The 127,692-nt window shown below is 41.6% G+C and overlaps 4 protein-coding genes across 6 annotated transcripts; 3 read left to right on the top strand and 1 right to left on the bottom strand.

Annotated features, from left to right (window-relative positions):
- The first annotated feature begins 17,789 nt into the window (after positions 1–17,789).
- Positions 17,790–45,851, top strand: hmgcs1 (3-hydroxy-3-methylglutaryl-CoA synthase 1 (soluble)). Of its 2 annotated transcripts, XM_070989808.1 has the most exons (10): positions 17,790–17,965; positions 19,358–19,805; positions 25,956–26,081; positions 26,508–26,672; positions 27,968–28,136; positions 29,019–29,189; positions 29,623–29,729; positions 29,856–29,981; positions 37,680–37,837; positions 42,627–45,851. In XM_070989808.1, exons 2-10 carry the CDS (start codon positions 19,358–19,360, stop codon positions 42,702–42,704), a joined length of 1,548 nt encoding a protein of 515 aa, XP_070845909.1. In that variant the 5' UTR covers positions 17,790–17,965; the 3' UTR covers positions 42,705–45,851. The 2 variants fall into 2 exon arrangements, with proteins under 2 accessions (XP_070845909.1, XP_070845908.1); XM_070989807.1 differs by lacking the exon at positions 17,790–17,965 and having other exon boundaries at positions 19,275–19,805.
- Positions 45,852–51,270: 5,419 nt separating this feature from the next.
- On the top strand, positions 51,271–93,793 carry LOC139349218 (spindlin-1-like). The gene is made up of 7 exons (XM_070989814.1): positions 51,271–51,462; positions 57,655–57,760; positions 63,472–63,520; positions 63,729–63,864; positions 65,103–65,220; positions 86,446–86,679; positions 88,276–93,793. Exons 2-7 carry the CDS (start codon positions 57,721–57,723, stop codon positions 88,473–88,475), a joined length of 777 nt encoding a protein of 258 aa, XP_070845915.1. The 5' UTR covers positions 51,271–51,462; positions 57,655–57,720; the 3' UTR covers positions 88,476–93,793.
- Positions 93,794–100,741: 6,948 nt separating this feature from the next.
- On the bottom strand, positions 100,742–113,177 carry dnajc25 (DnaJ (Hsp40) homolog, subfamily C, member 25). Its single transcript, XM_070989810.1, has 5 exons — positions 112,568–113,177; positions 110,731–110,883; positions 108,177–108,547; positions 107,163–107,262; positions 100,742–102,668 (listed from the first exon to the last, which is right to left on the bottom strand). The coding sequence occupies exons 1-5, from the start codon at positions 113,006–113,008 to the stop codon at positions 102,546–102,548; spliced, it is 1,188 nt and encodes a 395-aa protein (XP_070845911.1). The 5' UTR covers positions 113,009–113,177; the 3' UTR covers positions 100,742–102,545.
- A 39-nt stretch (positions 113,178–113,216) lies between these two features.
- LOC139349145 (uncharacterized) lies at positions 113,217–117,785 on the top strand. 2 transcript variants are annotated; one of them, XM_070989679.1, is made up of 12 exons: positions 113,217–114,676; positions 114,758–115,041; positions 115,132–115,186; positions 115,265–115,340; positions 115,426–115,485; positions 115,723–115,928; positions 116,014–116,116; positions 116,212–116,374; positions 116,491–116,594; positions 116,792–116,936; positions 117,035–117,161; positions 117,246–117,785. In XM_070989679.1, the coding sequence occupies exons 8-12, from the start codon at positions 116,369–116,371 to the stop codon at positions 117,542–117,544; spliced, it is 681 nt and encodes a 226-aa protein (XP_070845780.1). In that variant the 5' UTR covers positions 113,217–114,676; positions 114,758–115,041; positions 115,132–115,186; positions 115,265–115,340; positions 115,426–115,485; positions 115,723–115,928; positions 116,014–116,116; positions 116,212–116,368; the 3' UTR covers positions 117,545–117,785. The 2 variants fall into 2 exon arrangements, with proteins under 2 accessions (XP_070845780.1, XP_070845779.1); XM_070989678.1 differs by having other exon boundaries at positions 114,199–115,041.
- Positions 117,786–127,692: the final 9,907 nt, after the last annotated feature.

Here is a 127,692-nt window from a genome sequence, read left to right as displayed (position 1 = left end):
TCCTCCAACCTTTTCCAGTCCCGCATCACTCATCCACTGGACTCCCACCATCTCAAGGGAACACGACCATTCTGACAGTGGTGGACTTCTTCAGCAACCACTGAGCTGGTTCTGAGCCACATCTCAGTCTTCATGGTCTTACAGTTGATGTGGTGTCTAATAGAGGGCCCCAGTTTCCCCAGAGTTCTGCAGCTTGCTGCGTGCCATGGGCATTTTATCCTCCATGTTTCATCTCAATTCCAGCAGTCAGACCGAGTGGATGAACCAGGAGATGGAGACAGCTCTTCACTGTATGGTCTCCCAGAAACCCTCTGGTTGCAGCAGATCTATGGGTAGAGTACACCCACAACACTCTGACCAGTTCTGCCACAGGTCTGTCGCCCTTCCAGCGTGCCTATGAGTTTCAGCCCCTACTTTTCCCAGCACTGAAAAGACTCCATCCAGAGTTTCATCCACTGCTGCTGTTGCACCTGGCATCTCATGTACAAAGGGTGCGTATGCACAAAAATGTGGCATATGCTCTTTTTACGGCAAAGTTCAGATGTATCAAGAGTGAAATGACCGTGGAAATGTGCGGTGCCTCACGCCAACTTCATGGCTGGCATATCACGTTTCTACAGCTGTTGATCCTTTGGCGACACTTCGAGGTGATACTGGGATGTGCACATCAGAGACACATGAACAATTAACACTGATGAACAATTAACACACTCACGTGTCTGCAATTACATGAGTGGCTATAAAAGCATGCGCAAAGTGGTCAAAAAATACTGTTAAAAACAATGGCTGCTATAGCAGTATTAGAAGACATTGCAAATGGTGCAATATGAAGAGAGTTCAGAGACAGAGAGGATTTACTGGCACATGATGACAACTGGCTCATCAGCCGCTTTAGGTTCCCGAGGGCAATCCTCCTGGAACTGTACGCAGAGCTGCGGCCGGCCTTGGAGCGCAACACAGCAAGGAGCCATGTGCTGTCTCTGCCCATACAGGTGCTGACAACACTGGGGTTCCTAGCAACCGGGGCATTCCAGAGGGGGCTTGCCGACCGATCAGGATTATGCCAGTCGACCCTGAGCCGAGCCATGCCAGCCATGTGGGACGGAATTATCTGCATGTCAGCCAGGTATATCAAATTCCCATACAATGCAGCTATACAGGTCAACATTAAAGTGCAATTTGCAAGCAAGAGCCAGTTTTCTTAATGTAATTCAACTGCACACACATTGCTATAAAAGCGCCATCACATAATGAATTTGTATATGTCAACAGGAAACATTTTCATTCGACCAATGTACAGATCATATGTGATGCACAAATCCAATTAACCAACATTTTGGTGAGGTGGCCTGGTTCAACGCACGATTCACACATTCTGAGTAACAGCATGGTTGGGAACAGACTACAAGCTGGCACTGTGTGCGATGGGTGGCTTCTTGGTGAGTAAATTTATTTGTGTAATTGTCCTAGTATTAATGCCCATGATGCACATTCAGCATGTGCGCCCCCAAATTCTATCCCATCTTCACAGCATCATTACTATCCATCCATCCATCCATTGTCTTCCGCTTATCCGGGGCCGGGTTGCGGGGGGAGCAGTCTGAGCAGGGACGCCCAGACTTCCCTCTCCCTGGACACTTCCTCCAGCTCTTCCGGGGAGATCCTGAGGCGTTCCCAGGCCAGCCGAGTGACATAGTCACCCCAGCGTGTCCTGGGTCTTCCCCGGGGCCTCCTCCCGGTGGGACATGCCTGGAACACCTCCCTAGGGAGGCGTCCAGGGGGCATCCGATAGAGATGCCAGAGCCACCTCAGCTGACTCCTCTCGATGCGGAGGAGCAGCGACTCTACTCTGAGCTCCTCCCGGGTGACAGAGCTCCTCACCCTATCTCTAAGGGAGCGCCCCACCACCCTGCGGAGGAAACTCATTTCAGCCGCTTGTATCCGGGACCTCGTTCTTTCGGTCATGACCCAAAGTTCATGACCATAGGTGAGGGTAGGAACGTAGATTGACCGGTAAATCGAGAGCTTCGCCTTTCGGCTCAGCTCCTTCTTTACCACAACAGACCGCATTACTGCAGCCGCTGCACCGATCCGCCTGTCAATCTCACGTTCCATCCTTCCCTCACTCGTGAACAGGATCCCAAGATACTTAAACTCCTCCACTTGAGGCAGGAACTCTCCCCCAACCTGAAGGGAGCAAGCCACCTTTTTCCGGTCGAGAACCATGGCCTCGGACTTGGAGGTGCTGACTCTCATCCCAGCTGCTTCACACTCGGCTGCGAACCACCCCAGCGCATGCTGAAGGTCCTGGCTCGAGGTAGCCAACAAGACAACATCATCCGCGAAAAGCAGAGACGAAATCTGCCGGCCCCCGAACCGAACCCCCTCCGGCCCCTGGCTGCGCCTAGAAATCCTGTCCATAAAAATGATGAACAGAACCGGTGACAAAGGGCAGCCCTGCCGGAGTCCAACATGCACCGGGAACAGGTCCGACTTACTGCCGGCAATGCGGACCAAGCTCCTGCTCCGGTTGTACAGGGACTGTACAGCCCTCAACAGAGGGCCTCCAACCCCATACTCCTGGAGCACCTCCCACAGAATGACGCGAGGGACACGGTCGAATGCCTTCTCCAAGTCCACGAAGCACATGTGGACTGGTTGGGCAAACTCCCATGAACCCTCAAGCACCCTGCGGAGGGTATAGAGCTGGTCCAGTGTTCCACGGCCAGGACGAAAACCGCATTGTTCCTCTTGAATCTGGGGTTTGACTATCGGCCCGATTCTCCTCTCCAGTACCCTGGAATAGACTTTACCAGGGAGGCTGAGGAGTGTGATCCCCCGATAGTTGGAACACACCCTCCGGTCCCCCTTTTTAAAAAGAGGGACCACCACCCCAGTCTGCCAGTCCAGAGGCACTGTCCCTGTCTGCCACGCGATGCTGCAGAGGCGTGTCAACCAAGACAGTCCTACAACATCCAGAGACTTGAGGTACTCAGGGCGGATCTCATCCACCCCCGGTGCTTTGCCACCGAGGAGCTTGCGAACTGCCTCAGTGACTTCAGCCCCGGTGATGAATGAATCGACCTCCAAGTCCCCAGTCTCTGCTTCCTCTACGGAAGACATGACAGAGGGATTGAGGAGATCCTCGAAGTATTCCTTCCACCGCCCGACAATATCCCCAGTCGAGGTCAACAGCTCCCCACCTCCACTGTAAACAGTGTTGACAGAAAGCTGCTTCCCCCTCCTGAGGCGCCGAACGGTTTGCCAGAATTTCCTAGAGGCCGACCGGTAGTCCTCCTCCATGGCCTCCCCGAACTCCTCCCAGACCCGAGTTTTTGCTTCTACAACCACCCGAGCTGCCGCACACTTGGCCTGCCGGTACCCATCAGCTGCCTCAGGAGTCCTATGAGCCAACCAGGCCCGATAGGACTCCTTCTTCAGCTTGACGGCATCCCTTACTTCCGGTGTCCACCACCGGGTTCGGGGGTTGCCGCCACGACAGGCACCGCCGACTTTACGGCCACATCTACGGACGGCTGCATCAACAATGGAAGTGGAGAACATGGTCCATTCGGACTCAATGTCTCCAACCTCCCTCGGGATCTGGTTGAAGCTCTCCCGGAGGTGGGAGTTGAAAACTTCCCTGACAGCGGGTTCCGCCAGACGTTCCCAACAGACCCTCACGGTACGTTTGGGTCTGCCAAGTCTGTCCTGCTTCTTCCCCTGCCAGCGAATCCAACTCGCCACCAGGTGGTGATCAGCTGACAGTTCAGCCCCTCTCTTTACCCGAGTGTCCAAGACATACCGCCGAAGGTCAGATGATACGACTACAAAGTCGATCATTGACCTCCGGCCTAGGGTGTCCTGGTGCCACATGCACTGATGGACACCCTTATGCCTGAACATGGTGTTCGTTATGGACAAACTGTGACTAGCACAGAAATCCAATAACAGAACACCACTCGGGTTCAGATCGGGGAGGCCGTTCCTCCCAATCACACCCCTCCAGGTGTCACTGTCGCTGCCCACGTGAGCATTGAAGTCTCCCAGCAGAACAATGGAGTCCCCGGTTGGAGCACTTTCCAGTACCCCTGCCAGGGACTCCAAGAAGGCCGGGTAGTCTACACTACTGTTCGGCCCATAGGCCGAAACAATAGTGAGATACCTATCCCCAACCCGAAGGCGCAGGGAAGCGACCCTCTCGCTCAGCGGGGAGAACTCCAACACATGGCAGCTGAGCTGGGGGGCTATAAGCAAGCCCACACCAGCTCGCCGCCTCTCACCGCGGGCAACTCCAGAGTAGAAGAGAGTCCAGCCTCTCTCAAGGAGTTGGGTTCCAGAGCCCAGACTGTGCGTGGAGGTGAGCCCGACTATCTCTAGCCGGTACCGCTCAACCTCCCGCACTAGCTCAGGCTCTTTCCCCCACAGTGAGCATCATTACTAGTCAGTGGTTAAAGTTAGTGAGTTGCTGTGTCTTGCTGGTTAAACTACAGCTTAAGATCTTTCTAACAAGCCCCTGATTGTCTCTGTGTGCAAAGTACTCATGTTAATGACCCCGTGCGTAAAGTGTGAAATGTCTTAATCAGCCTCACCTTTTCCCCAGTGCACTTCTGCACTAATTTGCAACAATAGTGTGTGATCCATGTAAGTAGCGTATAAAATTAACAACTGGAAACTGTAAATCCAGTTTACTCCACTGTCTGCTTTCAACTGGTCCCAGGCGACCATGGCTACCCATTTAAGAGCTGGCTGATGACCCCTCTCACCAACCCTCAGACTGACCAAGAACAGAGGTACAATGACCTCCATTCCCACACTCGGTCAGTCGTTGAGGGCACAATTAGTCTGTTGAAGGGACGGTGGTGCTGCCTGGACAGGACCGGGGGTATGCTGCTGTACAGTCCTGAGAAGGTGTGCCGCACTGTGATGGCGTGCGGCATCCTCCACAATGTGGCACACCATCATGCTATACCACTGCCATAGCCATAGCAGCATATCCCCCCACCAGACAAACCAGAAACTGGACCCATGAATGTGCATCCTACCCAGGAAGCCATTCGGGCCCGGCAACATTTGATTTCAACCATGTAAAAGAGGCAAGGACACAGAATTCACTTATTCACCAATGCATTTATTGATTCACCAATATTTGTGAGGACGCCTATTAGTGAGGCCTAATCTTTGATATGCTGCCAAAAGATTTCAAACCAAATAATACCATGCATAAAGCATTTACACATGAACCTCTATCTTATAGGGATGTGAGCAGGCTACTGTATGAACACATTTGTTGTGAGTTACACAAATACATAGGTATTTACCTTGGGGGTAATAAGTCACCTACATGTGCTCCCACCACCCCTGAGAGAGTAGTGTCACCCACAATTGCGGCAACTCTCTGTTCAAACAGGGTGGGCCCCTCTTCTCCTGTCCCCCCACCTGTTTTGGCCACACTTTGGTGGTGGGCAGCCATCCTTCGCTTCACATCCACCTTGATGTCGGACCACTTCTTTTTCACTTCTGCTTGTGTGCGCTTCTCTGACCCCACAGCATTGACAGCCTCACACACACTCTCCCACTCACTCATCTTTGTTGCTTATGCTGGAGGAAAGCGTGCCAAAGAGCACATTTTTGTGCACCTCCACTTCAGCGAGTAGCGTCTCCAATTTGCTTTGGGTGAAATTGTTTTTCTTTCCTGTCTTACTCATTGTTTTTTGATTTTCTGATCATGCAGAGAGGGGAATCCCAGGTGCAGGGCTCATTTAAATATGATTTGCGTATTTAAATAGGGGCGTGGACAGGAAGGGGTCAGGTACTCCAACATGTGCGCTCAATTCCGCGTTGATTGGGATGTACAAAGGAAATGTGCTTGGATTCATGCGTGCGCACAGATTCATACATCTGGATATTTTTGTGCATACGACATTTTCTGGATTTGAGTATACACCATGTCTCAGTAAGAAATTCACACAAGTCTTTGTATATGAGGCCCCTGGTCCGGAGCCAGAGCCTCACTCCAACACTCACTGTGGGTCGCTACACTACCACTGTCAATCATAATTGTTACTGGCACACCACGAGGGCCAGAGGGTGTGGTTTTCCACTCAGGACCTTCCCCTCAGTGTGGAATCCTGGAAGATGGTGCCCAGGTTTATTCGGACTTTCCCCATTCAGAGATTCATCAGTCCCATGGCAACAAGGTTGAGACTTCCCCACTCTATAAGGGTCCACCCCATATTCCACGTCTCCTGGGTCAAAGCACTTAGGGAGAGCCTCCACCACCTCGATTCATTGATGGTGGTCCCGCCTATTCAGTTTGGCGGCTGATGCTCTCCTGCTGTCGGGGTCAAGGGGAGGAGTTATATAATTGAATGTCCACAGGAAGAACCACCTGTGTTGTTTTGTGGAGCACTTGGTCACTCTGAGACTGAATGTGCTCCTCTGGTTGACCAGAACACAATGTAGAGGGTGGGAGACATTGTCCATGATGGAGAGGAGTTTTGACAACATCCTTCTTTCTGTGACTACGTACAGAAAGTCTAGCTCCACCCCCACCCCCAGGACAGAGCCAGCCTTATGAATCAGTTTTTATGAGTCTGTTGATGTCAGCCACCATCAGGCTGCTGCAGCATAGTGCTGCAAGAACCCCTTATCCGGGGTTGGGTCTGGGGGGCAACAGCTTCAGCAGGGGACCCCAAACTTCCCTTTCTGGGGCCACATTAACTAGCTCTGACTGGGGGATCCTGAGGCATTCCCAGGCCAGTGTGGAGATATAATCTCTCCACCTAGTCCTGGGTCTTCCCCGTGGTCTCCTCCCAGCTAGACGTGCCTGGAACACCTCCCTGGGGAGACGCCCAGGGGGGATCCTTACCAAATGCTTGGACCACCTCAACTGGCTCCTTTCAACGCAAAAGAGCAGCGGCTCTACTCCGAGTACCTCACGGATGACTGAGCTTCTCTAAGGAAGCATTCTCCTGAGGAAACCCATTTCAGCCGCTTGTACTCGCAATCTAGTTCTTTCGGTCATGATCCAGCCCTCATGACCATAGGTGAGAGTCGGAATGAAGATTGACTGGTAGATCAAGAGCTTTGCCTTCTGGCTCAGCTCTCTTTTCGTCACAACTGTGCAGTAGAGCAAATGCAATACCGCCCCCGCTGCTCCGATTCTCTGATCAATCTGACGTTCCATTGTCCCCTCACTTGTGAACAAGACCCCGAGATACCTGAACTCCTTCACTTGGAGCAAGGACTCATTCCCTACCCGGAGTAGGCAATCCATCGGTTTCCTGCTGAGAACCATGGCCTCAGATTTAGAGGTGCTGATCCTCATCCCAGCTGCTTCACACTCGGCTGTGAACCGATCCAGTGAGTGCCGGAGGTCACAGACCAATGATGCCAACAGGACCACATCATCTGCAAAAAGCAGTGATGAGACCCTCAGCACACCGAACTGCAGACCCTCCTCCCCCTGACTACACCTTGATATCCTGTCCATGAATATCACAAACAGGATTGGTGACAAGGCACAGCCCTGACGGAGGCCATCCCCCACTGGAAACAAGTCCGACTTACTGTCGAGTACCTGAACACAGCTCTTGCTATAAAGATTGGATGGCCCTGAGAAGTGACCCCCTCACCCCATACGCCTGCAGCACCTCCCACAATATCTCCCGGGGGACCCGGTCATATGCCTTCTGCAAGTCCATGTAGACTGGGTGGGCATACTCCCAGGCCCCCTCCAGGATCCTTGTGAGAGTAAAGAGCTGGTCCATTGTTCCACGGCCAGGACAGAATCCCCATTGTTCCAACCAGCTCATTTGTTTTTCTACTATATTTATATATATGTACATTATATGAGAAAAGAGTATACAGAATAATATTACCTTGAATAATTAAATTGCACATGGTAGGATATGGACAGGCAACAGTTTGCATTAGTCTTTTTAAGTTATGACAACTTCATTTGAAATTATATTGAATCAACAAACTACATTACTTTGGGTGGATTAGCTTTTCCTCTTCAGTCAAAGATTATATTAAGTACTGCTTACTTAATAACTGTTAGCCTAAAGGCAAGTTTTTTAAGTTGATACCTCAAAAAATATGTTGCTTCAACTGACTTTACCATATTATTTTAAAGTACTTTTATATGTTGTCTAGTTAATTACAATAATAATCCACACAAAATTTTTAAGTAGCAACCATTTAAAAAAATATGTTGCTCCAATTAAAAAGACAGTTCAACCACTGATTTTGTGCAATTATCTTCTTTTTTGGGGGGGGGATTTTGAAGTGCACTTGAGCATTTGAACATATCAAGTCTTACAAAAAGGAAAAGCAAATAAGAAAAGCTAGGCAGGCACTTAAAATCACTGACAAAAGGATAAAATATGTAAATATGTATTGAAAACAGCAATACAAACAGATTTTGAACACATCTAAATGAAAGAAGTGTGACCACCTCAAAATCGCTGTCTCCATAGACAGCAAAAGCCATGTAGCATGTCATGGAACTTTGCAAGAGACTAAAAGCTCCATATAAGCCTACATCATTCACTGATATTTTTCTTGACTCTTTTCAGGTTTCATAAAATAACTGAACCAGTTAAGCCTCAGTCATTTGTTAAATTCTTCAAAGAGCCCCTTTCCTTTATGCTGCTATCAACACTTACCATGCTGATGTGGTATAAAGTACATTACACTTAAAGGGAAACTCCCGCGTAATTTTAACCCAGGGTCTAACAGACCATGAGTCAGAGCAGAACACCCCCTCGAGAGACGACCGTGATCACAATCAAAAAGCCACTGATAGCCACAAATAATGTTCACAACAGCATCATACTTCATCAACAGTACAAATAGGGTCCCAGCACATAATACAAGGCGAAGACAAAAACAGAAATCACCATTTCTTCTCCAGCCACTTCTGAGTAGTGGTGTGTCCATGGGAACTCGGAACTCGGGGCACTGGACAATGTAACCTTCAGGTTGAGCACCTCCCAGTTTAAAAACCAACACATTTTGTTTTCTTCTTTTTAAAATACAAACAGACAAATCTATCAAGTGTTTGATGCCTGGTGTTATGTGCAGTGTTGTGCCTGAACGCGTTCATTGAACGATAGTTCATGAACTCGTTCATATTTTGGGTGAACTTGAACTGAGCGTACTGTATTACTGCCTGATGAACGTAACTATGAACTCATTCATTCTGGTGTCTGTGAACAGCACCCTCTCTCAGTTTAACTTCGTTCAATTGGGTGCCAGATTTCTATACAGCCTTTCAGGCGAAAACCTGGCTAAAACACACCGTAAACAGGCCTTAATATGTAGCGGAAAAAACACCCAACCTGGCAACACCAGCCACCAGTGCCACACCGCTGCATGCGTCATCAAAACAAAAAGCAGCATGGAGGCAACAAAGCAGCAAGGCGGCGTCATATGATCATTTAAATGAGTTTTATGACAAGGTCGGTGAGGATGGGAAAAATCTCACATTTCTGTGCAAACTTTGGCTTTCAAAAAGAAAATCTGCACTTCAGTCACATCCACAGCAACCCTGAAACGGCACATTGAACTGAAGCAAGCCTTTCAAGGTATGTTCTGACGCATAGTTACAGTGTTAAAACTGTTAAAATAATTGCTGTCTTTGGTTCTATATGGAGGGCTGCACGGTGGCACAGCAGGTAGTGCGCGTGCCTCACAGCAAGAAGGTTGCCGGTTCGATCCCTGGGTCAGGCAGGGCCTTTCTGTGTGAAGTTTGCATGTTCTTCCCGTGCATGCGTGGGTTCTCTCCGGGTACTCCGGCTTCCTCCCACAGACCAAAACATGCTCATTAGGTTAATTGATGGCTCTAAATTGTCCGTAGGTGTGAGTGTGAGTGTGAATGTTTGTTTGTCCTTGAATGTGGCCCTGCAATCGGCTGGCCAGTTCAGGGTGTACCCCGCCTCTCGCCCATTGTAGCTGGGATAGGCTCCAGCCCCCCGCAACCCCGAAAGGGATAGGCGGTATAGATAATGGATGGATGGATGGTTCTATATGGGCTGTGGCAATAGCTCGCAGCAACATATGGAAAAGAACTATGAACTAGTTCATTTTTGGAACGGTGAACTTAGTTCAAAATTTTGAATTATGAACTATGAACTTTCCCGACACCGGTTATGTGCAGGGACCCTATTTGTACTGTTGATGAAGTATGGTGCTGTTGTGAGCATTATGCGTGACTATCAGTGGTGATACAGCCGCTACCGTTCTTGTGTGTGTTTGTGTGTGTGTTCTTGTGCCCTGTGTGTATGTGAATGGGAACAGGATTCTCATTTTTCATCTTAACGGTAGGCCTCATTTAGGAGGGTTTTCATTTCCATTTTGTTTTGTGTGTGATTTAGGTAATCTATCCTTTTGGAGAGTTCTCTTTTGGTTATCATTACTTAAGCTCTCATTTTTGGAGAGTTCTCCATGGATATCATTAATTAAGCTCTCATTTTTGGAGAGTTCTCTTTTGGTTTTGATTATTTTATTTATTTGAAAAGCACCCACTCGCTCTTTTCGTTGTCTTGGCCTTTTGCCTTTTGTACAAAAACAATTTAACACCACTTGGGTTTAAATAAATAGCTAATTTTAACCATTGACATCTGGTTGTTATTTTTGTTACTTCTCTCTTCAGAGACAAGAAATCATACATGAGGCACCCACAGTCATGGACTTCATGCAGCAATGGCCTGCATTATTTGATGCAACACAGGAAAAAAAAATGTGTTAAAAGTTCTGTTACATTTATGTATACTCTCTCTCCCCTTCTCTCTCTCTTTCTCTCTCTGTATGTACAAGTTCACAAAAAAATAATTTGGTCCTCATTAATGCTATAGCCTATTCTGTAGCTAATTATGTCCTTCATGTTATGCTCCACTGAAATACGATGAGTTCAAAAAAATATCCACGGTAAACCTGGAAGCGATTTTCATGGCCAAACTTGAACAGTGCACCCAGAAACTGATGGATGTAGTTTCATCAAGAGGAGGAACTTCAGGAGCAAGAATCAGGCAGTTTAGGGACATGCTTCTTGAAATATAATAATCATTTAGATTTTGCCTATATTTGAAATGCACTCTGTGGACAGTCACCCTTATAGATTATACTCATTTGAATACTTTATTCTGACATTCCCATCACCTTTTTTTCATTTAGCACTTCAATACAATTGAAGTGCGGAGTGAAGTAGCCATCCAGTGCCTTGTATACCTTGGAGAGAAAGAAGAGGCCCTGTTCAAGGAATTTGGGGTAAGTAATGTAGTATTATGAAAGAGAATTAAATGCTTACTGAGCATAGTGTAAATGCAAAGGCAGAAGATTGCTCCTGCACTACTCATTGCCAGTGACATTTTCTAAAGGGAAGTTCCGGCATAATTTTAACCCAGGGTTCCCTCAAGAGACAATATTTAATGACCGCAAACTCCTCTAGCTCTAGTAACTTCAGCACAGACAGGCAGCGAAATAATGGTGTCTTTGGATCCATACACCAGCCATGATCAAAAAAGCCACTTGTTACGACCCAGCTCGCTAGGGGTAGTCTTGGCCATTTTTTCAGCAACCACCTGACCATTATCCCTTTTCATCACTTCGCACAAGACCTCTACTCTCTCTTTCTTCAAACTTTCACTGGTTTCACCTTGTGGGTGAGGAGGCAGGTATTTTACTTAAGCCTTTTTTGGTTTTTCAACATTTTTCACAGGAGTCTGCTCATGTGACGCTTTCCTCTTGAGACAGTTCACCACAATTCCTGGGCATCCAGTCCCATGAAGTTTGGATCTGGAGGTTTCAAATTTATACAATTTGCACTCATAATCCATCTTTTAAAACAATGACAAATTTAACAAACGCAAATCTGATTAGATTGTCCAAAGTCAAAGATTATGTTATTACAATTACATGACTAAAATCTCTTTCTGCAGATTTTAGTCAGACAAAATGAAAGAAATCATTTGTTTCTACCTCTTTGATTTCTCTCACAGAAATATCAAACCACAATTTGCCCTACACAATTTGAACTACAAAGATATGCATGTGAATGAACAACACATTTTTTTAAAAATTGTAGCTGTGGGGTAACAGTGGCCATATGTAGCTGGTGGTCACACGGTCAAACAAGCAAAATTTGAATAATCCTTCCTAACACTTCTCTCTTGCTGAGCACATATTATCTCAATAAAAGTCACTGAAACTGTGAGGATTTTCCTAAATAAGTAATATTTCAGGACTCAAAATGCAGAACAAAAAACAGAGACAATGTCACAAAACACAAACTAAATTTATTTACAAAAGAAGAAACAAAAGGCGCACTCAAACTGAGTGGAGATAACAAAGAAACACCACGATGGAGACTAAGGCAGGAACAAAAGGCGCACTCAAACTGAGTGGAGGTAACGAAAAACACCACGCTGGAGACTGAGGCTGATAGGCACACCGAGCAGGACTGAGCACACTGAAAGAAAGAGCAGAACAAGAGCATAAGTCCAAAATGGGTAACACAAAAATCCACTGGATAAGTTCTAGGACAACACACCAGGGCAGAACCAACAAAGGCTTTTCTTGGGAGTTACTCACACTGAGACAGGACGTACACATGGTTGAGATCAGGACGAACTGGCACAGGACCACCTCCCCTAAATGCTGCCAGCAATCAGCTCCAACACACCTCAGGTGTGCAGGTAATTAGGTAGTCACAGTGCATGGGGAAAGGGCCGCCCATTCTCAGACAGTCAGGGGAGACAGACCAACAGACAAGTAACGCTAGGGAAAAAGGAAGGGAAGAAACACTGGGAAAAGACACATCCTAACAGAAACAAGTGTAAATCCCTACTTCAGTAGAACTATTAGAAATAAATTTTACTCACCATGAAATGTTGCTTTAATCAAGGTTTTTCAGACTGCTAACACACCGTCTTACTCAGAACTTGTCCAGGCACATTGTGTGGGGAGGAGAGGGAACTTAAAATTGTGAAGTCAATGTTGAGAAAAATTAAGTTATCAAGCTGATTGTTAAGTTATGACAACTTGAATTTTGTTTTAAACCCATCAGCAATGAAGTGTTTTGAGTTTAAATTGCAAGCAAAATTAAGTTGATGTAACTACATTATTATTTAATCACAACTTCGAAAAATTAAGTTTGCAACTTAGAGGGTTTATCTAAATCAACTAATTACAATTTTTAATTTGCATCCATGTATTAAATCAAGTGGTGTTAACAGGTTCTCTGAGTTACTTTTTAGAATGTATTGCACAATAGAAAAAATATAACACAATGGAAAAAGAATTCATAAGCCCAGCAAAAAATGTAATATTGTACAAGATATTGCACAGATGGAATACATATTAACAAATGTCAAACATAAATAACCCAGTTGTGCAAACACTAGGTTTGTGATGTGAAACAACATCAAGACAGCACTATGTTAAATGATGTTAACAGTTAAATGTTAATATTGGGGTTAAACAGTCTGATAGCCACTGGAATGAAGGATCTGCAGTAGGTTCCTTCTTACACAATCGATGTAGCAGTCTGTTGCTGAAGGAACTACTGAAGGGCCCCACATCCAGGCATTGTACTTGCCCACGATCTCAATGTCCAAGCTCTGGATGTTCTGGATGTTCAACAATGTAGTTGATACACGTTCAGCAATGGCTGTATCATCTGAGAAGTTGCCACACAGGACGCAATACGCTGATTTTTGCAGCACTTTAATGGTAACTTTAATGTTAATAAAATCTGTAAGGAATGTTTTGAAAAATATGCTGACAAAATATGGCAGTGGGCTCCAGCTATACACCGAAACAAAACAGAAAGAAACACAACAAACACTTAGACAAAAAACCCAATATTCTCTTTGGGCCATTTTCTTTAGAACATTATCTCCTCTAGTGGACATCATGATTTTCTCAATCCCAGAGAATTTTAATGAAAAGGGTGAACCATGATTTGCTTCTGTATAATGTTTTGCAATTGCATAATCCACATTGCCTGTCGGAACATTGTGCTCTGATATTTGTTACTTAAGGAGGTGTTTGGTTTGTCCAATATATAGTAGACCACAGGGACATAACATGTAAATCGTAAGTTGATTTACAGTTCTTAAATTTCCAAATTGAATTTTTGATAATGCTAACTTTATAGTTGATAGGTCCCAGGGTAAGTACTTGTGGGAGAGTATAAGAGCCAGTGGGACCCTGGAGAGCCGCTCATAGTCATGTCATTCAGTTTTATCTTTTTTATCTGCAAACTTTTATGTTCTACGAGGGCATGTTACTCACTTAGCTTCTAACTTACTAACTAACTACTTTGTGTTTTGTCATCTCACAGGTTCCCATGGACAGTGGCTCAACCTGGATTGTGGATTATAGCTACGTCTCCTTCCATGGCCCTGCCTGGCAAAGGTAAATCCAGGTGGCTAATTTTTTTTATTTTTTTTTTTGGCCACGCAGTGTATATTACATATAGTTAAGTGTCTATTAGCAGAACTGTCACTGTTACTGTTCTCTCTCTCTCTCTCTCTCTCTCTCTCTCTCTCTCTCTCTCTCTCTCTCTCTCTCTCTCTCTCTCTCTCTAACCCAACCCGTTGAGGCAGAGCCTGGTTCTGCCTGAGGTTTCTGCCTGTTGAAAGGAAGTTTTTCCTCACCACTGTTGCCACGTGCTTGCTCTTAAGGTAATTGTTTGATCTCTGTAGATAATAAAGAGTATGGTCTGTACCAGCTCTATATGAAAAGTGTCTTGAGACAACTTGTTATTTGGTGCTATATAGATAAAATTGAATTGTATTGAATATGTTGTAATTTCAGCCAGCTTGTGTTATTATATTGTCTTTTATACAATACTAGTTTATGACTGCTTTACGGTGGTCAGTTTGCATACAAACATAGTGGTTGTGAGGATCTGGTAGATTTGTCTGCTCCTAGTATTCTGTTTTCAGTTAGTGAGCATTCTGTTTTCCCCGGTACTATGGCAGGAGCACTACATATAAGGATGATGCGATATCCCTGACTGCCGGTTACCCCACATTAAAAATCTGTTTCGTCACTGTGTTCTCATAATGACACAATCCTCAATAGTATGGAAATACTGTATATGTTTGTGCTCAAGTCTGCCTTTTTGATTAAAAAAAGAAAAGAAAAGTTAACTGTACTGCTGTGCTGGTTTAAGTCACTGTTGTGCCTTTTTCGTTGTACAAATATGTTCAATAAAAAGCAAATACTTATTGAAAAATTGTTTATTTTTGTTTATTAGAAAAGGTACTTCCACATCAAAGCAAAACTGTGCAAACACAGGCTACAATCTTTCAAATTAAAATGTACAAAAAAGGGACATACACAGCAAAATGTCATATTCACAAAAGCATACACAAAAATCTTAAAGTATCACCTTATTCACCCACATGGGCTGTGAGGTAAAGTGCAAAAAAATGCTCAAGTTGAAACATTGTGTTTCAATTATGCAAGTGTCTGAACATCTGCACTATTTAACCATGTAAATTATGTGTAATTTACACACTGGAACAAATTAAACACAAAAACAGTACCTCAACTGTAAAATGTAAACAAAATCAACAATGTAAAATATTCAAACTCAAACTTACTTTTATTATCTTCACTGTCTTCAAGAAGTTACATGAAACTTGGTTGCCCCTGAGGTAGACTGTATGTCAGCTGGTGTGATGGTGGTGGTGGTTGTGATGTCTGAGGCTGAATGTAAGGCTGGACTTGATTAAGTTGCAGACCTTGAGTTATGTATTGTGACGGTGTTTGCTGTGACTAAATGTTAAGCTGATCATTATGGAGTGGCCTGTATTGTGCCCTGTGTATCAGTTGCTGATCTGCTTCTTCAAAATCATACAGTATAGTCAGAACTGTTTTTTTGGCTCTTGTTTTTAAAGTTGCATTTTTGATATGACTGACCTCAACTGCAACCTGTCGTCCAGGTTCCTCTTCTTCTATGTTATCATCTTTTTCTGTGTTGGGCATTTTTTATAGTAATTCAAGCTTCTCAAACTCAATGTCATTGTCACTGACATGTGTTGCCTTTTTGCTGGCTGACTCTGGGCTCTGATGGTGGTGGGCTTGAGGACCTTGATGAACCTGGTGTACAAGACCTGACCACAGACTCTGCGATGTCTTTGTCCAGAGGCCACCTCCTCATCAGCCACTGTCCCCTGTGTGTAACACTGTGTCCTCAGAGTCAGACATAAATTGGGTTGCATTAGCACAGGTAACACGGTTGTTTTCCTTGTACAAAGTTAAGTTCACTCTCTCCCTCATTCACTGTCTTTCATTCGTGCTCTTAATAATTGTAGGGGAATTAACTTAATTTGATGTTACATTCATTAATAAAACGCCAGGGCACCAACCTTCCTCAGCTAAGAAGGATTTTATTTATTGATTCTTGAAATGCTGGCTTAAGGATAATGAATGAACCAACAGTAGACCAGTCTGATAATCTGAAGCATAAATTCTAGATACAGGGATCGTTTATATCCAGCTCAAAAGGACACTGATTGACCACGACTTGAATAAAAAGTCTTATTCATTAAACACAATTATGGGTAATGAATAATGTATCATGAATAGTACGACAGAGGATACAGGTGATATGAAATAACTCAATTGCAGAGAGAAACTTATGGTAAAACAATGGCAGAATGAGTTTGGCAATAGTGAGAAGTAGTTTTAAGGGAAAAATGGGGACGCAAATGGAAAGTTTCTTGAATAAATGATTTAGAGAATTTATGTAAATTAACAGTATCATAACCTCACGGACCAACTCTTATTCAAACCCGCTTAATGCATGCCCACTTGTCAGCGACGTTCCTGTCGAGGCCTGCTCCGAACTGACACGAAGAGGCTTCAAGTGGTCGTTCGTGGCTCGATCTGCTCAGAGGTCTGAGAATCATTAGATGCATGCATCTAATGATTCATGCATTAGATATTATTCTGGTTTCTGGAGACACTGGCGAGCATGTCTGTATGTTTGTTGTTGTTTGTTTGTATTATTTTTATATGGACCTACTTTTGAGTCTGAAATAAAGATTGATTGACAGTCAATCCTGTAGTTTTACATAAATGATGATATTTTGTCCCTTTATTTTTTGATACTTAATGATGATAAAATATATTTTGTATACTTAAGTCCTGTAATCTTGTAAAATTTAAAAAGCCAGGCTCTAAAAGAGGACAAAAAGGCTTTGAGTGAATATTACAGATAGGCAGGACTAAAATAACTTGGGGACTAGTGTGAAAAGTGCATGATTTATGTTGATGTGTTTTAAATATTGCTAAATTATTTGAGTTGGGTACAATGTATGAATTTAAATGGCCTGACACAATTTCAGAAATTATAAATTGGTCAAGCAATAGGGTGACTTTAATATAATGCACAAAACATTTGAAATCAATGTAAATGTATAACAAAACGGTATAAATTTAGGAATTCATTTGTGGAATAGAGTAAGAAAATTAGTTACTGAACACTGATGGTCATCATCGGAAATTGTATGAAAATTGTATAAAAGGCAGGGCAGTGCACCCACTGTATGAATCGATGCTTGTTGCCATGGACACGCGGTGCCGTAATTCAAGCGGTGTCCACTGCAGCGTCTACCGCGCCAGGAATTACTTTCCCGTTATGATTGGCTCTTTCTATCTCACCAGACATCGTACATCTCAACCATTGGACCGCCGATACAGCTCTGGCGCGTGGTTGTGATTCCTAATCTCCGATTGGCCATAAACCTTCAAGACTTGGTAGCGCCGCATGTCGTCCGTGAGCTGTGATTGGACAGGAAGCCAGGTGCTGGAGTGCAGGGTGTACGGTGCTCTGTCATCGTCATATATAAACACACTGTACCGGATAGGCGATTGCTGCTGGCCTTTAAACAAGTAACGGAGTAGTGACTCTTTTCGTCGCTGGAGTTAACCTCAGACACAGGTGAGAAGCTTTATGTACAGTCTGCTGATCCGTATTATACATTTCGACGGATGCCTGTCGTCTCCGGTTTCAGTGTGGAATTTTAAGATTGAAGTGGAAATGTTGAGTCTGGGTTTCGCCAAGTAACTCACTTATTTAGCATATTTGAAGTACACTATCCAAATAGCATTAGACACAAGTCGGCTTAAGTTTATGAAGCTGCTGTAGGTAAATTCTAGTCCCATGTGTTGTATTAGTCTCGGGTCCGTCAGTTATTTGGTCCGGGTGGCAATCTAACGTTAGCTGGTCGTAGTCATTTCACTCCGTCCTGACCAGTCAAAGTCGGTGTCTTGAATAGAGGTTTTGCCCAACTATACGGTTTTTAAAACAATAGTCATGTACCCCTTTAAGCTATAAACCATTATTTCCTTAAGTAATGAACCCTTCAGTGCATCTACCGGGTTGCACATTTCGCTACCGGACGTAAACGACTTAAGTTCCTGGAAATCCCGTTGCACTTTGACCCACTTTTTCTCTCCTCTGTCCTTACCTGGTCTCTGTCTCCCTAAGCTTTTTGTAGCGAAATATTGCCTGTGCCTGTTACAAGCGTAATCTAACAAATGTTTCACTACGTTAACTTTGCGAGCATCAGTTTTGAAAGTGTCCTACTTCAACACTTTTAATGAGCTAACGCTAGCAACTTTGTATGTGGTTATGAGTCATTTTTATTAGCTAGTAGCATGTGCAACAGGACTGGCGTTAGTTTGGTTATTATATAAACGCCAAGCAAAGACAGGTAACACTATTTTAACTACCGCAATAAGTGTCTGCTAGTGCAGCGATGTTAGCTAACATGTTAGTTGATCCGTATTCTCCGTGACCTTCTCAGGTAACGTTAGCTAACCTTTCGTTAGCTAAATAAAGTTAGCTAGAAGACCTTTAAGCTAACGTTGGAACACCGAGACAATAATGACGTCTTGTATCTAATGTTACCTAACGTCTGATATTGCTGACATACTAGTTATTTACGTGTTTTTTCTTTACTGGGAAGTTAGGGATCTGCACTCTGTAAAAACACGTCCAGTGGATGAAAAAGCTAACGTGCCAAATCACGCTCTCCTTTTTGATATTACTCTGAGATAATTATTGCTCTGTGATGGTTAGTATTTCTCAAGAAGCACTTAATGCAATTACAGATGGGAAAGTTTTGGTAAGGGGTGTGTGTGCATGTGTAGCTTTTTGTAGTGGTGTATGCATTACTGCTTTTTTATTTACCCATATCACCACTAGCAAGTAGGAGGAATTGCAGTTAATTACTATAGTCTGCAAAGCTGTCGTTCTTCAACACTAACAACACATATTTTGCAAATTAATATAATGCTGAACATGAAAATCCTTCTCAACCCGTTCAAGATGCCTGGATCAGCCCCAGTCAGTTGTCTGGGACCATGGCCCAAAGATGTGGGTATCATTGCCATAGAAGTATACTTCCCATCCCAGTTTGTGGACCAGGCTGAGCTGGAGCAGTTTGATGGTGTGCCAGCAGGTAAATACACTGTTGGGCTGGGCCAAGCTCGCATGGGCTTCTGCTCTGACCATGAGGACATCAACTCTTTGTGCCTGACGGTGGTCCAGAGGCTAATGGAGAGGAATGGCCTGTCCTATGACAGCGTGGGTCGACTAGAGGTCGGCACTGAGACTATCATTGACAAGTCAAAGTCCGTCAAGACAGTCATCATGCAGCTGTTTGAGGAGTCTGGCAATACAGATGTGGAAGGCATTGACACCACAAACGCATGCTATGGCGGTACAGCAGCACTCTTCAATGCTGTCAATTGGGTGGAGTCCAGCTCATGGGATGGTGAGTGAACAAACTTGTGTTAATGTATGTTGAGGGCTTTTCAGTATTAGGTTTTTTTTTTTTTGTATCAATTAATGAATTGCTCAGTATATAAAATCTCAGAAAAAGATGGCAAATGTCTGTTACGCGCTCCCAGAAACACAAGGGACCTCTTCAAACCCAAATATATATATAGTTAATAATTATTTAAGCGGGCTGCACGGTGGCGCAGCAGGTAGTGCGTGTGCCTCACAGCAAGAATGTTGCCGTTCGATCCCCGGGTCAGGCGGGGCCTTTCTGTGTGAAGTTTGCATGTTCTTCCCGTGCATGCGTGGGTTCTCTCCGGGTATTCCGGCTTCCTCCCACAGACCAAAAACATGCTCATTAGGTTAATTGATGACTCTAAATTGTCCGTGAGTGTGAATGTTTGTTTGTCCTTGCATGTGGCCCTGCAATCGGCTGGCGACCGGCTCAGGGTGTACCCCGCCTCTCGCCCATTGTAGCTGGGATAGGCTCCAGCTCCCCGCAACCCCGAAAGGGATAGGCGGTATAGATAATGGATGGATGGATGGAATTATTTAAGCCAAAGAGAGGCAGCAAATACTAACATTTGAGATGCTGGAACCTCAGATTGGTTGCTATTTTTGGTTCAAAAATGATTTAGGTATTGTTGTTCAGTCTATGGACGGCAGCAGGTAGTGCGCGTGCCTCACAGCTAGAACGTTGCCGGTTTGATTCCCGGGTCAGGCGGGGGCTTTCTGTGTGAAGTTTGCATGTTCTTCCCGTGCATGCGTGGGTTCTCTCCGGGTACTCTGGCTTCCTCCCACAGACCAAAAACATGCTCATTAAGTTAATTGGTGACTCTAAATTGTCCTTAGGTGTGAGTGTGAGCGTGAATGGTTGTCTGTCTTGTGTGTTGCCCTGCAATCAACTGGCGACCAGTCCAGGGCGTACCCCGCCTCTCGCCTGTTGACAGCTGGGATAGGCTCCAACAATATTGTTCTAAAAAAAAGACATACTAATCTGGAATTATTTTTAAATTGACTGTAATTATGTAGCACTTTTCTAGTCTTACCAAACACTTAAAGCACTTTACAACATGAGCCAGCATTCACCCTTTCACACACACCGGTGGTAAGGTTCCCCTTTCTCATTGCAAGTGATAACCATTCACATGCGCACTCACACCCCAATGAAACAGCATCAGGGGCAATTTGAGGTTCAGTATGTTGCCTCAATATGTGGACTGCAGGGGCCAGGGATCAAACTGCCTAACCTCTGATAAGTGGATGACCACACTGTCTCCTGAGCCAACTCTCCTGCAACACAAAAAGAGATGTATGTTAACTTTTTTTTTTGCACATACATAACTAGTGTTACAGAGCTTGGAAGTTTTGTAACATAGGCCGCAAAATTTTACGTGTATAAAACATCTGTCACCATCTCTAAAATAGGGCTGGGCGATATGGCTGAAAACTGTATCACGATATAAGTGTTTTATATTGGTTGATAACGATAATTATTAATATTTCTTATTACCTATTTAAAATAAGGACCAGGAGAAAAATACATTCAATTTAAACATCCATCCATCCATCCATCCATTATCTATACCGCCTATCCCTTTCGGGGTTGTGGGGGGCTGGAGCCTATCCCAGCTACAATGGGCGAGAGGCGGGGTACACCCTGAACCAGTCGCCAGCCGATTGCAGGGCCACATGCAAACAAACATTCACACTCACACTCACACCTACGGACAATTTTAGAGTCATCAATTAACCTAATGAGCATGTTTTTGGTCTGTGGGAGGAAGCCGGAGTACCCGGAGAGAACCCACGCATGCACGGGAAGAACATGCAAACTTCACACAGAAAGGCCCCGCCTGACCCGGGGATCGAACCGGCAACCTTCTTGCTGTGAGGCACGCGCACTACCTGCTGCGCCACTGTGCAGCTTCAATTTAAACATTTTTATTTTAAATTTAATCTTCCTCTGATTTTAATCCCCTCAGCTATCAAGGCAGAAAGGAAAGGAAATGTCAACACAACCATGGAAAACACTCAAATGATAAATGTAAATAAAAGTGTAAAAATGTAAACAGAGAGAAACCTGAGAACTTTTTTTTCTGCAGGTTTAGTGCCAGGACGTTCACAAGCTGATTCACCTTCTGGTGAATAAAATGTTTTCAAAAACGTGCAGTGTTTTGTAAACAAAGCAGAAACTGAGGTAGACTTGACATCTGTAACATTAAAAAAAACATGATAGACAGCACAATAAGATTGATTGAACCAGCCTAGACATATGAATAACTTATGTCACTCTTCTTACTCTAAACATACATGAACTATTCAATTATATTTTTGTTGCAAGTGTGTTAACAAACAAACAAACAACCACAAAAAAAAACATGTGTAAGAGATTTTGAGAACCTGGCTTCTCCTCAGTGCTCAGCGGAAGCATGAGCTAGCTATATGATTATATGATATGCCACTGCCTCCGTTATGTCTTTGTGCCTTTCAGTTGATTTCTCATAAGGCACTGAAGCAGAGTACTGGTAGTACCAGAGTACTGCATGTTGGTCTGCTGCTTGTGCGGTGGTGCGGCTAAGGTGGTTAAACAAGATTGTGGTATCACCGGTCTTGGTGGGGACGACAGTCTTGCATAAGTTACAGATCACATTGGTCTGACTACGGTCCGACTTATAAAATCCGAAAAACACCATACTGGCGAGCTGACTTTCCCTGTTTTATGGACAATTTCTTCGCTTGCTGCAGGACTCACTTTCTATTTCTCATCTCACTCCTCGCAAAGCATCAAACACGAGACAATGAGATGGCGCAACCGAACTTGATACTGTTCCGTGATTGGCCTGTTAGCGTGTCACTCCCACTGATCAGCGATTACTCCCTACGTTGCTTGGTTACCTGAGAGCGAGTGTCTTGTTCATGCAACCAACCTCGCTTCGCAATTGTTTCTTCCAACGAAGAAAAAAATTATCGAATGTTTTATCGAACGCATTTTTTATTGATCTTGATTACGTGTCTATCGCGAGACATATCGCTATCGTTTTATTGCCCAGCCCTACTCTAAAAACAACCACAATTAGTGCAGTTCATTTCTTAAATAGGCATGTGACTGGCAAAGGACATTAATATTGCATCCAGGGCATAATCCCAGCCTTAACTAGAACAAATCAAAACATTTGAAAATTGGTTGAAAATTCAGTGAATAATGATGATTTTAATTGTGAGTGGTCCTCCTGCCTTGTTAGACTTACATGCATGAGAAGGCACTGCTTTCCTGTACCAATATGGCAGCCCTTCCCTAGTAATTGTGGGAATTGGTGATAGATGTATGGCCTTTATACAGCCAGGGACATGATTTTTACTCCCAAAATTGACTATAGCTACCAAGAAATAATGATGCCCCATCAATTTGGCTCACACACAAAGCACACGGACAAGCGGCTCTGATACGGCCACACTATGTTTTCAGTTTAAAATGAAAACAACCTCTGTCCAGATGAGCGTTTTAGCACCGTTTCAGATTGGTTCACACACATGCATTAAGTTTATTTTCATTGTTTTATCCTTGTACCACAGGGTCTCAACGGGGACGGCACCACCCCCCAATGGGCGTTCAGAGAACATCGGGGGGTGCTAGGAGCAAAATAGCTGATAAGGGGGCATTTTGCTGCAAATGGGGGGCGTTTCTATAACAATAACAGTCATTCACCGCTACAGTATTTTTAATATTCTTCCATGCCATGTCTCACAATATCACGCAGTGTTTATGAATTTACAGCTAGAGTAGGCCTGGAATACGCTGGACGCATCTGCGGTGTGTTAACAGGTTAGAGCTGCCACACTGCCTGCATGAGCAACGCAGCTCAGCTGTGTTTCATGTAGAGCTCAGGAAGCTTGCCTATTTTTACCGCGAGCAGTTTCCAGCAAAATATACAGACTGTAGACTGCAGCATGGCTCGACTCCTGTTTGGTACAGCCGAGGCAGCACTGCAGCAGCAATGCAGCAGGTGTGGTGTGCAAGCCGCAGCCGACAGGTTCCGCCACGCACAGGCACTGCTCACGCTGCCAGTGTGTTCCGGGAAAGGAGACATGCTGACGCACTGGCCTGACGTCAGTGCCCACAAAGCACACTTTCCAGTTTCTGGTCTCTTTTTTTCCCCCGCACCTGGTTATGTCTGTGAGTGTATAAATAGGACCAGTGTTTCCTCTACATTAATTTAGGAGTGGCGGGCCGCCATTCCTAAATCCTAGCCACCGCTCCTTCAAATTTTTTTGTTGTTTTTTTTCTTTTTTATTGTCGCAAATACACCACCGCTGCATGTCTCCACCTTCACAGCAGAGTCCGATGTTAATTACTCGCGAGAGCACGGCCTGGAAAGTAACATCACGCCAAACACCCAGGCACCAGGTCAGAGAGTCAGAGTGTCATCTTGGAAAATTGGGCAGCGACTTACCGGAGAAAAGGTAGACTTAGTAGCTTAAGATAACCCACACTAGATTTTACAAGTACAAAGCTAACGTTATGTAACATAGCGGTAGCTTAAGTTAATTGGGCCCGGTGCCACCCCAGTGTCGCTAATGTGAGTAAACTTAATTGATAGCATTAAGCTAATATCTACACGCCATGATGTAACTGCTGACTGCATTTTCAGATGAGCTTGTTCAAATATTTGTCCAAGAGCAGAAAGACAGCTGATGGAGATGACGCTAGTCAGTAGTGATGTGTCGGTCGCGAACGAAACGGCTCTTTGAAGTGAACCATCGGAGCCGGCTCCTGTCTGCTAGCCAGACCGAAAGCCGCTTTGGGGGTTTTTTTTTTGTTTGTTTGTTTTTTCTCAACTTTTTTTCTGTTCAAGCCGCACGTGATTGGTTAACTACATGATGTGTGGTGGCTTCAGTGTTTACCACTGAGCAGGAGGGGGAGGAGCAGGGGTTACAGACACAGCGCACGTGCACACACACGGACACCGACACATTCAGCCTTTAAAGAGCAATTTTCAACTGGCCATTCGATAAATAGGTTGTAAAAGTAATATCTGCAGTCAGTTGTCATTTGTTTATGCCGCCATGGCTCCCCGGAGCCTGCCCCCCGCTGCTGAAAAAAATCCTAGAGGAAACACTGAGGACCTTCACCAAATTAACCTTTGGTGAAGAAGCTGGCTGAAAACCACCAAGCACAGGGCTTGCACTAAAGCGCAGTTCTTTGACCTGATGCAAATTACACGCAGAAATAGTGTGCACATGTAAAAAAGCCTTTTTTGTCAGTTTAGCTGTTAGGCTACCATTAATGTCAGTTAAGCCCATTTACTATTGTTTATTGTTTTCTCTGTACTCTCTGTTGTGCAAGCTCATTGTATTTTTTTGATAGGCCAGGATTTTTTAAAATTATTATTTTGAACTGTGATTGGTTCCTCAAGTTAGATCAGTGAAGGAGCCTAATTAATGTTGGAATTTGATAATAAATATATGTTCAACCAACAAAGAAGTGTAACATTTATTAATTTTACATGTAACAATACGTTTACATTATTATTTGATCAAAGAATTATAGTAATTATCAAACTGTGTTAAATCACAGGCCTACAGTGGCTATGAATACAGTAGGTATGCCTATATTTCAAATAGGCCAGTGAAATACACAATTTCAATCATAGATATCAATATACAGGAGTTCCAGCTGCTCTCTCGTTGATGTGGAGCGACAAGAGGTGTGGGCATTGAGTTGAGGTTGAGAAACCACTGTTGTAGCACATGCAACATATCTGTTGCACTGTACAGCCCTGGCCCTAATAGTCCTCCATTACAATATGCCAAACACCAAAGACACAGTCAGCCTGAGCAAAGTTCACTACACGTTCCCACTCAGCAGTGGGAGCAGCAGTCGCAGCGACAGTACCAGTGATGGCTTGGGTTTTGACAGAGAGAGTGAATTTTTTATTCGGTTCACTGACTATATACTGTAGTTGATTGGTGGAGATTAATGAGCCTTAATTGTTGCAAGAAATTTCTGCTTACACTACACAGTGGGTTGCTGCAACACTCTTTTTTCAAGTTAAATGCCACTGTGCTGATGATTCCATTTTAGAGAAGGGATGTGTGTGTATGTTTTCCTGTCATTAATTTTTTTTATGTTTCTTCTCTGCAGGACGTTATGCTTTGGTTGTAGCAGGGGACATTGCTGTGTACGCTACAGGAAGTGCTCGGCCTACGGGTGGTGCTGGGGCAGTGGCCATGCTTGTTGGGCCTAATGCTCCTCTGGCCTTTGAACGAGGTCAGTTAAGCGTTATCTGTTAGTCGTACTCAGTTTGTCAGGCAGCACTTTTCAATGGCCGACTTACTGACAAGACCTCACTGTTATTTAGCTGTTCCCATAATTGGAGTGTTTACAAATCACTTAACCTATGTACTGAGTCACTGAAGTTTTGTTTTGACATTGATATTGTCACTTGGAAGGAACCTGTCTATGAGAGCCAGGCTTTCTGTTGTCTTCCATTTTCCTCTGACTTTTTTGACAATTGATTGTTTTTTACAGTGTGCACTGGTTAGATGAGTTATTGTATTATTCGGTGTTGAACTGAATACCAGAAAATATCTTTGTCATTGTGGGAAAGTCTATTTATGGTGACCGTAAACAAAATTTTATCCTTGAAAATACAGTGTGAGTGTGGTGCTGATAACTGCTGTGGCTGTGGTGCAGGTCTGAGAGGAACCCACATGCAGCATGCATATGACTTCTACAAGCCAGACCTGGTGTCAGAGTACCCTGTGGTGGATGGCAAGCTATCAATACAGTGCTACCTCAGTGCCTTGGATCGCTGCTACTCTGTGTATCGTAACAAGATCCATGCTCAGTGGCAAAGAGGTGGGTTAAAATGGTTACCTATTATCAATATAGAGAGATCTTTTAAAGGTTCAAAGTGTTCCATGTAGGCTTCTTTTTCTATTCTTCTTGCTGTTAGAAAACATTTCAAGGCCAAATCGGCTCCTCATCAGGTGCAGAGATATCACTGGTAAATTACACATGCAGTTTTATCGTTGCTCCATGTTTAATATCATACATCTGAAGAACTTTTTAAAACCTAGATCTAATGTAATACTGCCACATAATAAGACCAGTTGTAATATTACAGTTGCGATGCATCTTCTTTACCATGCTGAATTTGATCATCAAAGTAGCTTTCTGTTGGAAAGGTGCTGTTGCTATCATACATGTACGGGGGAGTGTAATGGAGGGACTGGTCAGATAATAGACTAATTAGTTAAGAGGGTTTAGAACATCACCTGCTTGTTATGCTAAGAAGTTGTTCACTGACCATAAAGCAGTTAAATAAGATGGGCCTTTGACCTGATATCTCAACATCTACAATATCTGAGAACACAGGGTTATTGAAGACCCATTATAAACCATTCACAAGCGACACAACATTTCCATCCCCACTCTCTGGCCTTGAAATAATGGCTGTGTATCTAAGTCAGTGCAAAGACACATCAGCCTTTAAAGCCGTGGGTGAGTTCCTGACCTTGAAATGAGCTTGGTCATGTTGGTATTTTTGTACCTGGTACAGTGTGCATGTTGCAGAGCTGGGAGGAGAGGTGCAACAAGATGAGAGTTGTATGCAGATACATGACAATAAGGCAAAGTGTTGGTATTTGGGTAAAAACTGTTATCACTGCTCTTGCGACTGTACCATGTGAAAGTAGAATCATCATCATTTTACTCAGGTCTGTGTATTCACTTATTCTATTTTCTGTGTCACAGTGACCTGTAAAAGAGGCCCCACAAAGTGAGGCAAGATGTACTGATGTACAGATGTGCTGTGAAGGATAAACACAAGATATAAACACAGAATATGAGAGCATGACATGGCAATTGGCCAGATTTTGAGGTGGAGTCATTAATAAGCCAATGAAGTTATGGTCAGTGCATGCATACCTTATGGCTTCTTGCCAATTTGTCAGATGTTGGGTAACTTTGGAAAGTTAGCAAATCAGAGCAACGTTCTTTGTCTCAAAGAAGACTATCAGAAACACATAAGAAATTTTGTTAAAAACATTTTGTGACTGCTGCCTGTTGACTTTTCTTGACCTGAGTTTTTACTAAGGTGCATCTTCTTATTTTCCAGGCTTATGTGGTATAATCATTCTTCTTCTTGACAGAGGGTTCAGATAAACTCTTCAGCCTGGACGACTTTGGCTATCTAGTCTTCCATTCTCCATATTGCAAGCTGGTGCAGAAGTCGTTGGCCAGACTGATGCTGAATGACTTTCTGAGCCACCCCAACCCCAACACTGAGACAGGACCCTTCACAGGCCTCGACGCCTTTCGGTACACTCAAAAAAAAAAAAAAAAAATCTTAACAGCAGACAAGGTTATGGTCCTTCATTAAACTGAGCCTCTTGATTAAAGGATTAATGCTCTCTTCATTACTGGAGCACATCCACATTTTTGAAAGTAGGCTCTCTTAAAATAGATTTTTCCTCTCTGTATGTAAAGAGATAGCTGAAGTAAGGCCTATAGTCACAAGTGTAATTTCCACATTGATGTGGCCTGTCAGTATCTACCGCTTGTTGATCAATGATGGCGATACAGTCTCCCTCAGATACTGACAACCTGCTCTTCTCAAGAAGTTCACGAGCCTTTGTACTGCCTACTTACATGGGCTCAGTATTGGGCCAACAACTATCCAGCACAATGGCCTCACAAGATATGGTCTTAATTCCCCTTAGATGTTAAATATGTAATTATATTCTAATTGATAATTCTAGATAATTATTTTTGAACAACAAAGCCTGCTATTATGGTGTCTCTAAAATGTAAATGAGTGTCTGCTGTTTATCACACCCTGACAGTAGTGATGATCAGCCACTGATACTGATTGCAGACTGTCTATCAGCCATATCAGCTGATACCGGTATTTTTATTTTGTTTTGTAATAGTAGCTGACATAGTAGTATTAAAGGTCAGTTTGGCTGTTTTTGTAGTGAATTGAGAACTCCACCATGTGGCACCATAACCTAGCTTATAAATGCTGTGACTATTAATCCCAGTCCTCCGATAATAACAGTTGGCACACCATCAATCTGGGCTTCCCTACCTTACAGTATCTGGAATCCTCAAAATCACAACTGTTGTGAGTTGTTCTGTAACAACACAAAGAAACACTTTGTGGTGAATCTGTTTCTAGTCGTGTGTGTGTTTGGATTGCAGAGATGTATGCCCAGAAGACACTTACTTTGACCGGGATGTGGAAAAGGCCTTCATGAAGGCCAGTGCAGATCTATTTGAGAAGAAGACCAAGTGCTCCCTGCTGATCTCCAACCAGAATGGAAACATGTACACCCCTTCTGTCTATGGCTGCCTGGCCTCACTAATTGCACAGTACGTCTCAGTGTCTGACTTTTGTATGAGTTTCATTCATTAATCTACTGTATTTAATTACTAAATTCTATTTTCTCTAGAAGCAGACAAAAAGAAATAAACCAAAATAAACCAAATACCTCCCATGAAAATTGAACATGGCAGAGACCAGAGCCATGGATGTCCTGGCCAAAATCACAATGACCTCTTTAATACAAGCTTCCTTGTTCACACTTTGGTATACAAGGAACTCTGTTTCCCCCATAGTCATGTTTTCAGGCAGTGCAGCACAACTTGAGAAGAAACACAGTGACAGGTTGCAATCACAGAACAAAAGTCACTGGAGAACACTGACATTCGTGACTGGCTTTTTACAACCCTAACCCTTTGCACAGACAATTGAATGTCAGCACTGTATACGGTAAAGAGAATCTTTGTTGCCTCTGTGTTGCAGACTGGCGCCTTCACAAATAGCAGGACAGAGAATTGGTGTTTTCTCCTATGGTTCAGGATTTGCTGCTACTCTGTATTCTCTCAGAGTCACACAGGACCATACACCCGGTAAGTCAGTTTTGAGTCATGTCACTTGTGTGATGTGGATGAATTTGCCATGTGTAGTCATTATAAAATCCTAGGACAAAATTTGAATGTGTTCATCAATACTGATATGTTCATTGTTTCTTTCAGGATCTGTTCTGGACAAACTTGTGTCCAGCCTGAGTGACTTGAAGGTCAGACTTGACTCAAGAAAGAAGGTATCACCTGCTGTCTTCTCTGAGAACATGAAGCTGAGAGAGGAGACACACCACTTAGGTATGACCCTTCAGTTGCTGCTCGTGTCTAATTCTGGAGCCATTCTAATAGGCTTGCGATTGTCACTGTAAACCAATCATGAAAGCCTGTCAGGAAGTAAAGCTCTTACTAATTCTCTAAAACAAGGTTGTTGTTTTTTTTTTTGGGGGGGGGGGGGGGGGGGGGGTAGTCACATCTGTCTATCTATGAGACTGCTGGCTACCTTCAGGCTGCATTGTAGTAAGCTGTGAGCCAAAACAGGAATGACTGCCTGTTGTTTTTAAGTCTACGGCAATAAGGAACATGACTGACAATGGCTGTCTTGATTATGATCACTGTCTGACCAAAATAATCAAATTCAGAATACTGTATTTATCCCCAAAAGAGCAATTTCAGCATAAAAACACATAAACATAAAAACACACTCAAACACATCAGTACAACATATATCCTCCTGACTACTAGTAGTTCAAATTTGTCCTCTGGTGAGGACATTTGTTAACCTGAATATCTCCCACCCACTGCATACCACTGAATTAGCTCCGTTTGCTATCTACAGAGAACATTTAGGGCTTTTCATTGATCTCAAATGTGAAGGGGTGGGGCTTTGGTTCTCTTTCTCATTAAGGAAAATGGTGTCCATCAGTGCAAGCGCATTTTATGGGAAGAGGAAAAATAAGTGTATAATACTTTTTATTGAGCAAATTTTGGCTTGAAATGTGAGCATATTTTCTGAGTCTCTTAACAACACATTAAAACATTGTCTGAAATATTTTAACTGTGTACTAGCATAGTATTTAAGTGTTTAAAAAATGTCCCAAAAAAATCTTTTTTTTTTTGTGAAAAGAAAATATTTTCAGTATTCTAATTACCTTACAAATATTGGGGAATTTAAAAAAAAAAATGTGATTGGACATTTTTTTTTCCGGTAGTCAGGAGGATGTTGGGGCAGATTAAAAAAAAAAAAGAAAAATGGCATACAAACACATTCTTGATGGCATTAGCTTAACATAGTTGCAAAATTGGTCATCCATGTGACGTGCATAGATGTGAAGATCTGGGATTCATGTCGTGAATCTACTTCACCTTGTGGGCATATTTCTTTTGTAAGAGTGCGAAGGCATGACCTGCCTTACTCTCCCTCTGTTTTGCTTACCCTAATATTCTCATCTTAACCCCAGTAGTGCTCCTCATGCCTAAACCAAACCAACCCAACCGACAAAGGCAATCAGAATCAGAAAAAGCTTTATTGCCAAGTACGATTTTACACATACAACAACAACTGGAGGCAGGGTAGGCGGGGTCATGACTTCAGTGGACAGTAGGATTGGGCGGTAATCTGGTAATAAGGTATCCCACGGTATCTAAAAATAGCAACGGTAACAGTTTCATTACTGTCATTAAAAAAAAATGCTCCGCATATAGGTCTATAGGGGCCTAACATAATTGTAGCATTGTCATAACAATAATGAAGTCCACTCCGTTCAATGTATCTGGTTGAATTTTTACTCGAGAAAAAGGTGACAAAAGTGCAAAAGTACATGCTAGAAAAATGAACCTGTGCAGTTGGGATCGACCAATTATCGGGCTGGCCGATAATATCGGCCGATATTCAGCATTTTTTCGATGATCGGCATCGGCCGTTTCTTCCACCAATAACCGATAAAATTAATTAATGTATTTTAAAACACGCTCTGATGCAGCCGTCTCTCCGCCCGAAGTCACCAATCTTGGCTGTGTAACAATGTCCCGCCCACAGCCCTCACTGATTGGCTACATGGCACAAGTGAGTCAGTAACAGCCAATCGACACTGAAGCCTCTACATGCAGCGCAACAGACACGGAGAAGCAGACAACTGCTCTGGTTATCCAGCAGAGATAAGGCGACAGTTGAGTCAGTCGAAGTTGCAATAAAAACCCTCTATGATGAAGTTTTAAAAACACCACCACCTTATGATTAATTTCAGTGATAACATGCAAGCCGAGTTGAAATTTCACCTGCTTACTTGTCTAAACACATCAAGCATACGACTTTGCAAGATAAATAGTGTCACGCATAAAAAAATAGAAAAAAAAAAAGACGTAACCAAGTGAACATGACCTGAAGCTCCTTACTTAACAATAATAAAAAAAGGACATAACGACATACTGGTAGACTATAGCAAGTATAAAGGAGGAAAACCTGCTGAATTCCGCTGTTTGGCTCTGGAGATGAAACTGTTCACAACTTCAACAAGGCGTATTTCATGATGACCCACCACTATGTTATAACTGCCGCAACCACTTTATTGTAGCTGTGGCCAGACGCACAATAATAATATAGGCCCTTTCGGTTACCGTTACTTCGTGGGAATAATAAATCTCCTAACGTGTCTCAGCCGTGGGGCGGCTCCTGGTTTATCAATAAACAACACCAGAGTTGATTATAGCCGATAAGTTTAACAGTACTACACGCTAATGTGTCTTTGTTTGTTTACAGTCGCCTCTCCCTCAGTGCTCATGCTCTCACTACACTATGATGCAGCAACGTAACTACTAGTGTTAAATGATCGTCTTTTTGCCTGTTACTTGTAAAGTCCAGGGATATGAGTCAGGCAGAGAGCACACGTCGAGGAGATTATTCTCAGTGTGTTTTATTTTCAATCAATAAATTTACCGTCGCGTCTACAACTCACGTGTGTAATGAAGCCTTTATTGTTTGCATTTACAGTTGCGAAGTGCCTTTTCTTATTTATGTAGTACGACATACAGTATAAGCACAAGAGTTTACATCTAGCCTACTGTTCTGAGATTCAGAATATGCCTTTATTACTCTAAATGTATATAAATAAATATAATAATAAATAAGGAACTATAGATGAAAAACCCTGGGAACCCCTGAAAGTTTAATCTTTATTTACTCATTATGCTGTTTTATGTAAAAATTTAATCTGAAAAGTAACTACTAAAGCTATCAAATGTAGTGAGCCAAGGTTCCTGCCATCCTCTTTATTGGTTTGCTCTTTATCATTAAGGGAAAGGAATCATTAATCATCACTTTTTATTTTAAAATAATTAAACTTAAAGGCATTTCAATTAAGATTTTGTGTTTGTGTTATTTTACAATAAGTTAAGATCTTTTTTTTCAGTGTACACAAACAAACAAACAGTATACTGTATTCATTCTAGTCCCAGGTGTGTTAATCTAAATTTTGACACCAAAAGTTTCATTTTTACTGCAAACGAATATCGGTTCTAAATATCGGCTATCGGTTTCGCTTGATTATTAATGATCGGTATCTGTATCGGCCCTGAAAAATCCATATCGGTCGATCTCTACTGAGCAGTTTTACAGATGTTTTAACACAGGTATGTCCAGGTGCTCATTTAGGCACATCTGGGCAGAGTACCGTTATCTTGTCCAAGCATACGGAGAAACTCCTCTGTTGAAAACACTTTTCAGCCTTTTTTCTGCTTGCTATTGTTCTTAGCTCTCATAAAAGGACGAAATGCAAATAAAACAGTAAAATAACACTTTGGGCTGCTCAGCAGAGTCCTCTGTGAGCGCTCTGCTCATTCATGAGTCGGAGCGGTGAAACAGTCACCCATCCAAATTCACCATAGAAACACCAATGATGATCCAGAAGGAAGTAACCCCAGAGATAGGTTATTGCATGAAGAGTGCTCCCTCCATTCTAGAAACCCCCTCCTGTTTATGTAAACAACCAGGACCTTCGTGATTGATCTCAAACTAACACAGAGTGATAGGTGGAGACATTAGCAGCATTTTTTCCGGCTGGAATATAACTTTTGACCACAAAACAGCAAAGGTAAGACATACTTTATGATTTAGCAAAGTTTTTTTCTGCTACTCTTTGGTTGTTAGCTCACTGAGTTTTCGTCGCACAGTGAGGAGGCAGACATCTTCGTGATCATCAGACTCTCTGCTTTCATATGATACCGAGCTTTTGTGGTTTACGTGAAGTGGTGAAATCAGCAGATGCTGTACCTTTGATGTGAGCTATTTTCTTGTTTTGTTACATGTGCATGTAATTTCTTGGGGTTTCGTTTGGGAGGCAATACTTAGTAGAGCCTTTTAGCTGAGTTTCTCCCCGTCATTCTGGTATGCTACAAGTTAGGATTGGTGCTTCTTAGCGTGAGCATTGACCGTTTGAATTGCGTGCATGTCATGCTCCCCTGCAAAGTGATTTTTAATTAGTCACGGTAATACCGTATACCCTGGGAAAATGTGGGGAAGGTTTGATGATATCAAAATTTAGATACTGCCAAAATCTAGTGGACAGCAGAGCAGAGAGGTGAGAGAGGTGGACACAGTGAATCAGGTGAAACCAACTGCACTTGTTACTGTTAGCACTATAAAACTGTCATGAGTAAAAATTCAGTTCGAGTACTTAATCTAAACAGGTTAAGTGTAGAGGCTCACAAGGTAGAGCAGTCATCCACCTATCAGAAGGTCGGTGGTTCGTTGGTTGGTTTTCTTGGGCAAGATACTGAACCCCAGAACTGCCCCTGATGCCGTGCCATTGGTGTGTGTATGTGCGTCGCTTTGGATAAAAGCGTCTGCCAAATGACTAATTGTCAATTGTAATAACTAATTGTGTAGAAATATTTTCATCTACTTTGCCCACAGTCAACTCAGGAGAATTCAGTAAGTGTATTGGCATGAATGTCAGGTGAACAGTAGTGCAAAAACACCAACAATAATGCAATTCAATAATTATATCGGAAAATGAGAAAAACAAAATTAAAAAAAATTGTTTTTCTATTTTTCACGCTTTCATCCACTGCCTATATGTCTTATACAACCACAGTCCCAAAACACTGTCACTCCCAACAAGCAAGTATGATTAAATAGCATGTGAGTGTGCACTGCAAGTACACATGCTCACAAAGACTTATGATGGAAGATGAGACTTTTTTGATGCCATACTGGGGAAATTAAGTCTTTACAGCCAGCAAGTATTACAAAACAGTGGCACAGAAGGGTCAAAATAAAAAAGTATAAAGGGTTTACAATATAAAATCAACTATCTATATGTACAGATTGTGAAAATATTAAATGTCATAAAAATACTACTGCCCTTAAAAAACTATTGCCACTATTCTTATGAGAAAACTACCAGTGTCATATGTTGTGTTGCACTTGAGAAACACTGTTGCACAGAAAGGACATTGAATTTCACGAGTCTATGTATATGCACACTATGTTCAGCTTATAAAAATACTGTTGCCAGTATGGATAATAAATAGTGTTATTGCACGAGATGTGCAATAGTGCAAAAAACAGGAGGTTTGGCATCAACACACAGTGCTACATTACATGATGCTGGTGTGAAACGGACTGACAGCTCCTGGGATGAAGGTTCTGTCTTACAGATTGGATGCAGCAGTCTGCTACTGAATGAGCTGCTAAAGCCCCCTACTGTCTCATGCAGGGGGTGGGATGGGTCGTCAATGATCGATGTCAGCCTGGCTAACAACCTCCTCTCACCCACTTCCTTGATGGTGTCCAGAGGACAGTCCAGGACAGAGCCAGCTTTCCTGGCCATTTGTTCAGTCTTTTTCTGTCCCTCTCTGAGCTTCCACAACCCCAGCAGACCTCTGCATAGAAAACTGTAAAACTGCAAATGCCACCACAGAGCCTGAGGGATAAGCATTCTGCACAGAGCCAAAAAAATCATACAAATAAGATAGAAAAGCACTGAATCATATCATAGCTTTTTGTTTTTGTCCCCTGGAATAATATTTTTATTATTTAATATTTCTATGTTCAAGGGCAAATGATTTGCTTAATGACGTGTGATTTTGCAGTTTTTATGAAGGTTTCATAATTGATTCAGTTTTATTTGTATAGCACCAAATCACAACGGAGGTTATCTCAGGACACTTTCCATATAGAGCTGGTACAGACCATACTCTATCTACAAAGATCCAACACTTCCCTCATGAACAAGCACTTGGCCACAGAGATGGGGGGAAAACTTTTAACAGGCAGAAAACTCAAGTAGAACCAGGCTCTGGGCCGATGGCCATCCACAAAACAAAATATTATCAACTCTCTGGGCAAACTACAGGCAGCAGCAATAGTAGCAGGAATATTAAAAGAAGACAGAAGGAAATGCAAAATAGAAATTAAAAATCAGCTCTCTCTCTCTCTCTCTCTCTCTCTCTCTCTCTCTCTCTCTCTCTCTATATATATATATATATATATATATATATATATATATATATATATATACACACACACACACACACGCACACACACATATTCTACATTCACACATTTTATACAGAAAGGGGGGATACTACAAAATAATATTGCTAACGTGGAAAAAATTGAAAATTGCATATGGTAAGATGATTACGATGTTGTGCACTGTTGCACTGTACATAAATATATGTAACACAGTGTACACAAAAATATCTATATACATAGGCTAGGTACGAAAAGATAGAAAATATGTAATATTGCACAAGATATTGCATGGATGTAATTCTCAAGATGTTGACACATAAAATCACACAGTAGTGAAAACAGTGGTAAATGCGGTGCTACATTGAACAGTGCTAGAGTTGAACAGTCTGACCGCAGTTGGAATGAAGAACCTGTGGTTGTGTTCCTTCTTACACAGTGGATGCCGCAGTCCAGAGGGGGTAGAAGGGGGTCAAATCTGTTGCAACAGGTTCAGTTCATTTGCCCATTTCCAGTCCCAAGATTCCCTCCCGCTGTCACTGCAGTGGCCTGCAGTGTTAATTCCGACAATGAGTATTTGTGGAGGTCATTTTATTGCATGACTAAATTGTAACAACATAAATGAAAAAAATATTTATGACAAAAATTACAGCGAAATCTGTGCAAAGTGCAAGTCAAATTCTCTCACAGCCTCATCTCATTGGATTTTTTTTTTTTTCTTTTGACCTCTTATGCCACTGTGCCTGCTTTTTGTAACCTGTTTGCTGTAACAGCTCCATTTCCCCAGTATGGAATCAATAAAAGTCCTATCTTATCTCAACTTATCTTTTCCCTCCTGCTTGGTGCATGCCAGGTGCATGTCAGGTGCCTGCTGATAACAACAAAGCAAGCTAACCTAAGCTAGCTAGCTTAAAGCCGAAAGAAACAATTTTAGCTGCTGCTGGCCACTCAGAGATGAGTGCTTCATCTTCACCAGCATGCCAGGTGTGAAGGAAGAGGAGAGACACTCCCCCCCCCCCCCCCCCCCCCCCAGGTTGTGTGCAAATGAAGAGGGCAGTGTGCCCTGTCTACAGGGTCTGCCTCACTTTTACTATACATCCAGTCACACTGCCATGTATGCAGAGAATGAATATGATGACCTGTGAGGAAACATAATTGTTTCATTGCACTTTATCTAGCATGCTCAGCTCTGCATCACCTTCTCCCTGTGGGTTCATTGATAATCTCATATACATTTGTTTTGTATCAAGATGTGCAGGAGATCTGAGTTATGCCAGTAATACTACAGGTTAATGACAATTTACAATCTATTTTTGTCCCCTTTACAATGGGATACTAACCAGCAAAAACATGATGTGCAGTTTCTCAATAAAGAAGTTGAAGTAACTGGAAACATGAGAAGCATAAGAACTTGACATGGTGTCTGCACTCACTAACTTCTCACAATCAGGACTTGATATTTAGAATCCTGCATGTCTCACTGCCTGCTATTACTGTGATAATTTTTTTTCAATATGTCTCTACAGCCAGCTATGTCCCTCGAGGCGCAGTGGAGGATCTGTTCCCAGGGACATGGTACATGACAAGAGTGGATGACAAACACCGCAGGGAATATGCCCGAAGACCTCTGGACAATGACCTCTCAGCAGAGCAAGAACTTGTTCACTCCAGCACTGCCACTGAGGTACATGATGAATAAACATTAGGACAGAGTTTTCTACTGTTACAATTAGATATAATGTTGATAAAGGAAATGAAAACACAGCCTTTTATTTGTAAATGGAGTGTATGGCTAGCAGGTGGTAGAAACTGATGATGAAATGGAGAACATATGGGAGTCCATGTCGAGAATGTGTCTAATCTGATATTGTATGGATTAGATGTTGTTGGGTTGAGTTAAGGATACTTCTGGTTTATTACAATTAAGTTCTTGTATGTTCCAGTTTTGCCCATCATTTCTGTTAGTATTATGAGTATTTTACTCAAGTTATAACCTGATATCTGGGAACACGGTGACAATACAAGTCAGGTGGGTCAAGAAACAGAAGCAGCCAGAAAGCAGATCAGTTATTATGCCTGATAGAAATGAAGGACAAAACAAAAAAATTAGACCCAAGCTGAAATAAACTTGAGCTTTCCTTCAAGACAACATCATACATTAATGGATAACAGTAACTCCATCAGAACCGGTGACGCTGCCGGAGTCCAACATGCACCGGGAACAAGTCCAACTTACTGCCGGCAATGCAGACCAAGCTCCTGCTCTGGTCGCACAGGGACTGTACAGCCCCCAGCAGAGGGCCTCCAAACCCATACTCCTGGAGCACCTCCCACAGAATGACGCGAGGGACACGGCAAGCACCCTGTGGAGGGTATAGAGCTGGTCCAGTGTTTCACAGCCAGGACGAAAACCGCATTGTTCCTCCTCGGCCAGATTCTCCTCTCCAGTACCCTGGAATAGACTTTCCCAGGGAGGCTGAAGAGTGTGATCCCCGATAGTTGGAACACACCCTCTGGCCCCCTTTTTAAAAAGAGGGACCACCTCCCCAGTCTGCCAGTCCATAGGCACCGTCCCTGACTGCCACGTGATGTTGCAGAGGCGTGTCAACCAGGACAGCCCTAAAACATCCAGAGACTTGAGGTACTCAGGGCGGATCTCATCCACCCCCGGTGCTTTGCCTCTGAGGAGCTTGCAAACTACCTCAGTGACTTCAGCCCAGGTGATGGATGAATCGACCTCCGAGTCCCCATTTTCTGCTTCCTCTACAGAAGACATGACAGTGGGATTGAGGAGATCCTTGAATTATTCCTTCCACCACCCGACAATATCCCCAGTCGAGGTCAACAGCTCCCCATCTCCACTGTAAGCAGTGTTGACAGAGCGCTGCTTCCCCTCCCTGAGACACCGAATGGTTTGCCAGAATTTCTTCAAGGCTGACCGGTAGTCCTCCTCCAGGGCCTCCCCGAACTCCTCCCAGACCTGAGTTTTTGCTTCTACAACCGCCCGAGCTGCTGCATGCTTGGCCTGCCGGTACCCGTCAGCTGCCTCAGGAGTCCCATGAGCCAACCAGGCCCGATACGACTTGACGGCATCCCTTACTTCCGGTTCAGGGGAAGTACGGTTGGGTCTGCCAAGTCTGTACCGCTTCCCCCCTGCCAGCGGATCCAATTCACCACCAGGTGGTGATCAGTTGACAGCTCAGCCCCTCTCTTTACCCGAATGTCCAAGACTTACCGCTGAAGGTCAGATGATACGACTACAAAGTTGATCATCGACCTCCGGCCTAGGGTGTCCTGGTGCCATGTGCACTGATGGACGCCCTTAGGCATGGTTGTCGTTATGGACAAACTGGGACTAGCACAGAAATGCAATAATAGAACACCGCTCGGGTTCAGATCGGGTAGGCCGTTCCTCCCAATCACACCCCTCTAGGTATCACTGTCACTAGCCACGTGAGCATTGAAGTCCCCCAGCAGAACAATGGAGTCCCCGGTTGGAGCACTTTCCAGTATCCCTCCCAGGGACTCCAAGAAGGCTGGGTATTCTACACTGCGGTTCAGCCCGTAGGCCGAAACAACAGTGAGAGATCTATCCCCAACCCGAAGGCGCTGGGAAACAACCCTCTCACTCAGCGGGGAGAACTCCAACACCAGCCCACAAGCCCACACCAGCTCACCGACTCTTACCGCAGGCAACTCCAGAGTAGAAGAGAGTCCAGCCTCTCTCAAGGAGTTGGGTTCCAGAGCCCAGACTGTGCGTGGAGGTGAGCCCGACTACCTCTAGCCGGTACCGCTCAACCTCCCGCACTGGCTCAGGCTCCCCCCCCCCCCCCCCCCCAGCGAGGTGACATTCCATGTCCACATAGCCAGAGTTGTCGTCCAGGGTTTGGGTCGTTGGGGTCCCCACCCACGACTGCCACCCAACACATAGCACCAGCCCCTTCTGATCCTTCCTGTGGGTGGTGGGTCTATGGGAAGGCAGGCCCACGTTGCTCCTCCGGGCTGCGCCCGGCCGGGTCCTGTGAGCAAAGACCTGGCCACCAGGCGCTCGCCTGTGAGCACTAACCCCAGGCCTGGCTCCAGGGTGGGGCCCCGGTGACGTCAATCTGGGCAACGTACGCTTCCTTGATTGCTTCTTCTTCATAGGGGCTCTCAAACCGCTCTTAGTCTGACCTGCCACCTAGAATCTTTTTGCCTTGGGAAACCCTACCAGGGGCATTAAGCCCTGGACAACATAGCCTCTAGGATCATTAGGGTTCTCAAACTCCTTCATCACGGTGAGGTGTTGGTTCAAAGAGGAGGTCACTGGTTCTGTTCATTATCTTTATGGACATAATTTCTAGGCACAGCCAGGGGCCAGAGGGGGTTCGGTTCAGGAGCCGACAGATTTCGTCTCTGCTTTTTGCGGATGATGTTGTCCTGTTGGTTCCCTCGAACCAGGACCTTCAGCATGCAATGGGGCGGTTCGCAGCCGAGTGTGAAGCAGCTGGGATGAGAGTCAGCACCTCCAAGTCCGAGGCCATGGTTCTTGACCGGAAAAATTGTGGCTTGCCCCCTCCAGGTTGGGGGTGAGTTCCTGCCTCAAGTGGAGGAGTTTAAGTATCTTGGGATCTTGTTCATGAGTGAGGAAAGGATGGAGTGTGAAATTGACAAGCGGATCGGTGCAGCAGCAACAGTAATGCGGTCGCTGTATTGGTCTGTTGTGGTGAAGAAGGAGCTGAGCCGAAAGGCGAAGCTCTCGATTTACCAGTCAATCTACGTTCCTACCCTCACCTATGGTCATGAACTTTGGGTCATGACCGAAAGAACGAGGTCCCGGATACAAGCAGTTGAAATTAGTTTCCTCCGCAGGGTGGCAGGGCGCTCCCTTAGAGATAGGGTGAGGAGCTCTGTCACCCGGGAGGAGCTCAGAGTAGAGTCGCTGCTCCTCCACATCGAGAGGAGTCAGCTGAGGTGGCTCGGGCATCTCTATCGGATGTCCCCTGGACGCCTCCCTAGGGAGGTGTTCCAGGCATGCCCCACTGAGAGGAGGCCCTGAGGAAGACCCAGGACACGCTGGAGTGACTATGTCGCTCGGCTGGCCTGGGAACGCCTCGGGATCTCCCCGGAAGAGCTAGAGGAAGTGTCCGGGGAGAGGGAAGTCTGGGTGTCCCTGCTCAGACTGCTGCCCGCCCGAATGAAGTGGGAGAAGATAGATGGATGGATGGATGGATGGATGGATGGATGGATGGATGGATGGATGGATGGATAGATGGATAGATGGATGGATGGAGTAACTCCATCAGTACAACAGTCATGTCATACTCGCTATTCTGCTGTTCACAGTTTTCCTTTTTAACACAAATACTGTTCATTCACCAATTATTTTGAGTTGTTTCTACTTTGATGTTTTTTCAAGTGCCATTTAAAGAATACTCTGTTGACTTGGAGAGGACCCTGGGGCTTACATTACCCACAGTGTAACTAAATCACTGATAGTTCAGTCAGTCATGGGATGTGTGTGCTAGGAGAGGTTCATGTAGCCTGGAGCTTCTAGCCTCAAGCTGAGATGAGGAGCAGGCTACATAGCTTTGGTAAGATCACTTTTTTTAAAATGTAGTTTTCAAACTTGTGGTCTTCAGTCCCAACCAATGCTGATTCAGTTTTCAAACTGCATATGGCTCCTGTTGCAGCCCCAAAAATCTCATACAACTTTTAGATACGTAGTAGTACTTCCCAGCACCTGGAAACGAGCACTGATGTGGAAAACCAATGGAGTTCCCCTTTAAGTTTCTGTTGATGTAAGTTAAAACACTGGAGAATGTTTCAAATTAAAAACCTGCCAGAAATGGGACGAATTATGCCCTTTGAGCTGCCAGAATACTTTTAATGTAAAATGTCTGCAGGAGGGAAATGTTGAGTTTCATTAACGGTGGCTTAAAAACAAAAACTGTAACTTAGAAATGACTGGAAATAATTAGTAAATGACAACTGTGAGAGAAGAGGAGATGAGAGCAACAGAGTGGTGATTACAAAAATGTAAATTCTGATTATTTTATCAAGACATCAGGTAAACATGGAGGACATGTTTGTAAGTCATCAACAACAAATTAAAACAGGTACAGTTGAGAAAACGGGGGAGGCTTCTAACAGAACAGAACATGATAACTTGCTAATCCAATTTGAACACTTGAAAACAGTACAAAGATATTGATCGTTTTACCTCAACTTCATTTTTGTAAATAAAAGCTTTTTCTGAGTTTGACAGATTTCAAATAAACTGGGACAGCTGTGCAATGCTCAAGAAACACATGTTTGGAACATTACACAGATAAATAGGTTAACTGTAGCAGGTGATAGCATTATGATTGGGTATGAAAGGGACATCCTTGAAAAGTTCAATTGTTCACAAGCTTGTTTGTTGTTCACAAGCTCAGTGCTTTGTAAACCAACAGTTCATTTTATTATGTTTATGGTTTGTTTTTCTCCTCCAGCACATCCCTAGTCCAGCCAAGAAGATGCCTCGCATTCCGGCAGCCCCTGCTGGTGCTGAGGCTGCCATCAACAACTGAAGGTACTCAGCTTACCTCTGAGAGGTATTAAGGTACAACAGTTTGGCAACTCTAATAACTGTACAACACTAGAGGTCAGAAGGCTAGCAGGAGATGACCATGTCACCTCAAAATCAATATACATTAAACTTAAACTTTGGTTGAAGTGTTGAGTAGAGGCACATGAGGCATGACCGCTGTAGACACTGCCTGTACCTTTCCCATCTTCCCCCATCCCCCTCCTCTAATACTGTTGGACAGTAAATTCTACTCGTAAATTCTATACCACGGAGTATATTTTGATCACAATAATTATTTGTTTCTGCAATCCTTTATTTCAAATGTAATATTTTTGCATACTGTACTTTTGTATTGCAAATTTGGGATGAGCATTGGCAGATGTTTACATGGAGTGTTGCTGATCTCAAGTAATCAGTAAAAAGCAGATTTCCTGCTGGTGGTTGGCACCCAGTGACAGGAGGAGGACATTGACATAATTATTTTGGCTTCAGACCGCGCTGGTTAAAAGAAAATAGAGAAGTGGGGCTCTACTGTGTTAATCTATCAAAATAGTGCTGTTACTGTCATGGCAACCCAGTACAAGACAAAGCTCATACCCCCATTCTCCTGTTTGAATTCAATACCTGTTTTCTTTGAAACGATGTATGTGATTTTTGTACACTTTGCAGTTTCATCATGTAAATGCACACAATGAATGGAGTCCTACTATATACTGTTGTTTTCTGCAGTAGCTGAGCTAATATAGTCAACATGTTAACCTGGACAGAAACATAGAAGATATCAGCTGTCTCATACTTTGTGATGATTCTCAAACAGAAAAAAATGGTTCTGCTCCATAGATAAATGTTAAAGTGTATTTTGTTTAGGTTTTATGTTTGCTTTTCATTGCCATGAAATCTCTAAACTCATTAAATGATTTGGCATAGTGAGAAGCTGCTGCTGTTCTACGTCAGGTTTACTTAAAGGTGCAGTCAGCAGTTCTAATTCCATTATGGTTTTTGTCATTTTCAGCAAATATCTCCTCAGGGTGGGTTAGACGTCTGTTCTGTGTGTGTGGAAAAAATCCAGTGTTTGCACATAGCCCTGGCTCTGTGAATAGGAAGCAAACTAAGTGGCCCCAACCAAGCCACACAACAGTATTCTATCCAGACAGTCCACTGCACCCTTACCTCTGCCCCTTCCTCTACAGGCTACTGGCCTTCTTCAAGTTCTTGCCCTTGAGGAACTGAATTACTCCATGATAGGAAGGGAACATCAGTAACATTGAAGATAATACCTTGCCATCTTGGTATGAAAATATTTTACTTTCCACCACAGACATGACGTGTCAATCCCTCAGCGTAACACGTCTTTACCTGTGAAACATCCTTGGGCAGAAGATGCTCTGGATTCCACTATATTTCTGTTTTGGTCAGCTCACGCACTTGTTAGGCATTAATTGTTTAGCCAATTTGCCAAACAAAAACGACAAATATTCTCTGGTTTCAGCATTTATATATTTAATAGTCAATATATTAAAAAAAATATTGCTCTTTTGTAAATGTAAACTGAATATCTTTTGGTTTTGGACTTTTTAGTAAACAGAACATGGACTCTGGGAACTGGAGCTGGACAGTTTGACTATTTGTTTTAGCAGACTAGATGATTAACATCAGTTGCAGATTAAATTCTTTCCAAACCACTGCAATGCCACAAGTTTTTACTGCCACCTCACCTATAGTAAAATGCACTGAAACAGTTCAGTTGAACATAATGGAGAGAGGAAGTTATCCAGTAAATTATTTGAAAAATGTTGTCATTGCGTTATCAATTGCAGTAGTCATGCTGCAGCTTACCTGTGACCTCTTCGTATTTTAATGTTGCTCAGCAGTTGAACATGCAGTTTAACGTGCCCAACGCTTGTAGGTTTTGAGTTTTCTTATCCAGCAACAACTGAACATCGCCTCTAAAACCGAACCCAAATGGAGCCATAGAACCTTGTTGAACATAGGATTTATTGAAGGGATATTGGATTAGACTACATTTGTTGGTCTACCTCTCTAAAACTGGAAACAACATCTGACATATTACCTTTCATTTGTGTATTTTATTCCTATATTAACTGACAGATGATGAGCAAGGCATCTTCAGTTCTTTATCCATTCAACAAATGTAATGTTGCTGTTTGTTTGCCCCAGTTTTTACTCTGCTTTTAGGGTGTCCAGGAATTCTGTAGCATCCCCAGCAAATACAGTGAGCTGTGCTGGCTCTGCCTCATTAAAGGCTTGAAAGCAGTCACTTAAGCAGCAACAGTACAGTGATGTGTTTATTTTTGTGCAGAAAAAATTACAGAAAAGTATACTATACTGTATACTATATCAGACAATTAATTATAGACCTTCATGCAGCCCATGTGAAATCACATTGTCAGATAGTGATTGCCTTAGTTTTCATTTAGTTATAGTGTCATATATTAATTCAAATTAAAGCCTTAATGTCAAAGGGCTTTGTTCCATGAAGTAGTAGGTCAGGACATTTAAATGCAACACACAGAACTGAACAGTGTCATGTCTTATGTCAACAAATTCTTGTTCTGTCACTGTGTTTTGTTTCAAATTACTGTTTCCTGTTTAACATTGATTTGACATTAGCACTGTCAGCAACAAGAAACCAAATGTTGAAACAGAGCTCAGGCAGAAAACATCAGCCTTAAACTTGTGTCAGGAATTCTGTTCCTGTTGATGGTTGGACTCGCTCACTGACTTGGCACACAGGAATCAGAGGAGTTGGGACAATTGATGTCGAGGTGACTATGTTCTTGGAGAAGCCTTACATTAAGCATGTATGAACTGTAAACAAAGCTTTTCTTCTAATAATGTACAGATATTCTTTTTAATTGTATAGTCAGAATTGGTTTTCTGGAGTTAGGCCTTGCTTACACCAGCATCACAAACACACACAACGTTGCTGTGGCTGTTCTTGGTGTGACTAACTTCTGTATGGTGTGTGTTTGTAGGGCCTGTCTCAGAGGTCTCATGATTTTTACCAGTGTTGATGGTAAAGTACAGTACACACTGAAAGATAATTTATGCTGTGGAGATATAAATGAATGGAATGAATTAAAAATGTTCAAATGTGTAGATTCAGAATAAATGGACATTCAACATATATGGTGTGTGTATGATTATTTTTTTCCATCAGTAATCATTATCATGAAAACAATAAATGGATTTAGATATAATGCACATTTCTGCCACTGTCATGCCTTCACACTACAGAATTTGAAGTAATTGGTGCACAGATATTTTGTTATGCATTCCTGGGACAAGTTTCCAAACAGAGTACAGAAGCTCTCCGTTTCAGAAAAGTATTAATAATGTGACTCATACAGATTGTGAAGGTGCAGCAAAGATGAGTATTGCATGTACCCACAGCACACAACTTACCCCCATTCTTCCACCATTCTTACCATGGTGACATTTCATAATCTCTGTACCTCCATCCTATAACTTCAAAACAAACACAAGAAAGGAAAAAAAACAGGAGATTATAAAGGCAATGACGATACACAAAATACATAAATGAAAACACTTTATATGGACTGCATTGATGTAGCACTTTTCTACTGACCACTCAAAGTGCTTTACAACACATGCAACATGCACCCATTCGCACCAGTGACATGGGAGCAATTTGGGATTCAGTATCTTGCCCAAGGATACATGCAGACTGGAGGAGCCAGGGATCAAACCACCAACCTGATGGATGGACAACCTGCTCTACCTTTTGAGCCAAAGCTGCCCCATACATATTTAAGTGACTACCTGAACCCAGTTGTCATCTGCATACACACTAAATTCAATTCAATTCAATTCAATTTATTTGTATAGCGCCAAATCACAACAGAAGTTGTCTCAGGACACTTTCCATATAGAGCTGGTACAGACCAAGCTCTTTTATCTACAGAGAACCAACAATTCCCCCATGAGCAAGCACTTGGCAACAGTGGCGAGGAAAAACTTCCATTTAACAGGCAGAAACCTCAGGCAGAACCAGACTCTGGGTGGGCGGCCATCTGCCTCGACCGGTTGGGTGAGAGAGGGAGAGCAAGAGAGGGAGAGTCAGACAGACAGACAGAAATGCAGTCAGAGAGAGAGAGAGAGAGAGAGACAGAGACAGAGAGACAGACATGCAATCACAGTAACAGTGACAGCGGATGTAATAATAGCAGTAGCAGTTGCAGTGGATGTCAGGCAGGGCCAAGGCAAGAGACGCAGCTGAAATCCACAATCCAGATTCAGCCACTGTGTAACCTGCAAGACGACAAAGCACAGAGACTCCGGGGAAGGAGCCAAGTTAGTAACACGCCGTGGTAGGACATGAAAGTGTGCAGATGGAGAGCGACAGAAGGACAGAGGAGCTCGGTGTATCTTTGGAGGTCCCCCGACAGTCTAATCCTATAACAGCATAACTAGGGGCTGGTCCAGGACAAGCCTGAGCCAGCCCTAACTATAAGCTTTATCAAAAAGGAAAGTTTTAAGCCTACTCTTAAATGTAGAGACAGTGTCTGCCTCCCGGACAAAGACTGGAAGATGGTTCCTCAGGAGAGGAGCTTGATAGCTAAATGCTCTGTTTCCTGTTCTGCTTTTTGAGACTTTAGGAACCATAAGTAGACCTGCATTCTGGGAACGCAGTGTTCGAGTGGGGCAATAAGGTACTATGAGCTCTTTAAGATAAGAAGGTGCCTGGCCATTTATGGCTTTGTAAGTGAGGAGGAGAATTTTTAACTCTATTCTAAACTTTACAGGGAGCCAGTGCAGAGTGGCCAGTATTGGAGAAATATGATCTCTCTTCCTGGTTTTTGTCCGAACACGTGCTCCAGCATTCTGGAGCAAGTGGAGAATATTCAGCAACGAATTTGCTGAATAGTAAAGAATTGCAATAATCCAGCCTGGAAGTTACGAATGCATGGACTAGTTTTTCTGCATCATTTTGAGACAAAATATGCCTGATTTTTGCAATATTACGTAGGTGAAAAAAGGCAGTCCTTGAAATTTGTTTTACATGGGAGTGAAAGCACATGTCTTGGTCAAAGATGACTCCCAGATTCTTTACAGTGGTGCTGGAGGCCAGCGCAATGCCATCCATAGCTGCTATGTCATCAGAAAGTGACTTTCTAAGATGTTTAGGGCCTACTACTATAACTTCAGTTTTGTCTGAGTTTAGCAGCAGAAAATTGCAGGTCATCCAGGTCTTTATGTCAGTGCTTCCTGATAATCTTACCTAAAGGAAGCATATATAAGGTGAATAGAATTGGTCCAAGCACAGAACCCTGCGGAACTCCATAGCTGACTTTAGTGAGCACCGAGGAGTCGTCATTAACGCGTACAAACTGAGAGCGATCTAACAAGTAGGATTTAAACCAGCTTAGCGCAGTTCCCTTAATGCCAATGAAGTGTTCCAGTGTCTGCAATAGGATGCCATGGTCAATGGTGTCAAATGCAGCACTAAGATCCAATAAGACTAGTACAGAGACAAATCCTTTATTAGATGCAATTAGAGGGTCATTTGTAACTTTAACCAGTGCTGTCTCTGTGCTATGATGTACTCTAAATCTTGACTGGAAATTCTCAAATAAACTATTATTGTTTAGAAAGTCGCACAGCTGATTGGCAACTGCTTTCTCAAGAGTTTTTGAGAGAAAGGGAAGGTTGGATATCGGTCTATAGTTGGCTAAAACCCCTGGATCAAGAGTAGGCTTTTTAAGTAGCGGTTTTATCACAGCTACTTTAAAGGACTGTGGTACATAGCCTGTTGATAAAGACAGATTGATCATGTCTAATACTGAAGAGTCAATCAGAGGTAATACTTCTTTAAACAGCTTAGTCAGGATAGGATCAGAAATACAGGTTGATGATTTTGATGATGAAATTATTGAAATTAGTTGGTGAAGGTCAACAGGAGTAAAACAGTCTAAAACTGCGACAGACTGAGTAACAGTTTCTACGGTTTCTGTGTTTGAAGACAAAACAGTACCTGTTGACGGCAGGAGCCGATGAATTCTGTCTCGAATAGTCAGAATTTTATCATTAAAGAAGCTCATGAAGTCATTACTGTTCAGAGCTAAAGGAATATATGGTTCAACAGAATTATGGCTCTCTGTCAGCCTGGCTACAGTACTGAAGAGAAACCTGGGATTGTTCTTATTTTCCTCTATTAGTGCAGAGTAATAGGCTGCCCTGGCACTGCGGAGGGCTTTCCTGTATATTTTAAGACTGTCTTGCCAGGCGGACCGAAATTCTTCCAAATTGGTAGAACGCCATTTCCTTTCTATTTTCCGTGAAGTTTGCTTTAATTTGCGGGTCTGAGGAGTATACCATGGAGCTAACCTCCTCTGTTTAATTTTCTTTCTTTTTTAGGGGAGCAACAGAGTCAAGTGTCATACGCAATGAACCTGTAGCACGATCAACCAGGTAGTCAATCTGGGAGGGACTAACTAACAAATCCTCTGTTGTATTGAAACATAGAATACATACATATATGAAATAATGTATGAGCCTCAAATTCCTCAAACTTATAATGCTGTCACACTCCACATAAAGCATGTGAACCCTCATGCACTCAAGCCCATGTGACCACACTGATGACCATTTAAAATCCGAGAGTTCAGTACCAGGATTTAGGATGGACAATGGAACAGGACCACCATCCATCGCCCTTGAGGCCTCTCTTAAAAAGAAAATCTTTGCTAGGAATGTTTTATGTTTTTTAGGAGAAATCCAAGTGGTTATGTAAGATCCTTTGTGAATATGACCCCAGAAGAGTCAAAGTCTCTGGAATCTGCAAATAATCACAACTGTAGAACTACAGACTTTATACCACTTAAGCAACCTATCAAATTGCATAGAACCTGAACAAACAGATGAGCATTATTTCATATGGCAGTTGATCCTCTGAGACTGGTGACAAATTTCAGTCCAGAGAAATTAGAGCTTTTGAAATGTGTGACCATATCTAAATGCTATGGTACTAACACTGTTTGGTGACAGCTATCAATATAAAGCATACAATAAAGCATTATAAAAAATGTGGCAGTTGCAAAACTGTGGCTGAAATTCCTAAATGCAGATCACTTAATCTGATGGCTCACAGAACACCCGTTATCATTTCTTGTGACTGAAAGAAGCCGTAATTCCCCCCAACATTGTTTGGTTCCACTACGAGTTATGTCAGCTAAGAGGGGAAATGAAATAAGAAAAATTTGTTTTAATAAGTGACTCATTACAGAAATGATCGCAACTGGCTGAGCTGTTACATCTGTCTAATTGCCAGTTCTGTTTTTGTATCTCTATTTGTCTCCGTGTCCGTGTCCCTCTGTCTGGCTCACTCTCTGTCTCCTCCACTGTCGCATTCAACAACAGGGCGATCAGTATTAGGCAAGGATAACAGCGTAATGCGCCAGTCTGTGCCTGTGTATTTCTTCTCAGTTGCATTATTTGGCAGAAGGAGGGAGATGTGGGGAGAGAGTAAGAAGTGTCATGTTTGCAGCATTATAGCGGGAAGTGAGGCCATAGCGAAAAATAAGAGCTGCATGAGCTTTAAAGGTGTTTCATAGCCTTTATTTGCTTAATGTTCATTAATGTTTATATGTTATCTGTAGACTTTCATTGAAAAAGTTGGCAGTGATGGTATAAAAAAAATTAACTTGAGATCATAATTGAAAAGCATTATTTAAAGAAATTATATTGAGTAATGCGTATTTGAAAATAAAGCAAAGGTGGTTTTAAAAATTGAAAGGGAAGGGAGAGATTTTACTCCACATGTTCTACATTCCCTATTATCATTCCTGTATTTATACTATTTGCCACCACATTGTCTCTCCTTATCTATATAAAGAAGGCAAAAAGTCTTAATGAGATTGCTGATATTAGTTTTACAGTCTAGAAGCTAATGTTAGATTATGTGATGTCTCTGTTATATTGTGTAAGACAACAAGTTATTTACCCAATCCATTCAAGCCTCACGTGGTTTTACTGACAGGAAGTTACAGTTAGCTACTACTCTAACTGCTGCTGAAATTGGAGCACATCAATGCTTCCAGGGTTCTATGTTCCCAGGGTCCTGAATTGTCATGGTCCTGTGTTTCTAGGTTTCCCAGTTGAATATTCTGCTAACACATATTAACCCTCCTACTGTGTTTGGGTCATATAACTCAACCCTAACTGTAGGGCTAAAACACAGTATCGTGTTTTTACGTGTCTGTTGCTACACCTGTAGAGTAGTCAGCATACAATGCTTAAATCAGACAGTTTTAGAGATGTTGAAAAGTATGTTTTTGACATGATGATGGCGCTTAGGCTAGTCCCCCCCTGCTTGCAGTCTCTCTGTTAAGATAGGCAAAACAAGTCCAAGACCTCTGAAGATAAAACTGATATCCATCTAACAATGAGAAAGACAGTTGATTTATGTTGCTTTACAGAAGCCTAAAGTAGTATTTTTGTTCATTTGTGTACAATACAATACATTTTGTAAAATACACATTAATCTCTTGTCATAGTCTAATCTCACTCTCTAGCGAAATTATTGTGAAAGGCTTAAACGGACATCCTGCCGTTCATCGTGTCTGGCTTGTCTTTCCGTGGTGAGATGGCCGATTGGCTGTGGATTGTTTGCTGGTTACTGTGAAGTCGAAACGGGGTCTGTGGACAGACAGGAGGAGGCGAGCAAACCCGCCGCAGTCTCCTTCGACCACCAATTATATATAAAAAAAACAATAACGGTAAGACAGAAACAGACACGCACTTGTCATTTAGCATGCTAGTCAGCCCGCAGGTAAACAGCCAAAAAGCACACACACTGAGCGGTCCTGGTGTCAGTGGCGTTCTCCCGCCGACAGTTGCTCTTGCGGGGAAGGGGAGGGGCGGGAGAAGCAGCAGCAGACAGCCGGAGACATAACGCAGTGTATGCCAGTCTTTCGTGGAATATTTCTGGCCTTTCCACAGAAACGTAGTCAGACAGTCCTTCATTTCTTTCCTTGTCCGAAGCCTATACGCCCCCTTTTCTGATGTCGGGCTCTTATAATAGTGAAAAAGGCGAACAACATGGCTGACGCTGAACGTGCAGAAGCTACTTGTTCGTTTGTCACTGCAGATGATGAGTGTGATCTATCTATCTATCTATCTATCTATCTATCTATCTATCTATCTATCTATCTATCTATCTATCTATCTATCTATCTACACACACACACACACACACACACACACACACACACACACACACACACACACAGCAACCGCAGTCACACTCAAAGCAGCAAGAAGCGTGGCTAGGACAGCTGTCAAAGTGAAGACTGAAAGCAGTAACGGTTTGGTTTAACATGGCCTTCAACGTACACATTTGCTGCATTTTCTCATTCTAATGCATTCAATGAAGTAAAAGTGTGTACAGCTATGTTTTGTTTTGTTTTTTCAACTTTTCTTCTGAAGTAGCTGCCTGTTTTGAAAGTGCTCCACTCTGCAGATGTCTGTGACCCCTTTTACTAACTTGTAACCAAATCAAAGCAAAGGTCAACTGAAGTCTGATCCTGCAGTTAAAACTTAAACCCACCTGCTGATGCTCATGTCCCAAAGAATAAGAAGTGATGATTAGAGTAGTGAAAGATTATAGCTGTGTGTTTTCATCTACATGAAGTACCCAAAACTGAGTTGTCACAGCACACCAGCAGGACATCTGTTTTCCCACATGTGAGGAAGACAGTGTGCAACTAAAGGCTTTATTTTCTTCAAAGACACAGTTCACCCATATCACAATACAATCATACAGTCACCTAAGTGGCATCTTTCCTTGCAGATTGTTTTATTTATTTATTTTTAATCTTAAAGGGATTTGAAATATCTGCCACTACCTAACCCCATCAAATGGACATGAATGGAGTTTTGTTTGTGATGAAATAGTACCGAAAAAAGAAAACCATTTGCAATAGATTACCGTTGAAATTTTTTTTCATTAACAGCTTTGGCATATATGTTGTGGTAAGAGGTCATTCTCAGGACTAGTCGAGAGTGCTTGACTGATCATTTGACTAACCAAACTCTTCCTTTCTTGATGATGTCAACACTGTTGTTACCAGTCCCCTCCCCTCCTCTCAGTACATGCTTGAAGGATGTCTGCAGGGTACAAGGTGAGGGTCACATGACAAACAGAGGGCAGCCAAAGTCATCCAAAAATTAGATTTTGGTTGCAATAATTTAAATAATGGTAGCCTGGAATGCAAGTCTAATGAAAGTAGCCTAAAGTAGCCTAAAGGTGCCTGTCATGTGACCTTAGCCTTGAAGGTTGTAGCGGCCCCCCTCCTCTCACCCTATTCTCTGAGGTTCTGTCAACCACAGTGGATTGTGATGTGTCATAGTTCAGCAAGCATGCTCACAAAGTGATTAAAGTTACTGCTCTACAGTGTAATATGGACACCAGGGGTGTTGTGATTACAGTGTTTCTTTTAACAGTGTTAAAGGGAAACTTTGCTCATTTTATAACAGTGTGGGTAGTATATGCAAATGACCAATGTTAAACCTCCCTCGATGTGGGCTGCCCCCAGTGGTCCCTGCTCATTTGTCAGCAAAAGCTGTTTTGCCAGCTGAAGAATTGTTGTCCGTACATTTTTTTTTTATACCTTTCTCCACGGAAAGAAAGAGCATAGGAGTCTGATTGAGAGAGAGCCACCCCTCTCATGGCATGAAACTCAGGTCAAACTGTCAAACTAGGCAGTGTTGATAAACTATGAGGCAACATTCTGTTACTGCATTGCCTTTTTGTTACTTAAGTACCTATGTTTACCTATGTTTGCAGAAACGTATTCTAGTGTACTGCTTAGCTGTATTACGAGAAAGTTTGTGACCATTTGGCCATCGCTTGAAACCGAATGAGCCAAAACCAAGCATGGCCCACCTCGCAGTACGTTAATCACCAGTAGGGGCAGTGCATACTTCTTGTTGTAGGTGTTCTATCTAAAGGAAATAACATAGCCCTTTTTCTCTGGTCATTCACACACTTTGCTGTTAGTTCTGCTACAGTGTACCATGGTTGCTAGCTAATCAAATGCATCTGCATTTTATCCTTAGCAGTCAGTAAGGTGGCAAATGAAGGAGGAAGGTGAATAATGTTAGCTTCAGGACCTGCTGACATTATGACTTAGACTGTGTCTTTATTGATCCCAATTTGGGAAATTATTTTGTTGCAGTAGCAATTAAACATACAGACCACAGAACACAGAATGTATACAAGAATTGCTTAAAAAAGTCACAAAAAAGATAATAGGAACTATAAACAGGAGTAATAATAAAAATGTAACTAAGTAAAACTAAATATATAGTTATATAGTATGTATTATAATGTATAATACATATTATATAATAATAATATAAAAATTACAATATAACTAAGTATATAAACAAGTATTTACAGCAAAAATTGTGCAGTTTCATATGATAAATAAAATGTAAACCTTAGACTGTCTATGCAATATTGCAGTAGTGTAAGTAAATATTGAGGTTTGTGAGGTTGGTGGATTAACTGTTTAAGTTGCTATTGTAAAGTGTGATGGCTCTAGCAGGAATGATTTCCTGAAGTGGGTCTTGTGACAGCGGAGCTGAAGCAGTCTATTGGAGAGGGAGCTCTGCTGTCTGTCCACGAGGTGGTGAAGAGGATGTTCAGGGTTATAAGAATTTCCTTTATTCGTCACATTTTACACACAACATGCAGTTGAGGAGGAAACTGTACATGCCATGCATATGTGAAATTCCTAGCAGTCTGTCCAGTGTCCTCCTCTCCACCACCTCCTCAAAACAGTCTAGTTTGCAGCCTATAACGGAGCCGGCCTTCCTGATCAGTTTGTTCAGTCTGTTGATGTCACTGGCTCCGATGCTGCTCCCCCTGCACACTGCAGCAAAGAACAGTGCACTGGCAACAACAGACTGGTAGAAGATCTCCAACATCTTGCTGCAGACATTGGCTGTGTCCCAATTCAGGGGCTGCATCCTTTGGAGGACCCAGCCTACGCTGCCCACGGAGGCCACGGCCTCGGAGGCTACTCCGGTGGCCGCATCAACTATCGGTAAATGGGACGGTCTAGCCTTCAGAGCATTTCCTGATTGCATCACAACTTCATAACTTCTTGACTCCTAACCCGGGAAAAACACACGTACGGAGACAAAAATTTTACAGACAACAGACGACACAACAGAAACATAACCAACAGACAACGGAAACATAACAGACAGACGATAGACGACAATGGAGCCAGAGGTTTTGCGACTCCGGGGGCTCGTTTATCTCCGGCTGGGAGAGCGCCGTGGGGAGGTAACATTAATTGGCTATTTTAACCCATATTAATGTTGAAATGAAGCATTATTGGTCTAAGCTTTAACATTTACTAGACTTGTCGTATCAACTAAAATTCATTTGCTCTTGTTTAATCCTCCTGTTCTTACCCTCCTTTTTCCATCCAGGCAAGGGCGATGTACTGCTGCATAAACATCAGTGTTCCTGTTCTGCTATTATTTTTCAACGATCATGACAACAGACAAGATTTTAGACTGAGCAGAGAGTCCCTGGCGGTCCTGCTGGAGCTTCTCCACCAGGAAAGGCGACACGGATGGGGTGCCACAATAGAGACCTTGGTCTGTCTCTTCTGGCTGGCGAGTGGGACATCCTCTAGCTGTGGTGGCAAGGGTGTTTGGGATGCCTTGCTCCACTGTTCACCGCATCGTCCATGGAGTTACTGAAGAGGTGGGGGCCATTCGTCACAGGGTCATCTACCTCCCCAAGACCACAGAAGATCTGGCGGCAGTAACTCAGGGGTTTGCAGGGCTGGCAAGACACAGAGCTTTTCGAAAAGCTGCTGGAGCAATCGACGGCTGCCATGTGAGGATCAAGCCTCCAAGCGGCCCTGATGGTCACTGTTATCGGAACAGGAAACAGTTTGCTTCAATAATCTTGCAGCACCACCAGGGACTCCTGCTCAGCCTCAACTGTATATATGTTCTCTGTAAATCTGCAAATCTCTGTAAATAGTAATTTCTGCTGATCTTTTGTTTTAAGAATGCCCACAATATTCATATTGTATCTTTGTAAATATCACATAAAAAATAACTAATTGTGTTGTCAATGAAAAGTAGTTCAAAAGTCTACTTATATTGTAAATAAGAAATAGAATAGATAATGTAACAAGGTTATAAGGTTTTAATTTAGAACACAATATTTTTAATTAACAATTTAAATCTAAAAACACAGAACGTAATCAAACATGAAAAAACATAAAAACAAAACAAAACAAATCAGAACCTGTCAATCATTTTTTGTCAATCCCATTTTTTGCAGGATTGTTCTAAATATGGCTGCACGGTGGTGCAGCAGGTAGTGCGCGTGCCTCACAGCAAGAAGGATGCCGGTTTGATTCCCGGGTCAGGCGGGGCCTTTCTGTGTGAAGTTTGGATGTTCTTCCTGTGCATGCGTGGGTTCTCTCCGGGTACTCCGGCTTCCTCCCACAGACCAAAAACATGCTCATTAGGTTAATTGATGACTCTAAATTGTCCTTAGGTGTGAGTGTGAATGTTTGTTTGTCCTTGCATGTGGCCCTGCAATCGGCTGGCGACCGGTTCAGGGTGTACCCCGCCTCTCGCCCATTGTAGCTGGGATAGGCTCCAGCCCCCCGCAACCCCGAAAGGTATAGGCGGTATAGATAATGGATGGATGGATGTTCTAAACATGAGTGAAGCATGACAAAAGGTAAACACACAAGATCACATTATCACAGATATGTAGAGATTTACAGAAAGTGACATCAGGACAGACATAAAATTCCCACCCCCACCCAAAAACAACATTCATTTGATGTGATCCAAAGATTATATTTGTTCCTTTATTTAACTTTCACATAAAATACAGTATGTATAGAGAACAAATAGGCTATTCTTTTATGCCTCAAATGTTACCTCCATCCAAGTGTGGCCGTGTTTTTGGCTCCTGTAAACAGGTGGTCGTTTTGACCACGGAATTTAATAAACTCCTCCGTCTGCTCCTTGCTCACAAAATGACATGTAAAGCATATTTTCTGTTATGTCAACAGACAAAATTATTGTTCGATATAATAACGACAATAACAATAATAATGGTGCTGCTGGTGCTGTTGGTCGCTATTGTTAAAAAAAAAAAAAATTGGTGCGCAACACATCTTAGGATATGGCAGGCCGCGAAGGATAGTAGCGATGCATCCTCCAAAAACAGTGAAAAGGAGGACGCATTTGTCGGCTGCATTTGGAGGACCCTTCAAATTTGGACGAATTGGGACAGCCTTCGCGCAGCGCTATGATGTAATTGGCCTTCAAATGCATCCTCTGAAGGATGCAGCCCCTGAATTGAGACACAGCCTACATTTTTGAAATGTGTGCTACAGATGCATCTTGGTGCAGAGAAAGTGTTGGGGTGCAATATGTGTAATATTTTAAAGGTTTCAATGCAAAACCCCAAATCAGACACTTCTGGGTTTGGAAAGTGTATTTTTTTCACCTTTAATAGAGCTAACTTATCAGTTTACCCCCGCTTCCAGTCTTAGTGTTACCATCTTCTTCTTTGTTCAGCACAGATTTTCCAGCATGCAGCTTCAGACAAAGCCATGTCATAATTCATAATCCAGATGATGTAAAATTATGATCTGCGTCAGCACTCGTCAGCCGTTTGACAGAGATAACGTCTGTTGGTGTTGCTGTATTTCCTGCTTGTCACCAATAGATGTCAGTAATTCAATATTCCTTTATTCGTCCCTCGAGGGGAAATTCCGATATTTATTATTTATTTATTAATTCCGATTCATATATAATCTGATTTCAGCTAAGTAGGATAGTGGGTGTTGGTGTTTGTGGCTAATAATCAATGTTGTTTTTTAATGTTCCCTGTTTTTCTCCTTTTGTTTAAGCCCTGGGCAGTTTTGTGTTGTAGCTGTGTGGCCAGGCAGCCTGGCTGCCTCCCTGCCTCCAGATGAATGAAGAGCACTCCAGGACACAGAGACACAGCTGATGCAGGTCAGAGGTCATCCTCATTGTCAGGATTAGCACACCTATTAACATTGAACTTGCAGACACTCCATGGTGGTAGCATTTGTTTTCTGATTGATTCCCACCGGAATCAGTTAAATTCTATGAAAATCAACCTGCACTTGCTGCATAGAGAAAATCTATCACAGTCCATGTTAACTCAGAGATTTCTTATCATCATGTGGTTGTGCAAACTGAGAGGAAGGAGTGGTTTAAAAGCCCTATGGATGAGTATGGCTGAGTACAACAGCGTTAACAATTTGAAAGTCAGCTACTAAACAGTGAGATTTTCAATGCAGCTAATAACCAAATGACCATGTTTGAAGATTGTTTGTCTTTTGGGTTGATTTTCACACAACAGAGCTTGTCAGGTAGTCATGTATTTTAAGAGGTGACTCTTAAAATACATGTCTACCGTCTCTGCTCACAGCTTATTACTGTTATTACAACAACAACAACAATAATGATAATAATAATAGTAAACTTTATTCGTACAGAACTTTTCCCAAACAAAGCTAGAAAGGAGAAAGATAAGCACAACAATAACAGTAAAACAGATATGGCATGTTTGAAATGAACCCGAGTGGTGGTAGCATTATTAAAATACTTTTTAAAAAGATCATCCTAGAGTAGTGATTTAACTGATTAGGGATGAGCGAGTACATCACTATCTGTATCTGTATCTGTATCTGTATCTGTATCTGTATCTGTATCTGTATCTGTATCTGTATCTGTATCTGTTCAGCCATCTAAATTATCTGTATCTGTATCTGTATCTGTATCTGTACTCGGAGTGGGTGTGGTTTAACCAGAAATGGGTGGGGCTTAAATCGGTTCATTATTTTATGTCTGAAATTGATATGGATTGATCAGAAGTTGCTATATTTATTGTTTATTTGAAAACTATTTACAGAACAGCCTCAAAATTGAGATTCAAATCAGTGTTTTTGATCACAAAAGTAAGAGAACTATTTACAGAACAAGTTTTTTTTATAAACTGAGAACATGAATACTCTTAAGTGTATGAATAAATAACAGAACAGCCTCAGAATTGAGATTCAGTGTTTTTGATCACAATAGTAAAGGAACTATTTACAGAACAAGTTTTTTTTTTATTAACTCAGAACATGAATATTTTAAGTGCATGAATGAATACAACACATGCAGTAGGAAACTATGAACTACTAAGTATGCATGAACAAGAGTTGTCATACTCAACACAACTTTCTTTCATATATATATTTTTTGTTTTTGTTTATAATTTTTATGATCAAATTATGATTTTTTTTAAATTATTTATTTATTTTTACTACCTATCAAAGTTAAACAGAGTTGATTAAGGTGTGTGTGTGTGTGTGTGTGTGTGTGTGTGTGTGTGTGTGTGTCCGTCTGTGTGTGTGTGTGTGTGAGTGAGTGTGTATGCGTGCTATGTAACAGTTAAAATATCTACTGTATAAAAAGCCTATATACAACAGTATATGAAGCTGTATTTGTAATATTTATAATATTATATTTATTTCTATGAACTGCAGTGAGAAAGTGTCACTGCATGCAGCCATATACAATAACAATATTAATATAGGCTACTTTGTGTGTTCCGCTATATGTGTGTACGTGTTTAAGTGGTCTGTAAGACTGCTTATTTTTTCTGTGTGAACTTGGTGACTCATGCAAACATTCAGTGATGGCAAACAGGGAAATAATAAGTCAGCCTTGTTCACTCTACTCTTCTCAAAAGTACCGCGTTCAGTACGAGCAAAGTTTTCCAACTGGCTTTATATCACCACGAATAACAAATATTCGGCTCAACCCTACTACTGATTCTGCTAGTCTCAGATCCTCAGGCTGGCACTTCCAGAGGTTTGGGGTTTTGACTGCTAAAGCTTGGTCACTTTTAGTCATGACTTAAAAACAGTCAACAGAGATCTGACTAAAGATCTGAGACTGTGCTGTGCCCTAAGAGGACGGGCATTTGGCGATAGAACTAGGAGCTTACTGGGAACCAGTGATGAGAGACTAAAACCAGCCTGAGGACACATGATTTTGTGGACACATGATTTTGTGTCCTGGAATTTTTTGAAAGCTCAGCACCTGCATTTTGTACCTGCTAAAGGTGTAAAATGGCTTTGTGTTTTCACCCTAAGTTCAATTACATTAATCAAACTGAAAAGAAATACAGTAAAAGCATGAATGACCTTCTTGAGATCAGGTTGAGAGAGAAAGGACCATATTTTTGAGATGCTCCTCAATTGACAAAAACAAGATTGAACTTGCGCAATTTGTTTTTCAAATGAAATGTTACTGTTAAATATTACACCCAGGTTTCTGGCTGCAGCTGTGACATTTGTAGACAGGGAGCCAGGATGTTTTTTGTTAAGTAGTGATGGATGTTGGTGGACCAAAAAGAATGATTTGTGATTCTTTTTTTCTTTTAGCTAGAGAATGTTCTGCAGAATCCAGCACTTTAAAGCTGATTTCCTCACTGATTTTTTTTAATGCAACATACTTTTGTGTGTCATCTGCATAACAGTGGTACTGAATTGTATTCATGTATGATATCTCCCAGTGGCAGCATGTATATAGAGACTAACAGAGGGTCAAAGATGACCCCGGGTAAATATCAGAGGTCAGAGGAGCCACAGAGGAAGAGGCATCACCAACCAGTACTGAAAAAGTTTTGTTTGAGAAGTGAGCTTGAACTTGTCCATTGCAGTATCCCCAGATGCCAACCCACTTTTCAACAAAATTATCAGCTGTGTCAAATGCTGAGCTGAGGTTGAGAAGAAGTAAAATAAAAAAGTTTCAATTCTGACAGTCAAGGCCTCTTTTACTGCTATTTTGAAAAGTGATGGAATCAAAGGCAACTTTAATTCAATAGTCCTTTACTGAATTGTATTGTTGAAGGTGAGCTGAGAGTTGGTTGTGATGCAATAGCGCAGTGAGCAGGAAATCACATATTTAATTTTGGGATATTTCCATCGCGTGCCATGGTGAAAGCCTTATGAAAGTGTTCAGCAGGGTATTGTATTGTATTGAAGACATGGCAAGAAACACAAGAAGACACTATGGGGAGTAGCAGGTGTAAGAAAGGCCTTAAAAATAATAGCTTTGTCATCAGAAACATATAAGCTTCCCTCACAGATGTCAACACTTTCAGGAATAAAACGAGAGGAGAAAACAATCTCCAGGTGTGTCCCTTTAGGTGAGTGGGACTCTTAATTGACTGGGCAAGATTAAAAGATTTCACTGTTCAATAAAATCCTTTGTGGAAGAGAAACCAGAGGCAGCTGACATGTATGTTAAAATCACCTGAAAATCTAGACTCTGTCAAAGTGAAGCTAAAAGATCAGAAAATTTCTGAATAAAACCAGTCAGATTTTGGTGATCTGTATATTAAAACAATATTAAAAGAAGTGAAGAGTTCTTGCTGTTAATCAGAAAAGCAGGTAGAAGTTTTACAAAGAGTATGGGGACAATTTAAAATTATCTCTGAATCACAGCCAGTCCACCTCCACAAACTCCTAGGCTGGTATAAATGATTAAAACCAGGAGAACGTGTTTCATTGAGTACAGCACAGTCACCTGGACTTAACTAAGACTCAGTAAAGAATCTCATAAAATATCATACAGAAATCTAACTGATTGGACAAAGTAGAATGATGGAAGAAAAATTGTGAGTGATCTGACATTCAGCAAACCCAAACACTCACTGACCAGGCAATGAGGCATGAGGTGAGGCAGCAAGGTTGATAGAGACCACATTACTAGTATTCATTGTGTGGCTGCAACTGTGGGTGTAGCCTTGATAGTGGATGACCTCACAATTGAAGGCATTTGCTAAGCCTGGAAATATAGGAGGCATCAAGCAGCCAGAAGAAATCAAACGTCTGTACTTGTGCTGTCAAAAATATCGTGTTATTAAGGTGTTAACGCAAATCAATTTTAACGGTGTCATTTTTTATCGCGAGATTAACGTTCTTTGTGACCTAGTAAACTTGTAGTTTTTTATAAGCTGTGGCCACTGCTAGTGATGTTACAAAAACTACAGGATTCGATTGTAAACCGGAAACAAAACAATGGGCATGCCCCACGCATGTTTCGGTCTTGCCTGCTCGCTAGCTGTGAAAGTGTAGGCGGATGTCAAGCGCGAAACGCCAAAATGGATGCGAACAAGATTCTGAATAGAAAGTTTAGTTTCAGAAAGTTGCCAGAAAATGACAAGACCAAAGTTTGGACAGAGGCATATGGATACCGCAACTAAAAACAAGCTTACTGCAGCCATAGCCAAGTAATGTTCATTCTTTCTGGAGAGAAATAAAAGGCTGCGTTGATAAGCCTCTGGTGAATAAACAGAAGAGCATTCTAGTCTGACTGCTTGTATGTTCAGAGGAAACTTATGAAAGGAAAGTTTAAGCCATGGTTTAACTGCACTATAGGCTGAGTCCTAGTTTACAATGATGTGCACCACGTAACTTTATCTTGTATCACCCTGTTTTGATCCCTTAGAAAGGGTTGTTGAAGGGGCTTTTTTGTAACCAAGTATTTATTTTTTTTGTCATCTGTTTATTGACAGTGTTAAAATGTATGAGATTTGATTCATTCAAATGTGAATGACTGCTCAAAATGAGAATGTTAGTGTGAAATATAACAATACACATTGTTTTCAATAAAAAACATTTGCACAAAGCAAGCCTATCCACTTTTCCATGTTGATAACAGTATTAAATGATAATTAATGGGACATTTAGAATAGATAAAATTGTGCGATTTATCGCGAGTTAACTATGACATTCATGAGATTAATCACAATTAAATATTTTAATCGATTGACAGCACTAATCTGTACATATCCAAAGTGGCTGGAATTGGGACCATTTACACAACCAGATGTCTAGAGCAAACAGGCATCGGAAAATCTCTGATTCACACTGCAGAGATATGAAATGGGAAGAGAGAAATTAACTTTGCATTTCAAGAACACTAAAGACTGCGCAACTGAGTTAAATCATTCCTTAACTAAATCAGTTCCTAGTTGAGCTGAAACATCGAAGCTGTCAGCATCACAAACAACAGTACTCCGACAGGGATATTCTCCCTTCAGTGTCAGCCATGTGTACTCCTAGGAAACACTTACAGATACCTGGCTTGAGAGGTTAACATACACCTCACCACGGAGTCCCCTGTGATGAATGTGGAAGGGCAGTGATGTGCTTCCTGGTAGCCTGATAACTTTGACAGAAAGACCAGTGTTGACTAAATGTTGCCTGTGGTGGATAATTTATTAGTACCAAGTCTTAAGTTTTTGGACATTGATGTGTGAGGTTGTATGGGACATCTTTTTTTGGAAACAGAAAATGCCATCCAGGTAAATAGATCAGAAAGGCATTTTTAAAACAATTAAAACATCACTTTGTCAAAAGCTTGACCACAGAGGTGGTCATTGCTTGTTTTCTGATCTTAAAATCTATTTAGCACCTATGTATTGTTACATCAATCCATATTTATCTATGTACAGTAGCAGATTTTCAATTTTATTAGGGTTTCTTAAAGTGATCGTCTTTCATATAAATTATGCAGGATCTGTAGTAAGTGCACTGGAACACACCATTTTACCAACATTTGATCTTCTCAGTTCAGATCTTCAAGTCGCAATTTAAAAGTGTTAGATGAATGTGATGTGATTTTTTTTTTCTCCTCAGGGCATGTAGGTGTTTCTGCAAACATGATGAAGAAAAAGAATCCCCATAAGTGAGTTAAGATGCTTTGCAACTTTTTTATATTTTGTTATGGTCAAAATAATTGGACTCAAATAAACAATGTAATACATAACTCATAATATGAGATAATGTTTTTGTTCCCACATTAGGGAATTCCACAGATACAACTCAAAGTACAGCCGGTAAACACAATTTCAAAGCAGATAATGTTGACTGTGTTGTTTCATGTCTCCTGAAAGGAAACATAAGAGCAGTCTGGGTCAGACCACCAAGGTTCTGTCACAGCCTCGACGCAACATTGTTGGCTGCAGGATCCAACATGTCTGGAAGGAAGGTGGAGGACACGTGGTCTGGAAAGGAACAGTGCTTGACCAAGTAAGTAGAGGGTCAAGTAATTAGTGAGTGAAGAAGGATTAATGGAGCCTAGCAGTAGTTCAGGCAGGCACCAAAGCTGTTTCATAGTCTCAAGTCTCATATAATGTCTAATAATGTGTGAGTATTTATTTGTAATACAATACACCAGTGGCGGGGAACCTTTTTCCTATCAAGGGCCATTTCAATTTTTAAAACATTCTTTGAGGACTAAATTATTATTGCTAAATTATTGAACACATACACTAATCACACTCACCTATGTGATGGCTGGACCAGCTTCTCTTTGATGAGGCGTCTGATGTCAGATATGTGGTGATGATGCGATTTGCATTTGGTTTTCCAGGTTTGGGTTTGTTGAGTTGAGTGAGAGTTTGTTGAGTGGAGGTGAGGCTTTGCAAGATTCAGTTTTGAAAATAACTTTGATTTGCAGCTGAATGATGTCATGTTGCAGGTTATCAGGCACACCAGCTGGTTCCACACAGTGTAGCAAGTATGTTTAATGCCTTTTGAGTTATTGAGTTATACACACTCACCAGTATATTCAGTTGTAATAGCAGGGTTTTGTTGGTGCAGAGTAGGAAAATGCCCAGTTTTACCCCTTTCCACTTGCACTTGCTACAGCTTTAATTTAATTAAAGCTTTAATTAACACTTGAATTTGGCCATTTTCATGCCTGGGATGATGTCCCACTAAATTTAGGCACACTGGCTTGCCTTTTCAACAAAAAATAGCCATTTGTCCCTTTCTCATGGAAATCACCACACTCGATATCTACTTTTCTTGGAAGGTGCCAAGATGCATTGATGTGACATCAACTGCTCAAAGTGTATTGTGTTCAGGGACCACTCAGAAGGACATACTGGTCTACTATTTTATGTTATTTTTTTATCACTGAAAAAAATCTAATTGCTGTCTAGAGAATTGTTTGTATTTTTGAGTTGCTTATTTGTATTGATAATTTACCTTGTGGGCTGCATCAAACAGTCGCATGGGTTGTGTATGGTTCAGAGGCTGGATGTTCCCCACTCCTGCCTTAGACAGTCCATAATAATCATTTTATCTGCATGCACCACTGCTGAGTTCTGCATCCTCACTGCTACCTGTTTTCAGCAAAATATTGTTGTATAATAGTATTTTTGTTTATGAATGTGTTGACTTTCGTCAATGTTAAAGGATGTGAGAAAAGAAGCACCAAATCAATGGAACAACAATATTTCAAATGTATGTGTGTCCACCAGGTGCCAGTGAACCCGTCTCTCTATCTGATAAAGTACGATGGTTTTGACTGTGTTTATGGTCTGGAGCTTCATAAAGACGAGAGGGTTCAGGGGCTGGAAGTGCTGCCTGACAGACTGGGTAAGACTGAACTGAGAAACAGGATCACACTCAGTGTTTCCTCTAGGATTTTTTTCAGCAGCGGGGCAGACTCTCTGGGGAGCCGTGGCGGCAAAAATAAATGACACCTGACTGCAGATTTTATTTTCCCAACCTATTTATTGAATGGCCAGTTGAAAATTGCTTTTTAAAGGCTGTGTGTGTGTGTGTGTGTGTGCGTGTGTGTGTGTGTGTGTGTGCGTGCGTGCGTGCGTGCGTGCGTGCGTGCGTGTGCGTGCGTGTGCGTGCACGCGCGTGTATGCACTATGTCCGTAACCCCCGCTCCTCCCCCTGCTGCTCAGTGCATACACACGGAAGCCATCACACATCATGTAGTTGACCAATCACGTGCGGCTTGAATGGACAAAAAAGTCGAGAAAAAAACAAAAAAAACCCCAAAGTGGCTCTCGCTCCGGCTCCCAGGCAGGAGCCAGCTCCGATCATTCACTTCAAAGAGTCGGCTCTGAGAGCCGTTTTGTTTGTGACTGACATCACTACTGACTAGCGTCATCTTCATCAGCTGTCTTTCTCTTCTTAGACAAATATTTGAACAAGCTCATCTGAAAATGCAGTCAGCAGTTACATCATGGCGTGTAGATATTAGCTTAATGCTATCAATTAGTTTACTCACGTTAGCGACACTGAGTTGGAACCGGGCCCAAATAACTTAAGCTACCGATGTAGCGTTAGCTGGCCATCAATATTTTGTGAATGTCTTAACTTGTAAAATCTATTATGAGTTATCTTAAGCTAATAAGTCTTCCTTTTCTCCGGTAAGTCGCTGCCCTATTTTCCAAGACGACACTCCTCTGACTCTCTGACCTGTTGCTTGGGTGCTTGATGTGATGTCACTTTCAAGGCCGTGCTCTTGTGAGTAATTAATGTCGGCTTATTGCGACAATAACCAAAAAAAAAAAAAAAAAAAAAAAGAAATTTGAAGGAGCAGCGGCTAGGATTTCGGAATGGTGGCCCGCCACTCCTAAATGAATGTAGAGGAAACACTGACACTGTTTTATATTCTAGTTTCTTCAAAATAGCCACCATTTGCTCTGATTACTGCTTTGCACACTCTTGGCATTCTCTCGATGAGCTTCAAGAGGTAGTCACCTGAAATGGTTTTCCAACAGTCTTGAAGGAGTTCCCAGAGGTGTTTAGCACTTGTTGGCCCCTTTGTCTTCACTCTGCAGTCCAGCTCACCCCAAACCATCTCGATTGGGTTCAGGTCCGGTGACTGTGGAGGCCAGGTCATCTGCCACAGCACTCCATCACTCTCCTTCTTGGTCAAATAGCCCTTACACAGCCTGGAGGTGTGTTTGGGGTCATTGTCCTGTTGAAAAATAAATGATCGTCCAACTAAACGTAAACCGGATGCTACCACAGGATGCTGTGGTAGCCATGCTGGTTCAGTGTGAATTCAATTTTGAATAAATCCCCAACAGTGTCACCAGCAAAACACCCCCACACCATCACACCTCCTCCTCCGTGCTTCACAGTGGGAACCAGGCATGTGGAATCCATCCGTTCACCTTTTCTGCGTCTCACAAAGACACGGCGGTTGGAACCAAAGATCTCAAATTTGGACTCATCAGACCAAAGCACAGATTTCCACTGGTCTAATGTCCATTCCTTGTGTTTCTTGGCCCAAACAAATGTCTTCTGCTTGTTGCTTCTCCTTAGCAGTGGTTTCCTAGCAGCTATTTGACCATGAAGGCCTGATTCGTGCAGTCTCTTCTTAACAGTTGTTCTAAAGATGGGTCTGCTGCTAGATCTCTGTGTGGCATTCATCTGGTCTCTGATCTGAGCTGCCGTTAACTTGCGATTTCTTAGGTCGGTGACTCGGATGAACTTATCCTCAGAAGCAGAGGTGACTCTTGGTCTTCCTTTCCTGGGTCGGTCCTCATGTGTGCCAGTTTTGTTGTAGCGCTTGATGGGTTTTGCGACTCCACTTTGGGACACATTTTAAGTTTTTGCAATTTTCCAGACTGACTGACCTTCATTTCTTGTTTTCCTTTAGTTAGCTGATTGGTTCTTGCCATAATATGAATTTTAACAGTTGTCCAATAGGGCTGTCAACTGTGTATTAATCTGACTTCTGCACAACACAACTGATGGTCCCAACCCCACTGATAAAGCAAGAAATTCCACTAATTAACCCTGATAAGGCACACCTGTAAAGTGAAAACCATTTCAGGTGACTACCTCTTGAAGCTCATCAAAAGAATGCCAAGAGTGTGCAAAGCAGTAATCAGAGCAAAGGGTGGCTATTTTGAAGAAACTAGAATATAAAACACGTTTTCAGTTATTTCACCTTTTTTTGTTAAGTACATAACTCCACATGTGTTCATTCATAGTTTTGATGCCTTCAGTGAGAATCTACATTATAAATACTCATGAAAATAAAGAAAACCCATCGAATCAGAACGTGCGTCCAAACTTTTGGCCCGTACTGTATATTACATGTACTTAACTTACACATGTTTTGTTGGCAAAACATAATATTTTAGCCTTTAACATGTTAGTGTAATAATGGGAATAGGAGTAGTATGTTGGGACTCAGCAATCCATTGAATTTTGGTTCCCCTTTCTATGTAAAGAGGGGACTCATTTGCATAAACCAGCCCTCTGAGTATCTCCGCCGACAGCCTGAGAAGGGCCTTTGTGAAGCAATGCCATTGTTTCTCTTACAAGCGCTGGACAGCTAGCATGTCGAAGTTGAGAGCTAAGCACGGGAACTGCTCTGTTGTTGGTAGCACAGAACAACAGATATTGCTACATCGGCCTCTAACCTCAAAGGACAGAGCAGCTGAGAGGATTAACATTATTTTTGGTGGCAATGTCCTGGCTACAGTCAGCAAAACCTGTGTGTGATAACCGCTTTGAGTCAGACTGCTTTTCCAACCTGGGTCAGTACCACGCTGGACTGGCAACAAAACTTTTCCTGAAGGTGGGATCCACACCAAATCTCTCTAGCAACAGTGCAGAAGAGGGACATGTAAGTATCTAAAAAAAACAATTATACTATGTGTGTCTTTGGCCATGTAACCTTAGTTAACCGTAACAGCTGAGATAAATATTAGATGTAAAGTTTTTGGTTAGTTAGTTGCAGGACTTACAATAATGTTGATGTTATTACTTTATTTGCTGAATGTATGTAAGATAAACTTAATCTTATTAATGCTTTTAAACAACATGAGCGTAAAATGAGCTTAGATGTCTCCAAAACATTTCTTGTTGCTGATTTTATAGCATTTCAACTTGCCACGAATCACTGGGGTGTTTTCACCCCCACCCCTCTGTCCTGGGTGTCTGCAGACAAAGTTACAGTTGTGGTAGACTCAGGTACTTAGGGGATTGCAACATTAGCATGTTGTGCTTTGGGAAAATGTGCCATACATCTATCTTTAACTTGGCAAGCAGGCATACTTTTCACTGTGTTGATATTTAGTACTATACTGTAAGTACAGTAAGTTTTAGGCAGGTGTGAAAAAATGCTGTAAACTGTTTATTTTTATCAAACAAAAGAAAATTCTAAATCAAATCAATATTTGGTGTTACTACAATTTGCCTTCAAACCACCATCAATTCTTATAGGTGCACTTGCACAGTCAGGGATTTCGTAGGATTATAGTCAGGTATATGATCAACCAATTACAACAAACAGGTGCTAATGATCATCAATTTCACATGTAGGTTGAAACACAGTCATTGACTGAAACAAACAGCCAAACTCTGCTACCAAGGTGAGGTTGTGGAAGACAGTTTCATGTCACAGGTTTCATGTCATATATCATGGCAAGACTGAGCACAGCAACCAGACACAAGTTATACTGCATCAGCAAGGTCTCTCCCAGACAAAGATTTCAAAGCAGACTGGGATTTTGAGTTGTGCTGTTCAAGCTCTTTTGAAGAAGCACAAAGAAATGGGAAGTTGAGGATCGTTGATACAGTGGTCGGGCAAGGAAACTTAGTGAAGCAGATGCAAAACACTCATCGGGCTCCATTTTTGCCGCACTGGCAGTGGAGGCGCAAAGTCAGGTCCGCTTTGCCAATGGGGCGTTACGGCGCAGACTTTGGTATTTTCGTGCACTGTGCTGCCGACGCAACTCCTCCCCCTTCTCATCTTAGTCCCACCCAGCGGCGCAACTCAGAAGAAGGGAGGGGAGAAAGTGTGGAGTGGGTTTGACACAGCCGAGTCCAATCTTCACCAATCACACCAGCTCCTCGCCTCACCTTTAAAAACACTGCTGGCAAGGCGCATGGCAAGTTTCGAAAGTGTCCGCTGCCCAAACTTCTTCCAGGAGGAGACTGACGTTCTGGTCCAGGAGGTCCAGGCTCGCAGTGGCCGTATCTACGGACTAGCGGAATTTATTTCAATACTGTCTCTCTGTTTAGTGCGGAAAGTTATTGATCGTCAGATGTTTTTTTGAACTAATGTACCCACAAATACTCACTTAATGACAAAGCTGGGCGGTGAGGCGCTCCCTCCTCTCCCGTGCGCTCTGCTGCTCTCCCAGTTGACACGGCACATGCAGTTCAGCCTCTCTCCATCTTGAGTCCCTTAATGTGTCCTCCATGAGTTCATAGTGACATCCATGTCGTACAGCCATGTTGTGTAAAATGCAACATGCCACGAAGAATGCATCGACACTCTGAGGGCTGTATATTAATGAACCACCTGTCTGGTCCAGACATCAACGCATTTTGAGAACCCCAAATGTGTGGAGCTTGGTCTGTACCAGCTCTATATGGAAAGTGTCGTGAGACAACTTCTGTTGTGATTTGGCACTATACAAATAAAACTGAATTGAATTGAATTGAATTGTGTTCGATGACTGACTGAGCACTGCTGAAATCACTGTTAAAACCACACTGCCGTCTTGTTAAAGGTGTGATATATGTCGTCATCAACCATGTTTTCAGTGGATAGCCATTATCACCTAGCAGCCACCCATCCAGAGGGGTGTCCCCCCGAAAGACTGTAGGGATGCTAGAATTCGCCAGGATGAACGAGTCATGTGCCGACCCAAGGAAATTGGCATACACGTTTGTCACGAGGCAATTTGAGTCATAGATCACCAGACATCCCTGTTTCACCTGTACATTTGGTCATGTTGAGTGACCATTATGCGTGCCAAACACGCTTGCGATGTGGTCAGATGAGATGCTGATCAAAATATATAAATTTAGGTCTGACTGTATGTGCTGACTCAGATAGTTGGATTTAATTGTGGCTGTTGCTAATTATTGATCACAGTGAAATGCCAGACACCGTGGAAACCTGCCTGTGAGGTATTGGTGACGTGGGTGCACGACTCCGCCAGTTTACGAAAATCCACTTGCCCAGTGGTGCACCGCTGGTGCACAGAGTTGACCAGGTCTGGGGTGACGAGCTTTCAGCACACTTTACACTGCCGGCATGGACTGAAATGGACTGAAAATCCAAATCCGCCAGCTGATTATGCTGACATCTCCCCTTACTGTGCCGCAACGCCCATCCTGGCATACCTCTGTGCACCTCCGTTTACCGCCTGCACTGCACGAAAATACCACTGTGTGTGGTGTGCACCCTGTGCTACACCAGCGGCGGGAGAAGTTTGGCCAGAAGTGGTCTTCATGGAAGAGTTGCAGCCAAAAAGCCATACCACTGACCTGGAAACAAGGTGAAGCGACTCAACGATGGACAAAAACATAGGAATTGGGGTGCAGAAAAATGGCAGCATGTGTTCTGGATTGATGAGTCGTGGAAGTGATGGTATGACCCCCACAGAGCCCTGATCTCAACATCAACAAGTCTGTATGGGATTACATGAAAACAAAAGGATTTGAGGAAGCCTACATCCATGGAATATCTGTGGTTAGTTCTCCTATCCCTCTTCTCATTTTGTTAATTGATCAAAATGAATTTTAGTTAACAGCATTTTTTCACACCTGCCTAAAACTTTTGCACAGTACTGTACATATTGTTGTGTTTGTTGCTACTGGAATGATCAGAGACCTCACCATGTCGTAAACTGTTTGTTGAATAGCTGCAGCTAGGCAATCACTGATTTACTTTGCATGGCTTGAAGGCTGAATTATTAGCAAGTTGCAAGTTTTAAAATTGCTCTGATGCAACTTGGTCATTAGTATTGTTTCTCATGTATTGCTTGCTATGCCAAAGGTTATTGCTCACATGTACAGTAATAGTCTTATGCAATAGCTTTCTCAATAGTTGCTTATGAGAGATTTGTTTGCTTTTACTCCATGTTGTTGGAATAGGTTTGCAAGTATTATGATTAGTTGTGTGCATACCCTAGTGATTAGTCTTATCTCCTTTTACCTATACAGTATTTAATAGGTTTTTGTGACATTTAAAAAAAAAATGCATGCATTAAATTTAACTGGTCTTGGTGTTTAGGCAAGCACATCTAGACAGTTGAATGTGGTACATCCTGTGGCCTGTCATTTTTGTAAGCTGAAATTATTATTTTGGAATTTGGCATTATTAACATGAAATGTCTGTTTTAATGTATCAAAGCCACACAGCCAAAGGTATCCTGCAGTATTGGTGTTGGCACTTCAACTGTTGGCTTCACAGCTTCAAAACCATTCCTGACATCAACACCAATAAAGAGGCCATGTAAGAGACCTCCCTCGGAACTGGAGGAGGAAGAGGAGAACCCTTAAGAAGGCAGCTCATTTCTGGACATTGCAGATCCACTGTACTATACATATGATCCAGCAGATGCTGTCACACCCTTGACTGAGTCAGCATATGTGACGGAAGTTATTCTATATTTACCCAAAACATTTTAATAATCCATTTAATTTTGTTACTGTAGTTATTTTAGCTCTAGCACTATGAAAGCTGATGATTTTTTGTCTATTTTTTGTCTTTCTAATAGAATGGAATCTTCCAGCCTTGTCCAAAAGACATCCCCAAGCATCAACTTCTGCTGGTTACCTGCTATATAGTCTCAGAAGGGACGTCAAAAGAGGCTGACATCCTTATTCCCCTAACACATATAAGAACTGTGAGTAAAAGGACTTTTATCACCCAGTCCTAGTATGATAATGTTACACCCGTGAGCTTTTGTCATAGAATAAGTTTTGACAATTATTGAATTTGAGATGTTGTTATTGTAACTTAAAAATGAAATCATAGGAATAAGAGTGATAGAATCAAGTACAAGGTTTGGTGAACTAAGTTAATGAAAAACAATTTATGATCTTGGGTGTGGTATCAAGTGAGTAATTTTCCACTAAGAAACACCTAAATGAGGAAGTCACGTAGGCTGTGACCAGTGGACTGAACCAAACCATGCCAGAGGCCAAAAGCTTAGTGGAGAATTGCCAAAAAAGAACATGCACACATAAAAGTTGCACACGCAATCTAACAATTTGGTGTGCAAAAGGATATGTGCAATTAGGGCTGGGCGATATGGCTGAAAACTGCATCACGATATCAGTGTTTTATATCAGTCGATGTAGATAATTATTGATATTTTTTATGACCTATTTAAAATAAGGACCAGGAGAAAAATACATTAAATTTAAACATTTTTATTTTAAATGTAACCTCCCTCTGATTATAATCCACTCAGCTATCAAGGCAGAAAGGAAAGGAAATGTCCATGTCCAACACAACCATGGAAAACACTCAAATAATAAATGTAAATAAAAGTCTAACAATGTAAACAGAGAGAAACCTGAGAACTTTTTTTCTGCAGGTTTAGTGCCAGGAAGTTCACAAACCGATTCACCTTCTGGTGAATAAAATGTTGTCAGATATGTACAGTGTTTTGTAAGGTAGACTTGACATCTGTAACATACAAAAAAACAAACATGATAGACAGTACAGTAAGATTGAGTGAATAATAAAACCAGCCTAGACATATGAATAACTTTAGTCACTCTTCTTACTCTAAACATACATGAACTATTCAATTATATTTTTTTATTGCAAGTGTGTTTAAAAAAAAAAAAAAAATGCACGTGTAAGAGATTTTTAGAACCTGGCTTCTCCACAGTGCTCAGCGGAAGCATGTCTTTAGATATATGATATGCCACTGCCTGCGTTATGTCTTTGGGCCTTTTAGATGATTTGTCATCAGGCACTGAAGCAGAGTACCTCTGCATGGTGGTCAGCTGCTTGTGTGGTGGTGCTGCGGTTGCAGATGTTGGATGTTGGCAAATACGGCTGTGCTTCAAAGGGTGAGCGTGGCTAAGGTGGTTAAAAAAGTTTGTGGTATTACCGGTCTTGGTGGGGACGACGGTCTTGCATAATTTAAAGACCACATTGGTCTGACTACGGTCCGATTTATAAAATCCAAAAAACTGCCATACTGGTGAGCTGACTTTCCCTGTTTTATCGACAATTTCTTTGCTCGCTGCAGCACTCACTTTCTGTTTTCTCGTCTCAATGGAGACAGGAGACAGAGCACAGAAGCAATAACCATTTTACAACTGACTGTGGAGTTTAAATTGGAGTTTAAGTTCTAATTCACTCACTCTGCAGCAATAAGGATGGAACTTTGGATGACGTCATGGTTTTCCTCTACTTTCCATACTTCTGCAGGAAGAGACAGGTTGTACTGGCCAGATAACCAGTCTCTCTCCTTCTCTCAATTAGATGATTTAATGATTTAGCTCCAGCTTTTTTATTAGAGTTATATGTTCCAGTTGTTGATGTTTCAACTAATTAATTTTTCTCCTAATTGATTTTCGAAAAATATTCACAGAGAGATTTAAATCAGATTGTGCTGTTTGCTTGCCCATGCTTAATATATACATATATATACACACACACACACACACAGACACACACACACACACACACACACACACACACACACAGAGTCATGTGAAAAAATTAGGGCACCCTATGAAAACGTGTGTTTTTTGACAAATTTAAACATATGGATATTTAACATCTATTTTAAAAAAACTGAGAGATTCAAGTCATAGAACTGAATAAGTAAAACTGAGGAAATATTTTTAAAACCTTCTGTATCACATCAGGTGCACATGATTACAACATTGTCACTCAGCATTTTGAAGGAGACTTTTTCAATTCAATTCAATTCAATTCAATTCAATTCAGTTTTATTTGTATAGCGCCAAATCACAACAAAAGTTGTCTCAGGACACTTTCCATATAGAGCTGGTACAGGCCGAGCTCTTTTATCTACAGAGACCCAACAATTCCCCCATGAGCAAGCACTTGGCGACAGTGACGAGTAAGGCTGGGCCAATTAAACGATAGCGATATGTCTCGCGATAGACACGTCATCAATATCAATATAAAATGCGTTCGATAAAGCATTCGATAATTTTTTTTTCTTCGTTGGAAGAAACCTGAAGTTGCGAAGCGAGGTTGGTTGCATGAACAAAGGCACTCGCTCTCAGGTAACTGAGCAATGTAGAGAGTAATCGCTAATCAGTGAGAGACACGCTAACATGCCAATCATGTAACATTATCAAGTTCGGTTGCGCCATCTCATTGTCACGTGTTTGTTGCTCCGCGAGGAGTGAGATGAGAAATAGAAAGTGAGCGCTGCAGCAAGCGAAGAAATCGTCGATAGAACAGGGGAAGTCAGCTCACCAGTATGGAGTTTTTTGGATTTTATAAGTCGGACCGTAGTCAGGCCAATGTGGTCTGTAACTTATGCAAGACTGTCGTCTCCACCAAGACCGGTAATACCACAAACTTATTTAACCACCTTAGCCACGCTCACTCTTTCGAGCGCAGCCGTATTCGCCAACGTCCGCCAACCGCAGCACCACCGCACAAGCAGCTGACCACCATTCAGAGGTATCTGCTTCAGTGCCTGATGACAAATCATCTAAAAGGCACAAAGACATAACGGAGGCAGCGGCATATTATATAGCTAAAGACATGCTTCCACTGAGCACTGTGGAGAAGCCATATTACAAACATCTCTTACACGTAGTTTTTTTTTCTTAAACACACTTGTAATAAAAATATAATTGAATAGTTCATGTATGTTTAGAGTAAGAAGAGTGACTAAAGTTGTTCATATGTCTAGGCTGGTTTTATAGTTCAGTCAGTGTTACTGCACTGTCTATCATGTTTGTTTGTTTGTATGTTACAGATGTCAAGTCCACCTCAGTTTCTGCTATGTTTACAAAACACTGCACATATCTGAAAACATTTTATTCACCAGAAGGTGAATCAGCTTGTGAACTTCGTGCACTAAACCTGCAGAAAAAAAGTTCTCAGGTTTCTCTCTTTTTACATTTTTACACTTTTTTTTACATTTATTATTTGAGTGTTTTCCATGGTTGTGTTGACATTTCCTTTCCTTTCTGCCTTGATAGCTGAGGGGATTATAATCAGAGGAAGGTTAAATTTAAAATAAAAATGTTTAAATTGAATGTATTTTTCTCCTGGTCCTTATTTTAAATAGGTCATAAAAAAATATCAATAATTATTGATATCGACCAATATAAAACACTTATATCGCAATAGAGGTTTCAGCCATATCGCCCAGCCCTAGTGGCGAGGAAAAACTTCCTTTGAACTGGCAGAAACCTCAGGCAGAACCAGGCTCTGGGTGGGCGGCCATCTGCCTCGACCAGTTGGGTGCGAGAGAGAGAGTGAGACAGACAGAGAGAGACAGACAAATATGCAGTCAGAGAGAGAGAGAGAGAGAGAGAGAGAAACAATGACACAGTAACAATGATAGTGGATGTAATAACAGTGTAGCAGTTGCAGTGGATGTCAGGCAGGGCCATGGCAGGAGATGCAGCTGTAATCCACAATCCAGATTCAGCCACTATCCACAGGAACCTGCGAGATGACAAAGCACAGAGACTCTGGGGAAGGAGCTAAGTTAGTAATATGCCATGGTAGGGCATGAAAACGTGCAGATGGAGAGGGACAGAAGGACCGAGGAGCTCGGTGCATCTTTGGAGGTCCCCCGACAGTCTAATGCTATAGCAGCATAACTAGGTGCCTGGCCATTTATGGCTTTGTAAGTAAGGAGGAGAATTTTAAATTCTATTCTAAAGAACTGAAAAAAGGCAGTTCTTGAAATTTGTTTTACATGGGAGTGAAAGGACATGTCCTGATGAAAGATAACTCCCAGATTCTTTACAGTGGTGCTGGAGACCAGCACAATGCCATCCATAACTGCTATGTCACCAGAAAGTGAGTTTCTCAGTTTCGGGCCTAGTACTATAACTTTAGTTTTGTATCGCTGGTCATCCAGGACTTTATGTCCTGAAGACATGCTTGTAGTCTAGTTAACTGACTGGTTTCTTCTGGCTTCATTGATAAGTATAGCTGGGTATCGTCTGCATAGCAATGAAAATTTATTGAGTGCTTCCTGATAATCTTCCCTAAAGGAAGCATATATAAGGTGAATAGAATTGGTCCAAGCACAGAACCCTGCGGAACTCCATAGCTGACTTTAACAAGCACAGAGGAGTCGTCATGAACACATACAAACTGAGAGCGTTCTGACAAGTAGGATTTAAACCAGCTTAGCGCAGTTCTCTTAATGCCAATGAAGTGTTCCAGTCTCTGCAATAGAATACCACGGTCAGTAGTGTCAAATGCAGCACTAAGTTCCAATAAGACTAGTACAGAGACAAATCCTTTATCAGATGCAATTAGAAGGTCATTTGTAACTTTAACCAGTGCTGTCTCTGTGCTATGATGCACTTTAAATCCTGACTGGAAATCCTCAAATAAACAATTTTTGTGTAGAAAGTTGCACAGATGATTAGCAACTGCTTTCTCAAGAGTTTTTGAGAGAAAGGGAAGGTTGGATATCGGTCTATAGTTGGCTAAAACCCCTGGATCAAGAGTAGGCTTTTTAAGTAGAGGTTTTATTACAGCTACTTTAAAGGACTGTGGTACAGTCTGTGGTACAGTCCTTTAAAGTAGCAGTTGTTGTTTAAAGCAGTTGTTGATAAGAAGAAGAAACGAACTTTATTAATCACATCACACAAGGTGTTAGTTGCACTACACGCCATGCTTTCCGTGAAATTAGTTTTTTCCGCATTTGACCCATCTTCGATCTGTCGATCCTCCACGGCAGACCAGGAGCGGTGGGCTGCCAGCTGCCAGGCAACGCTGACGCCCGCACCCGGGGACCAGCACTTCTCCGTTACCATCGGTCAGGTGATCTTCTTGCATGTTTTTAGTGGGGGTTATTACGGAGGAAACCCCGGGTGAACATGGGGAGAACATGCAAACTCCACACAGAAAGGCCCCTTTTTCCTCAAGCAGCAGGCATGGTGGAGGACACGCCACCAGCGCCCACAGCGGGATTCAAACCGGGGACCTTCTAGCTGTGAGGCGACAGTGTTACCACTTTTGCCACCGTGCTACCCCAGATAAAGACAGCTTGATCATATCTAATATGGAAAAGTCAATTAAAGGTAAAAAATTCTTTAAGCAGCTTAGTCGGGGTGGGATCTAAAATACAGGTTGATGATTTTGATGATGAAGTTATTGAAATTAGTTGATGAAGGTCGACAGGTGTTAAACAGTCTAAAACTGCGACAGGATCGACAACAGTTTCTACGGTTTCTGTATTTGAAGAAAAAACAGTACCTGTTGACGACAGGAGCTGGTGAATTCTATATCAGTTAGAATTCTATCATTAAAGAGGCTTATGAAGTCATTACTGTTCAGAGCTAAAGGAATACATGGTTGAACAGAATTATGGCTCACTGTCAGCCTGGCTACAGTGCTGAAGAGAAACCTGGGATTGTTCTTATTTTCCTCTATTAGTGCAGAGTAATAGGCTGCCTGAGCACCGCGGAAGGCTTTCCTGTATATTTTAAGACTGTCTTGCCAGGTGAACCGAAATTCCTCCAAATTGGTAGAACGCCATTTCCTTTCTATTTTTCGTGAGATTTGCTTTAACTTGCGGGTTTGAGGGGTATACCATGGAGCTAACCTCCTCTGTTTTATTATTTTTTTAGGGGAGCAACAGAGTGAAGTATCATACGCAATGAACCTGTAGCACTATCAACCAGGTAGTCAATTTAGGTTAGCGTAGGAGTCCTCTGTTGTACATACAGACATACAGACATGGTATTGAATTGAATGCTGATGGGATCATATCCTTAAATTTAGCTACAGCACTATCAGATAGGAGTCTGGTATAAGAATTTTTGCCTACTGGCTGGTAGTCTGGTAATGTGAATTCAAGAGTTATTAAATGATGGTCCGATAAAAGAGGATTCTGTGAGGAGACTATTAAGTCTTCGATTTCAATGCCATATGTCAGAATAAGGTCGAGGGTGTGGTTAAAACAGTGAGTTGGTTCATGTACATTCTGACGGAAGCCTACTGAGTCTAATACTGAGATAAATGCAGTGCTAAGGCTGTCATTATCAACGTCGACATGTACATTAAAGTCACCTACAATAATTACTTTGTCTGCTTTAAGGACTAAATCTGATAGAAACTCTGAGAACTCAGCTATAAATTCGGAGTAAGGATCAGGAGAGTGGTATACTTTAACAAATTAAACTGGCTGCACTGTTCCATTTTTCATGAGAAAGAGTGAGAACAAGGCTTTCAAATGAGTTATAGTCGAGTTTAGGTTTAGGGTTGATTAAAAATGGCTGCATCTGCACCTCCTCGGCCACTGCCTCAAGGAATTTGAGTATTAATATGGCTTGGAGGAGTAGCTTCATTTAGGCTACTCTGGTGAACTGGTGAACTCTGGTATGGTGAACATACTCTTCAGGACACAGCCAGGTTTCAGTCGGACAAAATAAATCAATATTATCGTCTGATATTAACTCATTTACTAAAACAGCTTTAGAGGACAGAGATCTGATGTTAAGGAGTCCACATTCTTTAATCTTGTACTATTGTAGTGGTTGTTTTAATTTTTATTAGATTTTTATCTTTAACTCCTGTGTACTTTTGGTTTTCTTAGTTTACATGGCCGGGGGGCAAACACAGTCTCTATGGAGTGTTGGGTGGGTAACTGCTCTAATGGAGGCGCAGAGATGTGTGTAGGACTGCAGCTCTGCCTCCTGGTCTCAACTCTGAGTTGTCAGGGGTTAGGTTCATCAATAAAATCATCAGATTTCTAGAGATGAGAGCTGCTCCCTCCAAAGTGGAATGGATGCCGTCTTTCCTAATCAGACCAGGTCTTCCCCAGAAAGTCTGCCAATTATCAATGAAGCCCACACCATTTGCTGGACACCACCTCGACAGCCAGTGATTGAATGATGACATGCGGCCAAACATGTCATCACTGGCCAGATTTGGCAGGGGTCCAGAGAAAACTACGGAGTCCGACATTGTTTTAGCATATGTACACACCGATTCCACATTAATTTTAGTGACCTCCGATTGGCGTAACCGGGTGTCATTACCGCCGACGTGAATAACAATCTTACGGTATTTACGCTTATCCTTAGCCAGCAGTTTCAAATTTGATTCGACGTCGCCCGCTCTGGTCCCCGGCAGGCATTTGACTATGGTCGCTGGTGTCGCTAACTTCACATTTCTCAAAATGGAGCTGCCAATAATCAGAGTTGGTTTCTCAGCGGGTGTGTCACTGAATGGGGAGAACCTGTTAGAAACATGAAGTGGTTGGTGGTGACCCGTGGGCTTCAGCTTGGGACTATGCTTCCTTCAAACAGTCACCCAGCCTCCCTGGTTTCCCGGCTGCTCAGGAGCTGTCGAGGGACGGCTAGCCGGAGCTGCACTTGGTCGGTCCGCACCGGCTACGGGGGCTGGTTTTGTTTCCATGGTGCGGAGCCGAGCTTCCAATTCACTAAGCCTCGCCTCCAACTCACCAAATAAACTACATTTCTTACACGTACCAGTATCACTAAAGGAGGCAGAGGAGTAGCTAAACATGTGACACACCAAGCAGGAGAGAGCTGGAGAGGGACAGAGAGAAGCCATCGCTAGCTGCTAGACTAAGCTGGTGTAGCTAGCAGAGCAGACAAGTGCGTAGACAAATAAAATTAACAGTTGCTAAATAAACAGACTTATGGGTGCTTGAGCAGAACTAATGTTACTTTAGAGCGTGGATAACAGTTTGGTGTACTCCTGACTGTTGACGTGAGAGTGAACACCATGGTGAGATCAAAAGACCTGTCTGAGGCCTTCAGAAAGAAGATTGTTGCAGTGTATGAGTCTGGTAAGGGATTTAAAAAGATCTCAAAAGATTTTGAAATCAGCCATTCCACTGTCCGGAAAATAGTGCACAAGTGGAGGACATTCAAAACAACTGCCAAGGGGCCTCATGTACAAAGACTTACGTGGATTTCCTACTGAGACATGGCGTACGCTCAAATCCGGAAAACGTTGTATGTACAAAAATATCCAGATGTATGAATCTGTGTGCACGCACAAATCAAAGCACATTTCCTTTGTACATCCCATTCAATGTGGAATTGAACTTACATGTTGGAGTACCTGACCCCTCCCTGTCCACGCCCCTTTTCAAATACGCAATATTGAATTTAAATGAGCACTGCACCAGGGATTCCCTTCTCTGCATGATCAGAAAATCAAAAAAGAATTTGACCGAAAGCGAATTGGAGGCGCTACTCCCTGAAGTGCAGGTGCACAGAAATGTGCTCTTTGGCACGCTGTCCTCCGGCATAAGCAACAAACAGAAGAGGAGTGAGTGGGAGAGTGTGTGAGAGACTGTCAATGGTCTTGGTCAATTGGTCAGTCTGAGGGTTGGTGAGAGGGGTCATCAGCCAGCTCTTAAGTGGGTAGCCACAGTCGCTTGGGGTCAATTGAAAGCAGACAAAGATTTACAGTTTCCATTCGTTAATTTTATACACTACTGACATGGATCACACACTATTGTTGCAAATTAGTGCAGAAGTGCGCCTGGGAAAAGGTGAGGCTGATTAAGACATTTCACACTTTACGCATGGGGTTATTAACATGAGTACTTGGCACACAGGGCAATCAGGGGCTTGTTAGAAAGATCTTAAACTATAGTTTAACCAGCAAGAAACAGCAAGTCACTAACTTTAACCACTGACCACTGTTAATGTTTGTTAAAATCATAAGTTTTTCACAAGAAGTGGCTGAGTGGACTAATTAATATCTCTCGTTGTGACGCGTTGCCAAGGTAACCAGCTCTGGCCACAGAACCTGCAGCTCGGTCAGCCGCATCTGTTATATTAGGCCAAATCAGTGGAGGGAAGTGAGATGATTGCTTAATGTTATGTTACGTGATACAAACTATCATTTCAGAGGGCAAGTGCATCTCTTACCTACCACACGCCTGTGTGTGTCCAGAGGATGATGCAAAATTTTGTTTCAAAGAATCAAAGTCCACAGATCCTTTTTATTGCAAGAAATATAATCCACCATTCACTGATCATTAAATGTGTATCAAGTCTATCCTAAATCTGTTGCCTCGGTTACCAACTAGCGTTTGAGCCAGCGCAATAATTTAGAACAATTAGGCTATTTGACCGGAACTTTTTTATAGGTGTCCTACAGCACTTTTTAATGGACACCCTGCAGCCAATCAGAATCAAGTATTCACCAAGACCATGATATACATGCGTATAATTCCGTCCCACACGGCTGGCATGGCTCGGCTCAGGGTCATCTGGCACAATCCCGATTGGTCGGCCAGCTCCCTCTGGAATGCACAGGCACAGGCAGCGCATGGCTCCTTGCTGTGTTGCGCTCCAAGGCTGGCCGCAGCTCTGCGCACAGTTCCAGGAGGATTGACTTCGGGAACCTAAAGCGGCTGATGAGCCAGTTGTCATTATGTGCCAGTAAATCCTCTCTGTCTCTGACCACACGCTTTCTTCGTATTGCACCATTTGCAATATCTTCTAATACTGCTAAAGCAGCCATTGTTTTTAACGGTATTTTGTGCACCACTTTACGAATGCTTTTATATCCACTCATGTAATTGCAGACACGTGAGTGTGTTAATTGTTCATCAGTGTTAATTGTTCATGTGTCTCTGATGTGCACATCCCAGCATCACCTGTCATGTCACCAAAGGACCAACAGCTGCAGAAACGTGCATACGCCAGCCATGAAGTTGGCGTGAGGCACAGCACATTTCAACGGTCATTTCACTCTTGATACATCTGAACTTTGCCGTGAAAAAGAGCGTACGCCATGTTTTTGTGCATACGCACCCTTTGTACATGAGGCCCCAGGGGCCCGTTGCACAAAACTAGGATAAGGGATTAAGCTGGAATATGTTGGTTATCCTGGCTCAATTTATCCGTGATCCGGTTGCACAAAAGCAGGATAGCGGAAAGTGGGATATGTTATGGGATAAGTTACCATGGAGATTTATTCTGTGGAGCTAGCCTGCTCCAGACCAGGCTAAGTTCCAGGATCTATTTAATCTCATCCCTTATCTCAGTCAGCAGTCATCACAAACGGAAACCTATAGTTATTCCACTGACCACTACACATTGTTATCACATTCAACTAGATCCACGGTCATTATTTAAACATTAACACAAAACATAAGCATCATTGTAGATACATGATGATTTTAGATGATGCTGCAATCATCAGATAGACAGTTTCCCATAGACTATATATAAAATACACATCCAATATAAATATAAACACACATCAAAGAGTAACATGATGTTCCTTTGAATAAGCCACCATTTGCTTTGATGGCAGCTTTGCACACACTCGGCATTCTCTCAATCAGCTTCGTGAGGTAGTCACCTGGAATGGTTTTCCAACACTCTTGAAGGAGTTCCCAGAAGTGCTGAGCACTTAGCTGCTTTGCCTTCACATTGCTCTTTTTCTTTGTCAAATAGCCCTTTTATAAGTGTGTTTGTGGTCATTGTCCTGTTGAAAAACAAATGATGGTCCCACTAAACGCAAACCAGATGGGATGGCATATTATATCAGATGGCAGAATGCTGTGGTAGCCATGCTGGTTAAGTATGCCTTGAATTTTGAATAAATCACCAACAGTGTCAATGGCAAAGCACCCCCACACCATCACACCTCCTCCTCCATGCTTCACAGTGGAAACCACACATATAGAAACCATTCACTCACCTTTTCTGCATCTCACAAGGACATGGCGGGTGCAAAAATCTCAAATTTGAACTCTTCTTTCCACTGGTCTAATGTCAATTCCTTTGTGTTTCTTGACCCTAGCAATTCTCTCCTTATTGTTGTTCTTCCTCAGAAGTGGCTTCTTTGCAACAATTCGACCATGAAGGCCTGATTTTCTGTCCCTGTTTCCTCTGAACAGTTGATGCTGAGGTGTGTCTGCTACTTGAAATCTGTGAAGCATTTATGTGGGCTCTAATCTGAGGTGCTGTTAATTTGCGGTTTCTGAGGCTGGTAACTCTAGTGAATGAATCCTCTGCAGTAGAGGTAACTCTTGGTCTTCCTTTCTTGTGGTGGTCCTCATGAGAGCCAGTTACATCATAGCGCTTGATGGTCTTTGCGACTGCACTGGAGGATACATTCAAAGTTCTTTAAATTTTCTGGATTCACTGACCTTCTTGTCGCAAAGTAATGACAGACTGCCCTTTCTCTTTACTTAGTTGAGTGGTTCTTGCCATAATATGGATTGGAACAGTAGGCAAAGTAGGCGCTATTCACTATATAGACCTTTAAACTAACCCTACCCCTGCACATCACAACTGATGGTCTCAAACACATTCAGAAGGCAAGAAATTCCAGAAATTAACTCTTGACAAGGCACGCCTGTAAATTGAAAACCATTCCAGGTGACTACCTCATGAAGCTGATAAAGAGAATGCCAAGAGTGTGCAAAGCTGTCATCAAAGCAAATGGTGCCATCTTTGAAGAATCTAAAATATAAACATATTCTGGTTTGTTTAACACTTTTTTGATTACTGCATATTTCCATTTTCCATCCGTGTTTCTTCATAGTTTGGATGTCATCAGTATTAATCTACAATGTCGAGAAAAAAAAAAAAGAAATAAAGAAAAAGGGGTGAGAAGGTGTGTCCAAATTTTTGACTTTGACTTTTTTCAAGAAAAAAATGGCAAAGTAATTGTAGTCTAAATAAATGGAATAATACTAAAAATATTGTAAAGACCAAATTTCTAATTCTGCAATAGGCCTATGGGTTGTTAAACAGTTTCACAAACTATACATAATCTTTTTCTTTTCTGTATTACAGATTACATAAATGAACAGTTTCCAGGACCTTGCCTGATATGTCAATGAGGTGCTGAAGATCCCCATGTTGATCTCCTTGCACAGTGTTAAAGACCGGAGAAGCAGGAAGTGAAAGCTGACTACATGTCAAGGTTCAATCAAGGACAGGTCTAAATATCCCCAGTAGGGATCCTGAAACCCACATACCTTCAGGGAACTGTGCCCACACTTGTGGCGCCATGCTGGCGGGCTGAGCAAAATAAACATGATATTTAGTCAGGAAAGGGTGACAAACATTTTTTAGTGTGTCCTTTTTTAGATTTTCTAGTATGGTTTTGAAACCAGACTGATGACAAATTTTGTTATTGTTGTAACTTTTTTATCCTTTGTGCCTATTGGTACACAATCAGGACTGTTTTATTCCAAATTTCTGTGGCATTTACTGTTGCAGACTTTCTGACAATAAAAGTCAAGTCTATATAAACTGTTAATGTGTCCTTTCAGAGTTTGATATGTAACATTAATGACGTGAAAATGGAACGTAAGCTGTCTAAGATCGAGGGAACAGTATTTTATTGTATAACATTTTCTTTCTTACTCATTTGTATTACAATAGAAACCTGTAATTTCTAAGAATAAAAGAAACTTACTGCTTTATTCCCCTTATGCTTGGTTCAGACTGCATGCTTCTATCCCGGTTTTATGACCATTTTGTTGCGGCCGATGAATTACCCGTGTCGTGGCTGATAGTGAGCGACAATGAGGCATCTGTACTTGTGTAGCATGACATGCTAAACAACCTGTCATGCAGCATCTGGGACAGCCCATGGCACGCCGACATCATGACTAGCGAGTCAGAAGTTTTTTTTGTACTGACACGTGTAGTGTGACATCTCCCACCACATGTTCCTGAGCGTTTACCAATCAGGTGCACTTTCCAGAGCGCAGTCAGATAACCATGCCGATGAGGAGGAGGAGGGATGCAGAGGTTGTTGCTGTCAGGTGGGACAATGAGAGAGGAAAAGTTGGTTGAGCTGTGGCAACAGTACCCCTGTCTATTTGATGTTTCCTAGAGGGAGGAAGACCAAGTCAAAAAGACAAATGTTGGAGAGAAATAGTGGAACCACGTCATCGGCCAGGCGAGGAGCTGCTATGCGATCATATCATTATCTCTGCTCCTAACTGCAGGAATGTGCCTATCATTACTAATTCCATATCAAACATAGTCTGTTTGATGCAGCCAACACAGCCAAGCCTGCTCCCTGTAGAATAAATAACTATGGAAATAAAATTACTATATGTGAAACTTGTTGTACCTGTCTTAAATGTTGTCGAGATGCTACATGGTAGAAGAATAAATAATGGTGGAATGGACAGTTTTTGCTTTCTTTTTTTTTTTTCAATACAGAAGACTGCCAGCATCACACAACACATCTGTCAGTTTGATTGATAGCTGCTTCACACGCCTCCCCGATGATATCTAAACTTGTGCGTCATTGTTAGATAAGACACACCATGATCAGTCAGGCTCATACGTGTATACTTGACAGTCACCCGACCAAGACGCAGCTTATTATGTTTATGGCAGTATGCCACCGCCCAGTGACTACAAGTCATTAGGCGCTGGCAGACAATCCTGCACTCCTTGCTTGGCTCTTTAAAATATACTGAGGTGAAGACATTGCTGGCTCTTACCTGCAACGTTTAAGCTTAAGTTTTACTGGTGTATGATGGTTATGTTACTTGCCTTTATTTAAATACCAGATGGGACCAGAAAGGGGTGTAATATGTCGCTATAATGTTTATTGATGTGGTCATGTTTGCAAAACATAACATGTTCACATTTAGGATATTAACACATTCAAATTCCAAATGTTACATGCTAAAATTCAGCATGGTAACATTTAATAGATGTTAACATTTATGTTAATATGAATCTGAAATGACAAGTTGTCTCTCCATTTTCCACTCATTCATGGCTTCACAGGGGTTCAAACATGGCTGTGGACTTTTTAAGATAATTTTAACAAAGGTTCCCAGGTTGTGGAGTTGTTGTTAGTTATGAAATGTACGTACTGTATAACTGCCAGCCTTATTTGAATTTTTATCCCCACAGCTAAATCCCGTTTAACAGACGTAAACCTAGCGGACACCATGATAGGTAAAGCAGTGGAGCACATGTTTGAGACAGAGGAGGGACCAAAGGAGGAATGGAGGGGGATGGTGCTAGCCCGAGCTCCTATTATGACTACCTGGTTCTACATAACCTACGAGAAAGACCCTGTCCTCTACATGTACCAGCTGCTAGACGACTACAAAGAGGGGGACCTCCGCATTATGCCAGACTCCAGTGCGTAAAGTAATCTTATTCAGCTTTTATTTAGACTGTTTTGTATTTTCATGTGGTGGAAATTTTAAAAAGGAATTTATCAGAACCCACTTGGTCCCTTCGCTGTGTTTTAAGTTTCAATTTATCCACTTCAAATGCAGGTGTAAATGCAAAATCTAATGTTTAAATTACTTACTCCAAACTAATTGTAATTAAAATATAAAATATTGTGTTTTTTTCTAATGTAATGTGTAACAATAGATCTCACTGCACTAAACATCAGTTTATTAATTTTATATGTGATTTTGCAAACATTTGCATTTACCTTAAACAGTATATTGAACATTTTTCTTCTTATTAGTTATTAATATTGGTTTAAGCCTTATCACCCAGCCATGTGATTGGAAAGTAGCAGTGAGGGTAGGGGAGTACAGCAAGGGACACAACTATATTCTATTTTCTAACACGCTACATCTTTTTTATTCATAGCCTTGATTTTCATAAATTGATTGATGCAAACAACTTCAAGATACAATCACAACAGGAGGCACAATAAACTGCAACAGCAGATAAACAACCATTTATAGAATTGAAGCAACATTGAGGCGACTGATTACATTTGTCAGTGTCAGTGATCCACAGATCAGTAATACTCTGACAATAACGGTCTGCACCTCAATAAAGGTGCACACAAGCCACTGTAATAAATATATTTAGCCCAAAACAAGATAGTAATCCACTGAAAGATGTTTTCTCCTTTCAAATTAGCAGTGTTCATCTTCGATTTGTTCTCTGTGTTTTCCCAGTTACAACTTCCCTAAACATATGTAGAAGGGCATTGTCTTGCCTCCAGTTATTCTCTGGAGTGTCAGGTTTCAAATGATACCTCACTTGACCAATCACGATCTGCCACATGAAGCCTAGCAACCAGCGAAGCCATAACAGTCCAAGTTGAATGAAGGCCCTTCTTCTTTTCTCACAAGTGAAGATCGAGCCAATCACAGCTGATTTTGAAGATGACTGATGCTTTGAATAGCCAATGAAATTGTGTACATACCGATATATGCGGACATAGCCAAAATTAGGTCTAAATATCTCAAACATGAATATATAAATTTAGATTTCATGAATATAAATATAGATTTTCATGTAGTTAAATCTAAAATAAATTGCTGTTTTTTGGAGAACGTCTTAATATACCATTAGAGAAAATAATACAATAATACAAATACAATACAAACAATATTAAGTGTCTGTAGTATTTTTATCACTTTTTTATTGAATTTGGACTATGTTACGGCTCCATGCTGTGGTCCCATTGTGTTTTCCGGCTAATTAGTCCCGGATATAGTAATCTTTAAACATTTATTTGCAAAAAAAATATCTAGGTGGAAAAAAAAAAACTACTGCAGTTTGTTCAAACTTCTATTATTCAATGCCAGGAACAGTTACAGTGATTCTGACTGCTGGGGATAAAAGTTCAGTGTTCCCTTTCAAAAGAAAATAAAGCCATGTATGTACTCCCAATTAAACAGATTGGAAGAATGAAAACCAGGTAAGATGGAGGACATGTTAACACCAAGTAGTGATCAATTTTCTCTCTGTGTCCCTCTGCAGACGACAGCGTCCCGGCGGAGAGGGAACCTGGTGAGGTGGTGGATAGCCTGGTGGGTAAACAGGTTGAGTACGCCAAAGAGGATGGCGGCAAACGAACGGGAATGGTCATACACCAGGTGGAGGCTAAGCCCTCTGTCTACTTCATCAAGTTTGATGACGACTTCCTCATTTATGTTTATGACCTTGTCAAAACTTCATAAGACTTTGTGGATGTCCTGAGCTACTCCCACATGACAAAAAGAGAATGCAGCACATGTTGAAACATCTGAAGCATTTGATCAAGCACTTATTCCTCAGACCATCAAAGACAAAAATAAAGACTTGAAAAAAGAATTCTCATAAAGGAAAAAGACAATATTTAGATCTTGAGAATCGCCTTGTTTTTGTGTCTGGGAATTTTCAAGACTTGCAAAAAACAAACAAAAAAAAAAAACAGGTGATGTTGAAAACTCTCATCTACGACCTTCTTAGACCCTTTCAACAGAAAAAAATGGCCATGGTTTCACATTACAATTAATTGGCCCAAACACATTTTGACTACCCCTTAATATCTTTGTGAAAATGGCAAAGGCATCCAAAAATTCTGCTTCACAAAAAGAAACAAAACCTTCAAATTCATTTTCAGTGTCTGATTTCTTCAAGTGGGCTGGTTTCAGAGGAAAATTTTGGTTGTGGTTATATGTGGTAGAGGTAATTTGAGATTATCTCCTAGTGAACATGTGTAAAGTTTGACAGTAGCCGATTGTCTGTGTTCACCTTTTTAGTGTGGAAACATGACAAAACCTCAAAGACTCTTTGTCATGTTTCCTACATCATTTACCACATGAAAAACGAAAAATAAGCAGACTCCCAGCAAAGAAATGAAATCTGGAATTGGTTGGTGGAAGGAGCCTCAAAAAAAATGACTAGAAGGAGGAAAATATTTGGACCAGATAAACAAACGGTTGCAATCATGATGGAGAAAGAGCTTGAATTTGTTTTCAGTAACAAACGCAATGCAGCTCAGTGTCATTAATTAATTCTGTAATCCTCATCATCTGTCTCAGTAACGACTGGCATTAAAACGTTTTCTGACACAAAAAGACATGTTTATCCTATGAGATAGAAGTGATAAAAACACAAAATCTCTTTTTTGCTGTCATCAGTGCCAAAACCCCTTCCCACTGTGAATTTGTTTGATGTTAGAGATGATTGGACAGCTTTTTCCTATGATTTCACTAAAGCCTTTGGATTTGCTCTTGTGCTGTCTTTTCTAAGTTATCAGTAAAGGAGTAAGAAGACAGAGAAAGGAAACTGAGACTTGGTCAAACCCCCTTCTGCCCTTTTCAGTTTGTTTTAATGTAGGTGTTGCTCGGGTTCTTGGATTCCTCAATTTAAACTTCAAATACATTGATGGATTCTAAATGTGACACATTGTTGATTTCAGTTGTGGAAGACATGGTTTGATGCACTTTAAATCCCAAGAAGGAGATAAGAATATTCCTGTGACATGTCATGAGTATTTTGGACTTAAATTTTCACCAGAATCTAGAAAAGAAACCAGAAAGACAAGTCTTTTTCATTAGTTGTCAAGATTTTAGCCATTGAAAGCATGGTTCCGCCTCACTTCCATGTCTCAGATGATAGAAATGTTGCAGAAACAACAGTATCCCTGTTTGTGTTTACACACAAACCAAAAGCTTACAGACTCCTCATGATGTAGATCAGATGCTCTCTTGGCTGATTGAAGAAAACACAAGTATCTGTCCACAGCTCATGAGATGATTCAGACTGTGCCACAGCATTTATGCAGTAAGAGAGGACACACTCGGTGGTGTTTGGTGTATAAAGGGATTAACAGCTATTGAAGGTTTAAATTTCCTTTCTCATAAATGTGCATTTTATTTTATTTGGATTTACTTGAGTCTGAAGGTTTTCCACAAACACATGTTCTGTACTGATATGAACTTGCAGTTTAATCAAGTGTTTGAATTTACTTAAAAGCTTAGCATCAGGCTCTTTTTTCACTGGCCAGTGACTGATTGTAAATATAGTTGCTACTTTCAATGTTTTGTCAGCCAGCTACATTTTATACTAGAAAATAATCCTAAAAGAGCCTTTATCAAATCAAAAGACCACTGAAAATGACAGCAGTTTGATGTGTTCATTGTCTTTTTGTTTTACTCCCAAACCCAGTGAACATGGGAATGACAACTGAGAAGAGAAACCAGTAAAGGCTGATTAGCCACACATGACATACTTGACCAATTACATGGTGCGAATGAATTCAGCACACATAGCAGAGTAATGTATGTAAAACTTTTGGTCCTTGTACTTCCTGTGATGTACCAAGACAGATTACAACTCTTATTATACTGCAACCGCACTTCAAAAAGAAATCAAACAATCAAACAAACAAAAAAAGACACTCTCCCAGAGATCTGTCGGTTTCTGCACTTGTATATCTGTTTTGTTTTTCATTAAAAGCGAGTATAATTGTGATCATCCCAACAGGCACTTTTTCAATGAGATTCAATTCAATTCAATATTCCTAGATGACGATAAGGCGTCATTAGTAAGACTTCACAGCAAGGTTATGTCCAGTCAGTATATTTCACTGTTATAAAACAGATTATTGTTGTTGTTGGAATGTTGGAATGACAGGCCCTTCTATCATTCTCCTGCCTTGTATTGTTTGTTTTTATATGTTTTAAAATGTATGTTAATTTTATTGTTAATGGAAAAATTTACATGTTTGTTTCCTTTTCAGCTTAGTATACTTTCAGATATTTGACATCTGAAACTTTTGTGGATGTAAGAAGGTGGGAGTGGAGGGAGATGGAATTTTGGAAATAATAATAATAAATTTTATTTGCATAGCACCTTTTATACAGGAACTGCAGCTTGAAGTGCTTTACAACAAAGAAATCACATGCACCAAGAGAGTGCTTTACATAGAAAAAATGTGCATAAAAATGGATAAATTAATGTAAAATAATATGGAGAATGAAGCCCACTTGATAGTAAGAGAATAAGGATGAAAATACATAGCATGAGATGGAAAACAACAGAATAAGGAAGCTAAAAATAGGAATTACATAGAATGAAATCAAGTAAAATACAAGAAGTATAGCAATGCATAAGCAAAAGGCAAAGCACACAAGTTTCAGGCCTGTATCAGAAAGTGGAGAGATAGGTTTTTAGCTCTCCTTTAAAAATATTTAGCAAGCTGGCTTCCCTGGTATCTATAGGTAGTGTGTTCCAGAATTTTGAGGCATAATTGACAAAGGCTGCATCCCCATTTTTTTTGCAGTGTTCTTGAAGGCAAATAATAAACAAGGGATTTAGTAATGTAGCTTGGTCCTAGCCTTTTAAGGGCTTTGTATACAAAGGAGGACCTTGAAATGAATTCTGAAAGTTATGTTATGAAGCCAGTGCAGAGCAGCTAAAACTGGACCAGTGTGCCCTCTCGGTTCTGGTTAATATCTGAGCTGCAGAGTTTTAAATGAGTCTCTCACATAGGATAACTGATTTGGCAAAGACTAGAGTGTAGGACTGGGGTTTATATACAGTGAGTGCTGAGAGTCGGTGAACCATGACCAGTTCAGCTCAGGCACAGTGACAGGGAGAGAGAGAGAGAACACATAAGAAAAAAAGGAAACAGGCAGGAGGATATTGCCAATCCTGACAATTTCTTTTTGTTTCATGGTTGAGTAGGATTTCAGTTTGTCCTCATTTTGCTCATCTGTTTATTTATTGCTAAAAGACAGTAATGGAGTCTAAAGCTGCAGCATTGTTTGGTTCAGCGCACATGTACAGTTGTATGTAATCTGCATAATATGGAAACATACACTGTGCTCTCCAATGATGTTACCAAGTGGCATTGTGACCATAGTGAGAATGGTAATGGGGACCGTGGCAACTGCCTTGTGCAACCTCAAAACAGATGTTTCTCAGATACATGATCTCCAAGACTGATCTGAAACTTCTCATCTCCCTTTGATGTGTATGTTTTACCAATTTAACGCACAGTCAGAAAGACCAACCAACTGTTCCAGATGAATGATTAAGATTTCATTGTCAGCTGCACTTAGTAAGGGACAAGAATTGAGACCCTTTTATCAGATTTTAGTCCCGAGGTCTCTGATTATTTTAATAAGAGCAGCTTGTCTGTCAGCTGACCTCTTTTTAACCAGGACCAACAAAATGAAAGCTGAAATGTTCAACCATGTCATTTTAAGAGTCATAGCTGTGTTACTAAAATGATCTCTTACTGTTACAGAACTTTGCTTCAGCCTTGCCATCAAGGAATCTCTTTTGAACCATCAAACACACAGTGATGGTCAGAAATTGGTAATAATGAGTGGGTGAGTGAGTGAGTGGGTATTTGTGTGCTACTTACGCATTCAGGCAGTCTGCAATACTTTGCAACGCTTTCTCTCGTTGTTTTATAACTGTGGCGGTGTTGCCTTTTTTTAAAATTTGGTCCTTCACCTCCTCGCAAGCCTCCATGAGGACTTTTGCATTCGACAGGGAAAAGTACGCCGCTGTAGTCGCCATGGTGAATCAGTGAATCTGTGATCGATGGCGGGGTCTATTTGTGGAAGCCGCGTGCACATACTTATCCAGGATAGGTTTCACCTGGCTTGTTGAATCCATGTCTGCTCATCCTGGCTTGGTCTTTGTGCAACCGATTAAGCCTGGACGCTCATGTTTTGGATTGGTTGAACTCCGCTCAGTCACTTATCCTGGATGTCTTAATCCTACTTTTGTGCAACGGGCCCCTGGTTTGACTTTGATATCAGGTTGTTATGTTAATATGCTTATGATTAGCATGCTAATACTAACATGCTAACCTACGGTAAAATGATTCTTAAATACATTCTCATGGTATTTGATGGTGTATTCTTTTTAATGTGTTATTTGACATGCTAATGTTAACTTAGCATTAGCAGCTGATAGCATTATTGCTAATGCTAACATGAGGTCCTATGAACAGGTTTGACTTTTGATATCAGGTTGTTGTGCTAATATGGTAGCACTAACCACACAACCCGGCGTTTGTGTACTGTATCACTCTCAAAACTTCCCGCCCGTTCTAGTTATTATTATCTTACCAGAGGTGGGTGGTGATGTATTTATCTGCAGAAACCCTGCAGTCTGCCTGTATTTTATTATCATACTTCTGAGCTGGTGACAGCCTTGGCCAGTGGTATTATGTTTTTGGGTTGTCTGTATATACGGCCCATTCTCATGAACATAACATCCCAGGTCTTGAGGGAGTTTCTTCAGATTTGGCGCAAATGTTCACTTGGACTCAAGAACAAACTTGATAAGATTTTTGTGGTCAAAGGTCACTTTCCTCTTGTTTGTCACATTCTTGTAAACGCTAAAACGCTATGTCTCAGGAATTCCAACAGGAACTTTTATTCCATCTGGCACAAATGTCCACTTGGACTCAAGGATGAACTGATTAGATTTTGGTGATGAAGAGTCAAATGTCATTGTGACCACACACACAACACATAACTCAAGACACTAATTATAACAAAAATTTCACACAAATAGGACAAAATGAGGAAATTATAACATTTTATATCCAAAATGTCAACTTCACTGTGACATTGTACACTTTTCTAGAATATTCTCTAAAATCGTCTATAGTGAAGACAGCATATTTCTCACTGGAAATTATTCACTGGAATTACACGTCAGCATAGTGAAAACTTGTATTTCGCCTAAAAAAAACAAAAAAACACTTAATACCTTTTATTAAACTCCTTCAAAGCCCCTGCTTTGGTTGGGACATTCCTGGGCCGCAGCGTTTGGGCAGTTGGTGTGGTGCCCCCAGCCAATAACAGCACACATGTGAGGTTCGAACTATATAAAAAGGAAGCGACAAGAGCTGGCAAGCAACAGAAAGTGATGAATATAGTGGATACAGTGCTGAAAACTGGTTGTAACTGACAATGCCTGTATCTAATTAAATACATTCTAATTTCCAGATCAATAAAGCCATTTTTAGGCTCAACAAATAAAATCTACTTTTTTTCTTGCTTCTTGTGACCAATACAATCCTGATTCCTAATATTTTGCTGTGTAAATTTAAATAGAAACAGGATGCAATGATTTACAAGTCCTTTTTGACCTATATTAAATTGAATACAGTACAAAGACAACATATTTAAAGTTAAAACTGATATATTTTATTGTTTTTTCTAAATATACACTCAGTCTGACTTTGAGAAACTTTGGGAAAGTTGTGGAATGTTCCAACTGGTATTTTCTGAGCATTCCACAACACTTTTTGTGATACTGTTAACAATTAACCCATGAAAGTATCATGAAAGGGGCATCCTTGAAAGGCCCAGTCATTCACAAGCAAGGATGGGATGAGCTTAACCTCTTTGTGAAAAACTTTGTGGGCAAATAGTCCAATAGTTTAAGAACAACATTTGTCAAGGCACAATTACAAGTAATTTCATCATCTCCAAACTATAATGTCATCAAAGTATTCAGAGAATCTGGAGAAATCTCTGCAGGTAAGGGGCAAGGCTGGAAAACTATGGGGCTCGAACAGTGACTGTAAAATTGTGACATTGAAAATAGAATTTGGCATTGAAAAAGGAAACACTGTAATTGAAACACTTGTGTTGGAAAAAGTTGTACTGGCATTGAAACAAGTATTGACACTGAAAAATGTCATGCTAAAAATAGAACACGAACATTCAATTATTTTAATAGTTTTTATTTAGGTGTTTTTCAATCACAATCTTCTGTTTCCTTACTATTCTTCATCTTCGTCTTTTTTCAAATATTTATGCTTAAAGATTTTCAGTGTCACTGGTTTTAAGTTTCAATTCTCTGTAACTGTTAAGGTGTGGACAGGGACAAAGAAAGTGAGACTTACATATCTGCATACTAATGAGAAAACATACAGCTCTGGAAAAAATTTAAGAGACCACTGCAGAATTTTCTGAAATCAGCATCTCTACAAGTGACAGCCATTCCATTCCAGTGTCTGTTGAATTCCAATACAAGCACACCGCATTCCACTTAATGAGGTACTGATTATTTGATCACCTGAACCAAATCTTATTTAACAAGGAAAAGATAAAAAACACTGCTGTGGTCATCACTTTCCTCTTGCAATAGGACCAGCTAGATGGTCAGTGCTAGTCATACCTCAAAAGTAATTGGAATTAAAAAACTTTTGACCATGCCATAAGAGTTGAAAAAAAAAAAAAAAAAGTTTTGAGTGAGGAAAAGAAGGGTTCAATTCGGACTTGACTGGCAGAGGGATATAGCGAGTGTCAGGTTGCTTCCATCCTAAAATTTCTAAGATGGCGGTTCATAAGAACAAGGTCAAGCAGCAGACATTGGGCACAACAAAGCTATAGACTGGCAGAGAGCGAAAACGACTCTCCGACTCACTGACCAGGATGACTGTCAACTCATTCGAATGTCACTCAGCAACCATAGGATGACATGACATCAAGTGACCTACAAAACGAATAGCAAATGGCAGCCGGGGTGAGGTGCACAGCGAGAACGGTTCGAAACAGGCTCCTAGGGGCAGGCCTCAAATTGTGTAAAGCTAGAAAGAAGCCCTTCATCAATGAGAAGCAAAAAGAGCTAGGCTGAGGTTTGCAAAAGACCGATTAATTGGACCACAGAGGACTGGGGTAAGGTCATCTTCTCTGACGAGTCCAGTTTTCAGCTTTGCCCAACACCTGGTCATCTAATGGTTAAACAGAGACCTGGAGAGGATCACAAGCCACAGTGTCTCGCACCCACTGTGAATTTAGGTGGAGGATCGGTGATGATCTGGGGTTGCTTCAGCAAGCCTGGAATCGGGCAGATTCATATTTGCAAAGGACGCATGACTCAAGCCAAACAAGGTTATCCTGGAATAAAACTTGCTTCCTTCTGCTCTGACAATGTTTCCCAACTCTGAGGATTGTTTTTTCCACAAGGACAATGCCCCATGCCACACAGCTAGATCAGTCAAGGTGTGGATGAAGGACCACCAGATCAGGACCCTGTCATGACCACCCCAATGTCCAGACCTGAGCCCCATTGAACACCTCTGGAATATGATCAAGAGGAAGATGGATGGCCACAAGCCATCAAACATAGCTGAGCTGCTTGAATTTTTGCACCAGGAGTGGCCTTAATTCACCCAACAGCAATGTGAAAGACTAGTGGAAAGCATGCCAAGACGCATGAAAGCTGTGATTACAAATCAGCGTTATTCCACCAAATACTGATTATTAAACTCTACTTACATTAAAACATTGGTATTGTGTTGTTTAAAAATTAATATGAACTTGTTTTCGTTATTATTATTTGTTATTTCAGGTCTGAAAAGGCTGCATCTTTTGACCATTTGTCATTTTCTGCAAATAAATGCTCTAAATGACTATATTTTTATTTGGAATTTGGGAGAAATGTTGTCAGTAGTTGACAGAATAAAACAAAAATTTTACTCAAATACAAGTTTATTTATTTTTTAATTTTCCAGAGCTATATCTCCTCTGGACCTCAAGGTCCACTCTGAAGCCTCCAACAACCAACCAGCCTCCAAGCTCACCTAGCATAACTCATTGGCTTCAGTTCACTGCTGTATCTACTACTGCAAGTTAAGACTCTACCATGCAAAGCAAAAATCATATATCAACAACATTCAGAAATGGCACTGACCCATGTCTATGGCATGGCTAACTTGCACATCGGTGGAGGAACTATTAATGCTGAAAGGTATATACAGGTTTTAGAAGAATTATGCTGCCATGCAGATGACATATTTTTAGGGACATCCCTGCTTATACCACAAAGACAATGTCAAGCCACTGTCTAAAAGCGTGGCTTCGTCATAAAAGAGTGTGGGTACTAACCTGGCCTGCCTGCATTCCAGATTTGTTCCCCATTGAAAAAGTGTGGCACATTATGAAGCACAAAATATGACAATGAAGACCATCAAGGAATTGATATCATATATCGGGCAAAAATGGGAAAGAAATTCTCTTTCAAAACTTCAAAACACAAAACACTTTCCTCAGTTCCAAAACACTTACAGTGTTGTTAAAAAGGTGGTAAAGACAGTACTGTCCCAACTTTTTGGAACATGCTGCAAGCATCAGCATCAGAATGAGCATATATTTACAAAAAAACAACAACAACAAAAAACCCAACAAAAACCCCCCCAAAACAATTCAGTTCAATTCAATTCAATTCAATTCAATTCAATTCAATTCAATTCAATTCAATTCAATTCAATTCAATTCAATTCAATATTCCTTTATTCGTCCCTTGAGGGGAAATTCCGAATTTCACAGCAGCATCAATAACAGAATAGAATATAAAAAGACAAAGTGCATGCAGTTAACACAAAGTATATACAAAAGGGTGTACCGGGAATAGTATTTACAAACCTAAAATATTGCAGTTTGCAGAAAAAAATATTGCACAGATTACAGGCTTTTATGTACTGAAATATTGCACAGATTATTGCCCAGGTTATTGCACATTGTTTTCCAAAAAAATTGTTCAGTTCAGTTATTGCACAGAATGTTATGCAGATTATTGTACCTCCTACTTGGAGCAGTTTCTATTGTAAAGTCTGATGGCTGCAGGAAGGAATGACCTGCGATACCGCTCCTTCACACACTTTGGATGTAGCATCCTGTCACTGATGAAGCTCCTCAGTGCAGTGAGTGTGTGTTGGAGGGGGTGGGAGTCATTGTCTGTCATGGAGGACAGCTTGGCTGTCATCCTCCTTTCCCCCACCTCCTCCACCTGTTCCAGAGGGCATCCCAGGACAGAGCTGGCCTTTCTGATGAGTTTGTTCAGCCTCTTCCTGTCAGCTGCTGTGATGCTGCTCCCCCAGCAGACTACACCATAGAACAAGGCACAGGCCACAACAGAGTCATAGAAGGTCTTCAGTAGTGCCTCCTGCACCCAAAAAGACCTCAGCCTCCTGAGCAGATAGAGTCTGCTCTGTCCTTTTTTATAAAGTGCAGTGGTGTTATGAGTCCAGTCCAGTTTGTTGTTCAGATGAACACCCAGGTACTTATAAGATGTGACCATCTCAATGTCCCTTCCCTGGATGTTCACTGGTGATGGGGGAGAGTGCGGGCGGCAGCGGCGGAAGTCCACAACCAACTCCTTGGTTTTATCCACATTGATCAGCAGGTGGTTCTGCTGACACCAGTCCACAAAATCCTGAATAAGTCCTCTGTATGACCTATCGTCCCCATCTGTGATGAGGCCGACAATGGCAGAGTCATCAGAGAACTTCTGCAGGTGGCAGATGGGTGACAGGTGGGAAAAGTCCGCTGTATAAAGGGTGAAGAGGAACGGTGACAGCACCGTTCCCTGGGGGGCCCCCACACTGCAGAGGACAGTCCCTGACACACAGTCCCGTGTCCTCACATACTGAGGGCGGTTGGAGAGGTAATCCACTATCCAGCATGTGAGGTGTTGGTCTACTCCTGAAAGCTCCAGCTTGTTCCTCAGGATGGCTGGCCTGATGGTGTTGAAAGCACTGCTGAAGTCCAGGAAAAGGACCCGAACAGAGCTCCCCGGCAGCTCCAGGTGAGACAGGGCTCGATGGAGGAGGAAGATGAGGGCATCGTCCACTCCGATGCCAGGCTGGTACGCGAACTGCAGCGGGTCCATGGACGAGCTCACCAGGGGGCGCAGCTAGGTAAGGACCAGCCGCTCCAAGGCTTTCATGAGGTGTGATGTTAGTGCCACCGGCCTGTAGCAGCTAGGGTCCTTAGGATGTGGGGTCTTTGGCACAGGTACCACGCAGGACATCTTACAGAGTCGCAGCACCCTTCCCAGCCTCAGACTCAGGTTGAACAAATGTCCAATGATCCCGCTCAGCTGATCAGAGCAGGATCTGAGGAGTCTGGGACTGAGGCCATCCGGTCCTGCAGCCTTCCTGGTCTTTAACCTCCTCAGCTGATTTCTCACCTGGAGAGGTGTGAGAGACAAGTTGGAGCAGGGGGGCTGAGTGTCTTGTGACGTGGCTGGGGGGCTGGGAGGAACAGTGGGGGGTGGCGTTGGAGGTGGTGAGCTGAATACTGCGGGGGGGGGGGGGGGTACTTGGGCAGAGTGCTGGCAGAATAAAGGAGGGCTGCTGCAGGGCTGGTACAGCTGGGGGAGGGGCAGATGCTTCCTCAAACCTGAGGAAGTAGGTGTTCAGCTCATCTGCTCACTTTGAATCCCCGGCTGCCTGGGAGTTTGGCTTCTGGTGGCCTGAAATGGTTTTCAGGCCTCTCCAGACTCCTCTGGTGTTGTTCTCCTGCAGCTGTTCCTCCATTCTCCTCCTGTATTTGTCCTTCCCCTCCCTGATTTTCCTTCTGAGCTCCCTCTGAACAGTTTTCAGCTCCTCTTTGCTTCCTGACTTGAAGGCCCTCTTCTTGTCCTTTAGAAGAGCCTTAATGTCAGGATTAATCCAGGGTTTGTTGTTGGAGTGACACCGTACAGTCCTGGTGGGTATAGTGTTCTCCAAACAAAAGTTTATGTAGTCCGTGATGCTGTCTGTCAAACTGTCGATGTCCTCCTCATGAGAGTCGCTGAATATATCCCACACGGTTGTCTCGAAGCAGTCTTTCAGAGCCTCTTCAGCCTCGTCAGACCACCTCTTCACTGTGCGGGACACAGCTGGTTGCCTGTTGACAAGGGGCTTGTAGACAGGCAGGAGATGAACCAGGTTGTGATCAGCTCTTCCCAGAGGAGGGAGGGGTGATGATTCGTATGCCTCCTTGGTGTTGGCATAGAATAAGTCCAGTGTTTTATTGTCTCTGGTGGCACATGTGCATACTGGATGAATTTGGGCAGAGTGGAGGACAGAGAGGCATGATTAAAATCCCCAGAGATCAGTAAGAGGGCCTGTGGTTTCTGGGTCTGCAGCCTGCTGATCACGGTGTTGATGACATCACAGGCTGCGTCGGCGTTAGCAGAGGGGGGAATATACACAGCCACCACTATGGCGTGTGAGAACTCCCGTGGCAGATAATATGGCCTCAGACTAACAGCCAACAGTTCAATGTCCGGGCAGCAGTGCTGCTCTTTGATAGTGATGTGCCTGGAGTTACACCATCTATCGTTCACAAACACTGCCAGCCCTCCTCCTTTCCAATAAATTTTAGCAGTTTAGTTTAGTTTAAATATTAAATATCTACAGTACAGTCTGTACTGTATTCCACTGATATGTCAAAAAAAAAAAAAAAAAAATTGCATTCTTTTTTAATACTGTTTTATGCAGCATCCCTTTTTTTTTTCAACTAAATAGCTGGTAATGGTCAGAGGCCTTCATCAAAATATTGTTTTTAAGTTTTAGTTTGTTACGTTTGAAAACATGTCATATGTGCTGAAAAACATTATTTTTGGCCATTTCTTTTCTTTTTACCAACAATTGTGCAGCCTTATTGCTTTCTTTTTTCAAAGAATTACGACAAAACAAATCAACATGTTTGGATATATGTTTACTGAAAAGAAAATGGGCTCCACAATCACACTTCTTACTTCCTTTTCATGCCAATAATGTGGAACTTAAACATCACTCTACATGTTCTTCATAAGGCATTTTAATCCACTACCTCTGGAAGTTCAGCATGACCAATTCCTTGCTCATCTTTTTTCAGTTTTTCAGATCGACATTTGTGACATGGCAAGTGTCAAATCCAAGCAATCCAATTATAGAGTTATTTCTATGGTCAAAGCAAAGGAAGCTATTAGAAGCTAACATCAAAAGAAAGAGCATGAGCTGTAGGCTATGCAACATTATCTGATGTGACACAAACAAAGGATATGATTTTGTGACCTTACCCATTATCACAGTATGCAGTGAATTGCCAGGTGTAAGACACACAGGGGTGTGAACTGAGTCTTTTAAGTTCTTTTTTTTTGTCTTCACACAGCTAATTCCTCAATTTTATTTCTGAGCAACGGAGTGCACCAGTATGATTGTCTTTAAGGATTCAGTCCGTTATCCCCATTTGTATGACATTCACTGTGTCTTGCCCCTCTCTGTTTCCATCCAGATTACTTTCCATTCATTCATGTAACAGAAATTTTAACATAACAAAATAGCAGCTTCTTTCTACAACGAGTGTCAATTCTGAAATGACAACTGTTACTTGCAGATTTTTAAGATACCATTAGGTCCATGAGCTGGCTGAGATGCTGTCCCTTGTCTTTTTTTGCCTTAATTAAACAGTCCAGATGTAGGGTGAACTTAAAAAAGCTATTGTGTTCATATCAAAGACTGTATGACTGTTACAGTATATATCTAGTGGTGCCTCAATACCAAAATGACATCAGAAAGACCAGTGAAATGTGAAACAATAAAAAATATCAAGTAAAATGCACTTATTTCAAACGCAATAAACAGTAAGCAGTCACCTGAACTTCTGAAGAGATGGAGGAGAAACCACGATAAACTCCTTGAGAGAAACGTCTTGCAATGCACAGTTTACAAACTCTTGCAACTTTGGCTTCCATTTTGTTTGTACAGAACAGCTTCAACAACACAGATCAGAAGAGAAACTTCCTGGAGGAAATCATCTCTTTTAGCAAATGTATTATGTACCAAACAGTTTATCAGTATTCTCTCAATGTATGAACAACTGACATGTCCTGGTAAACAAAGGAACCCACGCCAGTCAGATAAGAAGATGGGTTTCAGTTTAATACTCTTGACCAGGTTTATTCATTATAAAAGCAAAAATGCTGATAAACTTTTAGCTGCTGCTCTGGAACAGCATACAGAGTGAGCAGGTGACAGTCCGATGTCTTGCCTAGAGAGTACTGTTGACTGCTGCAGGAATCAAACAGGTAGGCTAGTTACAAGGTGGTCTGCTAATCACCTTGCACTTGGGTCATGTCAGTTTTCCAACAGATAATCATTTCACAAAAACTCAGGCACCATAACTCATTCATGTTTTTTGCTCTCTCCTGCTGATAAAAACAGATGGAGAAAATGACAGAATAAATGGTTTTAATCATTAAACTTCTTGAAAATGAAATTATGTATGTTGGTTTGGAAAAAGAAACAGCATATTGTAAAAAATTACTCAAAATCTGAAGCCCCAGCTTACAGTTTGTTCCACTTAGTCATTTCCGTTATGAGACCTGGTAGCTATGAAAATATTTCTCACTATATAAATGGGCATTGTCAATCTTTCTGTTCAGGTATTTCTCAACACAGCACAGCGTGTACTGTCTGTGTATGTTGGCACTGAGGCAGGTGTGTATATTATAGATGGAACTCGTGGCTGTCAGTCGTCAATGAATGTCAGCCTGCCTGGTCCCTCGTTCCTCATCCAGCGGCGGTACCTCTTCATCCTTGGGTCAGTTGCCATCTTCACCTTCATTTCCTCCTCCTGCTCCTTTCGGTACACCTGAAAGACACATCAGGGATGTTTGTACTCCCAAATTCTAGTTTACAGCGCTACATCTAAGGCTGGAGGGCACTTGACTGCTGATAGTCAGTCCAAGTTTTCCCAAAGCATATTACAGGCCTTGGGGAAATGAATAAAACAATGCACACCCACTCACACACACCCACACACAAACAACAAAACAAAAACAGCTCACACAGTCAATTCAGTATAATTAACATCTCCATAGACTCCATATTTCACAGTCACATCATACTCACCACTGTGCTGCTCTGCTGCTGTTTGCTTTGTAATGGATTAGTAACAGCTATTGTCATCATCAAAATAGTAAGCTTTCAAGGTTTAAGGTTCAAGTTTCAGTTATTTAATTGTATCAAATGACGATGTAAAAACAATGTAAAAGTAATCTCTTCAGCATTGTTTTCAGCAGCAGCAGCCAACTGTTTTCAATGAAAATGGTAAATTTTTGTAAATTTTTTTCCTCATCATAACAACCACTTTAAGCACTTTACGACACAAGCCAGCATCCACAGACAAATGCATACACTGGTGGCGTGTAAGGTGCCACCTGTTCATCAGGGGTGATAACCATCCATTCGCACAGTCAGACACAAATGGCACCAATGACACCAGCCATTGGGAGCAATTTGGGGTTCAGTATCTTGTAACAAGAACATGTAAACTGAATTAAATTTTAAGACTGCAGGGGCTAGTGATTGAAGCATCGATGTGCTGATAAGTGGATGACTGCTGTACCTCCTGGGTCACAGCCACCCCATTGCTTATTCCAAGCACTAATATTCTCATGCAGAACATAAAATAACACAATGAGACAAAATTGAAATCAATAAATAAATAAAAATGAATTTTAAAAAATTTTAGGAGAAAAAACAAGGATAAAAAATATCAGTGCAATGAGCTCAGAAAATACTCACTGATCTGAACAAAACAAAAACAAACAAAACCACATAACAACAACAACCAGTTACATAAATTGTCTTGCAAACTGGGAGTCAGGACTGGAATATCTTGATGTATGTCAGCACCAATTTCCAATTCCAAGTCAATAGGCCTCTTCTGAGATACAACACTCTAAGAATACAGTCCACCGAGGGGAATCTGCAAACCACCTGTTTCAGTACAGGTATGACAATAATAGAAGTGGCACAATGGTTTCTCTACTAAATTATCCACCTTAGGGCACAGTATTATCATATAACTTTTGTATAAAGAAAAACTCAAACAGATTGGGAAAAAACTCAGGTAGGAGATCATTTCACTGTACAAGACCATAACTTGTGAAAGTCACAGATTGGTTATTAGCCATTTAATTAGTGAATGACCTGCCTACAGGCTTTGTCACATTGAAAAGACTGTAAACCAAAACTTGACAGAAAGACAAAGACAGAAAATCTGCTAGTACAGCCATAAACATAAACATTAAATTCTTTCTAAGTAAGTAAGTAAGTAAGTAAGTAAGTAAGTAAGTTCTGGCCAGGATGATATACAGGGTTACAGGAAACAGCAGGTCAACAAAAGGTATAAGCTGGGCTAAGCTAATTCTCTGCAAAAGGAAACATGGCATAAATTCATTATAAGACTAAAAGACTCTACTCACAAGTCTGAGCAGGTTTACAAAGGCTAAATGCACATCTGTTTCACAAAGAAAATTGTGAATTGATTCAATACTTTGACATGATTGTTATTGTAATGACAAAATATCAAAAGGTGGAGTGGCTGCGATTCTGGGACAACAACGGTTCCAGTAATAGTTAAGGTGTGACTGGCCTGGGTTCTCCTCAAATTACAAGAGATCTCTCTCAGGGATCTGTTCATAAGTGTAAGATAGTTTGTCTCAACGCAGAATGTCACATGGAAAGCCAGATACTTAAATCAGGATACACACAGAAAATATCAAGAGAAAAATAAAACAATTTAATTATACTGACGTATTATACCTACTAAACATCAGCATGTTTGTAGTGTCATTGTGAGCATATTGACATGTTCCTAATATTAGCTTTTTGCTCAAAGCAGATTCTTAGTCCTGTTAATGTCTCAAATCTTCTTCATCTCTGACAGGATCAGTACAGCTCTTACTGACAAGAAATGTTTGCTAACTTTTTGACCCATTGCAAGAATGTGGGTTGTGGTTGCTTTTGCCTTGAGATGAGTAAATAGATGAAGGAGATGAAAGAGGGAAGACAAACTAAAAGGAAGATATCAGAAAAAAGAAGACAGTAAACAGGGGACAGTGGAAGACCCATAAGGATGAACAAAAAGGAGGAAGAAGGGAGATAAAGAGGAGAAATGTTCATATTGCTTACTATTTATGATTGATTTGTATTGTTGTATAGCGTACATATGTTATAATACTTATTATATATTACTACATTCTAAGAACTTTTTATTTCCTTTTTATTGTTATTACTGTTGGAGCAACTGCAACTGACCCATTTTTCCCTCTGGGACCAATAAAATATTTTGATTGTGATTCTGAAAAGGAAATAACAGAAGATTTCCAGAAGACAGATGAAGGTAAAGAAAGAGGGAAGATGGAACAACTATATGGGGTAAGGTTACTGTCAAAAGTTTCGTGTGTGGACACATAAAAATCGTGCACGTATTAAAAATGTGTGCGTGTTAGTCTGTAGTTGTGCATAAATAAAAAATTTGTAAACTCTTGTTTAAGTCAAATCATGCATAGATTATGCAGTGTATAAATTATCTGTGAGAATGCAACTCGTAAAGTTACAACTTTCCAAAATGACAAATACGGATTGCAGTTTACGGACGTACGCTTCCTTCAGAATGAATACGAATCTGACAAGCGTGAAGTAACTGTCAAAACTACGTCACAAGGTTACAGGCATTATGAGCTTCAGGGCATTCAATCGATCGCAACTGGACTTTGTCAGTTTGTCTTGGAAGACGTTTCGCCTCTCATCCGAGCAGGCTTCATCAGTTCATGCGCACCGGACTAGATAGGACAGCTCTAGTCCAATGAAATGGTGTTAGGTTCAAGTATTTATCCTCTGAGTGAGGCCAACCCCCAAAACCAAGGATGGTATCACTCTATTGTGAGGCAAACGATCCCCCATTAAGGCGGGGTAGGGTGCGACCCTTGGGTGTCAACGACAACGACGTCTGCCTCGTTAGTGTCCCATTCTTGTCATTGGGAGGCTCCTTGAGCCATGTGTGAATGGCTTTGTTGTTTATTTTCAGAGGCTAAGTTTTTGAATCTCTTTGGAAGAGATGAAAGGACAGCATTGTATGTGGGAGATAGGTGGTGTCTCAGACCTCCCCCTCTGTTCAGAGATGGTTTTTCAACCTTGACATGGATGGCTTCTCTCACTCCTCTTTCAAACCATCTGTCTTCTCTGTCCAGCATATGCACATTTTTATCCTCAAAGGAGTGTGTTTCCTCCTTGAGATGCAGGTAAACAGCTGAGTCTAGACCTGAAGAGTTAGCTCTTCTGTGTTGTGCCATGCGTCTGCTCAGTGGCTGTTTTGTTTCCCCAATATATAAGTCTGTGCATTCCTCATTGCACTGGACTGCATACACCAGATTGTTCAGTATGAGTATGAGGTGTCCGGTCTTTGGGGTGCACCAGCCTTTGTCTGAGAGTGTTCCCAGTGTTCCCAGGTTTGAAATGTACATTTCAAACCTGGAACCAGCCTTTGTCTGAGAGTGTTCCCAGTGTTCCCAGGTTTGAAATGTACATGTACATTTCAAACCTGGGAACACTGGGAACACTCTCAGGCTGGTGCACCCCAAAGACCAGACACCTCATACTCAGAAGAACAATAACAAATTATTTTATGTGAGAAAGTGGATGTTAAAACTTAAAATCTGTGGTCGATTCATCACGATAGCGCGTAGTTTAAAATTTACTCCAAAGTTTTCGGAGATGTGTTGTCCTGCTAACGCTACTGTCCCAATTGCAGAATGACGGTCCTGCGTCCTCCCGCCCTGGAGAGACTGTACTCCCAAGTTGAACTTGCCAAGTCCGAACTGCCAAGTTCTTAAGTCCGAACTTGGCGTACTTGGTATTGAGAAACGGCCAATGTCTTAGCTCCAAATCCCTCGCCGCCGCCATTTTTCACGCATGCGCAGTTTGTAGAATCGATGTTATCTTCCACTCGATACATAATGCCTGTGACCTCGTGACGTAGTTTTGACAGTTACTTCACGCTTGTCAGATTCGTATTCATTCTGAAGGAAGCGTACGTCCGTAAACTGCAATCCGTATTTGTCATTTTGGAAAGTTGTAACTTTACGAGTTGCATTCTCACAGATAATTTATACACTGCGTAATCTATGCATGATTTGACTTAAACAAGAGTTTACAAATTTTTTATTTGTGCACAACTACAGACTAACACGCACGCATTTTTAATACGTGCACGATTTTTATGTGTCCACGCACGAAACTTTTGACAGTAACCTTACCCCATACAACTAATACAGAGAGAGAATTTTAAATGACAAACCTCGTAGTTTTCTTTAATCCAGAGCTGTTTCTCCAGGAAGGACTGTCTGGTGTTTTCATCCAGACTGTCAAACTGTGACTGTGACATCTTCATGTACCTCCTGAGAATTAAAACACAGTCTGTTGTGAGATAACCTGAGACACTGAGAGGATGCTGAGGTCAGAAACACAAAAAGGTTTCTAGTAGTGATGCACGATATGAAAAATTTCAAGTGATATTGATAACCGATAATTTCCTGCTTTTCATGGCCGATACCGATAACCGATAAGTTCATATTTTTATATTTAATATAATCTTCATATTAACTGCAGTTTGTGCATCCAGGAGAATAACAAATCTAGGATGCAGTGATGAAAAACTTATATTTTAGTTAGGGATGCACGATAAAGATCCATACATGAAAATAAATTATGAAAAATAATGTTATAATAAAAAGCCTTTTCACTGTCTTTGGAAAAGTTTTTACAGTTCTCAAACGCCTGCTGAATGGGGACAGCCACACTCTGTGTTGTTGTTTTAGCCTTAGCACCGCTAGCTGCTACCGCGGCTGCTTCATAATCTTTCAAAACCTGAATGCTATGCTGCTATGACCACTTTTCAGGTGAGCAATAAGATTTGTCGTGTCAAAACTTGAGGTCTTCTTTCCCCCTCGGAATCCTCGCTGAACAGGTTTTGCAAACAGCAATGCTGTTGCACACTGGTTGATTATTAGTCTGGCAGAGACTGCGCCAGGCTTGGGTCCTGTCAGTAAAGCGTGATAAATGACGTAACCAGCACATCATGGCCTATTTTGGGGCTTCTCGGCTTGCAAACTCTTCCCCCAATTTAATAAATTTATCGGACCTTTTTATCGGATAAAATGTATCGGATCGATTAAAAATGACGTAATTTCTCCCCTAATCGGCTGATATTTTATCGGTCCAATAAATATAGTGCATCCCTAGTTTCTAGATTCACCTCATTCATCCAGTTAGTACAACACTACATTGTGTCTAACTTTACACAAGAACTGACCTGATGATGTAAAACTTCTCCTCGTCTCCGTACTCCTCTCTGCAGATGGTGAAGCGGTAAACCCAGGATGTGTACCAGGCCACATAGTTGCTCAGGTAGTAGGGGAAGAGCACGATCTGACAGAGCAGGATGTCTGACAAGATGGGCTTCTGGTAGCCTCCTTTGATGTCAATCTTGTTTTTGATGATGTCACGGATCACATCCTCCTCCTGCTCCCGGATCTCCTCTTTGGAGCGGCGGTTCTTGCCCTTCTCCTTAGTGCGATTGAGAAGGCCCTGCTGCTTGGCAATCTCTGTGGCCTGAATTCGGTATTTTGGGACTGTCACCAAGTAGTTGATGGCCTCGTTGTAGCTACTGTGCCAGCTGTAGTACTTTGTAAAGACAGGGAGATAAGGGGTATGAGGGGTATGTGCTAATGGGCTTTTATCTGCCTGTCTAGAATCTTAAATTTGTCATACTGAAACAATACAAACAAATACAAAAACAAGCCAGCATGAGAAAGGAAGTGTAATACTATTAACATTCTAAAATAAAAAGTTACATTTCCAGTATCTATTATTATTGACAAAAATCACAAAAATACTACTTTGATTGCAAATCCTCTTGTCCAGCGCAAATGCTGATACTGATCTTAAAGCTGCAGTAGGTAAGATGGAGAAGAGAGCAGACTTAGCCTGAAGATTTGAACCAACACAAGTTCACCTCACTCCCCCTCCCTCTCTGCTGCACTCATGCCCTGCCTCCAAGCCCCTCCTCCCTGCAGCATCTGCGCGGCTGCCATGACAACCAGTAACGTTAGCCTTGGCATCGGAAACAAGCTAACTATGCCCAGCCGCTACATCACAATCGTTAACATACCGTACTCGCTGTGGAGTGTTACGATCACCATATTAGCTTTATGGTTATTTGTTGTCTTAGCCATATATGCTGTTGTTGGCAGCTGCGGTATGGGCAGTTTCTCCTTTGTGGGTGGCTGTTGCTCCGCAATAGCTTTCACTAGCCTCCTGACGCTGCTAACAGAGCTGTTTGACTGAGTGCCAGCCAGCAGCATGAACGGAGGGAGGGGGCAGTTCGCAGTGTGTGAGTAGTGATTGACAGATGTCAGACACTCACTCAGATGCTCCTCTGGCTTTGATTGGTTGTTTTGTGTCAGGATTCTTGCAAATCGCAGTAGGAGCAGTATGTGGGACCAATGGAGCTGTTTTTTACACAGATTACATGTTTAATGTACTGCTGTCTGGGCATACAGACAGTTTTAGCAAATATGATAAAAAATTACTTTTATACAAGTTACCTACTGCAGCTTTAAGTCATCATTCTACAGATTTTTACTGTCCAAGGTAAAGAGTTCTGAACAAGCTGTAATTAAAACCATTAAAACTAGTTATTAAAGTTTTGGCTTAGATGAAGCATTTGGTCATTTAATGTATAAAAGTGAATGCTGTTTATTACTTTGAACATCAATTTTACTGTTTTATTACACAATTTTGTGTACATTTGCCACATCACTATAGCTTTATCTTTATCTGATTTAATCCACCAGTGAAATAGAGGAAAAGGTGTGTCAAAATAAATACCTAGAATAATAATAATTGTCAGCAAATCTCTCTCGATGTCAGCAAAACAAAGGAGCTGACTGTGGACTACAGGAAGCAACAGAGGGAAGGACACACTCCAATCACAATCAATTGGACTACAGCGAAGACAGCCAAGAGCTTCAGGACTGGACTCACCACGCCGACACAATCAGAAAAACAGCAAGACAACAGCTCTTCTTCTTCTGCAAACTAAGGAGGCTCAACATGGACTCCAGAATACTCTGCAACTTCTACAGATGCACCATTGAGAGTATCCTCGCCGGGTGCATCACTGGCAGTTGCACTGCCCTCAACCCAAAGGCTCTATAGGGGGTGGTGAAAACTGCTCAGCACATCATCAGGACGAAGATGCAATCCATGGAGGACTTCTACATCCAGAGGTACAGAAAGAAGACCAATAATCACCCCTGCAACAAACTGCTCTGCATGCTGCCATCTGGCAGACAGTACCACAGCATCCTGTACCCCACCACCAGGCTCAGCGCAAGCTTTATCCCACAGATTACAAAACCAACGAATTCTTGAACTCTCAAGCTGATCACTATCACTGTTAGTCGTACTGCACAATACTTTTATAATACTTTTATGTTAACCCGTTTACAACTGTGTGTGTGCGCACCCATTACCTGTTTATACACACACACGTCACAGGATACATTATATGATGACTTTACTGCTATTTACAAGCTGATAACAACCACAGAATATATGTTGCTCATTACCACATTAGCTGTCTATGTCCTGTTCTAAACCTGTCCATAACTGGTTTGATTCAAGCTTAATAATGCATTACAACATTACTGCACAACTTAAAATAACGTAAAAATTACACTTTATAGATTTTATCACTACTGTACACCAGTCTACCTCATTATATAGCATCATATATACTCCTTATTTTATTGGCTTTAGAACCTGTTGGTAGTTTCTGATTCTGCTGGAGGCTGCAGTCATACCTGGAAGATGGAGATGGCACAGATTGTGACCAGGATGACAATCCTGACGTCCACTTTGGGGGTGAGCTGTCGGCGATAGTAGGCGTAGTAGTGCTGATAGTACTCCTCCGGATGGTCAAGCATGTAGTCATAGTCGCGCCGAGTGTCTTCATCCTACACGCAAAGACAACGAGGCATGATTTCTGTTTTTACTTGAATATTGACGACCTGCAGGAGGGGCTCAGAGCTAAAAAAAAAAAAAAGAAAAAAAGAAAAAAAAAAAGAAACAGAAAAACAATAACCCCAAAATCCAGAAAAGCAAAACAACTGTTCTATTTCAGAATGTTAATATTGCTATTAAAACACAAACAGCTGTATTTCAAGTCTTTCATTCTTTTTTTTTAGTATGAGTAAAGAAAGCTAATTTGAGGTAGAAGACTGTAGGAGTACTATTTTCCTTGTGTTTTTGTTGATTGTTATTTTTGACCTTGCTGTCTAATCTGGGCCATTATAAAGCAGCTTGGAATATTACAGAGATGGCACTAAGATCCTTACAATAGTGTAATATTACCATCTGTCCTTATATAAACAAGAACGTGACCTGACATGTTCAAATCCTTATAAAACAACCTGAGACAAATATCAGATACATAAATATATATATATATAACATCAGAGAAACAAGTTCCTAAGAGAAAATGGCAGGGGCACCAAATGAACATAAAGGAGACAGGTTCAACAAGGACACTATACACAGTATGGCACTGTTGTCAGAATATCAGAGATATACCAAAGGAGGCTGATGACACACTACAAGAGCTGCACTGACCGACTGATTAATGAATTAGTTGATTGACAGAAACTTAGGAAACAACTACTCTAAAAAGCAATAAATTGTTTTGAGTTAAACTTAACTGGTTCCACATTTTGAAGTGTGAATATTTTCAGTTATCAGGGTTTGGACAATTGGTTAGACATGACATTTGAAGACATCACCTCGTGCTTGCAGTTGTTGCAGTGTTACATATTGAAGAATAAAACTGTAGTCAAGAAAAAGAAAGGCTCTAGTCTTTAAACTGATAACATAAGAATATGATAGGATGCAAACACAGACTATGAATCCTTAGGAGACTATTAATTGTATTAATTACTTATTATCATAAGAGAGAAATATTACAGACACAATTACATGGGAGATGACACACTATGGAAAAAATATTAAAATAGACCCAGAAAAAAAGATTCAATATTAGTTATAGGAATGCAAACATGCAACACCAAGAACTGACCTAACCAGTCAGTTCACCGAGAGTATAAATTATTATAGGACATTCAGACTTTGTTAAGGAAAACAGTAGAATTTCGTAAGAGGAGGACAATTTCATCAAGGGCAAAATGGGGAGTGCTGCCTTATATTGGTACCATAGGGCGACAATAGAATTTTCAAGAGCATTATACATATAATATAGTAGGCCGACAGACTTCATGGATTACTATAAAGACTGAAAGTTTCAAGGGATCTAAACTCATACTATAAATCCCGATACAGGTTATGTTATGTTATGACTATTAGGACGCAAGATGAAGACCATGAAATAAGACGTACTGAAAGATATAAGAAAAGATACATTCTAAATAATACGGATGAGACCATCAGGCAGTCCCGACATAAACATTACATTCAAGGTTACACACTGTAACTTCCTATACGAGTTCTATAGGAGTATAGCGAAGAAAAGACTATTACAAGAGTTAAGTTATAAGGATATTATTGAACACATTCTGTATTTGGGAGATACACATATTCTAAAAGAGGATGAGACAGACATAGCTTCGTGTCACAGACACTTGGACCAACCTTTAGCGTCTCGTACGCGGTCGCAATGAGCAGGAACTTCTTCTGGGAGGATTCCTGGGTCTCTCCCTCTAAGCCGGGCTCACCCGGCCTGAATCGGTCAGGGTGGTACCGGCGCGCCAGCTGCCGGTAAGCACGGGCGATCTCAGTCTTGGCGGCCTCCCGGGTGACGCCGAGCACATCGTAGCAGACCTCGGTGCCGCAGTAAAGGCCTTCCACCAGCGCAGTAACCGTCTGCAGGGATAACAAGGACAACACGACCACCACATACCGCCACCAAGACTTTACCGTCCGCGGACACAAAGTAAACCCTCCGCTACCGCCGCAGCACCGCTCCGTGGGCGCAGCCATTTCTGTTTGCCTGCCACTGCTGCCAAACCCGGACAAAAAGTTACTTCCATCTGCGGACATACAGTTGCTACAAACACGCCTACTAAGGTACATGATAGGCCCTTGAAATGGTTAGGGTTAACGTTACGAACCACAAGTTATTTGATAAGATTTAGGAAAACCTCTAAGGGGGTGTGTCTTGCAGTGAATTGGGTGTGTCATGTACTGAAGTAGGTGAACCATGTAGTCTGCGTGACTGCAGCTAGACCCTAGCCCTGCCACCTCTGAGTAACGCATGCGCCAGCGTGTCCGCCATTCCGCCATCTTGGACAACAAGGTACGGCCATAGACAGGGGGTGCTTTTCATTACATTTAATTGTGCCTCCTCGTCTCCTCTCTCCTTCGTCGTCCCGGAAGTCGTTTCCCCTCCGCCATGATGAAGGATCTTCCAATTGCTTAAATGCACCTGAAGGAGACGAGGAGCGAGGAGAGAGGAGGCTTCTGAAGGAGATCAGAGTGAGGATACACCGGTGTAGCCTACGCGGAAGTCTTTTATTATTTAAGGGGCGTGTCGTATGTGGCACACGTTTGAATCATGGCGGGAGCAGGTCTTCACAAATGTAATCTTGATTCTTGTTTCAACTGTGTCCTTTTAACAATTGTATCTGTCACCAAGAAATTAATGAAAATTCTTGGTATATATTTATTTTAAAGCAAGGCTACAAGGCTGTTGGTTTAATCTACCACACACCCGTCCTCTGTTATGCCTCTAACGGCATATAATTGAAACCTCATCAATAGCAATCAGGAGTAGAACAGTCTGACTGCAGATCTGACCATAATATCACGTTTTACAGCTTTTTACAGCTGTGCAAACGTCATCAGTAATTGATGTCGCTTCGGACTGACGCTGTGGAGCGAGGATTTTTCATTTCGGAGTTTCGTTTCCTCCGTCCTCACGTCCCTTCCTCGCATCCCTCTTTCATGTCCTCGCTGGGCGGAGCTAAGACGCGAGGAGAGGAAGCGAGTCATGGGGTGCTTTTCATTACATAAATTGGTCTCCTCGTCTCCTCCACTCGCATAATTGAATGGCTAATATGAATAGCCTTCAATAATTTTATGTATAATTTATTTTGGTCTTTCAATTTTATTTAATGTCTGGGGAGAGGTCATGGAGAAGTAATTGAAAATCTCTGCTAAAAATGTATAGTAGCCCTGCCTGTGGGTGATACTGCCTTTGTCTTTCATCTTTTAAACTATTTTCATTGTTTCTGGTGAGTGATCAAAAATATTTGTATTTTCAGATTGTTTCCTGGACTTTTTCGCAAAGAGGCAAAAGGCAAAAGGCAAACGACGTTTTGCACCATGTGCACGACCAGAAAAGACTTATTTGGTAAACTTTTTTCTGCTTGACAAACAGCGCTCAAAGACCCCCAAAGGACACAAGGAACTCCAACTTACACTAGCTGGTCTTGGGAAACGTTCTCTAACAGTGCCTTTAAACATCACACATTCAGAGGTATGCTTTTTAAAAGAGATGAAGTATCTTAGGCACTGCCATTACCAATACCAACATTAAGTGTTGATTTTTGTAATCACAAGAAGTCTTTCTTGTTATTACAAGAAACTAATTGCATGTTTACATAAATGATAAACACATTAGTTCATATATTTATTAAATTTATCAACTAACCATGTTATAAAAGTTGACAGATTTGCTGTTGAATGCATATCCAAAACTTGGAAGTATCAGTGGTGGCTGGTTGCTACACAAGGCCACAGGTATACATGGACCTTTATATATTGTTTTTATTGCATTTTAAAAGCTTTGATTGCTAAAATTAATGGCTGTTTCATTTCTAGGTGGGGGTGGGCAAGGCAAATTAGCTGTCATTTCTCCTGACTCAGATGGATACAATGGGCAACAGCTAAAAGGAGTGAGTGGGAATGGAAAGTGCACACTGTACATTGCCCCTTTACAAGAGGAAATTGACACTACTCCATTACCACCAGAAGCGAAAGAATTTGAGAAAATGCCCAAAGCCCCATGCAACACTTGCAGAAAGCTTGTTCCTCTTCAGGCTCTTCCAGACCACATCAAGAGCTGCAAGGAGGAGAATATAGATCTGTGCAGTTCTTCTGAGGACGTATGTCAAATCCTCTATCAGGCTTCAAGTATTTTTTGCTGTGACTAATACAGTGGGGTTATTTCATACTGTTTTATGTTTTGTCACTAGGAAAACTACACCCAGGATGATGTCTCCAGTGTGCCTGGAAAACCAGGCAGAGATGGTAAGATTCCTATATTTTATTTTTATGTTAATAAGCTATCCGTCTGATATTAATTTATGGTAAATTATTATTTTTTAGACAGCTGAGTGTCCTGTGTGCAGAGGTGTATTCAGCAACAGTGTCATTGAGATTCATGCATCTGAGTGTGGATACGGTACTTGAACCAAAAATATTTCAGTATTACTAAATTACATTTTAATTCAGGGTGTGTAAATTACAACTTTTTTTTGTTACTGCAGAGTTGCAGACCATGATGGCAATGGCAATGTCTCAAGTGAAGCAATGCATTCTTTTCAAAGGTAAAACCTCCTGTTTCAGCTGTTTGAAAACTGCATAATCTCTATTGCTTCTTTAAAAAAAAGTTACTTACTCAATATCTCTAGAATGGTGTATGTTTATATAGCTTTATTTTCCATTGCATTTCTTTTTTAATTTTTTAAAAATCAACTTTTTTAACACCTGATTTTCCTCAAAGGGATCAATAAAGCATGAACTTATCTTTTGTATTTCTCTTTATGTATGTTTTTAAATAAAAGTTCAGAGGATGTCCTGAACTGGATCAGTTGCCAGGTGGATGAAGACAGCACATTTCCTCTTTGTGTGTTGAGAAGTGACCTCTTTATTAGAGGAATGCAACAGTGGCAACGCCAAAGAAAATCCTCCCCTAAATGCAGACTGAATGTTACTTTTTTAGGCGAATCAGGCATTGACACCGGTGCTCTTAGTAAAGAATTTCTGACAGGTACCGTTGAATAGCACTGCAATTTTGAAAGTTGTCACTTTTTTGTAATAACAGATTTTCAGTTTTCTGTTTTTATGTTAATCAGAAATGGTTGCAGGGATCGAAAAGAAACTTTTCATGGGCAGCAGTGACAACATGGGGAAAAATCCCCTTTACTGTCTCAACAGCCTGGATAACAACTACTTCAGGTGCATAGTGTTGTCCTTGTGTCCTGTAAATAATTTTATTAATTGAAAAGTTACTTTAATTAAAATACAGCTTTCTTCTTTATTTTGATATTTAGGACTGCAGGAGAAGTTATGGCAGCTAGCATAGCACAAGGTGGACCTCTCCCCAACTTTATGTGTGAGTGGTGTTACAGATACCTCTGCTCTGGTGACTCTGACAGCATACAGGTATCAACCAGCGATGTCACAGATTAGGAATTGTCACATCTTATAATGGAGGTAATGTTAATTTAGTTTCTAAACAGTTAACAGTGTGTTATCAGTTGTGTCCTTGACAGGAAACAGTTTTTCATTGACTTAATTCAATTATTCTGCTTTATGCTGTTTGCTTTCAGATAAACAGAGCGACTGATGAGAACATTGATGAGCTTACTGATGGCATAGTAAGCTGTGGATACACTGGAAGAGTGTCTGTGGATAAAAAGGACCAGATAATCAGGTAGTTTTCATAATATATACACTGTCAGGTGTATAGTGATAGTTATACAAACACTGACTTAAGCACACCTTTTTAAGGTCAATTCTGATTTTTTTTTAAAGAATTTTCTTCAACTTCACAAAATGTGTGCATGTGCATTCATTTTCTTATTTTACAAAACTGTCTGGAGTGTTACTCAGAAACCTTTTGTGTTTCAGGGCTATTGTACTGCACTCAACCATGAGAGTGGTCCCCATGCTTGACCAGCTGAGAAAAGGCCTGCAGCTGTATGACCTACTAGAGGTTTTGAAGACACACCCAGACCTTTGTCTGCCACTGTTTGTACCAGGGGAAGATGATAAGGTATATACTTTAGTCTTTGTCAAGTCATCCCTGTTATTTTGTTTACTGCAAGAAATTCAGATTTGTAAATTTATATCTTTGGTGCTTTGTTTTTGTAGGTGGATGCAACTTTCATCCTGGAAAAGCGCCAGCCTGATTTCAGTGAGAGGGGCTCTGTGAAATACAGTAGAGAAGTAAACATCATGAACCTTTTCCAAGACTTCCTCCAAGAAACTGAGGATTGTGGTATGTTTAAGCTCATACAGTTACTGATCCGTTTTTTCTTTGTTTGTTTTTTTAGTTCACACTAACGTTAATCTTTTATTTAAGAACAAGAAGGATGGAGTGATGAGGAAAGTGAGGTTCCACAACATCTGACTGTTGGCAGAATCATGCAGTGGATGACAGGACAAGCCCATAAACCCCTTCTGCCAAGCGAGAAGAAGGACCTCATCATATCTGTGAAATTCTACCATGATCGTGATGAAAATCATACCATTTGCTTTCCAACTGTAAGTGCATGTAGTCGCACAATAACATTTCCAGTTGCTCACCTGACAATATTCAGTGAATTCAAAAACATCATGAAAACTGCTCTAACCCATGGGCAATCCTTTCATAGAGTGTGAAGTATATGGCTGTTAGAACCCAAACCACATCCATGGTCAACTTTTGATACAAAATGTTTTTTTTCCCTGTTTTTTGTTTCACTGTATTTAGTCTTAAAATTAATGGGTTGTAAATATGGTTCTAGCATTTAAAAAATGCTTTTCAAAACAACCTAGTTTTGTTTTGTTCAGCAGCTGGTTCTGTAAACACATGGATTTTTATCTTTTGATATCATATCTCTTTAATAAATTTTAAAGAGTGCTTTGGAGCCCTTTCAGTTATTTATTGCCATTGCAATGACAGCATATATACTCTTGCTGCAGGAAGCCAACAGGTATTAGTGACACTTTTTGAGACCCTCTTGAGGCAATTTTAACCAAGATTTTTACAGTTTATATCATTTTTACTGTCAATGAATTCATATTGCAATTTCATCTCTAATTTAAGCTCCTAATATAAATTTGACAATTTTATGGCCTAATTTTTGTAAAATTGTATATCAGACTTAAAGGACCTGTAGACTGCCTGTGTTAACAATAATGTCAAGAAATTCCTTTATTACTGGAAATGTAATGTAGTCACCAGGTTTGTGTAGATACACAAAAACCATTTAATCATCATCCAGGGGGACAACTGTGCAGACACATTACACACTACAAAAGGCAAAGAGATGGCAAGTACAAAATGATCATTTCTGTCACATTCTGAAACGAATGCAAATGCATTTTTTGTTGGCTAACAATGTGGGATACAGCAATTTGTCACAGTTTTGTAACAATATACTCAATTACTGTGACATGTCACTCAGACTTTCAATGCACTGAACCATGGATACATACAAGTCTCTACCAAAAGATGTGGATGTTGCAAGAGGATTGATGATGGATTTCACAGCTTCCATAGCAGCTGGAGACAGAGGGCACTCATTTTCTGGGACTTGAACTCCAAAGGGTTCTTCGGTGACACCATCAAATGTCTCCCAGTCAGTTCCATACAACTCCAGGTTCTGTCATTAATTTTACACACACACACACACACACACACACACACACACACACACACACACACACACACACACACACACACACACACACACACACACAAAACACAACTTAATTTAAATGTTAAAAAAGAACTTCAATTGACAGCCATGTAGATGTCACAAACCTGCAAGTCCTCTTCAGTTTCAGAAGCAGGATTCTGCATGTGTCCCAAAACCCAGAGCTGGTTAGGTGTGAGTCCACCTTCAGACTTCAAAGGATGATTGTCCCACCCTTCAGTAAAGGAGTGAAGAGCATCTGCCAACCTTGGGAGGAACACATGATGTACACAAAACATATGTACAGTGTCAGCCAAGTCCAGGAGGCCATCTTCCTCAAGGCTGTGAAGCATGTCATAGTAAAGATGGGTCACACTGGTCCAGACGTCTCGCCACAGACACTCAATTCTAAAACACAGACAAAATGTACCCATAACAATATAATATCAAATTAACAGGGGAACAGCAAATTTCTAATTACAGACTTATTTTTCATATTCTATATTATCAGATTACTACTTATTGCAAAACTCTGTAGTTGCTGTTTATATCTATTAATATCTCCTCCCTTTTCTATTTCACACAAATAGCTTATGACTAATTAGGATGTCTTTACTGTTTCTGCAATATTGTGAGTTCATGCCTGATTTGGTATTCTTTCTGTCAGAAATGTCTCAAATAACAGTTTCCAGCCATTGATTTAAATTTAAATTCTGATAACCTTTGATTGTGTACACTTTTTCCAGCGATGAAGCTGCCTCTTCCAGTCCCTTTCACGCTGAACATGGTTTCAGCTATTGCCACATTTTCGACTCCTTCATCACCCCTGACCCTACATGGGGGGGGGGGGGGTTCCGTTAGAACACTCATGGTACAAGTGTGTGTGTGTGTGTGTGTGTGTGTGTGTGTGTGTGTGTGTGTGTGTGTGTGTGTGTGTGTGTGTGTGTGTGTGTGTGAGATAAACATTACAAAGCAGCACCACTAACTACCTTGAGGGCCAACCATGGTTTTCCACTGCCTTCAGAAAAAAATGAAGAGCTGTACTTGACCGGTTATTTGTTGCTGGCTCCAGGTACATGATCTGCAACATACACAAACAAACAATAACACCTCATGTCCAAAATAATACCATAATCAATAAAACTATCTCAGGAAACACTCACACACCTTCCTGGAGAATCCATCTATTGCCCCAAATATGACAATGTTGTACCTGGAAAGAAAAATGTTCATCACTTTCTCTATTTGTTTTCAATTAAAGCTGCAGTAATAGTCACAAAAAATAAGTTACCTTATTAGCTCGTGATTTGTGTCCACATGCACTAAAGACAAAGGATGCTGTACACAGTATGTCCTTCTGACAGTGCACCCAAGCTGCATCATTCTTTCCAGAACTCCAGCGGCATCAACTCTGTGCATTGACTCTTTGATGCGTTCCCACTGCACTCTGTGTCCATCTGCTTGCAGGCAACTTTTTACCATTCTGTATCCCGCATTTGGTAGTCTGTTTTTTATGGACAACACAGCATTGTCAAGCTCAGTGTCAGGCATGTTGCTGTAAGAAGCTCCTGTTGACAACCCAAGTTCACGCATGCGTCTGAAGATTGTAGATTCACTGACTCCCAGCAGGTGTGCAATACACGACACTGGAAGGGGCATGTCAATCAGTTGGGTGAGCAGGTCTTCAGCAACCTTTAATCTGCTCACATTGAAAGTAAGAAGCCCAGGAGATAACTAGATTTATGGATTTTCTCAGAGCATGCTCCTGTAACTGCTTCAAGTTTAAATTTCACTGTGTAACCTTCCGCTGAGCCATCTTTTCCCTAGCATGAAGTTGTGGCAGCAGAGTTGTCAGTTTCTTTTTATTTTATCTTTTATTAACCAGTATCACCCACTGGGGGGCGTATTTTTTATGTTTTATCACATTCATCGCCTTTTTCAAATAATAATGACTTTTTATTGTATATTTTTGAGTTTGTCTCTTAATTTCGAATCTTTACATTAATCACATTTTTATCCTAATTTTGAATTAAACAAACATAATTATAACTTTTTCAGTCAGATTCATGGCTTATTATTCTTATCTTATTTGCTTATTCTGGTCAAATTTCCTTAATACTAAATCTTCTTAGGTTTAGTGTTTGCTGTCCCACCTTCAAGTTTCAGAATTTATGCCTCTCGTTTGAGTCATTCAAACGGCTAAATCGAGGAAACACTGCTAAACTAGGTTAACCATGACCCAGCTGGTCTAAAACACGTCGCCTGGGCTGTTACCCTCACCAATATAAGACAGATGTACACTTTGAGTCAGTTCCCGGGACCAATGTAGTAAGAAAGTGATATTAAAACAATTTGAAATTACGTACTTGACTTTGCTCCAAATCCCTCGCCGCCGCCATCTTTCATGCATGCGCAGTTTGTAGAATCATGTTATCTTCCACTGGATACATAATGCCTCTGACCTCATGACGTAGTTTTGACAGTTACTTCACGCTTGTCAGATTCGTATTTATTCTGAAGGAAGCGTACGTCCGTAAACTGCAATCCGTATTTGTCATTTTGGAAAGTTGTAACTTTACGAGTTGCATTCTCACAGATAATGTATACACTGCATAATCTATGCATGATTTGACGTAAACAAGAGTTTACAATTTTTTTTATTTATGCACAACTACAGACTAACATGCACACATTTTTAATACGTGCACGATTTTTATGTGTCCACGCACGAAACTTTTGACAGTAACCTTATCCCATATACTTTTCAGTGACAACAATTAGTTTATTTTTTCTGTGATATTTACAGATATTTACAAAGATACAATATGAATATTTCTATTTACAAGTGGGCATTCTGTACAACTGTACAACTATTTACAAAAGAACAGCAGAAATGACTATTTACAGAGATTTGCAGATTTACAGAGAACATATACAGTTGAGACTGAGCAGGAGTCCCTGGTGGTGCTGCAAGATTATTGAAGCAAACTGTTTCCTGTTCCGATAACAGTGACTATGAGGACCGCTTGGAGGCTTGATCCTCACATGGCAGCCGTCGATTGCTCCAGCAGCTTTTCGAAAAGCTCTGTCTTGCCAGCCCTGCAAACCTCTGAGTTACTGCCGCCAGATCTTCTGTGGTCTTGGGGAGGTAGATGACCCTGTGGCGAATGGCCACCACCTCCTCAGTAACTCAAGTAATGGACGATGCGGTGAACAGTGGAGCGAGGCATCCCAAACACCCTTGCCACCACAACTGGAGGATGTCCCACTCGCCAGCCAGAAGAGACAGACCAAGGTCTCTATTGTGGCACCCCATCCGTGTTGCCTTTCCTGGTGGAGAAGCTCCAGCAGCACCGCCAGGGACTCTCTGCTCGTCCGGTGTCATGATCGTTGAAAAATAATAGCAGAACAGGAACACTGATGTTTATGCAGCAGTACATCGCCCTTGACTGGATGGAGAAAGAAGGGTAAGAACAGGAGGATTAAACAAGAGCAACTGAATTTTAGTTGATACGACAACTCTAGTGAAAGTTAAAGCTTAGACCAATAATGCTTCATTTCTCCATCTGTTACACTTTGGCTCCTCAATATGGTTCTGATGTTTAATACACAACATTTTAATAGGCTATTAAATTAGGTCAGTTCGTACACATTTAACTATTCAATTCAAGCACTTTTCAGATCTTGAAAACATAGCATTAAAATTACATCATACAGAAGTATCAAGACTCATGGTTAAATGACATATATGTCAGTCCATAGTTTATAGCAAGCGTTTGTCACTAAATGGTATCGTTTATTAACGGGTAATGTATGAACATTAATATGGGTTAAAATAACCGGTTAATGTTACCTCCCGACGGCGCTCTCCCAGCCGGAGATAAACGAGCCGCTGGTGTCGCAAAACCTCTGGCTCCATTGTCGTCTGTCTTCTGTTTGTTATGTTTCCGTCATCTGTCGGTTATGTTTCTGTTGTGTCGTTTGTCGTCTGTTAAATTTTTGTCTCCGTACGTGTGTTTTTCCTGGGTTAGGAGGAAAGAAGTTCTGACGTCGTGACTCAATCAGGAAATGCTCCGAAGGCCAGACCGTCCCATTTACCGATAGATGATGCGGCCGACGGAGGAGCCTCCGTGTCCTCCGTGGGCCGGGTCCTCCGTGGGCCGTGTAGGAAGGGTCCTCCGAAGGATGCAGCCCCTGAATTGGGACACAGCCATTGACTGACGCTTCCTATTGGAGCTGACATTCAGCGCAGCCGCCATCTTGGATGGGTCTCTCATGCGTCCCCAGTGCATTTATTTCTATGGAGGAAGGTGTATGTCCGGCTACTACAATCATCATAACTCCTCTAATTTTTACCCGATTTTCACACGGTTTGGTTTGTTACAAACGTCAGAGATGTAGTTATGATACAGGACGCTGTCACACATTAAAAACAAATGCTTTCATGCTGAAATACTTTGTCTTTGTTAAAGAGTATAATACAGACATATGGTATGGCACATTAATAAATCCATCCATTATCTATACCGCCTATCCCTTTCGGGGTTGCGGGGGGCTGGAGCCTATCCCAGCTACAATGGGAGGCGGGGTACACCCTGAGCCGGTCGCCAGCCAATTGCAGGGCCACATGTAAGGACAAACAAACATCCACACTCACACTCACACCTATGGACAATTTAGAGTCATCAAATAACCTAATGAGCATGTTTTTTGGTCAGTGGGAGGAAGCCGGAGTACCCGGAGAGAACCCACGCATGCACGGGAAGAACATGCAAACTTCACACAGAAAGGCCCTGCCTGACCCGGGGATCGAACCGGCAACCTTCTTGCTGTGAGGCACGCGCACTACCTGCTGCCCCACCGTGCAGCCTACATTAATAAATGTATAAATGAATTAATTTTATATTTTTTTAAAGAAACAGTTTGTTCTTTTGATCTCTCTCTCTCTCTCTCTCTCTCTCTCTCTCTCTCTCTCTCTCTCTCTCTCTCTCTCTCTCTCACACACACACACACACACACACACACACACACACACACACACACACACACACACACACACACACACACACAAGATCATGTCTCCTCAAGAATTTCTTAATTTTTGTTTTTGTGCACTGAGTTTATTTAATGTAGTTAAGCACAGGCACATGTAAACATGCGCGCGCACACAACACACGCACAGAAACCAGACATCTCACATAACCTGTTCACATGCGTATTAAACTTTGAGTAAGTTTTTATACTCAGTTGTGTTGGAATAAAACTTCACCAAAACAAACTGTCGAAACGAGGAAGGTTTTTTCTTTTTGGCCAAATCATGTGTGTCGGCCCACAGTCCACTGCTGCCTTCAAACACACACGTACACAAACACACACACCGTCTGGCTTGACATGTCTAAATTTAAACAAATGTTCACAGCTTCAGGATGAAAAAAGATTCCATGGCATCTCATATTACAATAAAGATAATAAATACATATGTCAATACAAGTATGGAGTTTAACATAATAGGATTGAGAAAAAGAGAGGGAAAATAAATTAAAAAAAGAACAGGCAAGGTAAATCACATTTCTCTAAATAGTTCTTGAAATACATCAAAAGCATGTACACATTTCTTATTGTCAATTCTTTTTATACATTCAATGTAGTTCTTAAATTCATTTTCAAATACAGGAAAGAAAGGTCAACTTTGGAGAATTTAGCTTTTGGATATGAAACTTAGCTATTAGAATAATTAGATTAGTCAGATGTTGAATTTTTCGTTCCTTATTTTTATAGTATAATAGTACATCCTTAGCTTCCTAGTTAATTGGAAGGTTGGATTGAAGGGAGATATAATTTTCGATTTTTTTCCATAAAGTTTGGGAAAACTGACATTCAAAGAAAAGGTGCTTCAGTGTTTCCTCTTCAGCATTGCAAAACACACATTTGTTGTTGGATAAATGTTATGTATGATTTTGTATTGAACTTCTTTAATTTTATTGGAGATAGCAAATTTATGTGGAAGGAGCCACGTTGTTTTCCAATTGATATCAGAAAAATAAGAGGTCCAAACAAATTTTCCTCTTGGTGTGATTTTTCTTTTTCTTTTTTCTTTTTCTTCTTCTTCTTCTTTTTTTTTTTTTTTTGAAAAAGTGATTCCTTATATGTTTATTGTTACAATGGTGACTCATAATATTTATACCACTAATGAAAAGGGTAAAGTCAACTTTTTCTGTCTCTTGCCCTGCAAAATGTCCTAAAATGGTGGAAAGATTTTGGAACTGAGAAATAACTAAAAATTTCACCCTCACCATTTTGTAGATCTACAAGGTAAATTACCTTCCTGTCAATCCAGTGTTTCAGGTATAAAGATTAAGGTTTTTCCTAGTAATGAATTCATTGTTCCAGATAATGGTTTTATGAGGAGAAAAGTTGTGGATAAAACATAGTTTTGCTGCTGAAAGAGCTTGTTCGTGAAATTTAGATAATTTTAGTGGTAACTTGGAGACATTGTAATCACAATTTAAAAGAAAAGGTAGCCCTCCAATTTTTCCAAAAATATTCTGTGGTATGAAGTACCAAAGGGATTCTTGATTTTTTTTTAAATATTCTTTTATCCATTTTGCTTTAAAGGTATATTTCATATCCACATAATCTAACAACTCCACACCGCCATCACCTCTCGGTCCTGCTAAGATTTACTTTTTTAAATGATGGGTTTCATTTTTCCCAAACAAAGTTAATTAGGGTGTTTATTTAATTTATTTATTTATTTTTTGTTCAAGGGACTCTTGAACAAAAAGAGAGAGAGCAGGATATACAAACCTAGAAATAGCATCTGCTTTACTTTGAAGAACTCTTCCTAGTAGAGATAAGTCTCTTTGAAGCCACATATTGAATATATTTTTTGTTTTTTGTATTTTGGGTTTTAAGTTTCTTATTTGATGATCATTAAGATTTTTTAGAAATGTGAATTCCAAGATACTTAACACTTTCTTTAACTGGAATCTTACACATTAGGGTTTCTTTGGTGTTTTATAGACATAATATTTCACATTTTGTTAAATTAAGTTTTAAACCTGATGCATTTGAAAAGATGTCTATTATCCTAAGTGCTGTCTCTATTTGTTGTTTATTTAAAAAAAAAAAAAAAAAAAAATACTCAAATATCTTTAAACCATGAAAGATGTTGCTCTGTTGAATCTGTATTGAAAGCAATTCAACAACTATAAGAAAGAGAAATGAGAGCAGGGACATCCTTGATGGACCGACCTGCAAACTGAAAATCTTTTGGTGGTATTGGGAAATAACATGATACAACTACTGATATCACTAGCGTGACAAATCAGTGCCGGGCCGGGGGCGGGGCACATGATCGGGCCCTTTAAACCAAATACAACTCATGATAACATCGCTTTACAACATACATATGCCCGCAACAGCGGGGCTTACAAGCACACATACTACATTATTGACACAAGGCTCAAAGCCTTCAGTAAGGCCGGGGCCACATAGCACGCCTACGCAGAGCGTGAGCATGGCATTACAGCATGGCTTTCATTTCGGCGTCCATACAAACAGGTTACAGTGTCCACACTGCTGACATGAGCAGCGTGAGAGTCGCGCGAGTCCTGCGTGGCTGCTGCGGCGCATCAGCTAGAGATTCCAAGGCTCGCCGCAGTCAAATCAGTATCATGTGAGTATTTCACAGCGATTACAATGTCTGTATCTGCGTATGTGACACACATGACGAGAAAATACACAATATGAGAGGGACAGAAGTTCTCCATCATCTCTACTCCTTCCCCTCTCTCCCACTCTCTCCTCCTGTAGCTCAGTCCCTGTTCCAGCGCATGTAAAGTAAAATTACGTCATCATTTTTGTTGTCAATAATTATCAAACGCAAACTCCATGTAAACAGATGGAGCCGGCAGTTGCAGCGCCGCTGCAGACACGCAGATGAGACGCAGGATAAGGCTACGTTCCCACCAAACGCTTCAAACGTGCTGACGTGCTGAGGTAAGCGTATCGTCTCACTTCCTGTTTCTGGTTGCTGCCTTACGAGTAGTGTGCGTTTGTCGCTCTTGTTCCTCTGAGTGTAATTTGCTCTGTGTTTTGTTACAGCGGCCTTTTATCCGCGCTCTAGAGTAACATTAGTTCTGCTCAAGCACCCATAAGTCTGTTTATTTAGCGACCGTCAATTTTATTTGTCTACGCGCTTGTCTGCTCTGCTAGCTATACCAACTTAGCCTAGCAGCTAGCGATGGCTTCTCTCTGTCCCTCTCCAGCTCTCTCCTGCTTGGTGTGTCACATGTTTAGCTACTCCTCTGCCTCCTTTAGTGATACTGGTACGTGTAATAAATGTAGTTTATTTGGTGAGTTGGAGGCGAGGCTTAGTGAATTGGAAGCTCGGCTCCGCACCATGGAAACAAAACCATTAGCTATAGTTAGCCAGGCCCCCGTAGTCGGTGCGGACCGACCAAGTGCAGCTCCGGCTAGCCGTCCCTCGACAGCTCCCGAGCAGCCGGGAAACCAGGGAGGCTGGGTGACTGTTCGAAGGAAGCATAGTCCCAAGCTGAAGCCCACGGGTCACCACCAACCGCTTCATGTTTCTAACAGGTTCTCCCCACTCGGCGACACACCCACTGAGAAACCAACTCTGATTATTGGCAGCTCCATTTTGAGAAATGTGAAGTTAGCGACACCAGCGACCATAGTCAAATGCCTGCCAGGGGCCAGAGCGGGCGACGTCGAATCAAATTTGAAACTGCTCTCTAAGGATAAGCGTAAATACCGTAAGATTGTTATTCACGTCGGCGGTAACACCCGGTTACGCCAATTGGAGGTCACTAAAATTAATGTGGAATCGGTGTGTACATATGCTAAAACGATGTTGGACTCCGTAGTTTTCTCTGGACCCCTGCCAAATCTGACCAGTGATGATATGTTTAGCCGCTTGTCATCGTTCAATCGCTGGCTGTCGAGGTGGTGTCCAGCAAACGGTGTGGGCTTCATTGATAATTGGCAGACTTTCTGGGGAAGACCTGGTCTGATTAGGAGAGACGGCATCCATCCCACTTTGGAGGGAGCAGCTCTCATCTCTAGAAATCTGACCGATTTTATTTATGAACCTAACCCCTGACAACT

Source organism: Chaetodon trifascialis, chromosome 20 (genome assembly GCF_039877785.1).
Source record: "Chaetodon trifascialis isolate fChaTrf1 chromosome 20, fChaTrf1.hap1, whole genome shotgun sequence".
Classification (NCBI taxonomy): domain Eukaryota; kingdom Metazoa; phylum Chordata; class Actinopteri; order Chaetodontiformes; family Chaetodontidae; genus Chaetodon; species Chaetodon trifascialis.
The sequence above is the reverse complement of the archived record's forward strand: the minus strand, read 5'-3'. Positions and strand labels throughout refer to the sequence as shown.

Excerpts from the sequence above, each read along its gene's own strand:
- hmgcs1 (XM_070989807.1), top strand. The coding sequence starts at position 19,322 with ATGCTGAACATGAAAATCCTTCTCAACCCGTTCAAGATGCCTGGATCA. Across the intron at positions 26,082-26,507 it reads TCCTCTGGCCTTTGAACGAG|GTCTGAGAGGAACCCACATG; the intron begins GTCAGTTAAGCG and ends GCTGTGGTGCAG. Across the intron at positions 29,190-29,622 it reads CTGGCCTCACTAATTGCACA|ACTGGCGCCTTCACAAATAG; the intron begins GTACGTCTCAGT and ends TCTGTGTTGCAG.
- LOC139349218 (XM_070989814.1), top strand. The coding sequence starts at position 57,721 with ATGAAGAGCACTCCAGGACACAGAGACACAGCTGATGCAG. Across the intron at positions 63,521-63,728 it reads AAGAAAAAGAATCCCCATAA|GAAACATAAGAGCAGTCTGG; the intron begins GTGAGTTAAGAT and ends GTCTCCTGAAAG. Across the intron at positions 86,680-88,275 it reads CCGCATTATGCCAGACTCCA|ACGACAGCGTCCCGGCGGAG; the intron begins GTGCGTAAAGTA and ends GTCCCTCTGCAG.
- dnajc25 (XM_070989810.1), bottom strand. The coding sequence starts at position 113,008 with ATGTACCTTAGTAGGCGTGTTTGTAGCAACTGTATGTCCGCAGATGGA. Across the intron at positions 108,548-110,730 it reads GTGCCATCTCCATCTTCCAG|TACTACAGCTGGCACAGTAG; the intron begins GTATGACTGCAG and ends GTCTTTACAAAG. Across the intron at positions 102,669-107,162 it reads GGATTAAAGAAAACTACGAG|GTGTACCGAAAGGAGCAGGA; the intron begins GTTTGTCATTTA and ends TGTGTCTTTCAG.
- LOC139349145 (XM_070989679.1), top strand. Across the intron at positions 116,595-116,791 it reads AAAAAGGACCAGATAATCAG|GGCTATTGTACTGCACTCAA; the intron begins GTAGTTTTCATA and ends TTTGTGTTTCAG. Across the intron at positions 117,162-117,245 it reads CCAAGAAACTGAGGATTGTG|AACAAGAAGGATGGAGTGAT; the intron begins GTATGTTTAAGC and ends CTTTTATTTAAG.